We start from the raw sequence: 144,179 nt of genomic DNA, 5'->3' as shown, positions 1-144,179 counted from the left end.
GCTTAATTCACAAAAGCTTTGCACGTGCAAACTAGGGTGCTAAGTAGTTTGCACCCTAGTTTGCACCCTAGTTTGCACGTGCAAACCTTTTAGGCGTGATAACTCAGTTATCACCCTTTTGTGAATCAAGCCCATAGGGCTCAATTCACAAAGCGGTGATAACCCAGTTATCACGCCTAAAATACTTTAGTGATAACCATTGCACCACGCTGGTGAAAAGCCCCCTTATCATGCCTAAACTCAGTTTAGGCATGATAAGTTTAGATAAGTTTAGATCGCGCGCAAAGCAGCACCATTAAACTCTATACGACGTTTCGCGTGCACCAGACTTTGCTAGCGCAAAACTTTTGATCAGCTGTACACTGCGGTGCTAACCCAGTTGGTGCTATAGTTATCACCCCTAAACTTATCACGCCTAAACTTATCACGCCTAAACTGAGTTTAGGCGTGATAAGGGGCTTTTCACCAGCGTGCTAACTGTTAGCACGCTTTTGTGAATCAAGCCCATTGTGTTTGAGATCACTATCCTTGTAGTGCAGTGTTATGCTCACACACTGAGCAAACCACAGATTTAGAAATTACAGTGTACTTTAAAAAAATTTGTGTCATCCAACCAGACATTGCCACACAAAGTGTTTTACATCACTGTTGAGTTTGTAGTGCAGTGTGAGGCCCACATTCCTCAAGCAGTGATTTTTCACGTTTAGAGCCCGTGTGCAAAATACGTGTTTTGGTGGGGAAATTTTGCAATTGATTCCCATCTGCCATGCCACTGCCTAGATTTTGGTCTTGAAACCCTTTTAAAGGGAATTGTAACTGCAAATATTCCCTAAAGTTCGCCTGCCATTAAAATCAATGGGGTTTGCTGCAAGCTTTTGTTTGTGATGTTCGTCCATCACTAGTCTCCAATAGCTGCAGTGGCATCAGCTGACACATTAGCCACCAGTGGCAGAGGGTCATGTGATGACTGATGTCCTGCAGCCATGAAATCTAAGATGCCAAAGAGGAAGACAGATAACGTGTGTCCATTCTAGCCCCGAATGGTGAGTCATCTGCTTTGCACTCCGCTGTGCTCTCTGCTAGGTCATGAGCTCTACCCCTAGTCTAGCAAATGTCTGCCTATTTCTGTACATCTGTGTTGTAGGTTTGTGGAGTATGGAAGATGCAGAGAGAGTAAGTGAAACGTTAGAAACCTGTGCGGTATCCACCTTTGCATGATCACTCACTAAGGCTGGTTTCACACCAGGACGTTGCATTTTAGGGGACGTTATGGTCGCATAACGTGCCCCTAACGCAACGCCTGGTGCTCTCTAAGGTGGACGTCAGAGTGAGCCGCGTTGTGCAGCTCACTCTGGCGTCCGTGATGCTGTGTTGCGCACTCTTGGACGCATGCGGCATCACGTGGTCCCGCCCGGCCAATCGCCGCACAGAGCGGCCGCTCCAGAAAGTAAACACTGCACGTCACTGAGTGCAGTGAATATTAATTAGCCATGTGCTTGGCCGCTCTCTGCTCCTCCCCAACATTACTGCGCATGTCCAAGCAGTCTAACGCGGCTCTGCCGCTTACAAAGTACTGCATGCAATACGTTGTGTAATGGCGCAGCCTTACTGTGTAACGCAACGTGGGCACTGTGAACGGCCCATTGATTTTTCATTGCTGTGCGGTGGGGTGCATTACAGGCTGCTCTAACGTGCGCCTGTAATGTCCCACTGTGAAACCAGCCTAAAGGACTAAGCTAAAGCATTGCAACCATTCTATAGGGCATAGTGGGGTCTGCTCGCTCTATAACAGTAAATTATAGATCATTTATCTTAAAATAATTCCAGAGCACTCAGTGTTTAATCTGATAAAAATGTATTGGTTATTATACTGCGTTATACAAAAAGAATATGAACTTTCAAGATGTTTCGCAGGCCCATACACATTACATAAATTTGATTAGTTCTCTTTAGACAATCAACATGATTCTTCTATAGTAGATTCAAAAAATCATAATATGTGTGCAAAGTAGAATAATCTCAAAAATCATTCAACAGTACTGATGATTAATCTTCTTGATTAAATGTTCTAGAAAAATATATACAATGCTGGATTGTTGTATTCATAAAAATAATGCTGAAAAATTGTGTCAATGATAAAAAGGATAACTATAAAAATGGCAGTGGAAAAAACAAAGTCTTGTAAAAGTAATACCTTTCAATGGCTAACTGAAAAATTATGGAAGCTTTCAAGGATCTAGTCCCCTTCTTCCCACATATTTCCATAGAAAAATGACAGAAATATAGGCCCATGTGCAATTCACTTTTTTGCCTAAACTTTCTCCTAGGTGATCATCTTTCAGATTTTCCTTAAAGTAACTTTTCAGCACCCGGCAATTAAAAAGTACAGTCAAAATAACTTTGGGTATTTTCTTGCGTGTTATTGGCTTAAACGGCATTTTATTGGTAAGATGTGGAGAAAACTTAGAAGAGAAAGTCAACTGAATAAAAGCCCAGAAATATAGATTGAAATCACCAAAAATATAAATGGATATTATACTTTATCTCTCTTCATCAGTTTTTAAAACCACATGTGGTAGGTGTTGATCAGAAGATCTTAAAGGTGGCCCCACACCATTCAGTTTTTTAAATATCTTTTCAATTCAAGAATTGCAATCAATTTTTTTGACGGATCGGAACTTTTCAAAAATCTGACCAATATACCACACATCTGTCAATAGCCCCTGATAGCAATAGCCAGCATGTCTGGTGAGCAGATTGTTTGTACGCTGATGATGGATACTCACGAAAGGGTGCTGTTATTGATGTTCACACACGTGGAAACCTTGGTGGTTGGGTGTACTAATAACTCAATAAGAACGTACTACACCAAAAGAGTTTGTTTTTTACATCTCTTGAGGAATATTGTTGAAGATTGTGTGGTTCCAGAGGAGAGAATACTGTTGGTCATTGAGAGTTTTCTGCTGGTCTGTTATTGGTCAGCCATTACATCCAGTGAGCAGTTAGCTTATAAGTTTTGGGGATATTTGATGTGATCGACTTTTGAAAAATTGAGACATTTTTATTGTTTATTGTGGACATTATTTAATGGAGTGCCCATACACCATATTACATATATTTTCCTCAATTATTTATGATAAAAATGATTGAAAGCTCAGAAACAATTGCTTGGGTTTGTACATCAAGAAATTGACAATCTAACGCACCTTCAATTTTCATATAAATTGATCAGAAAAATCCAACACCCCAGATCTTCTTTTATCTAATAAAAATAGGAAATTCAATCAGATTTCTCAAATGAATTAAAAAAACAAAAAAAAAAAAAACAAAACAAAAAAAAAAACCTTTCGATATTTATTCATTGAATTAGTGTAAAATTGGATCTTTTAATTGTATGTTGTGTGGCCACCTTTATGCTTGTGTGTCTGCTATAGACCTTGTTCTCTATTTTTATGCTACATTTTTTCAACATGGCTTCCTTTCTGAGATTTTCTGCTAATGCATTTTAATGTTTTGTTATGATATCCAAGAATGTCAGTAGACATATTGTCTATTAATTGACGTATAAACAATGTTCTCTTGACGTATTGAGTCAAACAATGTCAGCAGACGTATTGACTCCTGATATGAAATTCTTGCCATATCTACGCTTATGTCGTATATCGTGCTATCTCTTGCTCATGATTAATCTGAAATATGTGTGTCTCTAAAGGTCAAGGTCATCAGACATCTTTGCTTGTTTGATATCCAGACCTCCAGTTAGCAAATTTAAATTTACAGTATTCTTATAAGGATAATTTATATAATTACCCATATAAAAAATATCTGAATAAAATATATTCAGCTCAAATCAATTATTAAAACAATAATTTCATTCTATGATTGTCTTTATAATGAAATAGAAGAAAAATAAAAATTCATCAATAATGTGATTATAGAATTTTCTCCATGACATAAATAGCAGTTTCTGGTTTTTTTTTTACATTTGCTTGTTGATATTTGACTGTGCTATGCGTGGCTTTAGGTAATTTGGCTGTGTGCTGCATAAGCCTGCAGCATGCCATTCAGATTTGCACTAGGGTCTCGATTCACAAAAAGGTGCTAACTCAGTTAGCACGCCTAAAAGCTTTGGGCATGCTAACTAGGCTGCTAAGCAGTTAGCACACCTAAAGCTTTTATTGATCACGCACAAAGTTTAACGCTGCCCGTAGCGCATGAAAAGTCGCACTGGGTGCGCCTAAAACGTTGCACCGGGTGCGCTCAAAGCGCTGCGCTCTGTGCCGTTTTGGGCGCACCCGGTGCAACGTTTTAGGCGCACCCGGTGTGACTTTTTGCATGATACGGGCAGCGCTAAACTTAGCGAGTGAAACTTTGCGCGCCCTAAAGGGCTTTAGGCGTGCTAAGGGGCTTTTAGGCGTGCTAACTAAGTTGGCACCCTTTTGTGAATCAAGCCCTAGATAGGCAACATTTCCCCTTCCCTCTCATATACAGGGAAACACTACTGATTCGTCCCAGATTCAGGGGTAGTGGAAGCAGACCCTAAAACTCTTGCTTTTACAGACTCTGCAGAGTCCTGCCACTAATGGATACAAAGTATAATTTTATACTTTATATTATAAATGGATATTAAGCATAATTTAATAAAAGTCCCTATTTCATAAAAAAAAAAAAACAGTCAAAAAGGTGACATTATTTCAATTGCAGTAAACTTGACCAGTAATGAGCGAAAATGTAGATATTCTTTTTGCATTAATTTTTCCGAAAATAATGTAAAGTTAGACTTTAGAGTGAAAAAAACATTGAACATCATCTTATAATATGTTTGTGATTTTTCACATTTTTTGCAAAGTTTCAGGCTAAAATTAATGATTTTCAAGCTTTTCACAAATTTTCCACTTAAAAACTACATATTTTTTTTTACAGTTTTCGCATCAGACAGAAAAATTTGTTTCCCTTGGCTATACTGCAAAAATACAATGTATTTTTGCAAATATTTTCTCGAAGTGAAAAATTACGAAAATAGTGAAAATTACATTTCAATGCAAAAAAATGCAAAGCAACACTGATCTTGACAATTGTGACAGAAGCAGGAGAAAGCAAAATGGAGAGAGAAATTAAAAAAAGAATATCAGACCCACTTAGCAACCCTTAAAAAATGGTCTATAGACCTTTTTTCCAGCTCTAGCGCTTCACTTGGTTGGAGGAGATAGCTTTGAATTATAGACCAGTGGCTTTCCATGCTGATGGGCATCTTGTTTTTTGCAACTGGAAGAGCCCAGAGACCTCTAGTAATACTCAGTTTTCCTGGTAGAACATAACTTAAAGTGAAACTAAAGCCGAAACAAACAAAAAAATATATACATACCTAAGGAGAGGAAAGACTCTGGGTCCTATAGAGCCTTCCCGTTCCTCCTCTCATCCTATTGTTCCCCCTCAGGCTCATCCATTCAAATCTCCCACCGTGGGAGGTTTTGGAAGTCTTCGGGAGCCCGAGTGCTCACGAAGATGGGTGGCTCTGTACTGTGCACATGCAAGTGCATGAGAGAGGGCACTCATGCATGCACAGTATGGAGTAGCCCGTCTTTAGGAGCCCGAGTGCTCCCAAAGTCTTCCGAAGCCCACCCACAGTGGAACAGAGCAGTCTTAGACCAATGGGTCAGAGACTTCTAATGGGGGAGCCAGTGCAGGAACAATGGGATAAGGAGTGGAGCAGGAAGGCTCTATAGAACCCAGAGCCTTCCCTCTACTTGTTGGTTTTGGCTTTAGACTCCCTTTATGAGGGACGGAGTCTGTCTGCAGCTGGCAGACATGAGTTAGCATGTCATAATCAGATACATTGTTAGGTACAATACAGTGCACAGGCTATTTTCACTTCTCAGCAAACATCAGAGTCGGGATGCTGTATTATCTTCCTCACTTCATCAGTTGTAGAAGATAGTTTAGATGGTGTAGCATCTTCTTCCAATTCATTTGTTTTAAGGGTGCTCGAACTTTATACTTCTGCATTGCTTGATCTTCCAATTTCTTCTATGGACTAACAAATAAATACATTTATGAAGGTGAATTATCCCATATATGAAGAAGAGCAGAATATCTCATGCAGCCTAATATAGTCTCCTCAATTTACAGTTTTACAACAAACCATCACAGGGAAAATATGAAGGCAGACACTGGTGGTACCCTTGCTAGGTAACTAATAATTGCCTTTTGTAATGAAGATATGTTGACCTTAGCACTACTTAAATCGCAGCCCCGGTAAAAAAACACAAACGTTGATTGTAGAGTCAGGTGACCCGATCTCAGTACTCACTCTGGGTGAGTGACTGTATGAATTACACACAGGGGATCAGTGTGACAGCCATAAAAGTAGCAGTTTTGTGATGGGGGTCAGTATCAGTTCATATTTCTCTCATCACTAGTTTCACCTATAATGCCCACCTGTGCTGTTACCCTGGAGCACCCATAGTACCCTGATGAGCTATGGGAGCCCCAGTGTGACAGCATAGGTGGGCACTAAATGTGCGGTGGTTGAGCGGGGAGGAGAGTGGAGCCAGAAGCCGTGGAGGACAAAGACGCAGCTCTAGCTATACTTAGCATAGCAGAGCTAAATCATCTTTGAATTTGGCTCCAAGGCTCCTCATTGGTCTGTTAATAGACCAATGGGGAGCCTTGGAGGGAAATTCAAAGATGCTTTGGCTCTAGCTATACTAACTATAGTCCCTTCTTAAAGGGAGAAATGAGTATAATATTTCCACAAAGGATTAAATGAAATAAAAACACAACGAGAAAAGTCCTTTATTAATCTTTATTAACCAGAAATACTTACCTGTACCTTTAAAAAATGTTTCCACGCCAATATCCTTGGAAAGGTCCAACACCAATATCCTCCATTTTGCGATCTTCTTCTGTTACGTTGATTAACCACTTGAGGACCACAATCTTTTCGCCCCTTAAGGACCAGAGCCTTTTTCTCCATTCAGACCACTGCAGCTTTCATGGTTTATTGCTCGGTCATACAACCTACCACCTAAATGAATTTTGGCTCCTTTTCTTGTCACTAATAAAGCTATCTTTTGGTGCTATTTGATTGCTGCTGCGATTTTTACTTTTTATTATATTCATCAATAAAGACATGAATTTTGTCAAAAAAATGATTTTTTTAACTTTCTGTGCTGACATTTTTCAAATAAAGTAAAATTTCTGTATACATGCAGCACGAAAAATGTGGACAAACAAGTTTTTGATTAAAAAAAAATCCATTCAGTGTATATTTATTGGTTTGGGTAAAAGTTATAGCGTTTACAAACTATGGCGCCAAAAGTGAATTTTCCCATTTTGAAGCATCTCTGACTTTTCTGACCACCTGTCATGTTTCATGAGGTGCTAAAATTCCAGGATAGTGTAAATACCCCCAAATGACCCCATTTTGGAAAGAAGACATCACAAAGTATTCACTGAGAGGCATGGTGAGTTCATAGAAGATTTTATTTTTTGTCACAAGTAAGCGGAAAATGACACTTTGTGACAAAAAAAAAAGTTTCCATTTCTTCTAACTTGCGACAAAAAAAAATGAAATCTGCCATGGACTTACTATGCTCCTCTCTGAATACCTTGAAGTGTCTACTTTCCAAAATGGGGTCATTTGTGGGGTGTGTGCACTGTCCTGGCATTTTGGGGGGTGCCTAATTGTAAGCACCCCTGTAAAGCCTAAAGATGCTCATTGGACTTTGGGTCCCTTAGCGCAGTTAGGCTGCAAAAAAGTGCCACACATGAAGTAGTATAATGTGTTTTGGGGTGTATTTTTACACATACCCATGCTGTGTGGAAGAAATATCTCTGTAAATGAAAATTATTTGATTTTTTTTTACACACAATTGTCCATTTACAGAGATAGTACCTTTAAGATTTCACAGGTCATTTTGCGACATTTGGTTTCAAGACTACTCCTCACGGTTTAGGGCCCCTAAAATGCCAGGGCAGTATAGGAACCCCACAAATGACCACATTTTAGAAAGAAGACACCCCAAGGTATTCTGTTAGGAGTATGGTGAGTTCATAAAAGATTTTTTTTTTGTCACAAGTTAGCAGAAATTGACACTGTGTGAAAAACAAAAAACAATCAATTTCCGCTAACTTGTGGCAAAAAATAAAATCTTCTATGAACTCGTCATACACCTAACAGAATACCTTGGGGTGTCTTCTTTCTAAAATGGGGTCACTTGTGGGGTTCCTATACTGCCCTGGCATTTTAGGGGCCCTAAACCGTGAGGAGTAGTCTTGAACCCAAATGTCTCAAAATGACCTGTGAAATCATAAAGGTACTCATTGGACTTTGGGCCCCTTAGCGCAGTTAGGCTGCAAAAAAGTGCCACACATGTGGTACTGCCGTGCTCAGAAGAAGTAGTATAATGTGTTTTGTGGTGTATTTTTACATATATCCATGCTGGGTGGGAGAAATATCTCTGTAAATGACACATTTTTAATTTTTTTTTTTACACACAATTGTCCATTTACAGAGAGATTTTTCCCACCCAGCATGGGTATGTGTAAAAAATACAACCCAAAACACATTATCCTACTTCTCCTGAGTACGGAGATACCATGTGTGACACTTTTTTGCAGCCTAGGTGCGCTAAGGGGCCCAATGTCCTATTCACAGGTAATTTTGAGGCATTTGTTTTGTAGACTACTCCTCACGGTTTGGGGCCCCTAAAATGCCAGGGCAGTATAGGAACCCCACAAGTGACCCCATTTTAGAAAGAAGACATCCCAAGGTATTCTGTTAGGTGTATGGTGAGTTCATAGAAGATTTTATTTTTTGTCAGAAGTTAGTGAAAAATGACACTGTGAAAAAAACAATAAAAATCAATTTCCGTTAACTTTTGACAAAAAATAAAATCTTCTATGAACTCGTCATACACCTAACAGAATACCTTGGGGTGTCTTTTTTCTAAAATGGGGTAATTTGTGGGGTTCCTATACTGCCCTGGCATTTTTACAGGCCCAAAACCGTGAGTAGTCTGGAAACCAAATGTCTCAAAATGACTGTTCAGGGGTATAAGCATCTGCAAATTTTGATGACAGGTGGTCTATGAGGGGGCGAATTTTGTGGAACCGGTCATAAGCAGGGTGGCCTCTTAGATGACAGGCTGTATTGGGCCTGATCTGATGGATAGGAGTGCTAGGGGGGTGACAGGAGGTGATTGATGGGTGTCTCAGGGGGTGGTTAGAGGGGAAAATAGATGCAATCAATGCACTGGGGAGGTGATCGGAAGGGGGTCTGAGGGGGATCTGAGGGTTTGGCTGAGTGATCAGGAGCCCACACGGGGCAAATTAGGGCCTGATCTGATGGGTAGGTGTGCTAGGGGGTGACGGGAGGTGATTGATGGGTGTCTCAAGCCTCAAGGTGTGATTAGAGGGGGGAATAGATGCAAGCAATGCACTGGCGAGATGATCAAGGCTGGGGTCTGAGGGCATTCTGAGGGTGTGGGCGGGTGATTGAGTGCCCTAGGGGCAGATAGGGGTCTAATCTGATAGGTAGCAGTGACAGGGGGTGATTGATGGGTAATTAGTGGGTGTTTAGGGTAGAGAACAGATGTAAACAATGGGAGGTGATCTGGCGTCGGATCTGCGGGCGATCTATTGGTGTGGGTGGGTGATCAGATTGCCCGCAAGGGGCAGGTTAGGGGCTGATTGATGGGTGGCAGTGACAGGGGTTGATTGATGGGTGGCAGTGACACGGGGTGATTGATGGGTGATTGACAGGTGATTGACAGGTGATCAGTGGGTTATTACAGGGAAGAACAGATGTAAATATTGCACTGATGAATTGATAAGGGGGGGTCTGAGGGCAATCTGAGCATGTAGGCGGGTGATTGGGTGCCTGCAAGGGGCAGATTAGGGTCTGTTCTGATGGGTAACAGTGGCAGGTGGTGATAGGGGGTGATTGATGGGTAATTAGTGGGTGTTTAGGGTAGAGAACAGATGTAAACACTGCACTTGGGAGGTGATCTGACGTCGGATCTGCGGGCGATCTATTGGTGTGGGTGGGTGATCAGATTGCCCGCAAGGGGCAGGTTAGGGGCTGATTGATGGGTGGCAGTGACAGGGGTGATTGATGGGTGATTGACAGGTGATCAGGGGGATAGATGCATACAGTACACGGGGGGGGGGGGGGTCTGGGGAAAATCTGAGGGGTGGGGGGGTGATCAGGAGGGAGCAGGGGGCAGTTTAGGGCATAAAAAAAATAGCGTTGACAGATAGTGACAGGGAGTGATTGATGGGTGATTAGGGGGGTGATTGGGTGCAAACAGTGGTCTGGGGGGTGGGCAGGGGGAGGGGTCTGAGGGGTGCTGTGGGCGATCAGGGGGCAGGGGTAGGGAAATCAGTGTGCTTGGGTGCAGACTAGGGTGGCTGCAGCCTGTCCTGGTGGTCCCTCGGACACTGGGACCACCAGGGCAGGAGGCAGCCTGTATAATGCACTTTGTATACATTACAAAGTGTATTATATACTTTGTATGCGGCGATCCGGGTGCTAGTAACCTGCCGGCGCTTCCGAACGGCCAGCAGGTTACAGCGCGAGGGGGGCGGAGCCAGTCCCCGGCGGAGGATCGCGTCACGAATGACGCGATCGCTCCGCCCATGCCCGTACAAGGACCGCCGCCTCTCGTACATGCGGCGGTCCTTGCGGGATCCACTTTCCGGCCGCCCATGTGCAGTGGGTGGTTGTTAAGTGGTTAAGGGCCCTGTCACAACAAATAGCGTTTTTGGGGTCGTTTTCGGGTTTTAAAAAAAAGCTTCCATTGATTTGCATTAACCCTCCTGGCGGTTTAAAAAAAATCCGCCAGGGGGCAGCAAAGTAGTGTTTTTGAAATATTTTTTTTTTTCATGTAGCGAGACAAAGTCGCCGTCGGCGATCGGAGATCCCGTTCAAAGAACGGGATCTCCTGGAGGGCTTCCCCCATCGCCATGGCGACGGGCGGGATGATGTCACCAACGTCATCGACGTCGTGACGTCAAAGGGGACTCCCATCCACCCCTCAGCGCTGCCTGGCACTGATTGGCCAAGCAGCGCACGGGGTCGGGGGGGGGGGGGGGGGGGTCGGCCGCGGCGCGACGAATAGCGGCGGATCGGCCGGTAGCGGCGGCGATCGGATGCTACACGCAGCTAGCAAAGTGCTAGCTGCGTGTAGCAAAAAAAAAAATTATGCAAATCGGCCCAGCGGGGCCTGAGCGGTGCCTCCCGGCGGCATAGCCTGTGCTCAGCACGGGCTTACCGCCAGGGAGGTTAAAATAGTATTAAAAAAAGAATAATAGTTTTTAGCCTGAAAAATATGTTTAAAAACAATTTTTCTTTGTATTTTTAAAATCGATTTTTCTCAAAAACTGCAAGGTCTTTTTGAACAATTCTTCTTTTTTCTTTTTTACTTGTACCCACTATTCCCCCTAGCATATGTAGCAATCTTGGTAGCAATAGCACGTATGGGGGGGCTTTGCTATTCACCACCAAAGTTGGCACGTAATTACGCGTAAAATCATGCGTAATTACGAACGCTTACAATTACCGTATTTTTCGGAAAATAAGACGCACTTTTTCTTCCCCAAAACTGGGGGTAAAAAGTGGGTGCGTCTTATATTCCAAAGGTACGGTATTTTTGCCCCATAACATACTTACCGGATCCTGCCGCCGCGATCCTCGCCTCCTTCGTCTGTCCGCCGTCATCCAATGTCGCAGCAGCAGTCATCAGAGGGTCCAGCAATCCCATCCAGTATCCACGCTCTTTAAGTGTCCAAGTCGCCGGCTCCTGTTCACTGCAGCCATGCTTGTATGCAGGCTCGCGGTGATCACCCGGTGATTACGCGCTGCTGGGGCCGCCTTCCTCCATAGTTACGGCGTCCTCTTCTTAGATACAGTGACCCCTTCTGTGTGACGAGCGGCGCATGTGCGCCGGGGTCACGCATGACGTCAGGCGCACGTGCGCCGCTCGTCACGCAGAAGGGGGCACTGTAACTAAGAAGAGGACGCCGTAACTATGGAGGAAGGCGGCCCCGGCAGCGCGTAATCACCGCGTGATCACCGCGAGCCTGCATACAAGCATGGCTGCAGTGAAGAGAAGCCGGCGACTTGGACACTTAAAGAGCGGGGATACTGGATGGGATTGCTGGACCCGCTGATGAAACCTATTGGGACCCTCAGATGACGGCTGCTGCGACTCTCGGGTGATGACAGGCAGATGGAGGAGGGGAGGATCGCGGCGACAGGATCAGGTGAGATGCAGCAGGGGTGTAGTGTAGTGTAGTTTGGGTTGGCTGGAGGGGTTACTTAGTGAAGTGTAGTGTAGTTTGGGTTGGCTGGAGGGGTTACTTAGTGAAGTGTAGTGTAGTTGATGGGGGCAGCAGGGGTAAGGGAAGTGTAGTGTAGCAGGTGTTAGTATAGATGGGCAGTGTAGCTTAGATAAAGACAGTTTTTGGGGAGTTAAGAGGTCCATAAGAAGCCCCTGCACCATAGACGCACCTAGGTTTAGTTTATTTTTTTTTCCTGATTTTTGCCCTCTAAATCTAGGTGCGTCTTATATGCCGGAGCGTCTTATATTCCGAAAAATACGGTACATACAAAATTAATTACGCTTTTCTCTGAAATTTTGCATTATGATTATGATGGGTAATTGTGAATTATGATGCATAATTACGTTCTGCTCATCACTACAGTCCATACACATGTTTATCTCATCATGTCACATGTCGCCTCAGGTACACTTTAACTTACATACCCATGTTGCGATTTATCCGCGATCTCGCAACGTGGTTACGTGTGCACGATTAGGCAAACAAAGCTTTGCAACGTGTTGCGGTTATGACCGTCATAGCGGATCTTTAAGATCCCAGACGGCTCTCGCATAAAGTGCAGTGTTCGTTTGAACTCTCATTCACGACTGTCGTGTATCATTGCGTGACCCCGCGGGTAAGAGGATGGATCGGGAATGCTCGTTCATCAAATCGTGTTGCTGAGCGGTTTCCTCATCCATCTAGCAGTGAGTACGGGCCTTTACTCTGGAAGAAATCCGCTCCTTATTTGTATGAGTTAAGGCGGCCACTAACAATCCAATTTCTAGCGAAAAATCATTAGAGCGATCAGAATTTCTGATCGGAAGAAAAATCGTTCATTACACCATCAACGAACCAATCTTTGCTTCCTATCACAACCAATCGGATGTGGATCGGATTTTATAATCGTTCATAATCGGTTGTGCCCATCAACTGAGATTATTTTCAACCAATCCGATCAGAATTTCTGATTGCTCAAACGATTTTTTGCTAGAAATTGGACCATTAAATGCCACCTTAAGGTTTCTTTTCCACGGACGTCTGCAGTTCAGTGTCCCGTCTACCGCCCATGACTGCCATGCGGGTGCAATTAAAATGCAGCCAAATGGCAGTGGTTGTAACCCCATGCGTGCCAAGCGCTGACAGCTTTGCCATGCAGTGAAAAACTGCCTCACGCCACGTCAGATGCAACTCCATGGGTGCCAAGCGCCCGGTCAGTGGACACGGGCAGGTGACGGGGTGAATTCACCACCTGTCAGATGCTTGTGGAAAAGAGGCCTACAATGTTACAATTTTTCTTGATGATAATACTTTAAGGATTTAGTTCACACCAGGAGCGTTGCTAGCCCCAAAGATCAGTGCCACGTGCCCCGGATCTATTCTGGCGTGTCCCGGATGTCCCCCAGACAGAGTAGAGGCACCACAGCACCCAGCATGGCACCACAGCACCCAGCATGGCATTACAGCACCCAGGGTGCCCGATAGAGGCACCATAGCACCCAGCATGGTACCACAGCTCATGGCAATGGGGGGTAAGCAGGGTGCCTCTATGTGGGTATAATGGGTGCTGTAATACCATGCTAGGTGCTGTGTTGCCTTTATGGGGGCATGCAGGGAGCTGTGGTTCTTCTATAGGGGTATGCTGGGTGTTGTGGTGCCTCAATGGGAGGCTCATGGGAGCATGGGATGGGGTCCACTAGAAGGCCAGGGAATGCTGTGGGGGAGCCAGACCAGCCAGCACAGAAGCCAGGTAACTCTGCCTAATTATGTTTAAATGACTCTGCCTATTTATGTGATATGCTACATTTTTGTATGGATAGGGAGCTTCATCCAACATTTTTCTGGGTAGACCTACTTGGACCACTGTTAAGCTCATGTAAATTTATCTCCACCCATGGCCACACCCACATTCCAGTACATGGCCACACCTATTTTTCAGCTGGAGTGCCCAAAAGTGCCCCGGATCTCTTAGGATCCTGGCAACGCCCCTGGGCCACACTGCAAATGATTCCTGAACTTTAGTAGCATTTTACAGTAAAAAATTAACTTCCACTGATTTCAATAAAGCCAGTAAACAATTCAAGCTTTGCTATAAAACTCAACCCGTTGCATGCATGTTACTGAAGACACCTGCTTGTGCCAACGCCTGCAGAATCAACAGCCAGCGCCTGCCAGGAGCGTCAGTCAGCAACCTATGAAGATGCCAGCCAGTGCCAGTCGGTGCCTGTGAGTGTCAGCCCTTGCCAAGCAAATCCTGTAAGCACCACTCAACACTAATGTCTGTTTTTTCCTCAGTCCTTTCAGTGTAAATGTGGCCTTATTAGTGTCCATCAGCCTGCAGGTCTATCTACCCTCCCATCCTGTTGGGGTCTTCCTTTATTTTGGTCACTACATCAAACAGCTGCAGCCTTGTTTATGTTTACACAGATGAACCTGCTTGTCTGGCTAATTACTGCTGGGAAACCGCCTCTTTTGTGTCCAGCAGGAGCGTGACAATAGATGAAAGGGTGAAGTCAGGCTGATCCAGTTCAGCATGCCCAGACATAATGGTGAGCAGACAATAGTGACCAGGTCAGCACGGTGGCGTAGTGGGTTAGCTCTCTCGCCTTGCAGCGCTGAGTCCCTGGTTCGAATCCCAGCCAGTATCACAGCCAGTGCACTATCTGCAAAGAGTTTGTATGTTCTCTCCGTGTCTGCGTGGGTTTCCTCCGGGCACTCCGGTTTCCTCCCACATTCCAAAAACATACAGATAAGTTAATTGGCTCCCTCTAAAAAATGGCCCTAGACTACAGTACTTACACTACATAATATAGACATATGGCAATGGTAGGGATTAGATTGCGAGCTCCTTTGAGGGACAGTTAGTGACAAGATATATATATATACACTGTACAGCGCTGCGTAATATGTCGGCGCTATATAAATACTAAATAATAATAATAAAAGGTCCAGCTCCTTGCTAGAAGGTTCTCAGCCTAGGCTGCGAGCACTGCTATGTAAAGGCGCGTACACACAACTGATTTCTGCAAACTACGGGTCGTCACACCTGCCCGCAGGGGGCTGCCGTTCTGCCGACAGACTGTTGCTAATGTGTACAGTCTGTCGGCAGGCTGATAAGGTTGGTTTTGACCGATCCGCCGATGAAGCGGGTCATACTTGCGAAATGAGTCGCATTGTGGAGTGTACAATAAGGTTTTTTTTACCTGAATGTGACAGTTCCAGGCAGAGATGGATTAAAGCAAATCCGAGATGAAAAACTAACTATGACAGGTAACTTGTCTATATATCTTATCTAAAGTTTAGATAGTTTACACAGCAAATTTAGTTGCAAACAGCTTCAACAGTTTGGCTGGGAACACACTTGTCTTTCATTTTTCTGCGCGCGTTTTTCTGCATACTTTTTCTGCACACCAAGTGTGTTTCTATGCAGGAAAACGCACGCGTTTTTTCACAGCAGCTAATGTAATTGATACAGAAAACTGACAAAATGTGCAGAATCAGGATGCAGAATGTCCGTTTTTTTTCTGCGTGCGAGAAACACATTAAGTGTGCACTAGCCCATTGATTAACATGAGTTCTCAGTTTTTCTGTGCAGAAAACACGTACGAAAACAGTCAAGTGTGTTCCCTGCCTTTATGATTATTTATTCCTGTGATACAATGAGAGTGGCCATGTTCTGTTTGTCACATTACACACAGGCAAAGTTGATCTGCATCTGTGAAAACGTCACTCCCCTCTCCTCCTCCCCTCTGCCTCTGAAATCTCTGGCTAGTAACCTCCTCCTCCTTCTGCCCAGACTGAGCTCCCATAAGCCCTTGCTACTAAAGGCGCAGAGTGCCAAGGCACTCTCGAGAAGCTGTGGGCGAGGCTTGTTTAGTTTATAGGGAATTAGAGTATTAAAACAAACAAAAAGTATTTGGCTTGAGGAATGCCCTATAAACTATATGAAAGGAACACAATTATGCAATGAGTAAAAGTTTATCTCGGATCCAATTTTTAGATGTAATGGGGGCCTTGTCAAGGTAGTAGATTTGGGCCCATCTTGTGGTCCTTTTGGTGGAGAGAGGTCAGAGAAGGTGGCTGGTGGGCTTCTTGACACCTACTAGGACCTAAGTTGCCTGGTGGATGATCCTGCTGTGGTTCCAGGCATCAATGGGGAGGCAAGTCAACCACCACCCATTATTAAACTGTTTTTAGTGTGTATTATCCCTTTTGGCACCCCTGTTTTACCATTACCTTTAAAGGACAACTGAAGTGAGAGGGACATGGTGGCTGCCATATTAATTTCTTTTTAAGCCATACCAGTTGCCTGGCTAACCTGCTGATGCTTTTTTCCTCTAATACTCTTAGCCATAGACCCTGAACAAGCATGAAGCAAATCAGGTGTTTTTGACATTATTGTCCGATCTGACAAGATTAGCTGCATGCTTGTTCCTAGTGTGATTCAGACACTACTACAAACCAACAGGGCTGCCAGGCAACTGGTATTGCTTAAAAGGAAATTAATATGGCAGCCTCCATATACAGTACCTCTCACTTCAGCAGTTCTTTAAGTTTGTCCACCTGGTGGAGGGTTTACCTTTTTCTTCCTACCTAAAGTGGGATCGGGTCTAGGCTCCCCCATCTTCCTCTACAGTGGTTGCCTTTATAACATACTACACTATTGTCGTTTTCAACTTTTTTGTCTTTACGCATGCACTAATCTCGAGACTAACAGGAAATATTGACCTCTCTGTCTGTTTCTGTGAGAAAAACTGTGGAATGGCTGTGTTTTATATACACATAAAAACAAAGAAAACGGTGAGATGAGGTGTTTTTTTACATTTTATGTCCCTCAGCAAAAATTAAATTTCCCCTTAAAGTGGACCTGAACTCTTACACAGGACAGAAGGACAACAGAGATAAATGCACCATGAATGTATTTAGAGAGTTTAATTCCTCCTCGTCTGTGACTGATCACAACTGTTATTTAATCTCTCAGCTGGTTCAGCTAGCTACCTGGGCAGAGCAGCTCATTTGTAAATACAATGTACACACAAGTAGACTAGACCAGTGGCATAGCTAGTGATCATTGGGCCCCATAGCAAAACATTCAGGGGCCTCAGATATAGGCACTCTTTTAAGTTACATACACACGCTCAACTGTAGTCTTTTGTAATGGACGATTATAAGCTAACAACGTCTTGTTGGCTGCTAATTGTCCAACACAAACATGCAAACAACTTAGAGGAACGATTGATAAACACGGCACAAACGTCTGATAAGAAACTGTAGGAGCGAATCAACCGTCGGATTGAGTCAACTAATGTACCAAGGACGTAGTTCAGATATCTGCTATGTGTACAGAAATCTGTCAAAACATAGAACTACTTGTGTTGGGTTGCAGGTTGGTGATGAAAGCAGAAGTCCGTTTTGTCATGTTAAACGTGTAGACACAAATAAATACGTCTTCACGTACATTAACATGTCCACCAGGCAATGTAGAGGCACCACAGCACCCAGCATGGTATCATAGCACCCCAGAACATAGTGTGCCCCCATTGCAGCCAGCATGGCACTAAATAATATAGCATGAGGGAATGCTGGGTGCTATGGTGTCTCAAGTTTCTCTAGAATGCCAGATTTGTCCGCAATAAATTTACAGCGGCCCACAACCTCTTCCTCTCCAAAAACCTAACCATCCTCGCACTCACTGAGACATGGCTCACCCCCTCTGACTCTGCCGCAGAGGCTGCCCTCTCCTATGTATGGCTTCACCTCAGTCAAACCCCCAGACCAGACAACAGTCCCGGGGGAGGGGTGGGTCTGCTCCTCCCATCCTGCACCTTCTGTGTCCTCACCCGCCTCCCTCCCTACAATTTACATCATTTGAGGCCCGCACCATCCGCCTCTACCATCCCCTCCCAGCCACTGTTGCGGTCTTATATCGCCCTCCATCGAGCTCCATTCCACACTTTTTTGACAACCTTGCCTCCTGGCTCCCACAAATCCTCTCATCTGACCTCCCCACCATCATCATTGGGGATTTTAACATTCCCATCGATGAACCCAACAACTCTGTTGTGACCCGGCTACTCACCAATTCCCTTGGCCTAGTACAACATACCAACACCCCCACCCACACTGCAGGTCACACACCTGACCTTAAAGCACGTACACATGACGTACTTTAGCAAACGACGGGTCCATCAGACCCTCCCACTGGGCAGACGTTCTGCCGACAGTAACACGTGTGTACAAGCTGTCGGCATACTGATAAGACTGTTTCTGACAGATCCGCTGAGTTGATCTGTCAAAAACAGTCTTATCAGTCTGCCGACAGCTTGTACACACTTGCTACTGTCAGCAGAACGTCTGCCTAGCGGGAGGGTCTGATGGACCCGTCGTTTGCTAAAGTACGGCGTGTGTACGCACCTTTATACTCACCAAATTCACCACCATTATAGACCAGGACATCACACCCTTTCCGCCCTCAGACCATCACCTTCTCACCTTCAACCTCCTCACAGAAGGCACCTCCCAACAGCCTGCCCACCCACCTGGTTGATGGCAGCGAGAGCTAAATCAGCCGACCCCCTCCATGGCCTCTCCTCCTCTCTCCCCACCCAAACATGTCCTAATCTTGGTGCAGCTCAGTATCGTCAAACCCTCTCATCAGCCCTAGAGGAAGCTGCTCCCCTAATATTCCACCGCAACCGCCCCCTAAACCCCAGCCCTGGCGCACCACCCATACTAGCAGCCTCAAGAGGGTAACACGTGTCACTGAACGGAAATGGAGGAAAACTCGACTTAAAGGGGAACTGAAGAGAGAGGTATATGGAGGCTGTCTTGTTTATTTCCTTTTAATCAATACCAGTTGCCTGGAAGCCCTGCTGGTCTATTTCTCTGCAGTAGTATCTGATTAAAACCAGAAACAAGCATGCAGCTAGTCTTGTCAGATCAGACTTATAAGTCTGAACCACTGAAACACCTGATCTGCTGCATGCTTGTTCAGGGGCTATGGCTAATAGTATTAGAGGCAGAGGATCAGCAGGGCTGCCAGGCAACTGGTAATGTCTAAAAGGAAATAAACATGACAGCCTCCATATACCTCTCTCTTCAGTTCCCCTTTAATTAGAATTTTCTACATTATAAGGCTAACCTGCTACATTTCCACACTGCCCTTGCTGATGCTAAGCAAGAATACTTCACCAAGCTCATCGGAGCACAAGCTTTTAGCCCCCGGCGTCTCTTTTCCACTTTCAACTCCCTGCTTAACCCCCCCCTCCCTGTTTTTACCCCTACTGCCACAGATTTAGCCACCCACTTCACCAACAAAGTTGTCTGTCTCCATTTCTCAGGAAATACCCAGCCTTCAATCCTCACCTCCTACCCCCTCCCAGACAGTTCTTCCATCATCTTATCCTCCTCTCACCTCTTTCAGTCCTACTACCATTGAGGAAGTCAACCACCTACTGCAGACTTCCCATACCACTACCTTCCCCCTTGACCCTCACTTCTCGGATTTGGCCCCAGTCCTCACTGCCTTGTGGACCCGAGATAAACTTTTACTCATTGCATAATTGTGTTCCTTACATATAGTTTATAGGGCATTTCTCAAGCCAAATTTTGTTTGTTTGTTTTAATACCCTAATTCCCTATAAACTAAACAAGCCTCGCCCACAGCTCCTAAAGCGCCTAGGCACTTTAAGTCCCATGTAGCAAGGGCTTATGGGAGCTCAGTTTGGGCAGGAAGAGGAGGAGGTGTTACTAGCCAGAGATTTCAGAGGCAGAGGGGAGGAAGGAGGAGGAGAGGGGAGTGGATTTGTTACAGGCTGAAGGCTGGAGATGCAGTTGCAGATTGCCTGTGTGCAGAACATGGCTGCTCTCATTGTATCACAGGAAGAAATAATCATATACTGTTGAAGCGGTTTGTAGCTAGATTTACTTTGTAAACCATCTAAACTTTAGAGAAGATATATAGACAAGTTACTTGTTATAGTTAGTTTTTCATCTCGGATCCGCTTTAACCTCAGCCTATCCACAGATACATTCTCCTCAGACTTCAAGCAGGCCACTGTACTACCCCTGCTTTAAGAAACCCTCCCTCGAACCCTCACTACCCTACAACTACAGCCCTATCTCCCTCCTCCCCTTTGCCTCAAAACTCCTTGAGCGTCTGGTTCACAAACGCCTGACCCAGTACCTCAATGCCAATTCCCTGCTAGACTCACTGCAATCTGGATTTCAGCCTGCCCACTCATCCGAAACAGCTCTCACCAAAGTGGTCAATGACCTCTAATTAGCTAAAGCTGAAGGCAAATACTCCATTCTCCTCCTCCTTGACCTTTCAGAAGCTTTTGACACAATGGACTACTTCTCCAGTCCATGGGCATTCATGACCTCACCCTGGCCTGGCTCTCATCCTACCTATCCAACTGCACCTTCACGACCTCCTTCAATGAGTCCTCATCTACCCCCAACCACATCTCAGTTGAAGTCCCCTAAGGCTCGGTCCTTGGCCCCCTACTGTTCTCCCTATACACATCCTCCATTGGTAAGGTTATCTCCTCCACGGGTTTTAATTATCACCTGTATGCAGATGACACCCAGATCTGCCTCCACACCCCTGACCTATTCACCACTACCATGGACAAGGTCTCCTCCTGCCTATCAGCCATCTCCTCCTGGATGTCCGCTAGGTTCCTCAAAACTAAACCTGGACAAATCGGAATTCATGATCTTCCCACCTTGGCCATCCCTGACCCTCCCAGATGTGAATGGCACTGTTAGCCACACTACCATTCGCCCTTCCTCTCAAGCCCGCTGTCTGGTTGTCACCCTTGACTCCGCACTCTCCTTCACCCCTCACATCCAAAACCTCACAAAGTCCTGCAACTTCCACCTCCGTAACATCTGCAAGATCCACCCTTACCTGACCTCTGCCACCACCAAACTCCTCGCACATGCCCTCATTTCCTGCCTTGACTACTGCAACGACCTTCTGTCTGGTCTCCCTATGACCCGAATTGCCCCTCTGCAGTCCGTCATGAATGTAGCCAGAATTATCTACTCCTCCCATCGCTCCACCACGGCGGCTCCCCTTTGTGAATCCCTCCACTGGCTTCCTATCCAATCCAGAATCAGATTCAAGATACTGTGCCTGGCCTACAAATCTGTCCACAAAACCTGTCCAACCTACATTTCCAATCTTACCCAGAAGTACACACCTAGCCGCTCACTCCGCTCCTCCAATAAACTTCGCCTGACTGCACCCCGCATCACCCAATCCCATGCATGCCTCCAAGACTTTTCAAGAGCTGCTTCAACACTATGGAACTCCCTACCTCCCCCTATTAGGGTTTCACCCTCCAACATCTTCAAGAAGTCCCACAAAACACACCTTTTCACTCTGGCCTAACCCCCCCCCCCCCACTAGTGCTCTAAACCTGCAGCTGAACTCTGGTCCCATAACTTTTGTGTCCCCACCTCTCCCTCTAGATTGTAAGCCCACGGGCAGGGTCCTCCTCCTTATGTCTCCTACCTGTTCACGCACCTCCATTACCGTACACCCAGCCTATGGATCTGAGTGAACTCGACTTGCCTAATCTCCATGCTCCCATCCAATGACTGACTAAGCATTACCTTGTACTCATACTGTGCTGCGTGATATGTTTTTTTTGTATTCCTGTATTGTCTTATCGCTGTATGTCACCCCTAAATATTGTCTGTAACCTTAACTAATGTCCAGCGCTGCATAATATGTTGGCGCTTTATAAATACAATAAATTAATAAATAAATGTGGGCATATTGGATGCATTGATGCCATGGTAGGTGCTGTCCTGCCTTTATGGGGGCATGCAGAGAGCTGTGGTTCTTCTATGGGGGCATGCTGGGAGTTGTGGCGCCTCAATGGGAGGCCCTTGGGAGTATATGAAGGGGTCAGGGATGGGCTTTTAGAGTCCTCAAATTCGGAATTCAAATGAAGTATAATTACTTCACTATCATGCTTCCTCTTTCACGCTAGAAAGAGGCAGCGCGATAGTGAGGCATGGAACGCTGCTTTCATTATGCCTATGATGTGTAATGGATCGCAGAAGTCCCTGAAGACTTCTGGTTAAGTTAACTCACCACTGCCTTTGGTCACGGCTGAGGGCTGGAACCCACTAGAGCGATTTTTTGAGCGTTTAGGGACCGTGATAAATCGCTAGCGATTTCCCTAAATTCTCTGCCAATGTAAATGGATGGTGCAAATTCCACAGAAGTGATTGCGATTAGCAAAATCGCAAACGCAGGACATGCAGCATTTTGTTAGCATTTGCGCTTCAATGTAAAGTATATAATCGCTGGCGTAATCGCTCATTAAAACCTGCATGGAGCGATTTTGCTAGCGTTTTAAAGTTACTGTACACTAACAAAATTAAAATTAATTGAAAGGACCAATCGCTACACAACCGCTGGCAAATTGATTACACTTTTTTTAAATTGCTCCCTAAAACGCTCATGACATCGCTTACAAACTGCTCATACAAAACGATAGCGATTGCGATTAGCGATAGCGTTTTGTAATGGGTTCCAGGCCTCAAGTAATTATACCTCATTTGAATTCCGAATTTGAGCCCTTCGTGGAAGGGGTCCACTAGAAGGCCAAGGAATGCTATGGGGGTGGGGCTGGCAGCAGGCCAGCTCGCCAAGCAGATAGGCAGACCAGCCAACACAGAAGCCAGGTAATTTATGTGATATGCTGTATTTTTGTTTTTTTTGCAATCAGGAGAAGGAAGTGTCATCCAACATTTTGCTGGGCAAGCCTACTTATAGACCACTGCTAAGTTCATGTAAATTTGTCTCCACCCATGGCCCTACTCAAATTTCGGTGCATGGCCACAACCATTTTTCTGCTGGAGTGCCCAAAATTTCCCCGGATCATAGCAACGCCCCTGGAAATTGGTCTGTTAACTGCTATGCAACTTTCTATGTGGCTGCACAGCACAATGGAGTATATACTGTAGTTTCATATGCCATGATTTGATTAATGATAAATGATTTTGTCATTCCCATTAAAAAAAACAAAAAAAAATGTATTTCCTCTATTGATGCGTTTCATGTATCTGAGTATGTTTGTTGCGTCCACTTTTCCGTGTGTGTGTGTGTGTGTGTGTATAGCGTGTAGTGTGTGTGTATAAGTACCTGCAATACTACCTACCTATACTAGGCAAGTATACGACTGGGAAAAGTATACTTAGACCAACAATACTAGCAACTACACTGGGTGAAACTGTACCTGGCCTGACTACGTACCTAAAGAGAGGGACAAAATGTTCTGGCACGTTGCAATCATTCCAAATCAATGAGGTGTGTTTATGGGTGGGACGGGCCATCTGCACAAGTTTGTCTCAGGCAGCAAAAAAAGTGTAGAGCCGGCTTGGGCGTTAATTACATAGGTCTTCGGGACATGAAGGATACAGAATATTGTAGGGTGGGGGGCGCGCAGCAGTGGCTGGATAGAATACAGGTGACACTGGAGACAGAGGGCAAGGAATCAGACACATGCCTGCGTTGGAGTCATCATGTATTGGCCCCCATTTACGCTCTCTAATTGGTTTATAGGGCAAAAAACAATGTGAAAATTACATGCATTCTAAACCTTGGACATGTATGTTCCAGGTTGTCTTGTAGATGTTCTTTCTCCGCCTTGGTAACAACCATGTGTCCCCATGTGTCTGCTGTGTGTCCTCCTGTGTCCACTGTGAGTTGTCCTATGTTCACCAATGTGTCCTGCTGTATCCAGCCCCATGTCCTCCTGGATCGCCCGTGTCCAACAGTGTACCACGTCTCCCCATGTGTCCTCCTGTTCTTCCATATTTTCTCCTTTGTCCCCCTCGGGTTCCCATTGTATCCACCATTAGTTTTATACCCTACCACAAATACCCCCTTGTGATCACCTGTATTCCCCCTGTGTGGCACGCGTACCACCAGCTTACGTAAATCCATCTGACCACAAAGAAAGCATACATCACATATTTCAACAGAGGGGTTTTGGAAGGGAGTATAGGCAGGGGTGTAGGGGCCACAGTCGCAGCAGTCATCTGTGCGACTGGGCTTGTCCTCCCCACGTGCTGCTTGGGGGAGTGCAGCGGCACGCGCACCAGCCGCTGAGGAGTCAGCCCTAGGGGGCGCTGTTACTTTGAGATGGAACGCAACAAACAGAAAGTAGTAAGTTGATTCAGCGCTTGGATCGCGGCAAAGTGAGTAATTGATGACCTCTCAGCGGCTGTGTCCCCCCCCCTCCGCCTGGCTACCTATACTGAGGCACCTATTCCTGGCTACCTATACTGGGAGCACCTATTCCTGGGTTGCCTATACTGGAGCACCTATATCTGGCTACCAAAACTGGGGGCCTGTATTCCTGGCTACCTATACTGGGGCACCTTTTCTTGGCTACCTATACTGGGGCAGCTATTCCTGAGTTACCTATACTGGATCACCTATACCTGGCTACAAAAACTGGGGGCCCCTATTCCTGGCTCCCTATACTGGGGCAGCTATTCCTGGGTTACCTATACTGGAGCACCTATACCTGGCTACCAAAACGGGGGGGGCCCCAATTCCTGGCTACCTATACTGCGGGCACCTCTTCCTGGCTACCTATACTGGAGGTGCCTATACCTGGCTATTTAATGTAGGGTGGGTGCCCCGGGTCCAAATTCCGCATTGGGGCCCTGAGATCCGTAGCTATGTCATTGAGTATAGGCAGGCGTGGGAGCTGACAGACACAAGCAGGGAATGCCTGACTTGTTGCACTGGCAAATAGGGAATTCCCTGGGTTTGCCATATAATACACATTTAACCCCCTTTTTTTGAGGGGGGGAGGGGGTAGATGTTTTATACAGGTTATATAGGTCCAGTATAAAGCATTTACATTGTGTCTGGTCTCCAAAAAAATGCTATATTCAGTGTTTTTTTTTACCAACAAACTGTCTAATGCAGGGGTCTTAAACTCAATTTACCTGGGGGGCTGCAGGAGGCAAAGTCAGGATGAGGCTGGGCCGCATAAGGAATTTCTCAATCGCGGCGCATCGCCGCCTCTGCCCGCCCCTCTCACTCTTCCTTCACAGAGAGGGGCAGGGAGAGGCGGCAATCCATGCGGCGATTTGACGTCAGGAGGGGCAGAGCTAAAAGCTCTGCCCTTTCCAGGAAATGCCGGCGGATTGCCCCCCGGGCGATTTGGGCGCTCTGCAGCCCTCGTTTAGCGGGGATGTGGCGGATTACTTGGGAGCACTGAAGCGAACTATAAGGAAGCTTTTGCCAGTGAGGGCCACAAAATATTGTATCGAGGGCCGCAAATGGCCCGCGGGCCGCGAGTTTGAGACCCCTGGTCTAATGAGTGAAGGGTAAATGCTTACCGTGTAGTTGTCCATTTCCGCTACTCTGGTTTGTCCATGTGTCCCTTCTTACAAAAGTTATTCATTACAAAGATGACAGCACACGCCAACATTTTTTTTAACAGTTTTAATAGGCTCAAAGTCACCCCAAAAAAACCAATATTAAAATAAAGCAATATATAAACATAATGTAACAGTTATAGGCACACAAAAAAAATTGCTGCATGCCAGCACAGAGGGCGTTGTGTTGCCATGTCAATTTTTAAAGATTTTTTTTTTGCCTTTGCTGCCACTGCTGTCAGCTTTTTGTCTGCGGCTTGCACTGAAGCTCTCACCTGGGCCAGCATGTCATGCACTGGCGGACAGCCTCCACTTGGGTGATTAGCTCACTGGCCCTTCTGGATAGGTCTGTTGAAAATACAAACAAACACAAAAAAACTTCATAAACAACTCTTTGCAAACCCAACTGGTAAACTAAATCTGCGTACTAACATCTAACTTTCTACACGGGAATATATCATTCCTCCTGATGAAAAGGTGAACTGATATGTGCCTCTTCAGTAAGTGTTAAAGTGGATCCAAGGTGAACTTTTACACATTGCATAATTGTGTTCCTTTCCTATTGTTTATAGGGCATTCCTCAAGCCAAATACTTATTAGTTTTTGTTTTAATACTCTAATTCCCTATAAACTAAAAAAGCCACGTCCACAGGTTTTCAGAGAGCCTTGGCAGAAGCAAGGGCTCATGGGAGCTCAGTCTGGGCAGGAGGAGGGGGAGGTGTTACTAGCCATTGAGTTCAGAGGCGGAGGGGAGGAGGAAGGAGGAGAGGGGATTAAGGCCCATACACACGTCGGATTTTTGCGAACGACCCGTCGTTTGAACGTTCCGTCGTTCGCACGTCAAATCCGGCGTGTGTACAGACTATCGTTCGGGTGATAAGACTAACCAGTCTTATCACCCGAACGATAGTCTGTACACACGCCGGATTTGACGTGCTAACAACGGAACGTTCAAACGACGGGTCGTTCGCAAAAATCCGACGTGTGTATGGGCCTTTAGGCTGATGGCTCAAGATACAGATAAGCCTGCCTCTGTGTTATGTTTACAAACAACATGGCTGCTGTCATTGTATCACAGGAATAAATAATCATATTCTATTAAAGCTGTTTTCAGCTAGATTTGCTGTGTAAACCATTTAAAATTTAGATAAAAGATATATAGACAAGTTACTTGTTATATTTGGTTTTTCATCTCGGATCCGCTTTAAATAACATCCCCCTCCTCCACCCCCACTCCTTCTACTTTCACACTAGTTCCTCTCTGTTATTCTGTTATTCTGCATCAGGCTAAAGCCCAAAATTTCCAAAACACAGCTGCGCACAAATGTCCTATAGTATAAGCACTTCCTCTTAACTGGATTGCAAGTTTAGCAGATAAAGGTAGCCATACACTGGTCGATTTGCCATCAGATTCGACCAACAGATAGATCCCTCTCTGATCGAATCTGATCAGAGAGGGATCGTATGGCTGCCTTTACTGCAAACAGATTGTGAATCGATTTCTGCATGAAACCGTTCACAATCTGTGGTGGTGGCGGTGGTGCTGCCGCCCTTCACCCCCCCCCCCCCCGCATACATTACCTGCTCCGGCCGGTGCAACTCCCCAGGTCTCCGCTGTCTTCTTCTCCGCTCTGGTCTAGTCTCCGGGTGTGGCATGCTTCACTTCTTCCTGTCTGGGGGAAGTTTAAACAGTAGAGCGCCCTCTACTGTTTAAACTTCCTGCCGGGACAGGAAGAAGTGAAGCATGCTGCACCCGGAGACCAGACCAGAGCGGAGAAGACAGCGGAGACCTGGGGAGTCGCGCCGGCGGAGCAGGTAATGTATTGCAGCTGTATTGCGTTGGTAGTTTCCCGCACGGAGCGACCGACGGAGTCGATCTATTTCGGGACGAAATAGATCGAAATTTAGCGTGTAGCATGAACGATGTGACAGCAGATTTGATCCCAGTGATCGAATCTGCTGTCGATCGGCGGGGAATCGGCCTAGTGTATGGCCAGCTTTAGACAGTCCAAACATGAATTCTCTCAGATGGAGGTTTGCTAAAATCCACTTCAGTGAGACACCACCACCACACCCCAAGCAATGGGCAGTCACAGTTACTTATTGACCCTCTGCTAGATGGGCCCACAGCACCTGGGGGTCATCTGGCCACCCCCTGCCTTCCAGAAAGAAGTCTGCTCCACTGTTTCCACCTCTACTTTAGGACATCACACCTCAAAAAAACATATTCGGGCCACCATAGCGTAAAATTATAAAAACACTTTAATATTAAAAGACTTGCACACTTACAAACATGGCCGTGATTGATAGCATAGAGTTTATTTGGGCTCTACCCAACATGTTGGCCGTTGGGTTGGCTTAGCTGCACTGAGAAAACCGCCTCCCCGTCCGCGTCCCTTGTAATAGCCGCGTGTGCTGGACTAGTTTAGTCGCATATAGCGACTCCTCAGGACATTTGTGCATAGCTGTTTTGGAAATATTGTGGACTTTTTATAGTTTGAGTGGCGCACCCTTTGAATATCAGCGCAGTATTTGTATTATATATAACGCCCAAAATTGCCAGGAAGTGGAATATTTGGCCTCTCTAGTTGCCATTAAATAACACTCCCCCCCCCCCCCCCCCCCCACACACACACCTCTCCTATGCTTTCCACTCTCACACTAGTTCCGCTCTGTTCTTTTGGCACTGGCTAAAGCTTAAAAATGCCAGGCAGTGGGGAATTTGTGCCTTTTGCCTTGGCCTGCATAACAATCCATCCATCCGAACACGGGACCCAGCTTCTGTGTGATGCTTCGTTGTAAACACTTACCGGCAAATTCCTGCTGTTGAGGTTGCCCAAATGGCAGTTCAGGCTGTGGTGGTGGCTAATCTACATGTCGTGAATCTACATGAAAACAGAAATTTGTCTTACGTAGACCTATGGGACAGTCTTGAGGCCCTTTACATCCCTGTCCATGCTGGATGGAAAAGTCTCTGTTTCGCAGTGGCGAACCTACCTTCAGGCGTCAATAGCGACCCGTACCAGGTACCAGCCCTCCAGGTGGCACCAGGCCTCCTGCTGTCTCCCCACCGTGCTCCATCTCTGTGGCTCACTTCTGCCGTAAGACACGTGGCCCCGCCCATCCAGCACAGAACCTCTCCGATATCACTCAGGTGGCTTACCTACGGTCTAAGCATCTATGTGTCCCCTCGGCATGGTAACTTCCGGGCTGTTTGAGATCGGTGAGGTTTTTGCACTGTATTATTATCACAGAGGAGAGAGTAAGTTCTGAGTTCAGGTCTGCTTTAACTGCTGGGAGAGGTCAGTCAGGACACTGACATGGAACTGAACTGAGAGGTGTTGCTTCCTCAGTGGGGAAATCATTTAGTAGTTCCCCATATAAGGACAGAACATATTGAGCTCTGTACTGGCTGCAACTGTCCTGCTTTTACATTTTATTTGAACCATTGCAGAGGGCTGCCTGTAAGTGGATTATCACAGCTCAGGATATTGCAGAAACTCCAGTCAGCCTACAACTGATATAAAACCAATAAAACAAAAACAGAAGTTGTGTGAATTTGTCTTCAGTGGCAGACTTGTATTACTACACAAGGGAATGGAAGAAAAAATATTGTTGATAAAATATAATAACGTATTATCATTATAAAGGTGGCCATACATCTAGCAATATTGGCAGCCAATCGACCAAAAGACAGACCTCTCTCTGATCGGAGAGAGAGATCTGTTGGCCGCCATAAACTGCAGGCCGGTTCCCAATCGTTTTCAGCAGGAAATCTTGTGAGAATTGGCCTTGTGACGACGTCTCGCCACCCTCGGCCGCTTAATGTTTTATATCCCCTCCTTGCCCTCCCTGCAGTTATATTTTACCTGCCGATGTCTGCGTGTATGCTTGTACTTCCGCATGTGCGCCCCCTAGTGCATGCCCCCCAACCGTCCCGTTTTCGTCGGGCTGTCCCGGGTTGGGGGGTCCCTCCCGCTATCCCGCTGCCACCCCTCCCCCGAAGTCCCGGGCTAGTCAGCCTCAGAGGTGACTGAAAAAAAACCGATGCCCCAGCCGCGCAATGCGGGGAGTGGGGCTGCATCATTCCTCCCTCCCTCCTGCTCTTTGAAGCTGCCTGCTGTGTGGGCCCCCCTGGGATGCACAGTTTCCGCAGCGGTAGTCACATACCTGTCCATGCGCTTGTACGGGAGCCGGCTTCATTCTACTTCCTGTTTCCTATGACGTCATAGGAAACAGGAACTAGAAGAGAAGAGCCGGTGTTCCGGCTCCCGTACAAGCGCATGGACAGGTATGTGACCACCGCTGCGGAAACTGTGCATCCCAGGGGGGCCCACACAGCAGGCAGCTTCAGAGAGCAGGAGGGAGGGAGGAATGATGCAGCCCCACTCCCCGCATTGCGCGGCTGGAGCATCGATTTTTTTTTTTGTTTGCCTCTTCTCTGCCCAGGCACCCTCCTAGCCACCATACCCACGTGCTCCCCCACACCCACAGGCACCCACATGCTCCCCCACACCCACATGTTCCCCCACACCCATGGGCACCCACATGCTCCCCCACAGGCACCCACATGCTCCCCCACACCCACGGGCACCCACATGCTCCCCCACACCCCTTTCAGGAGTCATATTAATAATATGAATTTAAATAAAAATATTGAAATTTTTTTAAAAAAAACATTGGTGGGCGTGTCTAGGGGGTATTGGGGACGTGGTTAGGGGTGTGGCCTAAATGTCCCGTTTTCTGTGCTTACAATGTTGGGAGGTATGCTAGTGGTCTCTGGCATTATAACACGTGGGACATGCGTGAGACGTCACACACGCGTTCCACGTGCTGTATGCTGTTAGTCACATGGGACCCGAATGCGAAAATCACTCGACGGACAGGTAAAGTATACAGTAACTGCTTTTGTCAGAACTGAAACATATCAGTTGCTGTCAGTTTTATATATCAGTTGCAGTCAGTTATAAATGAAAGGACAACTGATGTGCAAGGTAATTTTCATGTTTCCCTATGGCTCAAGTAGGCGATATTACAGTTTAACAGTGTGCTGACCAGGAAGCTGCTATGATATAATGGCCATTTTCAAAATGGAGCACAAAGAATTCAATTTATCTGAGAGGCGCTTGGCTGAATTACAGACATTTTTATATGCTCCGTCCTTATTGCCTGAAGAAGCGGGGTCAATCCTGTGAAACGCGTTGTATGACCTTGTAGCGTGTATAAATAAACTCCTTTATGGATATTACATCAATATTATCTTGTGTCTACTTGGAGGAGGTAAGTCCACCACTGCCCCCCCTATTTTCAAACTTTTTAGATACTTTCATTCTTTTGGCGCCTCTGTATTCCTATAACATTGTACAAGCCCACCCTTGGTGAAGGGGTGTTTTTTCCCCATTTTCTCCTATCTACAGAGAGCGACTTCTTAACCCTGAGTGGGGTCAGGTCCAGGGCCGGCTCTAGCGTGGGGAAATAATTACTCTGCCCCCTCAAACAGGGGTGGCAGGGGAGAGAGAAGAGGCGGAGAAGGGGGAAGTTTCCCCACCCTTCCCTCACCTTGGGGCTCCCCCTCTCTCTTGCTTTCCCCTCTAGATATCACGGCTGGCTGCAGCGGTAGAACACTTCCTCACTTCCCAGCGCGGGAGAGCGAGAGATCTGTGCGCCGCTACTCTGGTCTATACTAGACCATAGTGGCAGCGGCGCACAGATCTCTCGCTCTCCAGCACTGGGAAGTGAGGAAGTGTTCTACCGCTGCTGCCAGCGAGAGAAAGTGAGAGAGAGGGGGAACCCCAAGGTGAGGGAAGGGGGGGGAGGGGAGACGGCCCTCCTTCCACATCGCTGTGCTCATCGCTTCCTCTTCTCATACTCCGCTGCCACCTCACCTGGGGTTGGGGACATCTATACACCTGGCTATACAGGGGACATCACATGGTAAGTCCTGACCACATCTACTGGGGACACCTATAGACCTGGCGACTTATATACACCTGGCTACATATGCTGGGGACATATACACCTGGCTACATATGCTGGGCACATATACACCTGGCTACATATGCTGGGCACATATACACCTGGCTACATATGCTGGGCACATATACACCTGGCTACATATGCTGGGCACATATACACCTGGCTACATATGCTGGGCACATATGCACCTGGCTACATATACTGGGGACATATGCACCTGGCTACATATACTGGGGACATATGCACCTGGCTACATATACTGGGGACATATGCACCTGGCTACATATACTGGGGACATATGCACCTGGCTACATATACTGGGGACACCTAAACACCTGGCTACATATGCTGGGGACATATACACCTGGCTACATATACACCTGGCTACATATGCTGGGGGCTGGGGACATATACACCTGGCTACATATGCTGGGGACATATACACCTGGCTATATATGCTGGGGACATATACGCCTGGCTACATATACTGGGGACCTATACACCTGGCTACACAATAGGGGTATGATAGCTGAATGAGTTGTGCGCCCCCTCCTACACTGTGCCCTGAGGCTGGAGCCTCTCTCGCCTCTACCTTTTCCTGGCCCTGCTGCTACCTATATACACCTGGCTACATATGCTGGGGACATATACACCTGGCTATATATGCTGGGGACATATACGCCTGGCTACATATACTGGGGACCTATACACCTGGCTACATATGCTGGGCACGTATACATCTGTCTACATATACTGGGCACATATACACCTGGCTACATATACTGGGGACATATACACCTGTCTGTCCTTATGTGCATTTAGTGGTGAAAGGCTGTCTGTCATTACATGCATTTACTGGTGAAAGGCTGTCTCTTATGTGCATTTAGTGGTGAAACGCTGTCTCTCATTACATGCATTTACTGGTGAAAGGATGTCTCATTACATGCATTTAGTGGTGAAACGCTGTCTCTTTGTTAAGCTTGGAGGTGTAATCTCCACAGTCAGCATACAACACATAAGCGGACGTGAAGGAGGTACACACACCAGCACAAGGGATCAGGATATCCCCAGTTTAGTGGAGGAGAGGACTGACTCCAATAGGAGATTGTGGCGCACAGAGCCGGTGCAGATCCGAACAGCCACAAACAACACTTTCGTAATAACGTCTCAGCGCAAAGTAGCGCTGAGCGCATAAACCAGGACTGAGGAGATCAGAATAAGTAGACAGAATGAACGCTTGCTAGCTAGCGGCTACTTAGCGACAGCAAGCGTCCAAAACCAGACAGACTGGAATGAGGCAGCCAATGCGTTGCGGCGATGGCGTGCCTCACAAAGACAGGACAGAATAGTCAGAAAATAGCAGGATCGAGACAGATGAACGTAACACAGATAAATACAATAAGTATGTTTTCCTAGCGTATTACAATTACAGCTATCAATGAAACTCTTTGTAAGGTCTGACTAACATATGTATATATCGGCAATGAACCGATATATGACATAAGCAGGAACGCTGACTAAGACTGGAGTAATACAGGGAACAGGACTCAGAAGGATTCGCTATCTCTTCGCAGAGATGAACGCAATCCACAAACAGAACCAGGAACAGGATAACTAGCTCAGCACGGGTGTTCACGGTACGCGCAAACTACCAAAACGTGCTGGAAAACTGACTAACTGAACACAGGAAATAAACAGTTCGTGTACGTATATATCAGCGACACTGATATATTAACGTAACACGAATACAAGGAAAATAACAAAATGCGCAAGTATGCGTATATATTGGCGATGAACCAATATATGACACAAGACAAGCAAGTAGCAACTTCTAGAACAAGAGCAGAACTAGGAGGACTCGCTGACCCCTTCGCAGGAGTCAGCGCAGTCCACACGGACCAGGAACGAGGTGGGGCACGAGCAGAGTAACAGATACAATCTGAGACTATGATAGCCCATGAGGCATTGCAGGAAGCAGTTCTTTATACTGAGGTCATCCAATGGGAGCAGACCTGCAGATTCCCACACAAGTGAATGGTAATTAATCACAGGCTGATAGCAGGAAAAGGCAGACAATGATATGCAGCCTGCAGGAAAGGGACCGCCCCTCCACTGCAGCAGACAATGTTTGTTTACACAAAAGCATATTAAACTGTCATAAACTTCAGAGCGACTGCAGATGGAATCAGCAACTAGTTTAAGTGCAAACCAAACTATGCAAGCAAATGCATGTAATGACATTAGAACTGCTTGGTTTGCAATACCACTGCAGTCAGCAGTAAACGCTACAGAAGCGATCATAACAGTACCCCCTCCCTTAAACGCGGCCTCTGGACGCCTATGAAAACTGACATATTTCTCCTGAACCACCCAAACCAAAAAATCAGAAGTGGGAAATCCAGCAAACTGATCTGACTGAAAATTCATGAAGGTCGGATCCGTCCGACAAAACCAAATTCCCGAATCAGTCTCACCAAAACTAGACCAATTGGAACCAGAACCTACCGAACCATGCCCGTCAGCACTACAAGCCTCAGTGTGACACCCATCAGAACCACGACTTCCAGAAAACAACCCCAAGAAACTCTCTGCGCGATACCCACCGCCTTCCAAGGACTGTCCAAAAACGCCAAAGCCTTTGCAATGCCCACCGGAACTGTCCTTACCAACACAAAACCCACTGTTGAACCAATCCAAGGTACCAGGACAAGTTTCCTCAGAGATCTCCCAGAACACTTGGAAGCTCCAAAGAGATCCCCACAGGTCAGAACGCCCCTTAGGCTCACATGGAGAACCATCAAGAACCCCTATGGAACCCAGGGCAACTCTAGAGTCAGGGTCACAAGGACAAACATCAAGATCAGGGTTTTTAGGGACCAGAACCATCTCCGGGCATGCAGGCCAACCGGCAACATCAGAACATGTCTCCACTAGGGAAGCGTGTGAGCACGCCAACACAGACACACTTGGGCACTCTGGCATACGAAGCACATCTGGGCACACCGGCACAAGAGAGACTTCTGGGCATGTCAAGGAACTGCAAACCTCAAAGTCAGTCAAGGTAGGACCGAAACCAGGACTGGGCAAAAAAAAATCATCATGACTAGACTTCACAGTTACTGGATTCTCACTAAAAAATGCAGGATCAGACTTAGATGTCTCTGATTCCAGCAAAGTTATTAACAAATCATGTTCAGGGGCATTTACAAGACAGGACAAATATTCTGATGTATGCACCGAACTAGACAGGGTTCCCATAACTTCTTCTGGACTAGACAGAGACTCATCAAATACACTGGATTGGAGCTCATGAAGGGCTGCAAAACAAGTCAGTAGTGCAGCAATCCCCACTGAACTAGGCAAAACTGAGTAACTCACTGGACAGGAAGGGGACTCAGGAACTTCTGCCACACCGGCCAGAGAACCAGAATTTTCCAGGATACAGGGCTGGGTTTCAGAAACACTCATTAACCCGGACTGAAATTCTGAGATTTCTATTATTATTTTTTCCAGCGAGTCAGAATTATCCATGTTACAGGGCAAGACTTTTGAAACATTCAGAGGACAGGGCTGGAGTTCCTCGGCTGTTACAACACTGGAGAGGGACTCAACAACATTGGTTAAATCAGACTGTGTACAGGGCAAGGTATCTAACACACTTGCTGACGAGGACAATATTTCAATGGCTTCTGCTTCGCTGGGCAGAAATTCATCAAGTTTTATTAGAGCAGACTGTAATTCCAAAACGGCTGCTAGACAAGTGAATATTACAGCAACACCAACTGAGGTAAGCAGTGCCTCAGACTGTTCTGCTAGAGGGTTTGAAATATCCAAAGTACTGGATGAAGCATAAGACTCTGTGACCACAGCTTCACTGGACAGGATCACCGAACAGTCCACACTGCAGGGCAAAACCATGGAAGCACCTGCTGGACAGCATAATGATTCTGTGACCTGAGTTTCATTGGAGAGATCTACTGCACAATTCATGGTACAGGGCAAGTTCACTGGAACATTTTCTGAACACGGTAATAATTCTGCGATTTCGGACTCACATAGCAGACGCTCTGAGTTATTCATGAAACTAGAGTGAGGTGTAGAAACAGGAAGATCAAAACACAATGTTTGCGCATCTAAATCACCATTCAATTGTGAAATTGGAAAATTCAGATGCTGGGGTTCTGAGATTTCTGGACAGGATTGCTGGGACTCAGAAACTGATGTAGTGCATCTATTGGCATCTGCTGGATCAGACAGGAGTTGAACTTTATTAACACAGGTAATTTCTGCAGAAGTGTTTGCAGAGACAGGTAAGATTTTTCTGGTGTCTGTTTCACTGAACAAAGATTCATGAGTACTGGCTAGGCTGGACTCAGAAGTCAGCAGGACCTCTGGGTCCTCTGCTGAGAAATTTGTGCAGGGCAAGATTAAGGAAGTATTAGTAATTTCTGTCTTACTGGGAAGTAACACTGAGTTATCCATGGTACAGGGTGGAATTACAGGAACTTCGATTTCACACAAAAGGAGCTCTGAATCACTCGCTGAATCAGCCAAAGGTGCTGAAGCAGGCGAGTCCTCAGGAACTGAGGAAGTGGAACAATCTCCACTTGACAGTGTGTCTTCCCTGGTATCAACTGATTGAATCGCATAAAAATCGTCCAGAATCATTCTCCACACATCGATCAATGGAGCCACAAAGTCATACCCACACACACCAGTTTTTATTAGGTTATAGGCAGACTTAATGCATGCATTCAATACTAATTCACTTTTTGCACTGTAAAACTGACAAAATGAACTTGCATCTTTCTTCCATTCATAGACCAGGGCTTCCATCTCTCCTTTCTCAAATGGAGGATCCCATGCATATTTAACAGCTGAGCATTCCGGCTGATCATAGTTTGCAAATGTGTTAGTGGCAGAAACAATTGGGTTATTTAGCAGGTGATTGGCCGATTTCTTATTCCTAAGGATCTCCAGTACCTGTAGCAAGTGTTGAACTGTAGTGTATGCAAATTTCCCTTGCTGCACGAATAAATTGATCTGTTCAATACTCTGTAATATATCTTCATAATCATATTCAGATAATTCATTTAAACAAGAACCTTTATTTTCCCTGGCTAGCAATGAAAGTTCATTAGTAGTTTCATAGGTCCATTTGACTCCCCTGAATGGTGACTGAATTTCATTATCTGCTAATGGTGGAGTCTCGTTACAGATCTGATGCGCAGTCGCTAAGGGCAACGACTCCGCTGATTGTAACGCTTTTCTTTTGGAGCGTTTACGTTTGGCTTTAGACCCTGCTGCCTTAGCAGAAGAAAAGTTATCAGAACAATTATCTGCTTGCTGATTATTTTTGTAGGCAGTAGAAGGAGCAGCTGATTGACAAGCTGCCAGGAGCTTATCAAAAGGGCTAGGCAAATCGGTTTTGCGCAGCCAGTTATGGATCACAAACGCTAGAAATTCCAGTGGTCTTTCTTTTAAATTGGTATGATCCAAGACATCGTAGGCCCACTGAAACAATCTTCCCTTAAATAAAACAAACTAGCTGGGGGGCCCACGTTGAAACAGGAGTAGCCTGGAGCTCAGGATTGGCCAGGAACCTGGCACATTCAGAAAAAAACTCATTTTCTGTTTCAGAATTGAGCTTCTCAAATTTCTTAAAGGAACAGGAACCATAACAAACAGTGTCATTTTTGCTGGGAACCCCCCCCCACAATGGGGATTGGTAAAGGGGCTATCATAATGTTAAGCTTGGAGGTGTAATCTCCACAGTCAGCATACAACACATAAGCTGACGTGAAGGAGGTACACACACCAGCACAAGGGATCAGGATATCCCCAGTTTAGTGGAGGAGAGGACTGACTCCAATAGGAGATTGTGGCGCACAGAGCCGGTGCAGATCCGAACAGCCACAAACAACACTTTCGTAATAACGTCTCAGCGCAAAGTAGCGCTGAGCGCATAAACCAGGACTGAGGAGATCAGAATAAGTAGACAGAATGAACGCTTGCTAGCTAGCGGCTACTTAGCGACAGCAAGCGTCCAAAACCAGACAGACTGGAATGAGGCAGCCAATGCGTTGCGGCGATGGCGTGCCTCACAAAGACAGGACAGAATAGTCAGAAAATAGCAGGATCGAGACAGATGAACGTAACACAGATAAATATACAATAAGTATGTTTTCCTAGCGTATTACAATTACAGCTATCAATGAAACTCTTTGTAAGGTCTGACTAACATATGTATATATCGGCAATGAACCGATATAGGACATAAGCAGGAACGCTGACTAAGACTGGAGTAATACAGGGAACAGGACTCAGAAGGATTCGCTATCTCTTCGCAGAGATGAACGCAATCCACAAACAGAACCAGGAACAGGATAACTAGCTCAGCACGGGTGTTCACGGTACGCGCAAACTACCAAAACGTGCTGGAAAACTGACTAACTGAACACAGGAAATAAACAGTTCGTGTACGTATATATCAGCGACACTGATATATTAACGTAACACGAATACAAGGAAAATAACAAAATGCGCAAGTATGCGTATATATTGGCGATGAACCAATATATGACACAAGACAAGCAAGTAGCAACTTCTAGAACAAGAGCAGAACTAGGAGGACTCGCTGACCCCTTCGCAGGAGTCAGCGCAGTCCACACGGACCAGGAACGAGGTGGGGCACGAGCAGAGTAACAGATACAATCTGAGACTATGATAGCCCATGAGGCATTGCAGGAAGCAGTTCTTTATACTGAGGTCATCCAATGGGAGCAGACCTGCAGATTCCCACACAAGTGAATGGTAATTAATCACAGGCTGATAGCAGGAAAAGGCAGACAATGATATGCAGCCTGCAGGAAAGGGACCGCCCCTCCACTGCAGCAGACAATGTTTGTTTACACAAAAGCATATTAAACTGTCATAAACTTCAGAGCGACTGCAGATGGAATCAGCAACTAGTTTAAGTGCAAACCAAACTATGCAAGCAAATGCATGTAATGACATTAGAACTGCTTGGTTTGCAATACCACTGCAGTCAGCAGTAAACGCTACAGAAGCGATCATAACACTCTTATGTGCATTTAGTGGTAAAATGCTGTCTCTCATTACGTGCATTTACTGGGGAAACGCTGTCTGTCATTATGTGCATTTACTGGTGAAACACTGTCTCATTACATGCGTTTACTGGTGAAACGCTGTCTCTCATTACATGCATTTACTGGAGGAACGCTGTCTGTCATTACGTGCATTTACTGGGGAAACAGCTGTCGTCATGTGCATTTACTTCATTTTTTTTTATGTAACTTCATTAGCTGGTATAACTACATTACAGTTATCCCCACCCACATGCCATCATGAACACGCCCATTTTTTTTATTTCCCCGTTCATGATGCCCTCTACCCATTTTAGACTGCCCCCTCATATGTGCCTGTCTAGAACCGGCCCTGGTCAGGTCTAATCTCCCCACCTGCATTGTCAGTGGTTGCCTGTGAGGTAACCCCAGGGGCGGACTGACAACTTGTCAGTCCGCCCGGGCAACAACGGGCAATAAGAGATGTTGCCAGTGTTGCCAACCTTTTCACGTTATTTTTTTTACAAACAAAGCTATAAAAAATTTACTGACAAAAGGATATTTTTTTTGTTGACAAAAACCCCTGCCGAAAAAATGGGCGTCGTCATGCAACAGAATATGGGCGATGGTCATGGGTGGGGCCAAATATACACGACCTTAGCAGTGCTGTAAAAGGTCCTCCAGGGAAGTTTGAGCTCTGCCATAGTGTTTCCCCCCAAAATACATGTAATCTGACAGCATTTCACCAAAAATCCACGCAATTTGGCAGTGGTTTCCCCAAAATAGACAATCTGGCAGCAGCGGTTCCCCCAACATACACATAATTTGTCAGCGCGGTTCCCCAAAATACATGTAATCTGGCAGCAGTGGTTCCCCCAAAATACACTTACTCAGAAAGCAGCGGTTCCCCCAACATACACATAATCTGGCAGCTATTCCCCAAAATACACTTAATCTGGCAGCGGATCACCCAAAATAGGTGCCCCAGTAAAAGTAACCAGGTCTATAGGTATCACCAGTGGAAGTAACCAGTTGTATAGGTGTTCGCACTATAGGTAGCCAGGTCTATAGGTGTCCCCAGTATAGGTAGCCAGGTCTATAGGTGTCCCCAGTATAAGTATCCAGGTCTATAGGTGTCCCCAGTATAAGTATCCAGGTCTATAGGTGTCCTCAGTATAAGTAGCCAGGTCTATAGGTGTCCCCAGTTTAGATAGCCAGGTCTATAGGTGTCCCCAGAATTGGTAGCCAGGGCTATAGGTGTCCCCAGTACAGATAGCCAGGTCTATAGGTGTCCCCAGTATATGTAGCCAGGTGTATAGTTGTCCCCAGTATATGTAGCCAGGTGTATAGGTGTCCCCAGTATATGTAGCCAGGTGTATAGGTGTCCCTAGAATAGGTAGCCAGGTGTGTATGTGTCCCCAGGAGGGGTGGCAACACAGTGAAGGGGGAACAGCAGGCACAGCGGCGGGAAAGGGGGGGGGGGATATTCCCCCCCCACTAAACTCACCTTGGGGCTCCCCCTTCCTCGCTCTCCCCTCCAGAATTTAGTATTGCTGGCAGCGGGCGGGGACTTACCGCTTCTCTTCCAGCCGCGGGAGGGAGCTCTGTGTGCCACTAGTCTGGTTTTGAGTAGAGAACGGTCTTCAAATGAGAGTTAACTAAAGTATGATATTCACAAAAGTGGCACCTCTGAAGCAGGGGCGTTGCTAGGAACCTAAGAGATCTGGGGCACTCCAGCTGAAAAATGGGTGTGGTCATGCACAGAATGTGGGAGTGGTCATGGTTGGAGCCAAATTTACATGAACTTAACAGATGTCTAAGTAGGTCTTCTCAGCAAAATGTTGGATGAAGCCCCCCTCTCCATTAACAGTGATGCTCAAATCCGGATCTGGGAGACACCCGGATGGTTGCTATCCGGATATCTCCCAGTAAACCTCCCCGGGCGGGGTGGGATTGGGATGAGTTTTTGTAGTCACGTGACCGCCGCGTGGACCGCATCGTGGAAGGCGCCAGGGACGGACGAAGAAGATGGCAGACAGGTAAGATTGACCCCCCCGCACAGGTTTCCTGGGAGATATCCGGATAGCAACTATCCGGGTGTCTCCCGGATCCGGATTTGAGCATCACTGTCCATTAATATAAAATAACAAAATGCAGCATTTCACATAAATAGGCAGTCTCACACATAAGCAGAGTTACCTGGCTTCTGTGCTGGCTGATCTGGCTTACTGCTGGGTAGGAGGTCCACCCATAGCATTCCCTAACCATCTTGTGCATCCCCTCCCATGGGCCTTCCAATGAGGCACTATAACTCCCAGCATACCCTCAGAAGAATCAAAGCTCTCCGCATGTCCCCATAATTTTTTTGCTATAGAGGAACAGACTCATGACTTAGCATTTTAAGAAGGGGCATATCTGCTACCCAGAGCTGGGACAAGGTCCTCCAGCACCCAAGGCTGAGACACCAAAGTGGGCACCTCCATCCCTCCCACACAGATTGCTATTAGACTAAGATGCACCCCAGGGCCCCCAGCACCTTAATCTCTAGTTATCTGGCTTGCAGTCACTGCCATGTATCCCCCTTTTATTATTTATCTCTGCTTTAAACACAATAGGGGTATGATAGCTGAATGAGTTGTGCGCCCCCTCCTACACTGTGCCCTGAGGCTGGAGCCTCTCTCGCCTCTGCCTTTTCCTGGCCCTGCTGCTACCTATACTGGGAAAGGGGGCTACCTAATCTTAGGGGCACACCTGGATACCTATACTGGGGGAGGGACCTACCTAATACTGAGGCACATCTGGCTACCTGCACTGGAGGGGGGGCTACTTAATACCCAGGGTACACCTGGCGACACGCTGGTACACGCCAGCTATTACCATACAAGCTGGTGGAGTCAGAGGCTTTCCGTAAATTTGTGGCCATTAGGACACCGCAGTGGAAGATACCAGGCCGCACTTATTTTTCACGAAAGGCCATACCCAAACTGTACCGTGCGGTTCAGAGGCAAGTGGTGTCATCTATTGCGAAGAGTGTTGGGTCAAGGGTCCACCTGACCACGGATGCCTGGTCTGCCAAGCACGGGCAGGGCCGCTACATTACGTACACAGCCCATTGGGTCAACCTGGTGACCGATGGCAGCAAGCAGGGAGTACGTGGCTGCGCAGCGGACCGACTTGTCACACCTCCACGGCTTGCAGGCAGGCCTCCTGCCACCTCCTCTCCTTCTCCTCCAGCTACATCCTCTTCGCTGTCAACCTCCTCCTCCTCCTTGGCTGAGTGTCAGTTGAACTCTAGCGGTGCTGCCATCTCCTCTTCCTCTCCAGCTACACAGCCCCGTCTCCCCAGAGCCTACGCTGTATGCCAGGTACGACGGTGTCACGCAATTTTAGACATGTCTTGCCTCAAAGCGGAGAGTCACACTGGAGCAGCTCTCCTGGCTGCTCTTAACAAACAGGTGGAGCAATGGCTGACCCCGCACCAGCTGGAGATCGGCAACGTGGTGTGTGACAATGGCAGCAATCTCCTTTCCGCTTTGAATTTAGGAAAGCTGACACATGTACCCTGCATGGCACATGTGCTGAATCTGGTCGTGCAAAGTTTTGTCTCAAAGTACCCAGGCTTAGAGGACGTCCTGAAGCAGACCAGGAAGTTGTGTGGGCATTTCAGGAGGTCTTATACGGCCATGGCACGCTTTGTGGACATTCAGGGGAAAAACAACTTGCCGGTGAGATGCTTGACATGCAATAGCCCAACTCGCTGGAATTCCACCCTGCTCATGTTCTCTCGCTTGCTAGACCAGGAAAAAGCCGTCACCCAGTACCTGTAAAACTACAGTAGAAGGACACAATCTGGGACGATGGGGATGTTGTGGCCCAACAGCTGGACACTGATGCGAAATGCATGCAGGACCATGCGGCCGTTTGAGGAGGTGACCAACCTGGTGAGTCGCGCTGAAGGCACCATCAGCGACTTGATCCCCTACGCTTACTTCCTGGAGCGTGCCGTGCGTAGAGTGGTGGATGAAGCTGTGGAGGAGCGGGAACAGGAACAGCTACGGCAGGAGGATTCGTGGGAGCGATTTACATCCGAACCACGTTTCCTCGACACCTGCGGTACCACAGAGGGGGGAGGAGGAGGAAGAAGAGGAGTCGTGTGGGGAAGGAGAGGAGTCAGACTCGGATGACGATTATGAGGAAGGCGTTTCTGTGGAGGAGGAAGAGGCGGCTGCGGCAGAAGAACAACAACCCGCAGCAGCCATCACAGGGGGTTTCTGCTGCTCCACGTTCCCGTGGTATTGTTCGTGGCTGGGGGGAGGAAGAGGAGTTGCGTGACGTCACTGTGGAAGAGCAAGAGGAGATGGAGAGTACATCTGGATCCGACTTTGTGCAGATGGCCTCTTTCATGTTGTCCAGCCTGTTGAGGGACCCCCGTATCAAAAAACTCAAGAGGAATGACCTGTACTGGGTGGCCACACTACTAGACCCTTGGTACAGGCACAAAGTGGCAGACCTGTTACCAACTCAACACAAGGCGGAAAGGATGCAGCACTTGCAGAACAAGCTGTCAATGATGCATTACAATGCATTTAAGGGTGATGTGACAGTACAACGCAATAAAGGTACCACTGGCAGTAATCCTCCTCCCCAGTCCACGCAGGCAAGGACAGGGCGCTCCAGCGATCTCGGGGGGATGTCGGACATGCAGACATTCTTTAGTCCAACGCCTCGCAGTAGCCCTTCGGGATCCACCCTCCACCAACGCCTGGACCGGCAGGTAGCGACTACCTGGCCTTAAGTGTGGATGTACACACTGCGACTGCGAGCATGAACCCTTGCTCTACTGGTTGCGCATGCTTGACCTGTGGCCAGAGCTGTCCCAATTTGCCATACAACTTTTCTCTTGCCCTGCCGCAAGCGTCCTGTCAGAAAGGACCTTCAGTGCAGCTGGAGGCATTGTCACTGAGAAGAGAAGTCGCCTAAGTCATGACAGTGTTCAGTACCTGACCTTTATCAAAATGAATGAGGCATGGATCCCTGAGGGCTATTGCACGACCGAAGACTAAGTCAGTCCACACACACAGCATCTCTGCCAGCAGGCCGCTTGACTGCCTTCTCCGCCACCACCACCAGGGTCCAGGACTCTAGGCGGATTCCAGAATTTTTAAGGCCGCTGCTAGCAACGGCCGCTATACTAATTTTTCTGGGGCGTGCACATGCCTGCCTAATTTTTCTGGCTGAACTGCAGGCGGCTGCAACAAAAAAACAAAAAGGCATATACATGTGCCCATCCCCCTTCATGATCATTACCTTGCCGCGGTGAAGGGGCTTGCATATCACAATGAAGCAATGACCGCCGGTTATATGAGTGTCTCGGGTGGGGGTGGCACATCAAAGATAATAAGGTCGTTGTTTCATTGTGGTCAGACCAAATTTGATCAGCTGGACAGTCACTGTTCTGTCATTCAGCTACATCAGCCGGGCGACCATATGGGCTGAAAAGCCACCATCACCTGCACTCTCGTCATGGTGCGCACCAGTCCAGCATGGCCGTCACTACACAAACGGCTGTTTGCAGTCACTGCATATCTTTCACTACATCTGTGACTCCACATTATACCTGGCAGTCAGTGCATAACTTGCACTTGAATAGATGGCAGACTTGCCCTCCATAACGGATTCCCGTTAAAGGATTTAAAGTTGATTCATTACAATTAGGGCCTCAAAAGGTCCTCCTGAGTCCTGTATTGTTATTTTTGGTCACTACCTCGGGGCGGGCGTGCATGCCTGCCTGCTGCCCTTCTTGCCTGGATGTGTGGTGGTAGCCGTTGCTCAGGCTCCAACTCCGGAACGCAAAACAACCATCTAGTTTCAAACAATTTAAAAATACAACCATATACAGTTTCAAACAATTTAAAACTACAACCATCTACATTTTAAAACAATTGAAAAATACAACCATCTACAGTTTCAAACAATTTAAAAAATGGCAAAAAACTTGCCCTCCGTAAAACATTCTTGGCAAATGCTTTCGACTTGGTTTGTCTTCCGCTGGGTCAAGGGTCCATCTGACCACAGATGCCTGGTCTGCAAAGCACGGTCAGGGCAGCTACAGCATGGGTCTCAGCAGGCTCCCACTACGGGCCGGAATCCAACCTTCATTCCCCGCCCATTACCCGTGGTGACAATGGCAGACTTGCCCTCCATAACGGATTCCCGTTAAAGGATTTAAAGTTGATTCATTACAATTAGGGCCTCAAAAGTCCTCCTGAGTCCTGTATTGTTATTTTTGGTCACTACCTCGGGGCGGGCGTGCATGCCTGCCTGCTGCCCTCCTTGCCTGTGTAGTGGTAGCCGTTGCTCAGGCTCCACACCGGATTCCATCCCTCATTCCCCGGCCATTACCCGGGGTCACAAATGGCAGACTTGCCCGCCTCCATATGATTCTCGTGAAAGGAATGTGGTGTCATCTTTGCCCGCCATAACTGGTTCTCGTTAAAGGATTTAAAGTACATTCATTTCAAATACAGCAAGCCCTTGATAGTCCTCCTGTATTGTTATCTTTGGTCACTACCTCGGGGCGGGCGTGCATGCCTGCCTGCTGCCCTCCTTGGATGTGTAGTGGTAGCCGTTGCTCAGGCTCCACACCGGATTCAAACCCTTATTCCCCGGCCATTACCCGGGGTCACAATGGCAGACTTGCCCGCCTCCACAGGATTCTCATTGTAGCGGTACAGAACAAGTACAAATCTTCATAAGGATCAGTGAGCGCTTCTTATAGATAACACTGCGATGGACTTCTATATGAGCATGTAGATAGAACCATCAAGGGATTCCCCCATCAGGTGTGAACTCACCAGATATGGCGACCACCCCTTGGTCTCGCGTCTGGGGTATAGGCCACCCCACAGCCTCTCTGGCAAGCCTCCTTCCACACGAACGGGTATCCCAGATGGGCAGTGCTGTCAATATGACAAACAAGAACTCCTCATCGCGTAAAAGTCCACAAAACACACTTTATTGCACGTCTTCAATCAAAAAAATCCAATCACTGTCTGGCACTCCAGCCGCGTCCGACCAGTAACACACGCGTGACGTAACGCCGTAGCTCCGCCCAACGTTTCGTTGCTGCGGCAACTCATCAGGGGCACGGAGCTACGGCCGGCGACGTCCTAAATAATGAACCAGTGATGCTTCTGCGCCTGCGCTAGGCGCTTGGGCAGCTAATCCAATGGGCACAGACCCTACAGCGCCTGCGCACATGTCTACATTAGCTCATCCAGTGAGCACCAGTCGCAAAGCGCTAGTGGCCGCTTATGTACGGCTAATAAAAGGTGGTACCTGCGCCTATATCTTGTGACAACTCATCTAGTGAGTGCGTTCTGTGCATTTATTTACAGCACTATGCTGGTGCCCACTGCATGCCCCGTACATAACAATTTCCGCATCACGTCCTCCTTCAATAGTAGATAGACATAATCATAATAATAAACACATACATAAGGGAAATAGCAATATAGAAAATACTGAGAATACAATATAAAAAGGGCAAATCCCCATATTACTGCATAATTACATGCAAGTTTCAAAAGAGGCCAATACAAATTTTGTCATAAATATTTACGGTCAGAGCCTCATTTATCAACATACCATGTCAACTATCATTAATAAAACAATTTAAATCAATATCCACATTGTGGCCCCCAGGGATCAAGGTATTAAGCTTATGTATCCACTGGGTTTCTTTCTGAGAGATAGAAAACTATACATAAGCTAAATACCTTGATCCCTGGGGGCCACAATAAATCTTGCCCACACTCTTAACATAAAAAGGCCACTCCCCAGTGTGTATTCTCATGTGTCTATTAAGGTTTCCATTCTGAGTAAAATGTTACCCACCCTCTGAACATAGATAGAGCTTCTCACGTGTGTGAGTTTTAGGTGTCTCTGAGGGCTTGTTCCCACTACAAGAGCTTTTCTAAGGGCTTTGTGATTTTATAAGCTCTTACTAATGTTATCCTATGTGTGTGTTCATGCCGGAGCAATGTGATTTTGTAAAAATCCCCCTTAGCATTACATTAGCAAGAGCTTTTAAAATCTATAGCGTTTAAAAAGCTCTTATAGCGTGAATCAGCCCTGAAGGCACATCGTGAACATGATAGAGGCCTCTTACCTGTGGGTCATATCATGTGCTTTACAAAAGTCTGAATATGGATACAGTCTGTCACCTGTGTGAGTTTTTTGGTGTCTATGAAAGTTTCCTCTGTCATAGAAATCTTTCCCACACTCTGAACATAAAAAGGCTGCTTCCCAGTGTGTATCCTCAGGTGTCTGATAAGGTTTCCATTTTGAGTAAAATATTTCCCACTCTCTGAATATGAATAAGGCTTCTCACCTGTGTGCGTTTTTAGGTGTCTCTGGAGGCTTTTTCTATCATGAAAGGTTTTCACACATTCTGAACATGACAGAGGCCTCTTAACAGTTTGTCTTATCATGTACTTCACAAAAGTTTGAACATGAATATAATCTGTTACCTGTGTGAGTCTTTTGGTGTATATAAAAGTTTCCTCTGTCATAGAAATATTTTCCGCACTCTGAACATGAAAAAGGCCACTCCCCAGTGTGTTTTCTCAAGTGTCAATGAAGATTTCCATTCTGAGTAAAAACATTTCCCGCACTCTGAACATGAACAAGTCTTCTCACCTTTGTGAGTTTTTACGTGTCTCTGAAGGCTCTTTCTATCATGAAGAGTTTTCCCACATTCTGAATGACGGAGGCCTCTTACCTGTGTGTCTTATCCTGTGCTTTACAAAATGTCTGAACATGAATATGTTCTGTCACCCGTGTGTGTTTTTGGTGTCTATGAAAGTTTCCTCTGTCATAGAAGTCTTTCCCGCACTCTGAACATGAAAAAGTCCGCTCCTCAGTGTGAATTTTGATGTGTCAATTAAGGTATCAATTCTGAGTAAAACATTTCCCACCCTCTGAACATTAATAAGACTTCTCACCTGTGTGAGTTTTTAGGTGTCTCTGAAAGCTCTTTCTATCATAAAAAGTTTTCCCACATTCTGAACATGACAGAGGCCTCTTGCCTGTGTGTCTTATCAAGTGCTTTACAAAAGTCTGAACATGAATACGGTCTGTCAGGTGTGTGAGTTTTTAGTTGTCTATGAAAGTTTCCTCTGTCATAGAAACCTTTTCCGAACTTTGAACATTAAAACCCCACCTGACCAGTATTGGGGAAGTATAAGGTGGCTATAGTGATATCTCTTGAGTAAGCAGTACTCTTTATAAAGATATATCATCCCTCTGGCTCTACTTGCATATTTTCTTCCTGGAAATCACAGTTTCTATGCAAGAGAATTGATACTTCTTTAGATTTAGATCGTGGGGTAGCAGCATGAAAGTGGGACATGTAGTGTTTGTCAACTAGTCAAGGGACCGCATCAGAGCGAAAGTGCGTCTCTTGTAAGAGGGCTTTAGGGATCCTTTCTTTGTAAAGTCTGTCAAGGAGCATAGATCTCTTCTGAGGGGTGTTAAGCCTGTGGACATTGTAGGAGCATATTTTCCAGGAGATTGGAATATCCCCAGTTTCAGAAGGGGAGGTCATTGTAGAAAATATTGAGTAGAGGGGTAGCCCAAAAGAGAAAGAGGGATACTGGGAAGGGGAAGCAGTGGGCCCCAACCAATATTCAGATCAGTCAGCCCAATACTTGAACTGACTGAGTACTCAGTCCGATAGGGTTCAGTGCCACACAAAATAATAAGTCTGATCAAGTAGTAATAACACTCTCATACTGCTACTCCCATCGGCTTAAAGTTTACTGTAGTCAGTGCAGGTTAACATTTCAGCATTGTAATTGCAAACATGTAGAAGAACCAGAAAACAAAAGGATAAGAAAAAGGAAATCCTTAGCAGACCAATAAACATACTGAGCATTATGTATGTAATCATGCGCTTGAAAGCAAACATAAGACCATGAAACGCCCCAAACGTGCCTAAACTAAAGCTGAGTCCTGTTCATATATATGTAATGTCATCGTGAAATGCTCAGGTGTTGGTGCCTGTGACTGGTCAGTGGGAGAATGTCACAATCGTATAGCTTGCAAGGTGTGCAAGAGACCAGTATAAAAAGGAGGCTGAAGGGTTTCCAGCTAAAATAATCTTTCTTGAGAGGAGTACTGGAACCAGTAACGAGCCAGCTGCACAAAGTGGAAATGTCATCAGTTTATGCTGGAAAAACTAGTATGGCGCAAAGGCCATACTAGCCATGGTGCACAGGCAAAATATCATAGAGCATAACATATATAGTCTTACTAAGGAAAAAAGATACTTAGCACACTTTCAGGTAGACTAGGCCTCTCCATGGCTAGAAGCCTGGGCCATAGAGGTCTGGAATGTTGTAGCTCAGTGCTGTCCAACTTCATGGGCATGGAGGGCCATTTTTTTTTTCAGCCCCCATGGTGGGGGGCCGAAGGTTCTTGCTAGAGCCGCAGACCCCCCCCCCCCAGGAAAAAAATGCAATTAAAGGACAATTAGATTGGCAGCATTTTCCACAAAATGCAATTTAAGATTTTGGTGAAGTTGTGTGGCGCGCGTAGTGTGCCAAAAACCACGAGGGTTCCGTTGTGCATAGAGCGGCGCGCGGGTGGAGACAAATTTACATGAATTTAGCAATGTGGGACATTAGATTAGGACAGTGGTGGTGAACCTTTTGGAGGCCGAGTGTCGAAACTGCAACCCAAAAGTCACTTATCTATCGCAAAGTGGCAACAGCAATTTAAACTACATACAAACGTTTTAACTCATACACGAACATTATGGAAAATCCAAGTTAAAAATAAACTGTGAAGATAAACAATTTCATCCATCCTACTCCTGAAAAATGTGTTTTTTTTTAAGAACCTCCTAGTTTTATTTTCCGTTTTAAAAAGCTAAAAAAGTAGGTTTAATGCTATTGTCTCATGACGACGATTCAGCTTTTCCATAGTCTCGCAGTTCGCAATCATGTGACCCTCAACAAGACAAATTCAGCAATCATGAGGCCCCCAACAAATCATGAGGCCCCCAACAAGACAAATTCAGCAATCATGAGGCCCCCAACACGACAAATTCAGCAGTCATGAGGCACATAAATAGACAGCATTTCACAAGCAAAATGCCCCTTTAATATGGTAGACACCTCTCACCTGGCTTCTAAATTCTCCTCTACTGGCTGCTGTGCCTGGCAATAGTGTTTTGGGCCCCCCCAGCTAGATAGTGACAGGTCCCCCCCCAGCTAGATAGTGACAGGTGCCCCCCCAGCTAGATAGTGACAGGTGCCCCCCCAGCTAGATAGTGACAGGTGCCCCCCCAGCTAGTGACAGGTGCCCCCCCAGCTAGATAGTGACAGGTGCCCCCCCAGCTAGATAGTGACAGGTGCCCCTCCCCCAGCTAGATAGTGACCGGTGCCCCTCCCCCAGCTAGATAGTGACAGGTGCCCCCCCCCCAGCTAGATAGTGACAGGTGTCCCCCCAGCTAGATAGTGACAGGTGCCCCCCCAGCTAGTGACAGGTGCCCCCACCAGTTAGATAGCAAGCCCGTTACCTCTCTCTCCTGTGTCCCCGCTGCCCCACAGCTCAGACCTCACAGATCGCGGCGACTGAAGCAAGCAGAGCGCACGCATGACACCCGCGCGGCAGAACGTCACATGCGGAAGTGACTAATGATGTCACTTCCGCATGTGACGTACTCCGTGCGGGTACCATGCGCACTCTGTTTACCTCAGTCCCCGCGATCTGTGAGGTCTGAGCTGTGGGGCAGCGGGGACACAGGAGAGGCCACAATAAGAGGGAGCAGGCATGGCGCCCATAGCGCAAGCCATGCCTGCATCCCAGGGAGATGAGCGGGCCGCAGCAGGTGGGGGCCGCCAGTTGGACAGCGCTGTTGTAGCTGATTGTGATGCAGATTGGACTCAGTTAATCTCTGAGCTTTCTCTATGGTATCGCAGCAGAGACTCCGCACGGATTGCACTGATTTTCCCTGCGATTCAGACAGTGTTGATCGAACACTAAAATGTTCGGGTTCGGTCCGGCCGAACGTCGCCCCGATATTCGGCATGTTCGGGCCGAATTCCGAACCCAATGCAAGTCAATGGGGACCCGAATAAAAACCATAAAAAAAATGAGGGAAACTTCTGCAAAATGGCTTGGGAATAGTGTGTGTGTGTGTGTGGGGGTGCAAATGAGATCCTGGAAAGCTGTCGTAGTACTACCAATGGGACCGCCAACGCTGACCCCGCAGCACACAAGATGGAAGAGGAGGTGCAGGAGGAGAAGACCACACTTTGAGACACAACCCAGGCCTGGCATGGCGACAAAATGCATGCGTAAAGCAAAGCATTTTGTCGCCATGCAGTGATAAATATAATAGAATGAGATATTCCTTAAGAAGAGAGCGGCAACGCTAACCCAGCACAGATGTTCATGGTGCTGGGTCGTGGGGTGTTGCGAAGTGGTTTCCAATCCACGATTTATTAATTTTAATTTGTGTCAGACGGTCAGCATTTTCTGTGGAGAAGCGGATACGCCGATCTGTAACGATGCCTCCGGCAGCACTGAAACAGCGTTCGGAGATAACGCTGGCTGCAGGACAAGCCAGCACCTCTATTGCGTACATTGCCAGTTCGTGCCAGGTGTCTAGCTTACAGACCCAATAGTTAAAGGGGACTGATGGATTGTTGAACACGGCTACGCCATCTGACATGTAGTCCTTGACCATCTTCTGCAGGCAATCGGTGTTGTAGGTGGAACTGGGCTAATGCTGTTCTGTGGGCTGCTGCATGGATGTCAGAAAAGTTTGCCACACCTTGGACACTGCCGATACCATTCCCTTGTGGGCACTAGCTGCAGCTTGTGTTCTTTGCTCCCCTCCTAGTCCTGGGTTAGCGGAAGTCAGTCTGTTGATGTGGCTGGAGGAGGATGCAAATCTCCTCACTAATTTCTCCACAAGGGCCTGCTGATATTCCTCCATTTTGACCTGTCTGACACTGGGCGTTTGGCGCGTGCCTCTTTTGCGTCTCAATGTGCGCTTGTTGTGGCCGATGTTCCCTGACTCCTTTGTGGCACAACACGAACTCTTGATGCAGTAGGTTCTTCAGCTGACTCATCTGTACTGCTATCCCGACGGCCACGTGCTGCTGGTGGCCAATCCGGGTCTGTGCGATCATCCAAAACCTCCTCTTCCAGCTCCGAGTCGTCCTCATATGTGTGCGGTGGAGTAGAGCTAATCAGAACAACCTCTGCGCACCTCAATCCCATCTGTTCTTCATGTTATTTGCAGCCCTCCTGCCATTCCAATTGCTGTGCACATTGCTCTGGGATTTGGGTGTCTTCGTCCTCGCTTTGCCTTTCAGTGATTGGTGCATTTTCATCATCCACTGCCTGTGAATCCGGGCACAAGATTTGTCGCTGTTCCATTGACCTTTCACAGATGGCAGTTTGTGCGGGTGCGAATAGCTCCTCCGAATAGCCCACTGTGCCGTACAAGTTTTGTTCAGACTCTGTATTTGCTTGTTGTGTGCATGTTGTAGCTGCTGGTCGTGTCACCTTTGTGCCCACTGGCTCCATATAACTGGCAGAGGACCTCGTGCCTGGCAAGGATGGGCTGGTGCTTAACCCACTGCTGGACGCTTGAGAGGTCAACCAACTCATTAAATCTTCCCGTTCTTGTGGATTAGTGAGGTTTGTTTTTTGACTGGGGCAGATGGGCGGCATTGAGGGGGTTTTCATAGGTGCGCCACCACGGCCTGTACGTGAACCGTCAGGGGAAACACCTCTTCCCCTGCCCCTCCCTCTTTCACGGGATTTCTTCATAGTAGTCGTTACTTGTCACAAAGATGAAATATTTTTTTAACAAACAATACTCAGCAAAAGTCACTGAATATACGTGTGGATCGGTGGTACGCAAGGGATCCCACTTGGCGGTACTGAAAGTGTTTTTTTTAAACAAACAATACTCAGCAAAAGTCACTGAATATATTTGTGGATTGGTGGTACGCAAGTGATCCCACTTGGCGGCACTGAAAGTGTTTTTTTTAATAAACAATATGCTACAAAAGTAACTGAAAATGAAAATACGTGTGGATTTTTAATAGCCCTGTGGGTGCTGTGGGTGCTGTCAGCGGTGAGGCTGGGGCCCCTGTGGCTGGCCTGGCTGGCAGTGAGGCCCTGTGGGTGCTGCTGTCAGCGGTGAGGCTGGGGCCCTGTGGCTACTGGCTGGCTGTGAGGCCCTGTGGCTGCTGCTGTGAGAGGTGAGGCTGGGGCCCTGTGGCTGGCAGTGAGGCCCTGTGGGTGCTGCTGTCAGCGGTGAGGCTAGGGCCCTGTGGCTGGCCTGGCTGGCAGTGAGGCCCTGTGGGTGCTGCTGTCAGCAGTGAGGCTGGCCTGGCTGGCGGTGAGGCCCTGTGGCTGGCCTGGCTAGCAGTGAGGCTCTGTGGATGCTGCTGTCAGCGGTGAGGCTGGGGCCCTGTGGCTGGCACTGACAGACAGTACGCTACGCTAAACTCCCTACCTACCCAAAGCTAAACCCCAAAGCAAATGGCGCCGATCACGCGCGTTCGGGTATTTATGCAACCGAACACATGACCCGCTCGGCCAATCACAGCGCGAGACGCACGTTAGACCGAACGTACGCCCAAGTTTGGCCGAACGTTCGGCCACGGACAAGTTCGAGCCACGTGGCCTAGCATCCATCACGGACACTGTGGTGTTCGGATGGTGTTCGCCGCGAACTCGAACACCACAAAATTTTCCGAATCCCGAACACTGTTCGATCACCACTATATTCAGATGTAGAGGGCCGTCTCACTCTACAACGTCCACTCGCTGGAGCTGGTCCCATCTCAGCATACCTATCCAGAATCTGTAGCTTAGGCAATTGCAGTGCTTGGCAGAAGTCTGGAAGGTCAGCAGGTACCTATAACTTCACAACTCCCCCATTCTTTGTAGCTATCAAGCAGAAAGGAAATCACCACCTTTAGGGCATATTACGATTTTGTAGTTCATCGAGCAAGGGTCAAAGTCTGCAGGGTAATGGGTGAGAGATCTTGGAACAGTTTTAACTCTGCCTCATTAAAATAAATTGCATCCTGACTCCTCGCCCTTTGCATAATATCCTCTGGACCTGAACTATTGCACAGTACAGAAGGAAAATATACAGAAATGCACCTTGCATGCATTTAGGGAATTTAGCCTAATTCCCCTCATCTGTGTCTAATCACAAGTTGTTGTTTTACCTCCCCCGTGTCACATGACTGCCACAACAGAGATGGTAGATAAGCTCCTTTGAAAGCACAGGATGTTAACAATATGTCTGCTTCCATGAATCAGGAAGTAGAAACAGTGCAGATTTATTTTAGGATCTAAAATGTTTTTATGTAAAGGTTATTATGCTGTTTGTTATGTATCTTTTAGAGCAGAGAGGAAGTTGTACTCTGGAGGCAACATTATGTCCGTGGAAGGATCATCTTTACCTCAGGGCCGCAGTGCACAATGAGCCCTCTCAATAACTATGGGAGTGGCAGGTTCTCTGTCCAACAGCTTATTAAAAATGGAAGATATGGCCGACCTGATCTGGTCGGCAGCCACCGACTTGGGTATCCCTCACACCCTGAAATTATGCCTCCGTCCTCGATTGTCAAAGTCCTCAATTTTCATGGTAAAGTCCATAAGCTGTGTCTCATGGGAGACGGAAAAGGTGTGAAGGGCCTTGACATGCTGCTCCATCTCGGCTCCGTGCTGTTCAAGTAAGCTCACCCTAGTCGCCTTGTCACTTCCTCCTTGAGATCTGTTATTGCGGCGGTAAGTGTCCGCTTGATGTCTGCAGCTATTTCTTGCATGATGGAGGTAGTTGGGATCTCATTCAGCAGGTCTAAGATGTTTCAATCAGTGGGAGTCTCCTGTGGGGCAGTACGAGAGTCCGACAAACTTCCAGACATTGGCACTGTATTGGTAAAAGCGTTCTGGGTCTGGAACATCTCTGGGATTTGATTGCTGAGTTGCGTGCCCTGGTTTTCAGGAGGGTTAGGAGTACCAGTAGCCTTGTTCTGGTTCTTCATCATCGCGCTAGGTTAAAGCTGCAGGCAGTTTAGCGGGAAGCACACGTATCTCACACAGCCATCTTGGTCCAGCATCAAGCCACTCCCCCTTTTCTTTTATTCACTTTTCCTGTGTAATATATATATGCAAATAACAACCATCTTTTTTTACAGGTCACATTGTACAACGTTTGCTTGAAAGAAAAAAAAGGCAGAGCAAGCGTGCACCTTCCGTCCCACAAATTTAACAGTGATGTGACAGTCAATATTCAATGCAGCATCAAAACACTCAAACAGATCCAGTGTAATTACAGTGTGGTTCCATACATTGCTTACATGTTCGATGGTAGCAGGGTCATCGGTGAAGGAGGTGGGTGGTAGGCATTAGGTGGTGGAGCGGCGGCCCATTTCGCGTCGGTATAACGCTTGGTCACGCTGCGTACAGCTGTAGAACGGAAGAGAGTGTCCCGGAGTATATCGGAGTGAAGCTCCGCCTCTTCTGGTGACGTTCTGGGAACGTCACTTCCTGTGGCACTAAGATCGGTTGCCCTGGAGACGAGGACGCCGCCCTGCATGAGTTGAGGGCAGAAAATCATAAACCGCCCTCAGTGGCCATGGCAACAAAAATATCTTGCCGGTGGGATAGCGAAATTTAGTATCCCATCATTCCCCTCAATGCACACACAGCCCCAACAAAGCCAATCATATTTAATATATGGCAATGCTAAGTGCTGCGCAACTGCACAGTGGTTTCCCCAAACCGCTGCAGGAAAAAGGCCAACATTTAAATGCAATGTAGGCGTCCCCACCTAACAGGGCAATCAGAAAGCAGTGAAATGAAAGTGACAGTGTCAGCAAACATAAAATCACTTGGAAGACATCTTATTCACCAAAATGCCACATAAATCTTAAATTTACGACATCTACAAGGCTAGAAGCCATCAATATTGTTACCCCACATCTAACAAAGAACAGGTGGGTCGCGCAAGTCCAGATAATGTCTAGGATGCAAAAGTATAAGGAACAAATTTCCAAAAATATTCAGTCATATCTCAAAAATATTTTAACATTATTTATTATATAATTAAGCAACCCATCAATTGAGGGTAACAATTTGGAATAGAAAACATTTTTTTGATGGGCGCGAGCAAGTGTTGCGATTTTAGAATCAATTAAGCCTTCTATATAAAATACAGCATCAGTACAGACTCGGATACAACACAATACGGTCAACATTAAAAAGCCAATCAAAAGGTTAAGGGTCGAGCATACAAGATAATTCAGTTTTATCGTTAAGGCCTAAAGGGCCCATCCACTGCTTCGGTTTATTATATCAGTCTTGTTTCCTTTCTTAACAAGAATCTCTCTGTCCAATAGACCTAAGATGAACTTTGTGGGCGCGTAGATATAGGCTTCAATTCATCAAGCATTACCGCATTCGGTAATGCTTAAAACAGCTGAGTTAACGGAGCACTTAAGAAAATGTTAATTCATCAAAGCTGTTACCGAATGAGAAGCTGAAATGACACAGCAATGAGATAAATTACCGACTTGTGCTCAACACATGTCAGCAAATGTCAGTAAATGTTAATTCATCAAGGTTACCACATTCGCTAGCACATTCGGTGTTTATCTCAAGCTCTCCCCTGTCCTTACAGGCTTCGAAAGCCTTCTGTGTGAATGTTTTCATGATTAACAGGAGCAGGCAGCCAATAGAAACAGCCCCTGTTCTCCTGCAAGTGCCGCTGATAGGTGCTGATAGGTCACAGGCTTCTTCTTCACACAAACTTTCAGACCCCCCAGGCAGTGAGCAGAGAGAACGGGACAAAAGATATCCCCAGATGTCCTTCGGTCGTTTAACCCTTTGAGTCCCTGTTTGAATATGCAAAGATGCAAGTGGTGAAATCACCAAGCATGGCATTTGTAATGTCTCCAGGAAGTTTATCTACGTTGTGGCAAATAAGTAAAATGTTAAGAAACACTGATGGACAGATTCAGAGCAGCAGAGGCAGTATAAGTAACAGTAAATATAACACGTTTACATAAAGGGATGTCTGGATGCCTTCTGTTGTTATCAGCTTGTAACAACACAGAGACATTCCAAGCTGCTCTGCACCACTCTGCTGTTATCTAACAGCCTTTGATGAACTGAAGCCGTAGTACTTCGGTAACTTAACGAACCTCTACCACACATGGGAAAATATTGATGAATTAGCACAGTGAAGTGTAAAATACCGAATGCGGTATTTTAAGGACTGGGATTTTGTTATCGAACACCCTTTGATGAATTGAAGCCATACTGTACCTAATTCAATAAGTGACTAGTACACTATAGCACAAAATTTCACTCGGCACTCAGATTTAAAGAGACTCTGTAACAAATTGTTTATCTTTATTTCTTCTATGCTATAAGTTCCTATGCCTTTTCTAATGTGGTCTGGCTTACTGCAGCTTTTCCTAATTGCACAGTAGCTGTGTTATCTCTGTTATATGATCTAATCTTCTCTCTATAGTCGGCACAGTCAGGCTGAGGCAGTCAGACTGGAATGTGCAGGGCTGCTTGTGATTAGCTAGAAGCTGTACACACCCCCTGCAGGCTCTGTGTGACTAACACACTCTGCTTAGCTGAGCCTATTAGAAGCTGGTTAGTTTGTTTGTAAACACTGCCTAAAACTGGCAATTACAAGCCAGGTTTGCAGCAGAGAATGGCAGAAACAGCACAGAGGGGACCAGGAGCACATAATGAATAGAATGGTATGCTTTTTATTGTAAGAATTTCAGAGTACAGATTCTCTTTAAGTTCATTGGAGGGTGGGCCTTAATTGACCTCTGCAGTCTGCATTATGGAGTCCTCTCCTCATGCATAAACACCTCTAAAAATAGCATACAGTTCAAGCTGGGAGACATGCAGCAAGTTTAAACAGTGCAGGGCACAACTTGAGAAAACATGGTACATTGAAAAAAAATACTGTGCACCTGTCTCCTTTAAGCGCTTTTATTCAGTCCTTCAGCCAAAGATCAAACAGTGTTTACATGTAGGAAAAAGGTACATCAAACCTGGATCCAAGAAGGTGTCGAGGTGTACAGGGGTAAGGTGACCAGGGGATGAATAGACCGCACAATTCAATAGGTGGTTAATCACTTCTCACGCCTACAGCAATGCTTCCCTCCCCATCACCCTTCCAATTCCCTCCTCTTCCCTGTACCATGCCATCTCCTTAGGGGTGAAGAAAAGGAAATCAGGGGGGGGGGGGGGTGATAGGGAAAAACACTGTGGCAAGCCTGCATCTTCCTGTCTGAAAGTGATGATGGAGACTAGGGGGAATGAGAAGAGAAACAGACCATGCACAGAGGTATGTGGATCACACAAAAGTGAGTAAGGCCCGGTTCACATTAGCGTTCCCTGTCCGGATCCGCCTGATCGGATCCGGACCGTATACTGTACAAACGGAACGTACGTTCCGCATAGCAATGCAAAGGCTATGCGGACGTTCACATACGTACGTTCCGTACAGTACGGAGCCGGACCGGATCCGACAGTTTTCCAACATGCGCTATTTTTTGGGTCCGGGTCTCCGGCCCACGCACCCGGACCGGAGCCGGACCTGAGCCTGACAGCACCATCCGGAACACAGAAACCAATGGGGAACGGAAGGCACAGAACACACTGCCTACAAAAACCTGACGTTCTACCCCACTTCCTATGCGTATCCAAGCGGCCATTTCGGATGGGGACACATGGGCCAAGCATGTCTGGAGTGGAGCAGCAGTGACAGACGTGCTGGAGCTGTTTGGCAGAATGTCGGAGGTGGAGGTGAGGCCTACAGCGGAGGAACCTGATTCTACAGGTGCACCAGGTGCACCTTCTGCTGACCCCAACATTTTTTTCTTAAAATTTCGCTATTTTTTGCCCACGGATCCGGATGGCAGCCTGATGCATGCCTGATGCAAACGGATCGGATCCGGATCGGAACCGGTCCGTTTGCATGGCAAAACGCAAGTGTGAACGGGGCCTAAACCTCACATTTTTGTGAATATTTTGTATCTTTTCATTCAACAACTGAAAATATGACACTTTTATACAGTGTAAAGCTGTCCCATCAAAATAACTCAACACACTGTCATTAAAGTCTCAACTGCTGGCAACAAAAAAGGTTTTTAGAATGCTGTTTCAAACCACTAACTTACCTGCGGTACTTAATAGTATCCTTATTCCCATTTATTTTCTTAACAGCTATAGGTAAACATGGTAACACACTTGTTGGCTGATATCTAAAAGATAAAATCTGGTAGGTCTCAAAGGCGGACCATACACTGCAGTGGCGTAGCTAAGGAGCTGTGGGCCCCGATGCAAGTTTTACATTGGGGCCTCCCAAGCACTCTATACATAACAATTGATACGGCGCACCAAAACCTGCCAATGGCAACTACAGTGTCAGAGGTGCAAGAAGGGGATGGGGAACAGTTTGTTAATGATTACCACTATTTAAAGTATCTATAGAAGTGATTATTATGAGCACAGGCCCAATAGAGAGCTAATACTGTAGTTGAGGGAGGGCCCTTCGGGGCCCCTCTGGCTCAAGGGCCCCGATGTGGTCGCTACCTCTGCACCCCCTATTGCTACGCCCCTGATACACTGGTCGATTTCAGCCATCGATCGATTCTATGGAATCGATCAAAAATCAATTCTACCAAATCTATTGATCGATTTAGATCAATTTGATCTGACAGGATGGAAAATCTAGGTCGATCTGCTGCTGCCAGCAGATCGATGGCCCATAAAGTTGCTTTGGATCTAATGGTCCAATAATGCATTTAGATCGATTTCATTCTGAAATCTATTGGAAATCTGTTCCTAGTGTGTGGCACACAGATAGCTTCCTGTCAGATTCGACATGACAGGCATCTGACAGAAATCTATCTGATGGTCGAATGTGAATCAGTATGGCCACCTTAATGACCATTGCTTTGTTTTGTAAAGTTTAAAGTATACCAGAGGCGATATGTGACATTATAAGATAAATACTGTAAGTGTATGTACAGTGCAAAACATTAACAGGCTGTTTCACTTCTATTTTGCAGCCTGAAAGAGTTCATTTTTAGGCATGGAAGTTCTGCCTTGTCTGTACCTTGTAGGGAATATAGTAGACCTCACTGATAAGCAGATTACAGCCATAAAAAAGTTTTCCTGGCAGACTACTACTGAGTGCAAGAGATAAAAGAAGATCAATAGATCATGTATTTTAACTCTGGGAAACAGACTGCCACGGAGCAGAGGCAACAAAACATTCAATCTACTTTGTAAATATTTAAATATAAAATAAAAACATGGGATATGTAAAAAAAAGGTCATTTTTAGGAGTAGGAGAATAAATACAATTGTTTATCTCATTAGTTCATTTTCACCTCGGGTTCACTTTAACGTCCTTCTAGTTTTGACAGGTGGAAAACTTTAATGTTGACACAGCATTAACCTACCTGCATACATGTGATAGGTCAGACTTTCGATAAGTTTGACCACAGTCCCTCCCTTTATAATGGGGATTCCACCTCTGCTCTGCTCATTTTCTTTGAAAACTATGTTCTCCTCCAAGTCCTCCTCCACAAAGCAGTAGACATCTGGACTAGGCAGACGCATTGGCTGCTCATTCTCTTCCTGAATCAGAACAGAGTCCAACATACAGTCCAATGTGCTGCGGTACTGCAGCGAGATCAGAGCTGCTATCCAATTGTTTTTTTTCCTCGGCTGTCTTGGCAGCAAAAATAATAGAGTTCTCATCTTTGGAGACCAGCTTGAAAGCATGCTTGTACTCCGGCGTGTCTTCCCGGTCGGCGACTTGCACCTCCCACATGATGAACTTCTCCTTCAGGCGGTATTCAGCTGAGCTGTAAGCCAGGGTTGCGGGACTGACCATGGTTCATCTTGCAGCTCAGCATCAGGTCATCAAGCAGGAAGAAGTGCCGTTCGTGTTTGGCCCTGACTGGTCAAAGAACCTTCCATGATGAACTCGTTACAGCACTGCCCGATATCTTTACCTTCCCAGCCATCAATGTTCTTCTGGATTTCATTTATCTTCTTGATGGCCAAATGTTTGCTGCGTGTCTGCCGGTTGAACAGACGCCAAGTGGGCTCCCTAAAAACACAAGCCAGTTTAGTGCTTAAAGCTTACTTGTCATGTAATTAAAGATGGTCAATGAGATGCTAGAAATGCTGCATTTGATTGGCCCACGGGATTGTACGTACTCCTGGGCATCTTTTCCCTTGTTAGCAATGACACTCCTGGTAGCATGTGGAGCACAGTACACTTGCACTTGTAGTGCAGAAAGGATTCATGATTGGCTCAAGTGTGAGACACATGCAAGTCCCGCCCATGGAGGCACTGGAGCCAATCACAGGAAGTGAGTGGCTGCCTCTATTCAGTGACAGCAGCCCTGGATACTGTACAAATGATTTGTCTATGCAGCCCTAAGGTGTACTTAACCTTGTAGTCCACTACAGTGCTTGCACTGTACCTCCACTGGGAGGACAGAGTTTCTCCTTTGCAGCAGAGAATGCACCAGGGCATGCTGAGCTATTTCTAGGACAATTTCTGATATAGTAAACTTCTGATATAGTAAACCACTTTTCCTGTTCCCTTGAAGATTACTATAAGGAGATTAGACTGTATTGTACACAGTGAATTTTTCTGAGCTGTGTCTGATGTGCAAACGTTAGAAGTTTCACTTCTGCCAGGGAAAGTTTACATTCCTCTCTTGCTGCAATTAAGTAAACAAAAGATAATGTTATCACCTATTCAGATTCGAATCTCACTGCATTCTTTTAGCTGTTTGAATGCTGTCCTGCTAAAAAATAAATAAAAAATATGGTAGTATATTGTATGCTGTAAATCTTTTAGAGCTTATTCCTCTAGCAGGAGACACATTTTTACCCATTATTAAAGACAGATTCCACCACTCCCCTCCCCTTCCCGGTATTAGATGTGTGGATAAGCCCCCTATCCTGGAAATTGGACAAGGGTGAGTGTTCGCCTCCATCATACAGGATAGCCCGCTATACCAAGAATCATGTGAGCTAGTATTGTTCAGACTTCCTAGGCAATACCAGACTACTTGGGCGAGTTTTTTTGTTATTGTTTTTCTAATTTCTTAAATATGTTAATATAATTATATATTTTTTATTGATTACTAGGGTTAGTCAATGGTATGCACATTATTCTTGAAGTGGTTGAAGTTGAAGTGGTTTTGGAAATTTTGTATGTAACCTTACACAGCCTGAGAACTAGAACATTTTTTTTTAGGGTTTAGGGAACGCTTTAAATTGCTAGCAATTTCCCTAAACGCTGTGCCAATGTAAATGGATGGGACAGATTCCACTACAGCGATTGTGATTAACCTCCTTGGCGGTAACTCCGAGCTAGGGTCGGGGCAGAAACCGCAGCTCAGAGCGGTAATCCCGACCTCTGCTCGGGGGTAGCCGCCGGAGGCTCTGTGCAGAGCAATGCAAGCGGGAGTATTTCTACATACCTCCCAGGGATCCCGACGTCGGATGCCATTCTTCTTCCTCTCCTCCGGGGCTCTGCTTCCTCCTGGTGAGATCGCCGGCTGTCGTCATGACGACAGCCAGCAATCTAGTTTTAGAGTTGTAACGCCACCCGGAGGATGGAGGCATAACTGCAGCGCTGGAGCCAGGGAGGTGAGTGATTGCTGGGGCTGTGCAGATCTCCTAGGCAGCATGATTTTTTCCAGGTTTTAGGGTCTGAAAGGGTGCAAAAAAATGGTACCACTTTTAAACCCTAAAATCTGGAAAGAATCATACCGCCAAGGGGGTTAAGCAAATCGCAATTGCAGGACATGCAGCATTTTTGGAGCATTTCCATTCTAATGAATTGTATAGGAGCAGGGAAATCGTTTTCAAAATCGCAAATCGATAGCGATTGCGTTTTGCGCTTTCTAGTGGGTTCCAGGCCTCAGACAAACCAATTGAATCCCACCTGAGCAGGAATTGATTGGTCTGTTTTCAAGCTGCATACAAAATCGTGCATAATCCAGCATCAATTCAGATCTATGTGTATTTCATTGACCATCAATATTCATTTCAAAAGAAGTAATTTGTGATCAAAGTTGAAGTCAATGGTCTAATGGGGGAGCCAGCAGGGACCGTAGGAGGACTGGGTATATGTTTTCTTTAAAACTCACTTTAATCATATTTTAGGATGCTTATGGTCACCAATGTAAAAAAAAAAAAAAAAATCACATTACATACATACACACACACACACACACACACATATACATATACACACATATATATATATATATACATATACACATACATATATATATATATATATATATATATATATATATATATATATATATATATATATATATCTATATATATATCTATATATATATATATATATATAGAGCCAAGCAACTCATTCTACCCATAGTACTACTTACCCAGGGCTTCCTCCAGGCCCTGGCAGCCAGTATGTCTCTAGCCAGAGCTCCGCTGGCCCCTTTTCCCCAACGGTGCACAGGGCGACCACCAAGTCATCCTCTACTGCACCTGCATGAGCACCACTGTCAATCAGCTCCATGTGGTCCGGAACGGGAGGAGATTGACAGCGGGACTCGCACCCAGGGTTGCTCATCACGAACTTGTGATCACGGGTATGCCTTTTTTTCACTATCCGACATCCTGATCGGAATTTGTGATTGCATCTCAAAGACGAATTCAGATCCGAATGCACCAGTGATTCGGTCCAAATCCGGCCGTGATCACGGCCATTACTACCCGTAATTAACTGCCAAAACCTGCTGACTTTAATGGTTCATTGCAAAGCCCCCTTAAATGCCAGAATCACCAAATTTGCAGGTTATGTTAAGAAGAAAAGTGGGAGCAAGGGGAATTTTTTTTTTCAAAAAGACCTTATACTTTTTGAGAAAATCGATTTTAAAAGTTCAAAAGAAAAAAATGTATACATTTAAATGCCGTTCAATGACAGATCGTGGGAAACAATTCCAGCCTCAGCGATATTTAACCAGTTCATGAATGATCCGGTACTTTTTCATAAACTGAATCGGTTCAGAGCTGATTCATTCGATTCAATTCATTAAAAAGAACCTTGCTCCCACTTTTCTTCTTAACATAACCTGCAAATTTGGTGATTCTGGCATTTAAGGGGGCTTTGCTATTAACTGTTAAATTCGGCGGGTTTTGAATAACGACTCGTGATTACATGCAGTTATTCGACTCAAAACCACACTCGTATTGGATATCTGTTTCGTGATCACGACCGAATCTGGACTTGAGCATATCCAGATTCGAAATTACTCGAATAGAATTTTGGGGTATTCGAGCAACCCTGCAGTCGCACCGTCGGGGAATAGGGGCCAGCGGAGTTGCGGCGAGGGACGTAATTAGTACTATGGGTAGCATGAGTTGCTTGACGACTCCTTTCAAGTAAACCTGAGATGGACTCATTAAAACTGAGTGCTTCCGTTCACCCAAAATCAGCCCCGGTAATCTGGCTCAGTCACAACAGTCGGCTCTTCTGCAGCAGCTCCTCCTCGCATAAGCAGAAGAACCTGACTGGCGCAGCTGAGTCAGTTACCAGGGCTGATTGTGGCCGAACGGAGGCACTTGGGAGGATGGCAAGAGACGTATCGGTGCTCATGGGGCTAGAGGAAGCCTCAGGTAAATATCAAATCTCTTAGTAAGCCCATCTCAGGCCTGGGCCCGAGGACCCACTAGGAGAGCTTTTCTGAGCGCTTTGTGATGTAGTGCTATGGGTTTAAGACCACTTGAGCGATGTGATTTTATAAAAATTGCCCATAGCATTGCATTAGCAAGAGTTTTTTTCAAATCACTAGCTCTTAGAAAAGGCTTCTAGTGGGTTTGCCATTAGGAACACTTAAAGAGTGCAATATGGATTTCAAAATAGGCATTTTAAGACTAGGTTCACAGTGGGAGTTGTGTTGCATTCCCGGTAAAAGCAGGAACACAATGGGAAAGCTCTGCCACAAGTTACCCATGCATTACATTGGTTACAGTGAAGCATATAGTCAGTAGAGATGTAGCGAACGGTTCTTGAACCGTTCGCCGGCGAACATCTCTGTCTTTCTGTGCTATGTACTACTTGCGGGTCGCTATGACCCGGAGTAGTACGCCTGCGCTGGCCCGGCGGTGCGCGTCCTAGATCACGCTCCTGTTGCCAGGCACTTTCTACGCATGTGTGTGACGTCACGCTCATGCGCAGTGAGTGCCCGGCAAAAAGACACGCGATCAAAGACGCGCACCGCCGGGCCAGCGCAGGCGTACTACTCCGGGTCATAGCGACCCGCAAGTAGTACATAGCACAGAGAGATTCGCCCGGTGAACGGTTCGGGCCATCTTCGATAATCAGGGCTGGATTTACCATAAGGCACTGTAGGCACGTGCCTACAGGCGCCTGATGATGGAAAGTCGGCTTACGCCAATCCTTGAGCGCCTCCCTCCATGCCTATGCAGAGTACTCTCAGCATCCAGTGATGAGATCTCCCTACAATCAGGGGCACCTCTAGCTACTTAATATTGAGGGTTCTTCTGGCTACCTAATACTAAGTGGCACCTATAGATCCCTATGATGGTCAAGGGAAGTAAGAGAGAAGTGACAGCGTTGGTGGGGCGTTCTAGGTTAATGGAGGGAGAAGTTTAAGGTGCCAGGACATCTGTGCCTATAGGCACCTGTGATCTAAATCCGGACCGGCATATAGTCAATGAAAATTATGCTTCACTTTCACTGTTAGCATGCGTTTAGTGGTAACGTACTGCATGCAATTTGTCACAAAGTCACATTGCCGTTATATGCCACACAATGCTGTTATTATATCAATGCACTTACCAAACCAACATCACATAAGTGGTGCATCGCAGTGCGGCAAGCTGTGTTACAAAGCGGCCTTAATGCAGCAGCACCACACCACTGTGAATGTAGCCTAAGAGGTTTTAGTCATAAAAAAATATATATATAATCCTATTTGTCACATTACAGTGGTTCAGCACGACAGCCACTTTGTAACACGGCTTACTGCTTCCAATGCACCACCTATGCAACTTTCACATTGTGGCAGTAGCATTGCGGTATAACGTGTTGTAGTATGGTAACACTGCAAATGCACATTAACAGGTAGAGTAAGGGATACTTTTCATTGACTGTACGAGACGTAACATGGCTGAAACATGCGGTATAACTTTTTTTTTCAGTTGCGTTCCTGTAATACTACACTCCCCCCACACTACCTGCCTAATCCTACACTCCCCTCCCCCTGCACACACTACCTGCCTAAACCTCCCATCATACCCTACCTGCCGCCTAACACCTAAACTTCCCCCCCCCCCCCCCCACACACCTGCATACCTCCCAAATTTTTGAAATGAGAAAGAGGGACACTTAAGCCACGCTCCTGCCACACCCCTAGTCACGCATACCATGAAGATTTCATAAGAAAAATATGTTTTGTAATTCAAACCACACTGGTCCTTTCTATCCTGGTTAATTTCCCTTCATATTAACAGTTTAAAATCAGTAATATATCAATTTAAAGGATGGGAATAAAGTTTAGTGTCAAATATATTTTTTGTAAATATATATATATATATATATATATATATATATATATATATATATATATATCCTGAAAGGGACAAATGAGGAGGAAAGAGGGACACTGAGGAGGAAAGAGGGACAGTTGGGAGCTCTGTGCCTGTGATAATGAAGGCTGTGCCAGCCAGACTACAATGCATAGCTGTGCACAAAACCATACTAGACAGGTGGCGTGTGCTACCTGGTACTTGCCTATTAAGAACTGCTTACATTACAACACAAAGTAAATAGTGTTTTAAACACCATTACTTTTCCATCGGCACGTTAGTGGCCACCTCAGGACTAGCAGCGCCTACAGCTGCGGCCACTTGCACCGCGCACATACCCCACGAGGAGATGCGGCCACTTGCACCGCGCACATACCCCACGAGGAGATGCGGCCCACGAGGAAGGAGGAGTGCGGAATCAGCGGACACCCGGAAGCCGCGCGTCACTACGGAAGCCCCGCTGCGAGGCAAATGACGTCAGATGCGGCTGTCAAACATGATGATCTGCGGGTCGCTGGAGTGGTCGGATGTTCCGTGGATGGCGGGAGTGACGCGAAGAGGCGCAGATGGCTGAAGTGTGGACTCTGTGGAGCTGTGGATGGGAGGAGTGATGGGAAGAGGCGCAGATGGCTGATGTGAGGTGTGGAGCCGCGGATGGAAGGAGTGAGGGGAGGAGCTACACATGACGGGAGTGCAGCCGCAGATGGCTGAATTGGAGTCTAGAGCCGCGGTGGCTGTACAGGTGCCCTCCGCATAAGCGTCGCTGGAAGGAAGGAGGGCAGGACAGAGCTGCAGTAAAGCTGACCAGGCCACAGCTGCGGCCACTAGTACAGCCCAAATGCCCGAAAACAAAGAAGGAGCGGTGCTCGAGCGCTAGGAGCCGCGAGTCGGAGGACTATGGAAGCCTCGTTGTACTCGTGAAGACGACGGCGTAAGATGACAGAAGAGGGAGGAGCCGCGGGAGTGGAGGGAGGAGCCTCGGCTGTCGGAGATGTACGGGTACTGAGGAGGAGACCCTAGAGGGAAGTAGCTGCAGTGCCGCTGACCAGGAGGGCGTTCCAGATGGTTGATCGATTGCCACCGGGATTATGTAAGTTTCTGCTTGTTCAGTCACCCACTAATTGCCAGCTGTCAATCTCATCCTCATTCATCACCCCTTAGTCGTCATTCCTATCCTCATTCATCAGCCCTTAGCCAGCATTCCTATCCTCTGCTTTTATCACCCCCTAGCTGTCATTTCCATCCTCTGCTTTCATCACCCCTTAGCTGTCATTCTCAGCCTCTGCTTTCATTCATCACCCCCTAGCTGTCATTATTCTCCTCTGCTTTCCTTTATCACCTAGCCATCATTCCCATCATCTACTTTCATTTAACACCGCCTAGCTGTCATTCCCATCCTCTGCTTTCATCACCTCTTAGCTGTCATTCCTGTCCACTGCTTTCATCACCCCTTAGTTGTCATTCTCATCCTCTGCTTTGATTCATCATCCCCGAGCTGTCATTTCCATCCTCTGCTTTCATTCATCACCCCTTAGCTGTCATTTCCATCCTCTGCTTTCATTCATCACCCCTTAGCTGTCATTTCCATCCTCTGCTTTCATTCATCACCCCTTAGCTGTCATTTCCATCCTCTGCTTTCATTCATCACCCCTTAGCTGTCATTTCCATCCTCTGCTTTCATTCATCAGCCCTTAGTCGTCATTCCTATCCTCATTCATCAGCCCTTAGCCAGCATTCCTATCCTCTGCTTTCATCACCCCCTAGCTGTCATTTCCATCCTCTGCTTTCATCACCCCTTAGCTGTCATTCTCAGCCTCTGCTTTCATTCATCACCCCCTAGCTGTCATTATTATCCTCTGCTTTCCTTTATCACCTAGCCATCATTCCCATCATCTACTTTCATTTAACACCGCCTAGCTGTCATTCCCATCCTCTGCTTTCATCACCTCTTAGCTGTCATTCCTGTCCACTGCTTTCATCACCCCTTAGTTGTCATTCTCATCCTCTGCTTTGATTCATCATCCCCGAGCTGTCATTTCCATCCTCTGCTTTCATTCATCACCCCTTAGCTGTCATTTCCATCCTCTGCTTTCATTCATCACCCCTTAGCTGTCATTTCCATCCTCTGCTTTCATTCATCACCCCTTAGCTGTCATTTCCATCCTCTGCTTTCATTCATCACCCCTTAGCTGTCATTTCCATCCTCTGCTTTCATTCATCACCCCTTAGCTGTCATTTCCATCCTCTGCTTTCATTCATCACCCCTTAGCTGTCATTTCCATCCTCTGCTTTCATTCATCACCCCTTAGCTGTCATTTCCATCCTCTGCTTTCATTCATCACCCCTTAGCTGTCATTCCCATCCTCTGCTTTCATTCATCACCCCTTAGCTGTCATTCCCATCCCCTGCTTTCATTCATCACCCCTTAGCTGTCATTCCCATCCCCTGCTTTCATTCATCACCCCTTAGCTGTCATTCCCATCCCCTGCTTTCATTCATCACCCCTTAGCTGTCATTCCCATCCCCTGCTTTCATTCATCACCCCTTAGCTGTCATTCCCATCCCCTGCTTTCATTCATCACCCCTTAGCTGTCATTCCCATCCCCTGCTTTCATTCATCACCCCTTAGCTGTCATTCCCATCCCCTGCTTTCATTCATCACCCCTTAGCTGTCATTCCCATCCCCTGCTTTCATTCATCACCCCTTAACTGTCATTCCCATCCTCTGCTTTCATGTATAAACCCCCCAGCTGTCATTCCCATCTTCTGCTTTAATTCACTATCATTGTCTGCTGTCATTTCTCCTCACTGGCTAGCTGTCACTTTCATTATCTGCCATCATTTCATCTTATTGACTAGCTGTTAAGGTGGCCATACACTCGTTAGATTAGCAGCAGATAGATCATCAGTAGATTTTCTGATCTATCTGATGTGATTAAAAACATTTTTTACATGGCTGGCATTATTCTGTAAGAGCGCCCCTTCCCTTGCTAAAACTAAAAACAAGCTACTGGTACATCTATGTAATGCAGCCAAAGCTAGCATAGCCAAAGAATGGAAGTCTCCTCTTATACCTCATGAATATTTTATCCATAAGATGTCCGAAACCTATTGGATGGAGAAAATTACCTCCTCATTGTCGGGACAAGAGGACCAGTTCGAGGAAATCTGGTCTCCCTGGTCAGCTCGCTTTATTCCCCCATAGCGGTGCTTCTGACCTGTATGCTGCTTATACTCCTAAAATCTGTAGCCTAACAATTCGAACAATAAGTGTGTTGTCTGAAAGAAAGAAATGAGAAGGATGTTGTATAACCAACATTGTAAACTGTCTGTTTTCTCCTTCATTTTATCCTTCTCTTCCCTACCTGCCGTTGTACGATTGTATCCTGTGATAACAAGTATTGTGTTGTATTTGTGCTTATAAGGTTTCACCTTTGCTCAATAAACCTTTTGTTGAAAAAAAAAAAAAAAAAAAAAAAACATTTTTTACTAGGAACAGATTTCCAATTGATGTCAGTATGAAATCTATTGAAAATCGATCTGATGGCATTTGGTTGCCATCAGATTTCCATTAGGTCCAATGCAAATTGATAAGCCATCTCCAGAGATAAGCCAAAGTTTTCCAATATGTCAGATCGATTGAAATTGGCCGCAAATCGATCGATTGGGCAAAAATTGCCTGAGTGTATGGGCTCCTTTACTCTCATCATTGGCTAAATGTCATAAGAGAGCGATCTGTCAGCTGCCAATAAACCACAGGCCAATTTCCAATCAATTTCATGCAGAAATTGATCTGGAATTGGCCTTGTGCACCACATCCACCACCCAGACGCTGTGCCCCCTAATGAAGAATGTGCCCCATGTAAAGTATACATTACCTGTCCAGGGCCTGCGCTTTTCCCCCGCTGCCTGCGGGATATCTCCTCTGCATACATGTGCGCCCCACATGGTTTCCTAGTAAGGGCGCACATGTGTGACGTCGTGCGCACGCTCTCACTAGGAAACCACGTGGGGTGTGCAGGTATGGAGAGGGGAATGCCCCCGGAGCAGCGGAGGGACAGGGCACCAGGGAGACATTCTTCATTGGGAGGGAAGGAACAGTGCCAGTGGCTTTGGCCGACCATCGCAAAATTGCACGCCGTTTCCCCGCTGCGCACCCGATCAAGCAAGTTAGCCCAACCTCTTGCAGCATGCGCGATCGACAATGCGGCCAATTTTCGTCCCGAAATGTACTTGGCAGAACCAATTTTCATCCAATTTGATTATAATAATCGCATCGATTGGTCGATTGCCCGACAAGTCGCTTGATGTATGGCCACCTTAAGGCCTGGAACCTACTAGTGATTGCTGCAACGCTGTGTGCAGTCATTGTAGTGCAACCTAAATGGCTGCAATTCTGAAGGGCTTTGAGTCTGCCAGGAGAAAAGTGCTATATACATGTCTTTGTGTGTTTGATATTTCCAATTGTACTGGATGGAATACTGATATCAAATTATTTTTTTTTACTTACCTGGGGCTTCTTGCAGCCCCCTGGAGTTATCCTGTGCCCACAATGTCCTCCTGAGTCCCTCCAGCCAGCAGGGGCGACCCCCACTGGCCAGTCGCCTGCTACTGCGTACCGCAGTATGCGGAAATTGCTATAGCAGTAGCCAGGGATGGTCCAGCTTTGCGGGGGTCATCGATGCTGGACAGAGGGAATCAGGAGGACGTTGTGGGCACAGGACAACTCCAGGGGGCTGCAAGAAGCCCCAGGTAAGTTAAAAACGTTTTTTTTTTTTTTTACTTAAGTATTCCTTTAGTGGTGAGTTCACACGATGGCTCTCAATTAATTTTTCTCTGGAGTTTTCTTTTTTTAGGCATGCAAGTTTTTCTCAAGTTGGGACTAAAGGTGGCCACACACCATACAATTTTGATTGTACCAATTTACTGAATCTATGTAATATGAGGACCAACAGGCTTAAAATACGTTGAAAGGATTGTTTTGACAAGTTTCTATACTACATGAAAGTGGTAAGATTCAACAACCAAGATTGTATTGTGTGTGAAGAGCCTAAGTCCGACTATAGTGTAACCCTAATAAGAGTATTATAGCCATACAACTCTTTCCTGACAGAAAATAGCTTCTGAGTGCAGGGGATAGATAAAAAAAAAAGGCCAATAACTCATATTTAGCTTCTGGGAAACTGAAAGACTGTTAGCATATGAAACAATACAACATTATACTTTCTTTTCATAGCTGACTAGGCCTAAGGCCCATTTAAAAACGAACGCTAGGCTGTGGCCGTGCCCCCCCCCCCCCCCCCCCCCCCCCACTGGTCTCTGTCTTTTAAATTAGCCGCGTGCACCCGCCCTGAACGCTCACCCACCCGCGCACGCTGCGCGCTCATAGGCCTGCCCCGCTTCGGGACCTGTCCTCCTCTGCTGCAAATTATATAAAGGGATACGCGGGGGGGGGGGGGGGGGGGGGACCTGCAGGATTCTAATAGTATTTTTTAGGTGCAGGAGGATAGATGCAATTATTTATTACTGCAGTTTTTTTCATCTTGGGTTTCCTTTAAAGCAAGTCTAAAGGAAATCTGAAAAAACAAACAAACAGAAACAGATACCTAAGGAGAGGGAAGGCTCTGGGTCCTGTTGATCCTTCCTGTTCCTCTCATGGTCCCTGCGTTCCAGCGCTGTATCCCCTGCTCAGATATCCTGCTGTGGTTGGTTTCAGGAATGTGAGTGCTCCCTAAGATGGGTGACTCCGTACTGCACATGGTCGAGTGCGTGAGAGAGTGTGCATGCACAGTACGGAGCACTCCGATTCCCGAAGACTTCAGAAGCCTCCCGCAGTGGCAGAGAGCAGTCTTCCACCCATCAGTTGAAGACTAACGGGAGGAGTGACGGCGCTGGAACGAGAGGACCAGGAGATGAACAGGAAGGCTTTATAGGACCTAGAGCCTTTCTTCTCCATAGGTAAGTATCTGTTTTGTTTTTTTTCCACATTCATTTCAGACTCACAAGGTGTTTTATGGGTAAGGTTCTAAAAATACTTCCTTGGAGGAAACTCAGAAGAAAAGTTTATATCATATGGACCTATGTGCGTTGCATTGCATAATAATTCTACATGTGAACTCACTGTCCCATCTCTGCGTTGTGACTGATTGCTATCCTAACTCACTAAAAAGTGTGCTTCACCACAACTGTAAACCCCATTGCTCGCATTATTACGATGGACTATGCCAAACTGCTTTGCTAACTTGCCGATGTACCATTGCAATATATAATTGCATCCCATTTGCTGTGTGATTAAATTGCCTGTTACCGGGGCTCACCACGGCTGAACGGCAGACCGCGGGAGGACGGTGTGGGACTTAGACGTGTTTATGGGGTGGGAGGAAGCCCCGGGTAAATATCAGAGCTGTACTTTAGTTAGTCTCTGAGTCTGTTTAAAGGGAAGGTTCAGGGAGGGTGGGTAAAAAATAAAAATCAATTTCCACTTACCTGGGGCTTCCTCCAGGCCGTGGCAGGCAGGAGGTGGTCTCCGGTGGCCGACCCGACCTGGCCAGGCCGGCTGCCAGGTCGGGCTCTTCTGCGCTCCAAGGCCCAGAACTTCTGCGTCCCACGCCGGCGCGCTGACGTCATCGGACGTCCGCCGGGCTGTGCTGCGCAGGCGCAGAACTACTGCAAAAGCCTGCCTCTGCTGATGACAGGAGGAGAAGAAGGTGGCACTAACTACATAGAAGTATAGAGATACGGAGCTGCCGCGCGGAGTGAGAGCTGCTGCTTTTTGTACACAGACATTTGTACATGCTGCGCTGCTGCTACTGTACAGCAAGAGGGCGCAGTACAGCAAATATCGGCAAAAATCGACACTTTGGCGATTACGGAATCGATACAAAACGATAAATCGTTCAGGCCTAGTGCACGCTGCTCAACATCACCGCATGCACTTGATTCTTTTGTGACTCAAGTCCATCAACTGATCATATAGCCAATGAGATGCTTATGATTTCTAAATTGCATGCACAATTAATTCAAATTATACACAGCCTGTAATTGGTCCTGTCAAAATCAACAAAAAAGGCACACAAGTTTAATGCTTGTCCTAGGTGCTATATTTCCTAGATATGCCACGGATAATAGCACTTTAGAACCTTTGAAGAATGCTGACTGCAATGCTGCCAGGGTTACATATGAACATTGCAGAGTTGTTCTGCTAATCTAAACAGTACTCCAGTCCATTCCAATTTAGGAACATGGAAGGCTTCCATCACAGCTTTTGTCTGCCATTGCTGTACAAGGCTAGTTCATTCAGAATTTGTGGTAGTGTCATATTAAGTATGTCACATAAAAGATGAGGACCTTGCTTTCTCACTTTCCACATCACAGGAGTTCTCATACAGGAAGACTAAATTACACATGTTACATTTCTGTGCATTAAACATGTTACATTTTTGTTTCTTAATCATATTCCTTGTTTAATGTGTCCTGTGCCTAAGGGCCCTTTTCCACTGGGAGGCGTTATCACAAGTTCAGTCGTGCTGTATTGTGATCACACAACCCGCAATTTCATGAAGCTGTTGGGAATGGAGAACAATGGTGCCAAAAATTACACTTGTTGGCGATTGCAATTTGGGAGAGAACGAACTAAGCTAGTGGAAGAGGAGCACACGGATTACATGCATGTAAATCTTGGTGCTGTTCCCATAAGCAAAACGGCGCAATCCACTTTTTGGAAAATGGCCCTTACAGACTGTGGCAGATGATAGTGTTGTCATTAGAAGACATTAAGTGGTGACATCAGAGACGGGTGGTACTGGCAGATAGTCACTGCCACTGGATGAAAACAAAAGGTCAGTCTGGAGGAGATCTTCTTAGCCCCTCCTAATACGGAAGGTCAATCTTCTCACAGCACTAGGTTATATCATGGTTAACTTGCATCATTTTGGCAAGGTTATTATTATTTAGGGTTTATATATTTCCATCATGTGCTGTTGTACAGAGAAAAACAAACATGAGTACATTAAAAACATACATTGGTATACATAAATATACAGGCATTGGTACATAATACAGAACTGGCAGATAATGTGATTGTTATAGTGACAAAACAAATGTAAAGAAACTTACAAGACCTAAAAAGGAGAGACAAGATAATAGAAAAGGTTGAGGTTTCTGAAAAATATAAAGTTTGTGGGTGGAAGATATGGAGATTGCAAACAACAACTGACGTGCATAAGTCTAAGTACATATTCTTTACCCTGCCCAAATGATAAGGGGTGGGGCGCAACCCTAAATATAAATCATTTCAATGAAAGGCTGAATGTGTCACAGTGCTGTCTAAGTGTATGAATGTAACAGAACGATTGCTGTCCGTGGTTGTGGTCCGCAACTGTCACAACAGCTTAACGCGGGAGGGTTTTTTTACTTTTTTTTTATAGCATGTAGCTAGCCTAGCGCTAGCTACATGCTTCCCCCCCCCCCTCCCTGCGGCGTCCCCCCGTACAGTCCGGGCGCCGATTGCCCATAAGGAAATCCCGTTCTGAACGGGATTTCCTTGAGAGCTTCCCCCGTCGCCATGGCGACGAACGGAGTGATGTCACAGGGAGTCCCTATCCACCCCATAGCGCAGCCTGGCGGCGATTGGCCAGGCTGCGCAAGGGGTATGCGGGGGGGGGGCTGTATCGCAGCGGGTAGCGGCACATCGGCGGCGATCAGACCAAATACGCAGCTAGCAAAGTGCTAGCTGCGTGTTTGAAAAATAAAATTATGCAAATCAGCCCAGCAGGGCCTGAGGAATCCTCCGCTGCGGCTTACGCCGTGTCTAGCACGGGGTTACCGCTAAGGAGGTTAAACTGCGAGGTAATAGATTGAGAAGCATGAATGAATTTTCTGGCCAGTGATGGTACGTCCAGGGGTCCAGGCCAGCCGCTCTGCCAGCTACCATCCATCACCAGCATCTTGTGTGGGCAGTCCTGGTGTCTGGAATACTGTGTCCACTTTCGGGGTGCGATCAGCTGTTCAGACCAATACCTATATGGTAATGCCACGGTTATGTGAAAATCTTGGAGCTTAAGACACCAGAGGACATGTGAGCAAAGAGAATCAACTGATGGGGTGAGAGCACCCAATTTATTGCTGCAGACTTGCTAAACACTCAGCTGATTTGTAGATGGTAATGCACAGTGTCCTAGATGACTGACTATTAAGCATACATCCTATGGTGGAACAAGCTTACGACTTGCCTTTCTGACAATTGCTGTTTAGAGGGGGCCCCCCTACAAATTGAATTCAGCACGGATGTAAGTGATGTGAATGTAGATGAGGATTACTATCTCCAGAAAGAGAATTCATTCATGCTACTCAATCTAATATATTGCCCTGCAATTTAAGCTGTTGTGATGGCCGCAGCCATGGTCAGCAATCGTTAAGACATGCTTTTAATTGTGCTTTACTTATGCATTGTTGGTTCCCAGTATATCTTACATGTTTTACCTATTTTGTTTAGTACTGTTTCGTTTTTTAATACAAATTTCTCATATTGTTAGTTTGCCCTGTGACCCATTGAGTCTTTCATTGAGATTGAGTCTGGCCAGCTAAATGTGTATTTCAGTTTGTTTGGTTTTTTTTTTTTTGTGATATCTGTTAGGGGATATTGCAATAGTTTGTCCACTGGGAAGCAGGATTGCAAACGCAATTGGATAATAAGCCTGTGCAAGAAAGGCGACTTGGGGGGGGGGGGGGGAAAGAGTCAGTGCATCTTGTATGCCAAAGGTCTGTCCCTCCACAAGCTCTTACCTATCCAGCAATGCTCTACATCTCCTCCGCTGTATACAGACAATTTTGTCGCTGTATACATTTTCCTGTGTAACTTCCGGCTTTGCGGTTTCACTGGTGCCCTCTAGCTGTGCATAGTGTACTTGCACCTTCAGGTCACGCATGACATGCACAGCCAGAGGGCACCAGTGAACCTGTCTGTATACAGCTACGGAGGACTGTTAGCACTTAGCGGGATCAATTAGACCATGCAGTTAGATTGGAGTGTAGTCAGTGTAGCTGTGAGTGTAGTGAAGTAGCTGGGACTGGGAGAGTAATCAGTGTAGCGAGGATAAAGTCTCTTTGGGGGTAAATAAGATGTCCCTGCCCTATAGATGCACCAGGTTTAGTATTCTTTTTTTTTCATGATTTTTGTTCTCTAAACCTAGGTGCATCTTATATGCCGAAACATCTTCTACGCCAAAACATATGATATATGAAGAAGGCTGCGAGTGCTAAATGTATCCTGAATGGTGCTGAAAGCAGGCTTGCTCAAATCCGGTCCGGGAGACATCCGGTTAGTTGCTATCCGAATATCTCCCAGTAAAGCTGTGCGGGGAGGAGGGGGGGGGGGGGGGTGTCAATCTTACCTGTATGACGTCTTCTTTGGTCCCACAATGCGCTCCAAGCACCGCATACGCTGGTCACGTGACTACAAACACTTCCTCCTTCAACCCGGAAGGAAGAAGTGTTTGTAGGTGCCAGGGACGGACCAAAGAGGAAGTCATACAGGTGAGATTGACCCCCGAATCCCCCCCCCCCCCCCGCACAGCTTTACTGGGAGTTATCCAGATAGCAACTATCTGGATGTCTCCCGGACCGGATTTGAGCAAGCCTGGCTGAAAGTCCCTGACCCACAAGAAGCATGTAGTTCAGGACTTTAGGAGTGAGTGGAAAATTCTTTTACAATGCAAACTGACCCAGGTAGTGGAAAGGCCTGCACACATGCTCAATACATGTCACCCGGCAGGCATCAGGAGTCAATTTCTCGGGTGACATTGCAGGGCCAACAACACTGTACAGACTCGTCACTAGCCTCTAGTTGACCGGAGGTTAGTTTATGTGGCTTCCAGTAAGATCTTTAGCTAATAGCTTTTATCTGCTGGCATTGCCCTCACTTTCTTGCTCATATGTGCCCACATAGCCTTCACTTTCTTGCTCAGTAGAGATTTGCCAACTATTCCACTCATCCTTTTCCTGTTTTTGTTGGTGCTGTGTGCAGTTGCTCATTTGTAGGAGAACTATGAGAACAGTTTGCTCAGGTGATAGATGTGTGAGGCTTGTGTGCTGTGATAACAGCCTTTCTGTATGTTTGGTATAATTTTGTAATAGAATTTTCCAGCTCGCCTGTGAGAGTTTAGTCAGTGTGTCCCACTTTCTGCATCGCAGCCATTTGTCTCATTATTCTGGTATAGACATTTGTAAGTAAAAGTGCCCACCAGTGATACGTGATTGTACAATCTTACCACTTATGTAATATGATGGACTATTTAAAGCACATGTGTCGAACTCCAAGCCTGGAGGGCCAGATCCATGCCAGTGTTTAGGATGGACTGAGAAAGAGATGAATGTATTCTACCTGATGGACCACACCTTTCCTAATTCAGAACCACCAATTCATTTGAGCTGTGTCAAAAATGTGTGAGGATCTCGGCCCTCGTAGGACCAGTTTGACATACCTGATCTAAAGTATCCATTCAATGTATATTCACTCAGTTTACCATTCTACTACATAGATTTGGTATAAGTGTACCTCAATATTGTATCATTAGTGGGCACCTTTAGTAAGGAAGTTCCAGTCAGGCCTTGGCTAAGTAAATATATGTTGGATTCTACCTGGAATCTTTTTTCATCAAATACAACTGCCTGCGTATATTTTTGAGTCAGTGGAGACATATTGCTGTTTGACTTTTTAGAACACTTATTCTATTTTTTTTTTCAGAGTTTTCGGCATTTGCACTTTAAGTTGAATCTTATGTAGTAATATAAACACCAGTTTATCTATGCTTGTGCCTTGCACCATGCTAATTGCATGTCTCATCTCTATATCCTATTACAGAGCTTTTTTGGAGCAGAATGGAGGCGAGTGAGAATGGATGACTGCACTGAGGAGGAAGGTGATACGGATGTGACACTGGAGCAGGTAATGCACCCCAACACTGCCAACCACTGCTGTGCTACTCTACATGCAAGGGAGAAAAGGCTGCACAGTTGTGGGGGGGAGGGTTAAATGTGGCTTGTACTAATTGTAGGAAACTGTTACCGAGGGGAGGGGTGATACTGTATGTTCAGAAGCGGCACACAAGGGGTTACTGAAGGCACAGGAGGACACAGTGTAGACAAAGGGAAACCGAGGTAGCTCAGGGGTACACAGTGAAGGCAGAGGGAAACAGAGGCAGCTCAGGGGGATAAAGTGGAGGCACAGGGGAACAGAGGCAGCTCAGGGGGACACTGGAGGCAGAGGGAAACAGGTAGCAGGGGGACACAGTGGAGGCAGAGGGGAACAGAGGCAGCTCAGGGGGACACAGTGGAGGCAGAGGGAAACCGGTAGCACGGGAACAGAGGCAGCTCAGGGGGACACAGTGGAGGCAGAGGGAAACAGCACAGGGGAACACAGTGGAGGCAGAGGGAAACAGCACAGGGGAACACAGTGGAGGCAGAGGGAAACAGGTAGCACAGGTGGACACAGTGGAGGCACAGGGGAACAGAGGTAGCACAGGGGGACACAGTGGATTCAGAGGGAAACAGATATCACACAGGGGGACACAGTGGAGGCAGAAGGAAACAGAAGAAGCTCAGAGAGACAGAGTGCAGAGGAAGTATGGGGGAAAGGTACTGCTGGTGCAGAGGTGGCACAGGGGGACACGGTGGAGGCATAGAGGAACCGAGGGAGCATCATGGAGGCACAAGGGGTGACAGAATTAACATAGAGGGAAATAGTGGAACAAAGGGGGGGAGCAGTAGCACGGCTGCTGTGAACGCTTCACAGAAAGACTCTCTTGTGTCTATAACAACATCAGACATGTTATAGATAAAATTCTATTTGACACATTCACTGGAATACAACACATATGCAAATGTGCGGTCCACTTATCGTAACAAATTCAATAGATCTTCTGATGGCAGCTGGGAGACTGAACTGCTTGACAAGCGTGCAGTTCGACATCCCATTTTAAAAAAAAGGCCTTATTGTTAAGGTTATTCACCTTCAACTGGTATATACCGTATTTTTCGGACCATAAGACGCACTTTTTCTCCCCCAAAAGTGTGTGTGGGGGGGGGGGGGGGGGGAAAGTCAGTGCGTCTTATAGTCCGAATGTATGCCCCAATGACCCACTTTACCTCCCCCCGATAAAGTGCAGAAGGTACCATTACATGTAGAGACGCGCTATTTCCCGACCTGGGAATCATAGAGACCAGCGGATAACCCCCTCTCCTGGAGCAGTGCAAGATGCTGATGTCCGCAGGCTCCCGGAAATATCGATGCAGCGGCAAGAGATTGAGTGCTGCTTGTTCCCCCGCACACTCCACATGTCGCTCCCGGTCCTCTCCTGCCCGGTGATTTCCTCCATTGGCCCCCGGCAAACATCGCTCCCGCTGCAAGAGATCGAGTGCTGCCTCTCCACTGCACACTCCGGGCGCTGCTACAAGCAATCTCCTGCTCTCTCATAGACGCAAATTCCCCCGGGCTGCAACACGAATCCTCCGCCGACTTCCTTCTTCCTGGTCACTGTGCCCCCTCACTGTGTGACCTGACGACGCACGCACACACACCGTCAGATCACACAGTAAGGGGTGCAGTGACCAGGAAGAAGGAAGCCGGCGGAGGATTCGTGTTGCAGCCCGGGGAATTTGCGGCTATGAGAGAGCAGGAGATGGCTTGTAGCAGCGCCCGGAGTGTGCAGTGGAGAGGCAGCACTCGATCTCTTGCCGGGGGCCAATGGAGGAAATCACCGGGCAGGAGAGGACCGGGAGCGACACGTGGAGTGTGCGGGGGAACAAGCAGCACTCAATCTCTTGCGGCTGCAGCGATATTTCCAGGAGCCTGCGGACATCAGCATCTTGCAATGCTCCAGGAGAGGGGGTTATCCGCTGGTCTCTGGGATTCCCAGGTCGGGAAATAGCTGTTCTTGAAATCCAGAGGCAGCAGAGTACTTCGGATCATGCCCTATGGACAAGACCCCTGCCTGGACAGATAATGGCTGCAGTAGAGGATTGTGCAATGCTTTCCTTGGCCTGCTTTTCAGCTATGCTATGTATCTTGTTTTGTTTGGAAACGCAGTGTTGGACTTATGCACTGATTTTACTTACTACCTTAGAGATAGCATAGGTTAGTGTAGCTGGTGGGTGAGCAGCAGGTGTAGGGTAACTAGTGTCAGCATAGGTTATAATAGTGTAGTTAATGTAGCTGCAGAGGTTAGCGTGGCTTAGATAAAGAAAGCTTAGGTGGTGGGAAAGGTCCACAAGATGCCCCTGGACCATGGACACACCCAGGTACAGTATATATTTTTTTTCCCTTGATTTTTGTCCTCTAAACCTAGGTGTGTCTTATGGTCCGGAGCGTCTTATGGTCCGAAAAATACGGTATGTAGTGCAGTCTATATTGTAGTTCTATTTCCTTGCTGCTCTCACTTTTTCCAGGGTCCCTTTTTTCCTTTTCCTTTTTTTACACTATTTTTATTGAAAACCTACAGGTTTTATTTAAACAGAAGCAGGCAATAGTATGTTTGTATGCAGCCTGGTATATCGATATGTTATAAAGAGAAGGGTAACCAATGCATATTATATAATATAAAGCAACTTCATATTTTATGTGTAAGTGCAGAAATAACTTTGCATTTGTTGACTAATATTCCGTGCAATATTTGAAGGATACCACAGCTGACAAAAAATATTGCTGCATTGTGTGGGGGATTACAAACACATACCTTTAGCACCCCCCGCCCCCCTCCATCTGCCGCCGTTCCTCTAATATTCCTGCCGGTGTCCGGCAACTTGATTGACCCCCCCACCGGACATATTATGCCCTGTGCGTGCAGTATGTCATCCCCTCTTCACTTCTGGCCTGCGCATAGCGATCGGCTCAGAAGCACGCTGATTCCTCTTCCTCCCCTGGGCTGCGTGTGCGCTGTATTACACCAAGCATCACATAATTTAGCATTTAGAAGTGAAGAGGGGATGACACTGCGCGCACAGGGCGCAGTATGTCCAGGTGGGGGTCAATCAAGTTGCCAGACACCGGCAGGAATATTAAAGGAACGGCGGCAGATGGAGGGGGGCAGGGGGGCGTAAAGGTATGTTTTTGTTATCCCCCACACAATGCAGCAATATTTTTTGTCAGTTGTGGTATCCTTTAAGTGTACCTGAAGGGGAAAAAACACAATAGTTATACTTACCTCAGTAGAGGGAAGCAGCAGGATTAACCACTTGCCCACCGCCCACAGCCGGGTGGCGGCAGCAAAGTGGTGTGCAGAACGACCGCAATACACCCATCGGCGGCGGCTCGTTCTGCTGTGGCCAGGGATCGAGTGCTGGATGTGCGCGCATCTTCCTACAATAGGCTCCGCCCACCCGCGACGTCAACCCGCCAGCCAATTAGCAGCGCCGGCGGGTTGTTAACCCCCGATCTTCCGCATAGAAAGCGTATAATACGCTTTGTAATGTATACAAAGCGTATTATACAGGCTGCCTCCTGCCCTGGTGGTCCCAGTGATCGAGGGACCACCAGGGCAGGAGGCAGCCCCCCTGGTAAGCACAACACCACACTGATCCTGACCTCTGATCGCCCACAGCACCCCTCAGACCCCCACCCCCCTGTTTGCACCCATTCACCCCCCTAATCATCCATCAATCACTCCCTCTCTATCTGTCAACTCAATTTTCTAGGTTAGGTCCTAAACTGCCCCCGGGGGCCTCCTGATCACCTCCCCTTGTGTACTGTATACATCTATTCTCCCCTGTAATCACCCACTGATCACCTGTCAATCACCCCCTGTCACTGCCACCCATCAGATCCTAACCTGCCCCTTGCGGGCACCTGATCACCCGCCCACACACTCAGAAAGCCTGCAGACCCGCCCTCAGATTACCTCCCAAGTGCATTGTTTACATCTGTTCTCCCCTCTAATCACCCACTGATCACCCATTAATCAGCCATCAATCACCACCTGTCACTGCTACCCATCAGATCAGACTGTAATCTGCCCCTTAGGCACCCAATCACCCGCCCACACCCTGTGGAAAGAATTTTATAATTAATCTGTTAATCTTTATGTATACTCTGTATATTCTGTATATCCTGTGTAACCTATGTGACTATATAGTCCACATGCACAAGATTAGATTATTGTGTTAGAGTGACACTTTAAGTAATAGGATTATTGTTAACCAAGGAGGTATCACGATACCATTGAATATATGTTATATACGTTTTTGAACCATATACTGTGCAGTCTCCTTTGTCCTTCACAGTGAAATTCCAGAACAACCTCCAAACCTCCCCCCAGTGTCATTCTGTACCAAGCACGGGGCAGTGAGTTGGAAAGAACAGCCTAAAACCAGTTCTCTGAAAGTGTGGGTGATTTTAAAGGACATGAGACAAGGAACTGATGTCAGAGGATTTCTTCTTCCTGTTGACTTTCATTTATTCATGAGGGACACAGAGGAAGAACAGACCCACCCAAAAGAAGAAACTGGACATTGCTCATTGGACTTATGGGATTACAGACTGTTTGGAGGGAGGAATATATTAGCATGTTAACTGGGGTATAAAGATTCACAGAGGAAGGAAGTCTCTACCCTTTTGTGACTAGCCGGGCTGCAGCTAGCCTGTTTCTCCTTTCATAAATGCTGGTATATAAAAGGGTCCTCAGCTGAGTGAATAAAGATTTCATTTTCATTGGCACGAAATGGAGGAGTCTCATTGAGTACGTTTATTTCCTTTAACATCTGGTCTGCATCGAACCGGAAAACCTATAGTCACAGAGAGGTGAGGCCTAGGAACGCGTTTGCGACTGGCGAATCTGATAGTAAGCTGGTGAAAGCCCACCGGGATTTTATTTCCTTTAAAAAGGTGGCCAAATGCAAGATCTAGATCTCACGTCTTTGTGACATACGGTTTATTTCGAACCGTGAGACTTCTTCAGCCAAGGTCGGTGAAATCGCCTGCTTAGGATTCTAAAACAAACTTCTCGGGTGTCCTGAAAGCTTCTTAAATTGTAAGTACTACCTTTTATTTCTGTAACTTCTCATACATAGGGCTGCGCAAAATTAGAGTATAAGTTTTGATGTGTTGTTATATTGTTTTGCATGACACAATCTGTGGTCAGTTTCCTGAGCTACTGTGTGCCTCAGCGGAATTGTAAGTTTTTGCAATAGAACACAGCCGCGTAACAGGCAGTAATATCGGAGTGGATCTAGATCACAGGTTGTTTCTGTATTTTAGTCAGGGGTACCCTCATGCAGAAGTTCATCACACTGAGTGAATCCGGTCTCCGCTGCAGCTCCCGACGGGCAGATACGTAGTTCTGCCAGGTAGAAACGTAACTCTACAAATCCATCTCAGGGACGAGACCGCTGACATTGTAATTCTCAAAACAAGTGTATGAACGAGGGAGGTTGAGAATGGGGCAAGGTACAGGCAAAATTAAAGCAACTGATGATGAATATGTCATGCGCAGGAGGAACAAAAGCTGGGTAAAATATTGTAGCCTGTGGAGGAGTAAATTTGGTTTTTCGGGACACCTTCACCCTGACGGGTGCAAGAAACTCGTTTCTCAAATTAAATGTGAAGCACAAAGTGACAGGAAGCTAGAAGGTCGGTTTGGCTTAGCAGAAGCTAAAATATGGCTAGAAGAGGCGCATAAGAGGCAGAAACAGGTGAATACATATTGGTTAGGAAAAAAGAACAAAGACCTGGAAGTGGTAACATGCACTCCACGCCAAGACCCCCAGATCCCTCCCCCAGCCCAGGGCCAAGCCGTACCAGTCCTAGACCAGGCTGAGGCCCTCCCACATGACGCAGATGGGGCCCCACAGGGAGGTGGAACTAAGCAAAAGGAGGAAGGGGGGGCCACGGGAGGTTTGGAGGTAGGAACAGATAGAGAGGGAGTGCTGACGAGAGCCAGCAAAAAGAAGATAGAGGGGGAGGCAGGGGTGCACGTTTCACAAGTATATCCACCACTACCCCCACCATATGTGCACCTGCGGGCTACAGCCCCTGCCTATGAGGCAACTACTATGCCCATGATTCAGATGCCAAACCCTGCGGGAGGTGAGGCTGTGAGAGTTTATAGGCCATGGACAGATAACGATGTGAAGGAAGCTCTACAGGGCATACCCTCACATCGTGAAGACATAGATACATGCATAAGGGATATGAAAAACCTCCGTATCAGCTACGGCCTAGACGGGTTGGAATGTGAGAGGGTCCTTAGAGGGAAGTTCCAAACAGACTGGCACATGGTAGCTGGTACCTGGAACCCCTTTGATGCAGGAGATCCAACAGGAGATCCACCTGTTCCCCCTAAACCTCTGGTCTGGGACAGCGCTGATCTGATTCAAAGATATGATGCTGTACTCGACAGGGCTAGGGAGAAGTATAAGACGTCACCTGATTGGGGCCAGATTTCCATCATCACCCAAAAAGATGGGGAGGGAGTGGATGAGTTAGTAGCCAGGGTAGTGGAGATTTTCAACAGACATAGTGGCATAGCTCCCCCTGCTGACCGAACAGTAGATTCCCCATACGAACAACAACTTAAAATTGCTGTACACAGAGCTTTGAAAGAGGATGTGGCCAAGTTTGTGACAAAGCATATGGTTAACCATAGAACTTGCAGACTGAACGATTTTCTAGAATATGCCCGGCATGCTGAACGTGTTATCAAAGAAAAGGTAAAGAAGGGGAAGAAAGTTGCCACAAATGTTTATGATTGCAGTGATGAGAATGGTTGTTATGTGAATGATAATGGGCATTTCACACGCCCACGAAAGCGCAGACCTAAGGATTTTGAAGGTCGCAGAGAACGCGGAGAATGTTTTGAATGTGGGTCGAAAGATCACCTGGCCCGGCATTGCCCCCAGAGGGCCCGAGGTCAACAGCGACAAAGTATGGTTAAGGGTATTAATTCTGCCCTAGTTGAAGGCAACTGAGTAAGTGAATTTATTGATGAAAATAGAATGTTACGTTGTGGTGTGTAAGATGTGAAGCTGGGAATTCTGAGCTCTGAAATCTAAATCACCAGAGCTCCCAGGGGAAGTATCCAGCTGAGGAGGAGGAGGGGGGCTATAGGAGAAATCCACAAGTTATGAGCTGCTGTTTGTCTGTCTGTTTGTTGTTTGTGTAGTTTCCACAGTATATAAATGTCTGTATAAGTTTTATACTCTACCTGTCTGATGTTTGTCTGAAGATTGGAAATTTAAAAGTGATTTTTACTGTCTGCAGTTGTCTGTTTGTAATGTTAAATTTTGTGAAATTCGAGTGGAGTTTCTGTCTGGGATTTGTGTGAAGGTATGGGTTACGCCCATATTTCTGAGGAGGGGGCAAGAGGCCTCATGGACAACTAATCCCAGCCTAGATGTGTGTATGTGTGTTGGAGCGGAACGGAGTGATTTGAGAGAATGCATGTAGCAAGATGAAAGGTTTGTTTGCAAGAAGTTAATGTATATATTTTATGAAACCCAGAATGCGGGATATTAAAAAAAAAAAAGAGAAACCCCGCAGATATTACTTTCAATTATAAGAGTAAATATGATGATTTTTGTTTTTTGCTTCTGGGAACAATTGATTGCTGCATTGCTGTAGTATGTGGGTCATTGTCATCGATTGATTAGCCGTTTTGATTGACACCTGATTAAATTTTTTATAATTCATGGATATGTTAGGAGTTCAGTAAAATGACTTTCATAGAAATATTTTGACCACAAAGCCTTGTCTGATGGCGACTGCAGAAAGGGATGCATGATTGTAGTTCTCTGCCAAGAGCCCCACCCCACCCCCCACCAGCTCCATCCCATCCAACCCCCCCCCCCCCCCCGTTTATGCTGCACAGCCAGTTTGCTTGGGCATTTACGTCTTCATTGTCCAAAAAAGCTGCACCACCCTAGCCCCTGTACTTTTGTTTTCTGTGTTGTTTATTGACCAGAGGATGTTTCTCCCATCCGCATCTGCGCGCAGTGACTTGTCCGCAGGGCAATTAACAAATCTTTGTGGATCAGTTCTATGTGCATAGGAGGGAATACACCAATGATTGTCCTGGTCTTACAGTAGTGAGCTGAAGAACATCGTGGAATAGATAAGCTTCTTTCTGCGTCTCTGCTCAAGCTGTGTGTTTATTGTTTACCCTGTAATATGGGATTCCGTTCCCCACTGTTTTCACGAACAGTCTGTATGCTTTCCCATCATGCATACGTTTGTGGCTTAGTGACGTCCGCAGGGTTAGGTGTCTGCAACTGAGGAGCCCACCCGTCCTACAGACCATGGATGTTCTCCGGGCTCCCACAACACTGGCCATTCACATGTGTGCAACATCCCAGTCCCCTCATCTCCCGTGGCAACGACTTGGCAGTCCTGACATATGCAACTACAACTCCCTCTGCTGACTTACAGTCTAAGACTTTACCTACAGGTCGCTCTGTACACTGCTGACCTACTAACCTTCCTTTGACTGATTTTGTCCAATTTATTTGTGGTGATGACACATGAGTCTTACATGTGTCAACAGGAGGGATAGTGGCTAAATTAGAATAAAACCACATGGGAACATTTAAGCCATTGCAAGAGGGCGCACATGGGCCCTCCGAATCCAGATTAATTAAAAGATCCAGAGCCACAGCTTGCTACGAACACTCACATGAAGCTTCGGTGGCTTTTGAAACAAAAGAAATGTTGTTTGAATCTTGCTCAAGAAGAACGCTTAGCGGTCATTTCCTTTTAAAACAGTAGCCAGATCCAATCTGTTCTTGATAGTTAGCACCACGGGGTAAAGAGGGGCGGAAATTTGAGATCCTGAGGCGACGGGAACATTTGCCTGAGCCTCAGTGCGACCACGATCTCAAAGGCTGTGGGAAGATATTAGAGGATTCTTCCTAAGGCACAGGTGTAGTTCTTTATCTTGAACCATGGTGAAAAGGAGATAAAAAAGGGGGAACAGATACCTAAAAAGGCTACATAGGGGAAGTTGGGTTAGAGCCATAGCATTTTTAAAGAAGAAGAAGAGCCCTGGAATGACAATGACAATACGACCTCCATTGAACAGCAATGACAGGATAGACAAAGAGATTACTGACCCATCCCCACCGGACAGTATTAACAAGATGAACGTGACTAGTGATAAAGTTTTAGTGACCGGTGGAATTTTTAATTTTTGGATTACTTTGGCAATTTTTACTGCAAACCGAGTGAATGTACCGAGTGAATGTGTCTGACTGTATTGTGTGTGCAGCGGCTAGACCGCAGATTGCTCTGGTATCAGTAGTGGCGAGTGGGTCTGAATTAGAATGTATGATACAAAGTATGATAAGTGTGAATCAACCACGGAACTGTACCACAGAGAGAGTCCGTATGAAGGTACCAGGCATGCCGCAGCGTGCATTTGCTACAGCCAGCAATCTTACGTGCTATAATAGATCTGCCCCCAGTAACCATCCAATGATCAAGTATTGTGGAGAAATAGTGGAAATAACCAACGATAAAGGGTTGAGCCTAGGAACAAAATGGCAGTTAGAAGATACATGGTGGACTTGTGAACCCAACAAAGCAGAATCATCATTGCCACCAGAATGGAAAGGGTTGTGTGCCCCTGTCTGGATGATAGAACATGTCACTATATTGCCCTATGAGTCCTTTAAAATTTTGGTGGATAAAAAGGTACACCGGAGTAAAAGGGAGGCACCAAAAGGGAGTTTGGACCCATATGTATATATTGATGCGATAGGGGTCCCCAGAGGGGTGCCAGACGAGTTCAAGGCTAGGAACCAAATTGCTGCAGGGTTTGAGTCCATTTTCCTATGGCCAACAGTTAACATAAATGTAGATTGGATTAATTACATCTATTACAATCAGCAGAGATTTGTTAATTATACTAGAGACGCTACCGAAGGTTTGGCAGAGCAACTGAAAGCAACATCATTAACAGCACTGCAGAATAGAATTGCATTAGATATGCTGTTGGCAGAGAAAGGGGGTGTATGTGAATTTTTTGGGGAACAATGTTGTACCTACATTCCAGATAATACATCCCCTGATGGAAAAGTGACAGTGGCTCTTCAGCAGTTAAAAGACCTATCCGAAGAGCTGAAATGAAACTCAGGTGTTTCAAACCCAATAACAGACTGGTTACAGAACTGGTTTGGAAGCTGGACTTCATTTTTTCAGAGTTTTGGTATCGCATTCCTAACTGTTCTTATGGTTCTGTTCCTGCTAGCCTGCTGTATTTTTTCCAATGCGGAGAACATTTTTTGCAAGGTTGATAGATAAGCATATGAGTATTACTATGTATGCAGCCTTAGCACAGCATGATGAAGAAGCATACGGTAATTTAGGAGGAGATTATGATGGTATGCTGGAGGGAGATGGCCAGGCCAACGTGTGAGGCAATAATTCCAGCTCACGGCCAGAGCCTGATTTTTGTTTTTGAGCATTTCACTTCTATGCCTTGACTTGCTGTAGTGCATACCCATTTGCAGCAAAGGGGAGTAGAAGGCTGTGTTTGCTTGAACCTCTGACCCCTGTAGTGGAGACACATTTGCAGATACCTGAGGCTTACGTAAGCATAAGCATAGAAATGTGAATGTAAATATTCTTTTTATAACACATATATAATCAAGCCACAACCCACAGTATTAATTATAAATAGGAGGGAAATGTGGAAAGAATTTTATAATTAATACAATAATACAATACAATACAATAACATTTGTAAAGCGCTTTTCTCCCATAGGACTCAAAGCGCATAATTAATCTGTTAATCTTTATGTATACTCTGTATATTCTGTATATCCTGTGTAACCTATGTGACTATATAGTCCACATGCACAAGATTAGATTATTGTGTTAGAGTGACACTTTAAGTAATAGGATTATTGTTAACCAAGGAGGTATCACGATACCATTGAATATATGTTATATATGTTTTTGAACCATATACTGTGCAGTCTCCTTTGTCCTTCACAGTGAAATTCCAGAACAACCTCCAAACCTCCCCCCAGTGTCATTCTGTACCAAGCACGGGGCAGTGAGTTGGAAAGAACAGCCTAAAACCAGTTCTCTGAAAGTGTGGGTGATTTTGAAGGACATGAGACAAGGAACTGATGTCAGAGGATTTCTTCTTCCTGTTGACTTTCATTTATTCATGAGGGACACAGAGGAAGAACAGACCCACCCAAAAGAAGAAACTGGACATTGCTCATTGGACTTATGGGATTACAGACTGTTTGGAGGGAGGAATATATTAGCATGTTAACTGGGGTATAAAGATTCACAGAGGAAGGAAGTCTCTACCCTTTTGTGACTAGCCGGGCTGCAGCTAGCCTGTTTCTCCTTTCATAAATGCTGGTATATAAAAGGGTCCTCAGCTGAGTGAATAAAGATTTCATTTTCATTGGCACGAAATGGAGGAGTCTCATTGAGTAAGTTTATTTCCTTTAACAACCCTCAAATAGCCCCCCCAGACCCCTCTGATCACCTCCACAGTGCATTGCTTGCCGTGAACTTGTATTCCTAGAATCCTCTGTTGTGTCAGGTACATGGAACATGTTATAGATAGCATGCTATTTATGACATATTCACTGTCTGGGATCCTCATGGTGGCTGCTAAATGGTGGAACCTACTGCTGGCACAGTAACAGCTGCTAAATGGTGGCTACTGCTGCTGCTCTTAACCTTCCTGGCGGTAAGCCCGAACTGAGTTCGGGCTATGCCGCCGGAAGGCACCGCTCAGGCCCCGCTGGGCCGATTTGCATAATTTTTTTTTTGCTGCACGCAGCTAGCACTTTGCTAGCTGCGTGCAGTGCCCGATCGCCGCCGCTACCCGCCGATCCGCCGCAATTCCTCTCGCCGCGGCCGCCCCCCCCCCCAGACCCCGTGCGCTGCCTGGCCAATCAGTGCCAGGCAGCGCTATGGGGCAGATCGGAGTCCCCTCTGACGTCACGACGTCGGTGACGTCATCCCGCCCGTCGCCATGGCGACGGGGGAAGCCCTCCAGGAGATCCCGTTCTTTGAACGGGATCTCCGGATCTCCGATCGCCGGCGGCGATCGGAGGGGCTGGGGGGATGCCGCTGAGCAGCGGCTATCATGTAGCGAGACTTTGTCTCGCTACATGAAAAAAAAAAAAAAAAATTTAAAAAAAAAGATTTGCTGCCCCCTGGCGATTTTTTTGCAAACCGCCAGGAGGGTTAAAGGACCACTGTCACGAAACATTACATTTTGAAACACCCCCACAGTAGTTATAGCAATAATACAGAATATTCACAGTGTCATTTATTTCATTCTCTAGCATGGCCCTTTAAAGATCCATATGACACTGTATACGTCAGTCCTCGAGCAAGCTCTGGGGCTGACAAGGTCCCCGCGCAGCCTGCGTGTCATTACAAGCAGACAGCTCAGCAGTGGTGGAATAGGCTGAGCAGGGGAGAGCAGCTCAGGTATCACATTGCACAGCCCTGTCAGCGCTGTGCTGAGAGCTGTCTCACTAAATTCTTGGAGGGCAGAGGGTGGGGGCTGCGGGGGCCTTATCACTTATCAGCACAAGGATTTGTGGCAGTTGGGAAGACTGGGGCTGAGGTAAAAAAAAAAAAAAAAGGATTATGCCATCAGTTGTTTAGTTTATTTACAACCACTGATAAGGCTTCCCCTATGATGAGTTTATAGATACAGAAGTCCTTTGGGAGTGCAGGGACTGACATATACAGTATATAGTGTCATGAATCTTTAAAGGGCCATGCTAGAGAATGAAATAAATTACACTGAATATGCTGTATGATTGCTATAACTACTGTAGGGATGTTTCAAAATTTAAGGTTTCGTGGTAATGGTCCTTTAAACGTTTTCAGGTGCTGCTTGTGGCTGTTATATGCGGTCTATATTTTTTATGTACCAGTCTTTTTGACTATGCACCGTGCCACCTAAGTTGTTGGTGCTATATAAATTAATAATTCTGTTAATGGTGCATACAAGGGTTAAGATAACTATGTAATTTTAAGGTCATTATCTATATATTTCTTGGTATGTTATTTTTGTATATAGTATTCAGGTAAGAGTAAACCATGACAAGAGAAAAATGTATGATGAAAGTTTTCTCCCTATAAAGCTAATTAGTGTATGCTTTTTTGGGCGATTCACCTTCTTCTGGCATATAGGAAGTGCAGTCCTTGGTGGTTATACTTCCTTGCTGCTCTTTTTCCTCCAGCGCCATTCGTGTAGCCGGTCACTGGTGGTTTTTATTGTTTGCTTGTTTTTTTTACGTCCCCCCCAACTAATTATTGCGGTATTATAGATTTATGTTATTAAAAACAGACGCAGAAAAAAGTATGTTTGAATCCAGTATGGTATATCAGTAGGAGAGAAGTAAAGTAACAGAGATAACAATTGCATATTAAAAAAATATACAGCAACCCCATGTTTCATGCCATTTATGACATACTCACTGTCCGGAATCCTCATGGTAGCTGCTACTGCTGGCACAGTGGTGGCTGCTAAATGATGGTCAGGCCTCAGCATCACCGCCAGCAAAGGGACTGGCATCACTGCCAGTCAGATCACTGCCTGATCTGGCAAGACAAGACATCGCAAGACATGACATCACAAGCCATCGCAAGACAAGACATCGAGAGAAAAGACAAAGCAATAAAAGACATGAGAAGACATCGCAAGACAAGACACTGTGAGACAAGACATTACAAGACAAGACATTGCAAGAAAAGACATCACAAGACAAGACATCGAGAGACAAGACATCGCAAGAAAAGACATTACAAGGCAGGGCATCACAAGAGAAGGCATCGGAAGACATCACAAGACAAGACATTTCGAGAGACAAGAAATCGAGAGAAAAGACATCGTAAGAAAAGATGTCGCAAGACATGAGAAGACATCGCATGACAAAACGCTGTGAGACAAGACATCGCAAGACAAGATATCGCAAGAGAAGACATCGCAAGAGAAGACATTGTAAGACAATACAAAGAGACAAGACATCACAAGACATGAGAAGACATCACAAGACATCGCAAGAAAAGACATGACAAGACATAACATCGCAAGGCAAGACATCGAGAGACAAAACATCGCAAGACATGACAAGACATAACATCGCAAGGCAAGACATCGAGAGACAAAACATCGCAAGACATGAGAAGACATCACAAGACATCGTAAGACAAGATATCGCAAGAAAAGACAAGGCATTGCAAAACAAGACATAGCAAGACAAGACATCGAGAGACAAGACTTCACAAGAGAAGACATCGCAAAAAAACACATCGCAACACATAAGACATCGTGAGAAAAGACATCGCAAGACGAGACATCACGAGACAAGACATCGAGAGACATGACTAGACATCGCAAGACTAGACATCGCAAGACTAGACATCAAGAAAAGACATCGCAAGGCAAGACATCGCAAGAGAAGACATAAGAAGACATCGCAAGACATGAGAAGACATCGCAAGACATAACATCGCAAGAGAAGACATTAAGAGACAAGATATCGCAAGAAAAGACATCAGAAGAGAAGCTGTCGCAAGACATCGCAAGACAAAATATCACAAGATAAGACATCGAGAGACCAGACATCATAAGACAAGACATCGACAGACAAGACATCGAAAGACGACATCGCAAGAAAAGATATCGCAAGGCAAGACATCGCAAGACATCACAAGAGAAGGCAAGACATAAGAAGAAATCGCAAGACAAAACATTGCAAGAAAAAAAAAAATCGCATGACAAGACATCGAGAGACAAGACATCAAAAGACAAGACATCGCAAGACATGAGAAGACATCGCGAGACATAACATCGCGGGACAAGACATCAAGAGATGACATCGCAAGAAAAGACATCGCAAGAAAAGCCATTGCAAGGCAGGCCATCACAAGAGAAGATATCACAAGACATCACAAGAGAAGACATTGCAAGACAAGACATCGCAAGACATGAGAAGACATCGCAAGACAAGACATTGAGAGAAAAGACAAAGCAATAAAAGACATGAGAAGACATCACAAGACAAGACACCGTGAGACAAGAGAAGATATCGCAAAACATAACATCTCAAGAGAAGACATCGCAAGACATCGAGAGACAAGACATCGCAAGACATGTGAAGATATCGTAAGACAAGACATGGAGAGACAAGACATGGAGAGACAAGACATCGCAAGACAAGAGAACGCAAGACATGAGAAGACATTGCAAGACATAACATCGCAAGAGAAAACGTCGCAAGACAAGACATCATAAGAGAAGACATCGAGAGACAAGACATCACCAGACAAGACATCGAGAGACAAAACATGGCAAGACAAGACATCGCAAGACATGAGAAGACATTGCAAGACATAACATCACAATAGAAGACGTCGCAAGACAAGACATCACAAGAGAAGACATTGAGAGAGACAAGACATCACAAAACAAGACATCGAGAGACAAAACATCGCAAGACATGAGAAGACATTACAATAGAAGACATCTTAAGACAAGACATCGAGAGTCAAAACATCGAGAGACAAGACATGAGAAGACATAAGACAAGACATTGTAAGACTTCGAGAGTCAAGACATCGAGAGACAAGACATTGCAAGACAAGAGAAGACCTTGCAAGACACAACATCACAAGAGAAGACATCGAGAGACAAGACTTCGAGAGACAAAACATCGCAAGACATGAGAAGACGTCACAAGACATCGTAAGACAAGACATCGCAAGACATGAGAAGACAGTGCAAGAAAAGACATCGAGAGACAAGACATCGAGAGACTAGATATCGCAAGACAAGACATCGTAAGACATGAGAAGACATCACAAGACAAGACATTGAGAGACAAGACATCGCAAGACAAGACATCGCAAGACAAGACATCGCAAGACAAGACATCGCAAGACAAGACCTCGCAAGACAAGACCTCGCAAGACATGACATCAAAAGACAAGACATCGCAAGACAAGACATCGCAAGACATGAGAAGACATTGCAAGAGAAGACATTGAGAGAGACAAGACATCACAAAACAAGACATCGAGAGACAAAACATCGCAAGACATGAGAAGACATTACAATAGAAGACATCTTAAGACAAGACATCGAGAGTCAAAACATCGAGAGACAAGACATGAGAAGACATAAGACAAGACATTGTAAGACTTCGAGAGTCAAGACATCGAGAGACAAGACATTGCAAGACAAGAGAAGACCTTGCAAGACACAACATCACAAGAGAAGACATCGAGAGTCAAGACATCAAAAGACAAGACATCGCAAGACAAGACATCGCAAGACATTAAACAACATCGTAAGACAAGACATCGAGAGACAAAACATCGCAAGACATAAGAAGACATTGCAAGACATAACATCGCAAGTGAAGACATCGCAAGACAAAACATCGTAAGACAAGACATCACAAGAAAAGACATCGAGAGACAAGGCATCACATGACGACATTGAGAGATAAGACATCGAGAGACAAAACATCGCAAGACATGAGAACACATCACAAGACAAGACATCGTAAGAGAAGACAGACATCGAGAGTCAAGACATCGAGAGTCAAGACATCGAGAGACATGACATCGCAAGAAGAGAGAAGACATTGCAAGACATAACATCGCGAGAGAAGACGTCACAAGACATCGAGTGAGAAGATCTCACAAGACATCTAGAGACAAGACATCACAAGAAAAGACAAGGCTTTGCAAAACAAGACATAGCAAGACAAGACATCGCAAGACATGACAAGACATCGAGAGACAAGACATCGCAAGACATGAGAAGACATCGCAAGACAAGACATAGAGAGACAAGACATCGCAAGACGTAACATCGCAAGAGAAGATGTCGCAAGACAAGACATCACAAGAGAAGACATTGAGAGAAGACATAGAGAGTGAACACATCGAGAGTCAAGACATCGCAAGACAAGACATCGCAAGACAAGAGAAGACATCGAGAATCAAGACATCGAGAGACATGACATCGCAAGAAGAGAGAAGACATTGCAAGACATAACATCGCAAGAGAAGACATCGAGAGACGAGATATCGAGAGTCAAGACATCGAGAGACAAGACATCGAGAGACATGAGAAGACATTGCAAGACATAACATCGCAAGACAAGACTTCGCAAGACAAGACAGCGCACGACAAGACATCGCAAGAGAAGACATCGAGAGACAAAACATCGCAAGAGAAAACATCGAGAGACAAGACATCACAAGACAAGACATCGAGAGGCAAAACATCGAGAGACAAGACATCGAGAGACAAGATATCGAGTGACAAGACATTGCAAGACATACATCGCAAGACATGAGAAGACATCACAAGATAAGACATCATAAGACAAGACATCGAGAGAGAAGACATCGAGAGACAAGACATCGCAAGGCATAGGAAGACCTTGTGAGACAAGACATCAAGAGTCAAGTCATCGAGAGACAAGACATCACAAGATAAGACATCGCAAGACATGAGAAGACATCGCAAGACAAGACATTGCAAGACAAGACATCGCAAGACATGAGAAGACATCGTGAGACAAGACATCGCAAGACAAGAGAAGAGAAGACATTGCAAGACATAACATCGCAAGAGAAGACGTCACAAGACAAGACATCACAAGAGAAGACCTCGAGAGAGTCAATCCATCGAGAGTCCAGACATCACAAGACAAGACTTCGCAAGACAAGACAGCGCACGACAAGACATCGCAAGAGAAGACATCGAGAGACAAAACATCGCAAGAGAAAACATCGAGAGACAAGACATCACAAGACAAGAGAAGACATTGCAAGACATAACATCGCAAGAGAAGACGTCGCAAGACAAGACATCACAAGAGAAGACCTCGAGAGTCAAGCCATCGAGAGACCAGACATCGCAAGACAAGACATCGCAAGAGATGAGAAGACATCGCAAGAAAAGACATCGTAAGACATCGAGAGTCAAGCCATCGAGAGACAAGACATCACAAGACAAGACATCGCAAGACAAGAGAAGACATTGCAAGACATAACATCTCAAGAGAAAACATCACAGGAGAAGACGTCGCAAGACAAGACCTCACAAGAGAAGACATCGAGAGACAAGACATCGCAAGACAAGACATCACAAGAGAAGACATCACAAGACAAAAGATCGCAAGACCATACATTGCAAGAAAAGATGTCACAAGACATAAGAAGACATTTGCAAGAGAAGACGTCACAAGACGTCAAGAGACAAGACATCGCAAGACAAGACATCACAAGACAAGCCATCGAGAGACAAGACATCGCAAGACAAGACATAGCAAGACATGACATTGAGTTTCAAGATATCACAAGACAAGACATCGCTAGAGAAGACATCGAGAGACAACACATCGCAAGACATGAGAGGACATCGAGAGTCAAGACATCGAGAGACAAGACATCGAGAGACAAGACATCGAGAGGCAAGACATAAGACAAGTCATCACAAGACAAGTCATCGCAAGACAATTCATCGCAAGACAAGACATCGTAAGACAAGACATCGAGAGTCAATACATCGCAAAACCAGATATCGCAAGACAAGACATCGCAAGACAAGACATCGTAAGACAAGACATCACAAGACAAGACATCACAAGACAAGACATCGCAAGACATGAGAAGACATCGAGTATAAATACATCAAAAGACATCGCAAGACAAGAGAAGACATTGCAAGACATAACATCGCAAGAGAAGACATCACAAGAGAAGACGTCGCAAGACAAGACATCACAAGAGAAGACATCGAGAGAAAAGACATCACAAGACAAGAGATCGAGAGACAAGACATCGCAGGACATGAGAAGACATCACAAGACAAGACATCGCAAGACAAGACATCGAGAGTCAAGACATCGCGAGACCAGACATTGGAAGACATAACATCGCAAGAGAAGACATCGCAAGACAAGACATCACAAGAGAAGACATCGAGAGTCAAGACATCGAGAGACAAGACATCGCAAGACATGAGAAGACATCACAAGACAAGACATCGAGACACAAGACATCGAGAGTCAAGACATCGAGAGACAGGACATCGCGAGACATAAGAGGACATCGCAAGACAAGACATCGAGAGTCAAGACATCGAGAGACAAGACATCGAGAGACAAGACATCGCAAGACAAGAGAAGACATTGAGAGACATAATATCGCAAGAGAGGACATCGCAAGAGAAGACATCGCAAGAGAGGACATCGCAAGAGAAGACATCGCAAGACATGACATCGTAAGACAAGACATCGAGAGACAAGACATTGCAAGACATGAGAAGACCTCGCAAGACAAGACATCGCAAGACAAGACATGAGGAGACATCCCAAGACCAGACATCGCAAGACAAAACATCACAAGACATGAGAAGACATCGCAAGACAAGACATCGCAAGACAAGACATCGAGAGTCAAGACATCGCGAGACCAGACATTGGAAGACATATCATCGCAAGAGAAGACATCGCAAGACAAGACATCACAAGAGAAGACATCGAGAGTCAAGACATCGAGAGACAAGACATCGCAAGACATGAGAAAACATCACAAGAGAAGACATCGCAAGACAAGACATCGAGACACAAGACATCGAGAGTCAAGACATCGAGAGTCAAGACATCGAGAGACAGGACATCGCGAGACATAAGAGGACATCGCAGGACAAGACATCGTAAGACAAGACATCGAGAGACAAGACATCGAGAGACAAGACATCGAGAGACAAGACATAGCAAGACAAGAGAAGACATTGCAAGACATAATATTGCAAGAGAGGACATCGCAAGAGAAGACATCGCAAGAGAGGACATCGCAAGAGAAGACATCGCATGACATTGTAAGACAAGACATCGAGAGACAAGACATTGCAAGACATGAGAAGACATCGCAAGACAAGACATCGCAAGACATGAGAAGACATCGAGAGTCAAGACATCGAGAGACAAGACATCGCAAGACAAGACATCGCAAGACATGAGAAGACATCGCAAGACAAGACATTGAGAGACAAGACATCGCTAGAGAAGAGAACACATTGCAAGACATAACATCGCAAGAGAAGACGTCGCAAGACAAGACATCAAAAGAGAAGACATTGAGAGACAAGACATCACAAGACAAGACATCGAGAGTCAAGACATCGAAAGACAAGACATGGCAAGACATGACATCGAGAGTCAAGACATCGAAAGACAAGACATGGCAAGACATGACATCGCAGGACATGAGAAGACATCACAAGACAAGACTTCGAGAGACAAACCATAGAGAGACAAAATATCGCAAGACATGAGAAGACATCACAAGAGAAGACATCGTAAGACAAGACATCGAGAGACAAGACATCGAGAGACAAGACATCGGAAGACATGAGAAGACATCGCAAGAGAAGACATCGCAAGACAAGACATCGAAAGACTAGAAATCGCAAGACAAAACATCGTAAGACTTGAGAAGACATCACAAGACATCGAGACACAAGACATTGAGAGTCGAGACATCGCAAGACAAGAGAAGACATTGCAAGACATAATATCGCAAGAGAAGACATCGCAAGAGAAGACGTCGCAAGAGAAAACATCACAAGAGAAGACATCGAGAGTCAAGACATCGAGGGACAAGACATCGCAAGACATAAGAAGACATTGCAAGACGTGACATCGCAAGGCAAGATGTCGCAAGACATGACATCGAGAGTCAAGACATCGAGAGACAAGACATGGCAAGACATGACATCGCAAGACATGAGAAGACATCACAAGACAAGACATCGAGAGTCAAGACATCACAAGAGAAGACATCGCAACACAAAATTTCGCAAGACAAGACATCGCAAGACATGAGAAAACATCGCAAAACAAGACATCGCAAGACAAGACATTGAGAGACTAGACATTGAGAGACTAGACATCGAGAGACTAGAAATCGCAAGACAAAAAATTGTAAGACTTGAGAAGACATCACAAGACAAGACATCGAGACACAAGACATCGAGAGTCAAGACATCGAGAGACAAGACATCGGAAGACATGAGAAGACATTGCAAGACATAATATCGCAAGAGAAGACATCGCAAGAGAAGACGTCGCAAGAGAAGACGTCGCAAGAGAAGCCATCACAAGGGAAGAGATAGAGAGTCAAGACATCGAGGGACAAGACATCGCAAGACATAAGAAGCATTGCAAAACGTAACATCGCAAGACAAGACATCGCAAGACAAGACATCACAAGACATCGAGAGACAAGACATCACAAGACATCGAGAGAAAAAACATCGCAAGACATGCGAAGACATCACAAGACAAGACATCGAGAGACAAGACATCGAGAGACAAAACATCGCAAGACATGCGAAGACATCACAAGACATCGCAAGACAAGACATCGCAAGACAAGATATCACAAGACAAGACATGAGAAGACATCGTGAGACAAGCCATCACAAGACATACCATCGCAAGAGAAGACATTGCTAGACTAGACATCCAGAGACAAAACATCACAAGACATGAGAAGACATCACAAGACAAGACATCGTAAGACAAGACATCGATAGTCAAGACATCGTAAGACAAGACATCGATAGTCAAGACATCGCAAGACAAGAAATCGCAAGACAAGACATCGCAAGACAAGACATCGCAAGACAACGCAAGACATGAGAAGACATCGTAAGACATAACGTCTCAAGAGAAGACATCACAAGACAAGTTATCGAGAAACAAGACATCGCAAGACAAGACGTCGCAAGACAAGACGTCGCAAGACAAGACGTCGCAAGAGAAGACATCGAGAGAGAAGACATCGAGAGACAAAACATCGCAAGACATGAGAAGAAATCACAAGATATGACATCGTAAGACAAGACATCAAGAGTCAAGACATCGTAAGACAAGACATCGCAAGACAAGACATCAAGATTCAAGACGTCGCGATATAAGACATCAAGAGTCAAGACATCGAGAGACAAGACATCGCAAGACAAGACATGAGAAGACATCACAAGACATCGTGAGAGTCAAGACATCGAGAGACAAGACAATGCAAGACCAGACATCGCAAGAACAGAAATTGGAAGACATAACATTGCAAGAGAAGACATCGCAAGAGAAGACATTGCGAGACATGAAAAGACATAAGACAAGACATCGTAAGACTAGACATCGTAAGACTAGACATCGTAAGACTAGACATCGTAAGACTAGACATCGAGGGTCGAGACAGAGAGTCGAGACATCGCAAGACATAAGAAGACATTGCAAGACATAACATCACAAGAGAAGACGTCGCAAGACAAGACATCACAAGAGAAGGCATCGAGAGAAGACATCGCAAGACAAGACATCGAGACACAAAACATCGCAAGACAAGACATCGAGTGACAAGACATCGAGAGACAAGACATCGCAAGACACGAGAAGACATTGCAAGACAGAATATCGCAAGAAAAGACGTCACAAGAGATCACAAGAGAAGACATTGAGAGACAAGACATCGAGAGACAAAACATCGCAAGACATGAGAAGACATCACAAGATAAGACATCGAGAGGCAAGACATCGAGAGGCAAGACATCGTAAGACAAGACATCGAAAGTCAAGATATCGAGAGACAAGACATCGCAACACCAGACATCGCAAGACAAGAGAAGACATTGCAAGACATAACAACGCAAGAGAAGACATCGCAAAAGAAGATGTCGCAAGACAAGATATTCCAAGAGAAGACATCGTGAGACAAGACATAGCAAGACCAGACATCGCAAGGCAAGAGAAGAAATTGCAAGACAAGACTTCACAAGAGAAGACATCGAGAGTCAAAACATCGAGATACAAGACATCGCAAGACATAACATCGCAAGAGAAGATGTCGCAAGACAAGACATCACAAGAGAAGACATCGAGAGACAAACCATAGAGACACAAAATATCGCAAGACATGAGAAGACATCACAAGACAAGACATCGTATCGCAAGACAAGACATCGTGAGACAAGACATCGCAAGGCATGAGAAGACATCGTGAGACAAGACATCGAGAGACAAGACATCGCAAGACATGAGAAGACATTGCAAGACATAACATCGCAAGAGAAGACGTCGCAAGACAAGACATCACAAGAGAAGTCATTGAGAGACAAGACATTAAGAGACAAGACATCGCAAGACATGAGAAGACATCACAAGATAAGAAGATATCGAGAGAGAAGACATCGCAAGACAAGACATCGCAAGACAAGACATCACAAGACGTCGTAAGACTAGACATCGAGAGTCAAGACAGAGACACAAGACATGAGAAGACATAACATCGCAAGAGAAGACGTCACAAGACAAGACATCACAAGAGAAGACATCGAGAGACAAAACATCGCAAGACATGAGAAGACATCACAAGATAAGACATCAAGAGTCAAGACATCGAGAGTCAAGACATCGAGAGACAAGACATCGTGAGACAAGACATCGAGAGACAAGACATCGCAACACCAGACATCGCAAGACAAGAGAAGACATTGCAAGACATAACGCAAGAGAAGATGTCGCAAGACAAGATATTCCAAGAGAAGACATTGCATGAAAGACATCGCAAGATATGAGAAGACATCGTGAGACAAGACATCGCAAGACAAGACTTCACAAGAGAAGACATCGAGAGTCAAGACATCGAGATACAAGACATCGCAAGACATAACATCGCAAGAGAAGATGTCGCAATTCAAGACATCACAAGAGAAGACATCGAGAGACAAGACATCGCAAGACAAGACATCGAGAGACAAACCATAGAGAGACAAAATATCGCAAGACATGAGAAGACATCGCAAGACAAGACATCGTAAGACTAAACATCGAGAGACAAGACATCGCAAGACATGAGAAGACATTGCAAAACATAACATCGCAAGAGAAGACGTCGCAAGACAAGATCTCACAAGACAAGACATCGAGAGACAAAACATCGAAAGACAAGAAATCGAGTGACAAGACATTGCAAGACATAACATCGCAAGAGAAGACGTCGCAAGACAAGACATCACAAGAGAAGTCATTGAGAGACAAGACTTCAAAAGACAAGACATTGAGAGACAAGACATCGCAAGACATGAGAAGACATCACAAGATAAGACAAGACATCGAGAGAGAAGACATCAAGAGTCAAGACATCGAGAGACAAGACATCGCAAGACAAGAGAAGACATCGCAAGACAAGACATCGTAAGTCAAGACATTGAGAGTCAAGACATCGCAAGACAAGACATCACAAGAGAAGACATCGAGAGTCAAGACATCGAGAGACAAGACATCGCAAGACAAGACATGAGAAGACATCGCAAGACAAGACATCGCAAGACAAGAAATCATAAGACAAGACATCGCAAGGCATGAGAAGACATCGAGTGACAAGACATCGAGAGACAAGACATTGCAAGACATGAGAAGAAATTGCAAGACATAACATCGCAAGAGAAGACGTCGCAAGACAAGACATCACAAGAGAAGACATTGAGAGACAAGAAATCAAAAGACAAGACATCGAGAGTCAAGACATCGAGAGTCAAGACATCGAGAGTCAAGCCATCGAGAGACAAGACATCGAGAGTCAAGCCATCGAGAGTCAAGCCATCGAGAGACAAGACATCGGAAGACATGAGAAGACATCGCAAGACAAGACATCGTAAGACAAGACATCGCAAGACATGAGAAGACATCACAAGATAAGACATCACAAGATAAGACATCGGAAGAGAACACATCGAGAGTCAAGACATCGAGACACAAGACATCGCAAGACATAAGACATTGCAAGACATACCATCGCAAGAGAAGACGTCACAAGACAAGACATCACAAGAGAAGACATTGAGAGATAAGACATCACAAGACAAGACATCGAGAGTCAAGACATCGCAAGACATTAGAAAACATCGCAAGACAAGACATTGCAAGACAAGACACCGCTAGACATGAAAAGACATCGAGAGTCAAGACATCGAGAGACAAGACATCGCAAGACCAGACGACGCAAGACAAGAGAAGACATTGCAAGATAAGACATCGAGAGACAAAACATCACAAGACAAGACATCGCAAGACATTGAGAGACAAGACATCGAGAGACAAAACATCGCAAGACAAGTCATCGCAAGACATCGAGAGACAAGACATCGAGAGACAAGACATCACAACACCAGACATCGCAAGACGAGAAGACATTGCAAGACATAACATCGCAAGAGAAGACGTCGCAAGACAAGACATCACAGGAGAAGACATTGAGAGACAAGATATCAAAAGACAAGACATCGAGAGCAAAGACATTGAAAGACAAGACATAGAGAGACAAGACATCGTGAAACATGAGAAGACATCACAAGATAATACATCGTAAGAGAACACATCGAGAGTCAAGACATCGAGAGACAAGACATCGCAAGACAAGACATCATAAGTCTAGACATTGAGAGATAAGACATCACAAAACAAGACATCGAGAGACAAGACATCGAGAGACAAAGCATCGAGAGACAAAACATCGCAAGACATGAGAAGACATCACAAGACAAGACATCGAGAGACAAGACATCGCAAAACAAGACATCGCAAGACATGACAAGACATTGCAAGACAAGACATCGCAAGACATGAGAAGACATTGCAAGACATAACATCACAAGAGAAGACATTGCGAGTCAAGACATTGAGAGACAAGACATCGCAAGACATGAAGAGACATCGCGATACAAGACATCGAGAGACAAGACATCGCAAGACAAGACATTGCAAGACATGACATTGAGAGTCAAGACATCGCAAGACAAGACATCGCAAGACATGAGAAGACATCGTAAGACAAGACATCGAGAGACAATACATCGCAAGACAAGACGTCGCAAGACAAGACATCACAAGAGAAGACCTCGAGAGACAAGACTTCACAAGACAAGACATAGAGAGATAAGACATCGAAAGACAAACCATCGCAAGACAAGACATCGAGAGTCAACACATTGAGAGACAAGAAATCGCAAGACAAGACATCGCAAGACAAGACATTGAGAGACAAAACATCAAAACACAAGACAACGCAAGACATGAGAAGACATAACATCGCAAGAGAAGACGTCGCAAGACAAGACATCACAAGAGAAGACATTGAGAGACAAGAAATCAAAAGACAAGACATCGAGAGACAAAACATCGCAAGACATGAGAAGACATCACAAGATAAGACATCGTAAGACAAGACATCGAGAGACAAGACATTGAGAGACAAGAAATCGAGAGACAAGACATCGAGAGACAAAACATCGCAAGACATGAGAAGACATCACAAGATAAGACATCGTAAGACAAGACACCGCAAGACAAGACATTGAGAGACAAGACATCAAAAGACAAGACATCGAGAGACAAGACATTGCAAGACATGAGAAGACATCACAAGATAAGACATCGGAAGAGAACACATCGAGAGTCAAGACATCAAGAGACAAGACATCAAGAGACAAGACATCGCAAGACAAGACATTGCAAGGCGTGAGAAGACATCGAGAGACAAGACATCGCAAGACATGAGAAAAAATTGCAAGACATAACATCGCAAGAGAAGACGTCACAAGACAAGACATCACAAGAGAAGACATTGAGAGATAAGACATCACAAGACATCACAAGACAAGACATCGAGAGACAAAACTTCGCAAGACATGAGAAGACATCACAAGACAAGACATCGAGAGTCAAGATATCGCAAGACAAGACATCGCAAGACATAAGAAAACATCGCAAGACAAGACATTGCAAGACAAGACACCGCTAGACATGAAAAGACATCGAGAGTCAAGACATCGAGAGACAAGACATCGCAAGATCAGACATCGCAAGACAAGAGAAGACATTGCAAGATAAGACATCGAGAGACAAAACATCACAAGACAAGACATCGCAAGACATTGAGAGACAAGACATCGAGAGACAAAACATCGCAAGACAAGACATCGCAAAACATGATAAGACATCACAAGATAAGACATCGTAAGACAAGACATCGTAAGACAAGACATCGAGAGTCAAGACATCAAGAGACAAGACATTGCAAGACAAGACATCGCAAGACAAGACATCGAGAGTCAAGACATCGTAAGACAAGACATCGCGAGACAAGACATCGCAAGAGAAGACATTGAGAGACAAGATATCAAAAGACAAGACATCGAGAGCAAAGACATTGAAAGACAAGACATCGCAAAACATGAGAAGACATCACAAGACAAGACATAGAGAGTCAAGATATCGCAAGACAAGGCATCGCAAGACATTAGAAAACATCGCAAGACAAGACATTGCAAGACAAGACACCGCTAGACATGAGAAGACATCGGGTGTCAAGACATCGCAAGACAAGACATCACAAGACAAGAGAAGACATTGCAAGACAAGACATCGCAAGACATTGAGAGACAAGACATCACAAGACAAGACATCGAGAGACATCGCAAAACAAGACATCGCAAGACATGATAATACAATGCAATACAAGACATCGCAAGACATGAGAAGACATTGCAAGACATAACATCGCAAGAGAAGACATTGCGAGTCAAGACATTGAGAGACAAGACATCGCAAGACATGAAGAGACATCGCGATACAAGACATTGCAAGACATGACATTGAGAGTCAAAACATCGCAAGACAAGACGTCGCAAGACATAAGAAGACATTTCAAGACATAACATCGCAAGAAAAGACGTCGCAAGACAAGACATCACAAGAGAAGACATCGTAAGACAAGACCGAGAGTCAAGACATCGCAAGACAAGACGTCGCAAGACAAGACATCACAAGACAAGACGTCAAGAATCAAGACATCGAGAGACAAGACATCGCAACACCAGACATCGCAAGACAAGTCATCTCAAGACATGAGAATACATCGCAAGACAAGACATCACAAGACAAAACATCGAGAGACAAGACATCACAAGACATCACAAGACAAGACATCGAAAGACATGAGAAGACATCACCAGACAAGACATCACAAGACAAGACATCGAGAAACAAAACATCGAGAGACAAGACATCGAGATACAAGACATCACAAGGCATGAGAAGATATTGCAAGACATAACATTGCAAGAGAAGACGTCGCAAGACAAGACATCACAAGAGAAGACATTGAGAGACAAGACATCACAAGACAAGACATCGAGAGACAAGACATCGTGAGACATGACAAGACATTGCAAGACAAGACATCGTAAGACAAGACATTGAGAGTCAAGACATCGAGAGACAAGACATCGCAAAACAAGAGAAGACATTGCAAGAGAAGACGTTGCAAGAGAAGACATCAAAAGAGAAGACAAGACATCGAGAGACAAGACATCGCAAGACAAGACTTCTTAAGAGAAGACATCGCAAGAGAAGACGTCACAAGAGACGACATCGAGAGTCAAGAGATCGAGAGTCAAGAGATCGAGAGTCAAGACATCGCAAGACAGGACATCGCAAGACAAGACGTCACAAGACCTAAGAAGACATTGCAAGACATAGCATCACAAGAGAAGACATCGCAAGACAAGACATCACAAGAGAAGACATAGCAAGACAAGACATCGAGAGTCAAGACATCACAAGACAAGACATCGCAAGACATGAGAAGACATCGCAAGACATGAGAAGACATCGCAAGACAAGACATCGCAAGACAAGAGGTCGCAAGACATAAAAATACATTGCAAGACATAGTATCGCAAGAGAAGACATCGCAAGACAAGACGTCGCAAGACAAGACATCACAAGGGAAGACATCGAGAGACAAGACATTTGCTATATGCAACTGAAACCCTCTCCAACGACTGGCTGAATTTGCTCAGCCTCTGCTTAATTGATTACTGCAGACTAGGTGTAACGTGTGTGTGCACTTCTTATTGGCTTGCAAGCAGCCTGCAGGCTTTATAGAAGCAGCAGAGAACTGTTTGGGAAGTGAGTATTTCCCTTTGTGTGTTTGGTAAATCGAGAGACAAGACAAGACATCGAGAGACAAGACATTGAGAGACAAAACATCGCAAGACATGAGAAGACATCACAAGACAAGACATCGTAAGACAAGACATCGAGAGACAAAACTTCGCAAGACAAGATATTGAGTGACAAGACATATCGAGAGACAAGACATCGTAAGACAAGACATTGTAAGACAAGACATCGCAAGACAAGACATCGCAAGACAAGACATCGCAAGACAAGACATCGAGAGTCAAGACATCGAGAGACAAGATAGCGCAAGACAAGACATGAGAAGTCATCGCAAGACAAGACATCGAGAGACAAGACATCGCAAGACAAGACATCGAGAGTCAAGGCATCGAGAGTCAAGACATCGAGAGTCAAGACATCGAGAGATAAGACATCGAGAGATAAGACATCGAGAGATAAGACATCGAGAGATAAGACATCCCATCACCAGACATCGCAAGACAAGAGAAGACATTGCAAGACAAGAAATCACAAGAGAAGACATTGAGAGACAAGGTATCAAAAGACAAGACATCGAGAGCAAAGACATTGAAAGACAAGACAGAGTCAAGACATCGCGAAACATGCGAAGACATCACAAGATAATACATCGTAAGAGAACACATCGAGACTCAAGACATAGAGAGACAAGACATCGCAAGACAAGACATCGTAAGTCTAGACATTGAGAAATAAGAAATCACAAAACAAGACATCGAGAGACAAGACATCGAGAGACAAAGCATCGAGAGACAAAACATCGAGAGACAAAACATTGCAAGACATGAGAAGACGTCACAAGACAAGACATCGAGAGACAAGACATCGCAAGACAAGACATCGAGAGATAAGACATCGAGAGACAAAACGTAGCAAGACATGAGAAACCATTGCAAGACAAGACATCGAGAGTCAACACATCGAGAGACAAGAAATCGCAAGACAAGACATTGAGAGACAAGACATCGCAAGACAAGACATCTTAAGAGAAGACATCGCAAGAGAAGACGTCACAAGAGACGACATCGAGAGTCAAGAGATCGAGAGTCAAGAGATCGAGAGTCAAGAGATCGAGAGTCAAGAGATCGAGAGTCAAGACAAGACGTCACAAGACCTAAGAAGACATTGCAAGACATAGCATCACAAGAGAAGACATCGCAAGAGAAGAAGTCGCAAGACAAGACATAGCAAGAGATGAGAAGACATCGCAAGACAGGACATCGCAAGACAAGAGGTCGCAAGACATAAAAATACATTGCAAGACATAGCATCTCAAGAGAAGACATCGGAAGACAAGACGTCGCAAGACAAGACATCACAAGGGAAGACATCGAGAGACAAGACATTTGCTATATGCAACTGAAACCCTCTCCAACGACTGGCTGAATTTGCTCAGCCTCTGCTTAATTGATTACTGCAGACTAGGTGTAACGTGTGTGTGCACTTCTTATTGGCTTGCAAGCAGCCTGCAGGCTTTATAGAAGCAGCAGAGAACTGTTTGGGAAGTGAGTATTTCCCTTTGTGTGTTTGGTAAATCGAGAGACAAGACAAGACATCGAGAGACAAGACATTGAGAGACAAAACATCGCAAGACATGAGAAGACATCGCAAGACAAGACATCGTAAGACAAGACATCGTAAGACAAGACATCGAGAGTCAAGACATCGCAAGACAAGACATCGCGAGACAAGACATCGAGAGACAAGACATCGAGAGACAAGACATCGAGAGACAAGACATCGAGAGACAAGACATCGCAAGACATAACATCGCAAGAGAAGATGTCGCAAGACAAGACAACCAAAGAGAAGACATCGAGAGTCAAGACATCGAGAGACAAGACATCGCAAGACAAGACATGAGAAGACATCGCAAGACAAGACATGAGAAGACATCGCAAGACAAGACATCAAGAGACAAAACATCGCAAGACAAGACATCGCAAGAGAAGACATTGCAAGACATAACATCGCAAGAGAAGACGTCGCAAGACAAGACATCGAGAGACAAGACATCGCAAGACAAGACATCGAGAGACAAAACATTGCAAGAAAATACATCGCAAGACATGAGAAGACATTGCAAGACATAACATCGCAAGAGAAGACGTCGCAAGACAAGACATCACAAGAGAAGTCATTGAGAGACAAGACATTAAAGACAAGACATTGAGAGACAAGACATCGCAAGACATGAGAAGACATCACAAGATAAGACAAGACATCGAGAGTCAAGACATCGAGAGAGAAGACATCGCAAGACAAGACATCGCAAGACATAAGACATCATAAGACAAGAAGTCGTAAGACTAGACATCGAGAGTCAAGACATAGAGACACAAGACATAAGAAGACATAACATCGCAAGAGAAGACATCGCAAGACAAGACATCACAAGAGAAGACATCGAGAGTCAAGATATCGAGAGACAAGACATCGCAAGACAAGACATGAGAAGACATCACAAGACAAGACATCGAGAGTCAAGACATCGCAAGACAAGAAATCATAAGACATCGCAAGGCATGAGAAGACATCGAGTGACAAGACATCGAGAGACGACATCGCAAGACATGAGAAGAAATTGCAAGACATACCATCGCAAGAGAAGACGTCGCAAGACAAGACATCACAAGAGAAGACATTGAGAGACAAGAAATCAAAAGACAAGACATCGAGAGACAAAACATTGCAAGACTAGAGTTGGGCTGAACGGTTCGCCGGCGAACGTGGTTCGCGCGAACTTAGGTGGTTCGCGTGCGGGTACCGCACGCGAACGTTTTGCGGAAGAAGTTCGGTTCGCCCCATAATGCACCTGAGGGTCAACTTTGACCCTCTACATCACAGTCAGCAGGCCCAGTGTAGCCAATTAGGCTACACTAGCCCCTGGAGCCCCACCCCCCTTATATAAGGCAGGCAGCGGCGGCCATTACGGCCACTCGTGTGCCTGCATTAGTGAGAGTAGGGCGAGCTGCTGCAGTCTCTCATATAGGGAAAGATTAGTTAGGCTTAACTTCTTCCTGGCTGCATACCTGTTCTGTTCAGTGAGCCCTCAGCCCACTGCATACCTGTACTGTGATCCTGCCACTGCATACCTGTTCAGTGATCCTGCCACTGCATACCTGTTCTGTGAACCCACCCACCACCACTGCATACCTGTTCAGTGATCCTGCCACTGCATACCTGTTCTGTGAACCCACCCACCACTGCATACCTGTTCAGTGATCCTGCCACTGCATACCTGTTCTGTGAACCCACCACTGCATACCTGTTCTGTGAACCCACCCACCACTGCATACCTGTTCAGTGATCCTGCTGCCACTGCATACCTGTTCTGTGAACCCACCACTGCATACCTGTTCTGTGAACCCACCCACCACTGCATACCTGTTCAGTGATCCTGCTGCCACTGCATACCTGTTCTGTGAACCCACCACTGCATACCTGTTCTGTGAACCCACCACTGCATACCTGTTCTGTTCAGTGGACCCGCCACTGTATACCTGTTTAGTGAACCCGCCACTGCATACCTGTTCTGTTCAGTGGAGTTTGGTGTGTCAGTGTGAAGCAGTACCTTAATTACACTACCTGATTGATGTATACACATGCAAGATGTTTTAAAGCACTTTAGGCCTGTCATTTAGCATTCAATGTGATTTCTGCCCTTAAAACGCTGCTTTTCGTCAAATCCAGATTTTTCCCGGGGACTTTTGGCGTGTATCCCACTCCGCCATGCCCCCCTCCAGGTGTTAGACCCCTTGAAACATCTTTTCCATCACTTTTGTGGCCAGCATAATTTTTTTTTTTCAAAGTTCGCATCCCCATTGAAGTCTATTGCGGTTCGCGAACTTTAACGCGAACCGAACCTTCTGCGGAAGTTCGCGAACCCGGTTCGCGAACCTAAAATCGGAGGTTCGGCCCAACTCTACACAAGACATGAGAAGACATCGTAAGACAAGACATCGAGAGTCAAGGCATCAAGAGAGAAGACATTGCAAGACAAGACATCGCAAGACATAAGACATCGTAAGACAAGACATCGTAAGACAAGACATCGAGAGGCAAGACAGAGGCAAGACAGAGAGGCAAGACATTGCAAGACAAGACATCGCAAGAGAAGACATTGAGAGACGACATCAAAAGACAAGACATCGAGAGGCAAGACATCACAAGACATCGCAAGAGAAGACATTGAGAGACAAGACATAGAGAGACAAGACATCGCAAGACATGAGAAGACATCACAAGATAAGACATCGGAAGAGAACACATCGAGAGTCAAGACATCAAGAGACAAGACATCGCAAGGCATGAGAAGACATTGCAAGACATAACATCGCAAGAGAAGACGTCACAAGACAAGACATCACAAGAGAAGACATTGAGAGATAAGACATCACAAGACATCACAAGACAAGACATCGAGAGACAAAACTTTGCAAGACATGAGAAGACGTCACAAAACAAGACATCGAGAGTCAAGATATCGCAAGACAAGACATCGCAAGATAAGAGAAGACATTGCAAGATAAGACATCGAGAGACAAAACATCACAAGACAAGACATCGCAAGACATGATAAGACATCACAAGATAAGACATCGTAAGACAAGACATCGAGAGTCAAGACATCGATAAGACATCACAAGATAAGACATCGAGAGTCAAGACATCGAGAGTCAAGACATCGAGAGTCAAGACATCGAGAGTCAAGACATCGAGAGTCAAGACATCGAGAGTCAAGACATCGCAAGACAAGACATCGAGAGTCAAGACATCGAGAGTCAAGACATCGAGAGTCAAGACATCGAGAGATAAGACATCGCAAAACCAGACATCGCAAGACAAGAGAAGACATTGCAAGACATTACATCGCAAGAGAAGACGTCACAAGACAAGACATCACAAGAGAAGACATTGAGAGACAAGATATCAAAAGACAAGACATAGAGAGACAAGACATCGCGAAACATGAGAAGACATCACAAGATAATACATCGTAAGAGAACACATCGAGAGTCAAGACATCGAGAGACAAGACATCGCAAGACAAGACATCATAAGTCTAGACATTGAGAGATAAGACATCACAAAACAAGACATCGAGAGACAAGACATCGAGAGACAAGACATCGAGAGACAAAACATCGCAAGACATGAGAAACCATCGCAAGACAAGACATCGAGAGTCAAGAAATCGCAAGACAAGACATCGAGAGTCAAGAAATCGCAAGACAAGAGAAGACATTGCAAGAGAAGACGTCGCAAGACAAGACATCACAAGTGAAGACATCACAAGTGAAGACATCGAGAGACAAGACATCGCAAGACAAGACATCGCAAGACATGAGAAGACTTCGCAAGACATAACATCGCAAAAGAAGACGTCGCAAGAGAAGACATAACAAGAGAAGACGTCGCAAGACAAGACATCGAGAGTCAAGACATCGCAAGACAAGACGTCGCAAGACAAGACAAGACATCGCAAGACAAGACGTCAAGAATCAAGACATCGAGAGACAAGACATCGCAACACCAGACATCGCAAGACATGAGAAGACATCACAAGATAAGACAAGACATCGAGAGTCAAGACATCGAGAGACAAGACATCGCAAGACAAGACATCGCAAGAGAAGATGTCGCAAGAGAAGACGTCGCAAGAGAAGACGTCACAAGAGACGACATCGAGAGTCAAGACATCGAGAGTCAAGACATCGAGAGACAAGACATCGCAAGACAAGACATCGCAAGACAAGACATCGCAAGACAAGACATCGCAAGACAAGACGTCACAAGACCTAAGAAGACATTGCAAGACATAGCATCACAAGAGAAGACATCGCAAGACAAGACATCGCAAGACATGAGAAGACATCGCAAGACAAGACATCGCAAGACATGAGAAGACCTCGCAAGACAAGACATCGAGAGACAAGACATCGAGAGACAAGACATCGAGAGACAAGACATCGAGAGACAAGACATCGAGAGACAAGACATCACAAGACAAGACATCGAGAGTCAAGACATCGCAAGACATCGCAAGACAAGACGTCACAAGACCTAAGTAGACGTTGCAAGACATAGCATTACAAGACAAGACATCGCAAGACAAGACATCGAGAGTCAAGACATCGAGAGACAAGACATCGAGAGACAAGACATCACAAGACAAGACATCACAAGACAAGACATCACAAGACATGACATCACAAGACATGACATCACATCGCAAGACAAGACATCGCAAGACAAGACATCGCAAGACAAGATGTCGCAAGACATTAAAATACATTGCAAGACATAGCATCGCAAGAGAAGACATCGCAAGACAAGACGTCGCAAGACAAGACATCACAAGAGAAGACATCGAGAGACAAGACATTTGCTATATGCAACTGAAACCCTCTCCAACGACTGGCTGAATTTGCTCAGCCTCTGCTTAATTCATTACTGCAGACTAGGTGTAACGTGTGTGTGCACTTCTTATTGGCTTGCAAGCAGCCTGCAGGCTTTATAGAAGCAGCAGAGAACTGTTTGGGAAGTGAGTATCGAGAGACAAGACATTGAGAGACAAAACATCGCAAGACATGAGAAGACATCGTAAGACAAGACATCGAGAGTCAAGACATCGCAAGACAAGACATCGAGAGTCAAGACATCGCAAGACAAGACATCGAGAGTCAAGACATCGCAAGACATAACATCGCAAGAGAAGATGTCGCAAGACGACATCACAAGAGAAGACATCGACAGTCAAGACATCGAGAGACAAGACATCGCAAGACAAGACATGAGAAGACATCGCAAGACAAGACATCGAGAGACAAAACATTGCAAGACAAGACATCGCAAGACAAGAGAAGACATTGCAAGACATAACATCGCAAGAGAAGCCCGCAAGACAAGACGTCGCAAGACAAGACATCGAGAGACAAGACATCGCAAGACATGAGAAGACATCGCAAGACAAGACATCGAGAGACAAGACATCGAGAGACAAGACATCGAGAGACAAGACATCGAGAGACAAGACATCGAGAGACAAGACATCGAGAGACAAGACATCGAGAGACAAGACATCGCAAGACATGAGAAGACATCGCGAGACAAGACATCGCGAGACAAGACATCGAGAGACAAGACATCGAGAGACAAGACATCGAGAGACAAGACATCGAGAGACATGAGAAGACATTGCAAGACATGACGTCGCAAGACAAGACATCACAAGAGAAGACATTGGGAGATAAGACATCACAAGACAAGACATCGTAAGACAAGACATCGAGAGTCAAGACATCGAGAGTCAAGACATCGAGAGAGAAGACATCGCAAGACATGAGAAGACATTGCAAGACAAGACATCACAAGACAAGACATCGAGAGACAAAACATCGCAAGACATGAGAAGACATCACAAGACAAGACGTCGAGAGACCAGACATCGCAAGACAAGAGAAGACATATCATCATAAGACAAGACATCGCAAGTCAAGACATGAGAAGACATCACAAGACAAAACATCGAGAGACAAGACATCGAGAGACAAGACATCGAGAGACAAAACATCGAGAGACAAAACATCGAGAGACAAGACATAGCAAGGCATGAGAAGATATTGCAAGACATAACATCGCAAGAGAAGACGTCGCAAGACAAGACATCGAGAGACAAGACCTCGAGAGACAAGACGTCGCAAGACATAAGAAGACATTGCAAGACATAGCATCACAAGACAAGACGTCGAGAGACCAGACATCGCAAGACAAGAGAAGACATTGCAAGACATAACATCATAAGACAAGACATCGAGAGTCAAGACATCAAGAGACAAGACATCACAAGACAAGACATCACAAGACAAGACATCACAAGACAAAACATCGAGAGACAAGACATCACAAGACATCGAGAGACAAAACATTGAGAGACAAAACATTGAGAGACAAGACATCGAAAGGCAAGACATCGAAAGGCATGAGAAGATATTGCAAGACATAACATCGCAAGAGAAGACGTCGCAAGACAAGACATCGAGAGACAAGACATCGAGAGACAAAACATCGCAAGACAAGACGTCACAAGACATAAGAAGACATTGCAAGACATAGCATCACAAGACAAGACATCGAGAGACAAAACATCGCAAGACATGAGAAGACATCACAAGACAAGACATCACAAGACAAAACATCGAGAGACAAGTCATCACAAGACATTGAGAGACAAAACATCAAGAGACAAAACATTGAGAGACAAGACATCGAAAGGCAAGACATCGAAAGGCATGAGAAGATATTGCAAGACATAACATCGCAAGAGAAGACGTCGCAAGACAAGACATCGAGAGACAAGACATCGAGAGACAAAACATCGCAAGACAAGACGTCACAAGACATAAGAAGACATTGCAAGACATAGCATCACAAGACAAGACATCGAGAGACAAAACATCGCAAGACATGAGAAGACATCACAAGACAAGACATCACAAGACAAAACATCGAGAGACAAGTCATCACAAGACATCGAGAGACAAAACATCAAGAGACAAAACATTGAGAGACAAGACATCGAAAGGCATGAGAAGATGTTGCAAGACATAACATCGCAAGAGAAGACATCGCAAGACAAGACATCGCGAGACACGACATCGAGAGACACGACATCGAGAGACACGACATCGAGAGACACGACATCGAGAGACACGACATCGAGAGACACGACATCGAGAGACACGACATCGAGAGACACGACATTGCAAGACAAGACGTCGCAAGCCAAGACATCGCAAGACATGAGAAGACATCACAAGACAAGACATCACAAGACAAAACATCGAGAGACAAGAAATCACAAGACATCGAGAGACAAAACATCGAGAGACAAAACATTGAGAGACAAGACATCGAAAGGCATGAGAAGATGTTGCAAGACATAACATCGCAAGAGAAGACATCGCAAGACAAGACATTGAGAGACAAGACATCGAGAGACACGACATCGAAAGACACGACATCGAGAGACACGACATCGAGAGACACGACATCGAGAGACACGACATTGCAAGACAAGACGTCGCAAGACAAGACAGAGAGTCAAGCCATCGAGAGACCAGACATCGCAAGACAAGACATCGAGGGAAAAGACATCACAAGACCAATTAGTAATAAATGTCCACAGCGCTAAAAGAAATTCTATCTTTATTAAAATGATATAGTAGGTATTATTCCCAATTTTAGGCTCACTATGAAGCACCTTCCCCCATATACCACACCCATACAAGACACACAGCACTCACTCAGCCTCACTGCAGTGAGATATCCTGAAAAAATGTGATCACAAAAGGGGGATCCCAGTAAAAAAATCAGAAAAATGCCTCCTCCAAAACTATGGGTAGCCAAAATGGTCATAAGGTGGGCAAAGATGTTGATATCAACATAAATCACAGATATATAGTGTGTCCACAAGATCTATTCCTAAGACTCAATTATGTTTAAAAATCTGCATATAATAAATCACAAGTTGTCCTTATGAAAAAAATCTCCACATGATATGTGCATTGAAGCATGGATTGTCCACTGCCTGTTAGCAGTATATGTTACCCCTCCGATTGGATAGGCTCCGGACACACAGTGGAGCCTCTCTCTGGCTTCCAACTGTCAGGATGTATATGATGCGTATCGTTCCTGTAATGCTGCAGGTCTCCGTGGTACACCTCCATCCGTTCACTCTGGCCAGTGAATTAGCAAACGGAGAGGTCACGCGGGTGTTGGTAAAATGAATCCGGAACTTCTACGTTGAAGCCTCCTTCATCCGGATGATAGATGGATGCGTTCCACAGCGGTGGAGTTGTCGCAGTGACGTCACTGTAGCGTGCAAGCAGGGATTGCTGACGTTTAAAGGGGTACGCCCCTCTTCTTCAGAGCTACCCCGCAGCCTCCTTACACCGCTTATGAACGCCTCCAACTCCTCCCAAATCCGCCCCTTCACCATCGGAACGTAGCAGCGCTGTTCATTTCTTCCTTCTCCTCCACAATGTTCTCCTGACACCTTCAAATTCCATATTCTCGTGCTCCGTGACAATTCAAAGTTCATTCATATGATGTCTCTTATATAAGGATAAAACTCTTGATAAGTTAAAATTGTAAAAGGTGAAAAATGGATACTGTATATGCAGCACAGAAGCATCGACCATATATGACCGCAGTATGCATAGACGTACTGAGGGTAAACAGTTTACACGAGCCTGCACGTCTGTTTCATTGGTTTCAATTAGTCAATCTTTAGCTCAAAAAAGCATGTAGCTCAAAGTCACAATTTAACCCTTTTGGGGTCCATTTTAAAGATCCATCCAGATTCAGTGCGGGATAATTTTTTAATATAATCCCCTCCCCTCCATTCCTTCTCCACCTTCTCTACTCCACAAAAAGAGGAACCCCGTATTTGACATCCATGGGCTTCCTTATAATGCAAGGATAAGGGATGCTTCTCATATCCTCTAGATATATTATACAGATGTTCCCCCAATCTTTTCTTCAGGGTTCGTTTTGTGCGTCCTATGTATTGTTTATTACAAGGACAACTGATCATGTATACTATTCCCTTAGTAGAGCACGAAAAGTTTCCCTTTATTGGAAATGACTCACCATTATAAAATGAGGTTACCTCCTGTCTGACTCTCACACCTCCAATTGCTTCACATATATTACAATCTCCACATCTTCTGAATTTTCCACCCCTACACTTCCGAAGAAGGGGGGGATTTTGGATAGTGGGTGCTATAATCTGTCCCATATTGGTACTTTTTCTGTATATAATTTTAGGATAATTTTCCAAATGTGTATTTAGTAGTTCATCCTCCCTTAATATACCCCAATATTTATTAATGATTTTCTTCACCCTCCCAGCTTGTTCGCAATAATCCATCAGGAGAATTGGGCATGGCTCTATCCAGCCTGTTGTCCCTGTTTTTCCTAAAACAAGTGCATCCCTGTCTTTTACATTAGTTTCTTCGAGTGCTGTTTTTAAAAGTTCATCCTCATATCCTTTCTCTCTAAAACGGTCACTTAGGACCACAGCTTCTTGTGCAAAATCTTCAGGTCTGGAACAGTTTCGCTTGAGACGAAAAAACTGTCCTTTGGGCACATTTGTAAGCCATCTAGTTAAATTGCAACTGTCAATATTTATAAAACTGTTACAGTCAACAGGCTTAAAAAAAGTTAGAGTATGCAATGTATCTGACTCAATAAATACAGTCAGATCCAAAAAATTGACTGAATTCTCACTATATTCAGCAGTAAATTTAAGATTGTATTCATTAATACTTATTGCTTGTAAAAAAGTTTCCAATGATGAGGTGCCGCCGCGCCAAATAAAAAACGCGTTGTCGATAAAACGTCGCCAAAATACGAGGCCCGCGCCGGAGCACACGGCCCACTGGTCAAGGGTATGAGCCTCCCAGTGGGCCATGTACAAGTTCGCAAAGGCCGGCGCGAACCTCGTACCCATAGCCGTACCAGTACGCTGAAGATAATACACATAATTGAAGTAAAAGTAATTGTGTTTTAAAATAAATAACATACTGTTCAAAATAAATTTGATTTGTTCCTCCTTCAACTTCTCATCCAATGACAAAAAATATTCCGATGCTTGTACACTTCTTTCATGCGATATTACTGTATACAAGGAACTCACATCGAGAGTACATAGGATATCCCCCTTCTTCCATTCTGCCAGTCCAAGTTGTCTCAAGAAATGACTTGTGTCTTTGAGATAAGTTGGAGTTGTTGTTACCTGCTTTTGTAGAAAGTTATCTACATATTTAGATAAATTGGCCGTCAAGGAACCAATACCCGATATCGGGCGGCCCGGTGGTTTTATCATGCGTTTGTGTACTTTGGGGAGATGGTAGTAAACCGGTGTCCTTGGATAGTCTACCATTAAAAATTCGTACTCCTTCTTGGTAAGTATCCCCAAATCTTTACCTTCATCTAGCAATAGTTTTAATTCTTTTTTATATTGGTTAGTTGGATCTCCCCTCAATTTCTTATAGGTGTCCTCATCAGTCAACTGATTGTTGGCCTCCTCCATATAGTCCCCAAATTCCTGTAATACCACCCCACCCCCTTTATCTGCAGGTCGTATAATTATAGATGTGTCATCTTTCAATGACTTCATAGCCTTTCTTTCTAGTGTGGTCAAATTGTCCTGTATTTTCTCTTTATACTTCATTTTTTTCAAATCTCTCACTACCATTGTTTCAAATGTAGTCATGGCTTTACTATATTCATTATTAGGAAAAAAGCAAGATTGAGGTTTAAGGTTAGTATGGCAAAAATATGAGTCATTCTCAATACTAGTGCCACCACTTTGATGTTTCAAAAAATGTTTTTTCAAGCATAACTTTCTCATGAATCGTTTAATATCTATAAAAGCACTGAATTTGTTCACATTTGATGTGGGAGCAAATTTTAAACCCTTACTAAGTATTGAAACCTCTGATTCAGTAAGTACCTTATTGCTGAGATTGAAGATACCCAGTGATTTTAAATCTGGATTCAAATTAGGAGTAGAATCATTACTTTCTACTCCTTTACTTTTTTTGGAGTGCTTACCTCCTCTCTGCCCTCTAACATGTCTCGATCCCTTTTGCCCCTGCCTAAAAAAGGTAACAAAGTCGTTTGATTGTCGCCCTCTTTTCCTTTTATGTTTTCTTTATGTTTATAATTTTCCACTAGATTCCCCTTTGAGGTATTGTATTTCAACGCTCCTCCTCCCTTGTTCCCCGAATGCGTATTCCCCAACATTAGGGAGGTTCTATAATCTAGAAATTGTGGTTGGTTTTCCCGTGTTCTGGGTGTCCTAGGACTCACCCTTGTTCTAGGGGGGGTAGCAACTGACAAAGCTGAGTATTTATTTTGTATTTTAATCTTAGTTTTGGGGATTGCACCTTCTAGATGTTTGTTTCTTGGATGGTTAGATTTCCCTCTATCTTTGTTGGCACCCCCCAAAAGATCCCCTGGGGGCACAACATCAATTTCTAACCTCTGTTTCAACCAATTGCTGGAAATTGCATCATTCTCTTTAATTTCATGCTGATGTTTCAACGTCTGAGTCTCCAAAGGTTTCACTGCCACGTCATGCGAATGAGTCACACCACCAGGCGGACCTCCTACATCCATCACGTCCGCCACGGCCTGTGCCTCCATCACACCACATGCCAGACTCAGCTGAACCTCTGGATCCACCTGTGAGGACCCAAAGCTGACAGCCCCACACCCTGCTGAAAAACCAGGTGAATTGTTTCCATCAACCACATCCACCACGGATTCCAACTCATGGGCAGTTTCCACCGGTAGCTCTGGGGCCCCATCAACCATCTCTTTTCCCTCCACCCCTACAGCTTCTTCAACATTGTTATTATCAATAGTATTAACCTCATCCGTTTCCATCATTAACCCATCTCGTTGGAATTTTAGTTTTCCTTTTCATTATATCTTCCTCCAACATTGAAAGTCTAACTTGAATGTTGGTTTCCATGTTCTTATACAGCTCAGATTCCTGGTATGGTTCTAAGTCTGTATAGGCTTTTCGTACCGCCTCCCCAGACACGAGCAACTGAATCTTACGAACCTCTGCAAGAAAACCTAACACTTGCATAGAAAAACCATGAAACATTTTGTCCCATTCCCTTTGATTATTCCCATATTGTAAATCTAATGAAAGGGTCTTGTACAAAGCTAGGCCTACTGGACATTTGTCATTCTGTATGTACTGATCTAAAGTAAAGATTTCCCATAGATTTTTGGTCTCTGCTGTTAGTAAATTTCTCCAATGATCTGCACTGATATTTAATAACATCAGTTTCAAAGCCTTTGTTCTGGACATTGAGGGACTCCTGTGCAAAGAAACTCTCCAATCTGGAGTATCTGTCACGTCTGTATTGCCATAAGTTCGAACTAATGGCTATTGTTCCTTCCATTTGGCTGCAAGAATTGCTCAAAGAGGATAATGTAAAATGGAAAGAATATATTGCAATCTGCGCCTATGGGTGGGCAGCAGCTGTTATGGACTAGGTAACCCTCAAACACCTCAAGATAAATTAGTAATAAATGTCCACAGCGCTAAAAGAAATTCTATCTTTATTAAAATGATATAGTAGGTATTATTCCCAATTTTAGGCTCACTATAAAGCACCTTCCCCCATATACCACACCCATACAAGACACACAGCACTCACTCAGCCTCACTGCAGTGAGATATCCTGAAAAAATGTTATCACAAAAGGGGGATGTTTAAAAATCCGCATATAATAAATCACAAGTTGTCCTTATGAAAAAAATCTTCACATGATATGTGCATTAAAGCATTGAAGCATTGAAGCATGGATTGTCCACTGCCTGTTAGCAGTATACGTTACCCCTCCGATTGGATAGGCTCCGGACACACAGTGGAGCCTCTCTCTGGCTTCCAACCGTCAGGATGTATATGATGCGTATCGTTCCTGTAATGCTGCAGGTCTTCGTGGTACACCTCTATCCGTTCACTCTGGCCAGTGAATTAGCAAATGGAGAGGTCACGCGGGTGTTGGTAAAATGAATCCGGAACTTCTACGTTGAAGCCTCCTTCACAAGACCAGACATTGCAAGAGAAGACATCGCAAGAGAAGATGTCACAAGACAAGACATCGAGAGACAAGACATAGTGAGACAAGACATCGCAAGACAAGACATCGCAAGAGAAGACATCGAGAGACAAGACATCGAGAGACAAGACATCGCAAGACAAAAGAAGACATTGCAAGACATAACATCGCAAGAGAAGACATCGCGAGTCAAGACATTGCAAGACAAGACATCGCTAGACATGAGAAGACATTGCAAGACATAAGATCGCAATAGAAGACATCGCAAGACAAGACATCACAAGAGAAGACATCGAGAGTCAAGCTATCGAGAGACAAGACATCGCAAGACAAGACATCGAGAGTCAAGACCTCGAGAGAAAAGACATCACAAGACCAGACATTGCAAAACATAACATCGCAAGAGAATACATCGCAAGAGAAGATGTCACAAGACAAGACATCGAGAGACAAGATATCGCAAGACAAGACATTGCAAGACATGAGAAAATATCGGGAGTCAAGACATCGAGAGACAAGACATCACAAGACCAGACATTGCAAGACATAACATTGCAAGACATAACATTGCAAGACATAACATCGCAAGACATAACATCGCAAGAGAAGATGTCACAAGACAAGGCATTGAGAGACAAGACATAGTGAGACAAGACATTGCAAGACAAGACATCGCAAGACATCGAGAGACAAGACATCGCTAGACATGAGAAGACATTGCAAGGCATAACATCGCAAGAGAAGACATCGCGAGACAAGGCATCGCGAGACAAGACATTGCAAGACATCGAGAGACAAGACATCGAGGGACAAGACATCGCTAGACATAAGACATCGCAAGACAAGACATCGTAAGACACGACATCGAGAGAAACGACATCGAGAAAAACGACATCGAGAGAAACGACATCGCAAGACAAGACATCGCTAGACATGAGAAGACATTGCAAGACATAACATTGCGAGACAAGACATCGCTAGACAAGACATCGCGAGACAAGACATCGCAAGACACGACATCGTAAGTCACGACATCGTGAGACACGACATCGAGAGACACGACATCGAGAGACACGACATCGAGAGACACGACATCGAGAGACACGACATCGAGAGACACGACATTGCAAGACAAGACGTCGCAAGACAAGACATCACAAGAGAAGACATCAAGATTCAAGCCATCGAGAGACAAGACCTCGAGAGAAAAGACATCACAAGACCAGATATTGCAAAACATAACATCGCAAGAGAATACATCGCAAGAGAAGATGTCACAAGACAAGACATCAAGAGACAAGACATCACAAGACCAGACATCGCAAGACAAGGCATCGCAAGACAAGACATCGCAAGACAAGACATCGCAAGACAAGACATCGAGAGACAAGACATCGAGAGACAAGACATCGCGAGACCAGACATCGCAAGACCAGACATCGCAAGACCAGAGAAGACATTGCAAGACATAACATCACAAGAGAAGACGTCGCAAGTCAAGACTTCACAAGAGAAGACATCGAGAGTCAAGACATCGAGATACAAGACATCGCAAGACAAGACATCGCTAGACATGAGAAGACATTGCAAGACATAACATCGCAAGACAAGACATCACAAGAGAAGACATCGAGAGTCAAGACATCGAGAGTCAAGACATCGAGAGTCCAGACATCGAGAGTCCAGACATCGAGAGTCAAGACATCACAAGACAAGACATCACAAGACAAGACATCACAAGACAAGACATCGCAAGACAAGACATCGCAAGACAAGACATCGCAAGACATAAGAATACATTGCAAGACATAGCATCGCAAGATAAGACGTCGCAAAACAAGATATCACAAGAGAAGACATCGAGAGACAAGACATTTGCTATATGCAACTGAAACCCTCTCCAACGACTGGCTGAATTTGTTCAGCCTCTGCTTAATTGATTACTGCAGACTAGGTGTAACGTGTGTGTGCACTTCTTATTGGCTTACAAGCAGCCTGCAGGCTTTATAGAAGCAGCAGAAAACTGTTTGGTAAGTGAGTATTTCCCTTTGTATGTTTGGTAAATCGAGAGACAAGACATCGAGAGACAAGACATTGCAAGAGAAGACATCGAGAGACAAAACTTCGCAAGACAAGATATCGAGTGACAAGACATCGAGAGACAAGACATGGCAAGACAAGACATCGAGAGTCAAGAAAAGACATTGAGAGTCAAGACAACGAGAGACAAGACATCGCAAGAGAAGACATGAGAAGACATCGCAAGACAAGACATTGCAAGACAAGAGAAGACATTGCAAGACATAACATCGCAAGAGAAGACGTCGCAAGACAAGACATCACAAGACAAGACATTGAGAGACAAAACATCGCAAGACATGAGAAGACATCACAAGACATCGTAAGACAAGACATCGAGAGTCAAGACATCGAGAGAGAAGACATCGAGAGAGAAGACATTGCAAGACAAGAGAAGACATTGCAAGACATAACATCGCAATAGAAGACATCGAGAGTCAAGAAATCGAGAGACAAGACATCGCAAGCCAAGACATCGCAAAACATGAGAAGACATCACAAGACAAGACATCACAAGAAAAAACATCGAGAGACAAGACATCACAAGACATCGAGAGACAAAACATCTAAAGACAAGACATTGAGAGACGACATCGCAAGGCATGAGAAGATATTGCAAGACATAACATCGCAAGAGAAGACGTCGCAAGACAAGACATCACAAGAGAAGACATCGAGAGACAAGACATCACAAGACATCAAGAAACAAGACATCGAGAGACAAGACATCGCAAGACATAAGAAGACATTGCAAGACATAACATCGCAAGAGAAGACATTGCGAGTCAAGACATCGAGAGACAAGACATCGCAAGACATGAGAAGACATCACAAGACAAGACATCGTAAGACAAGACATCGAGAGTCAAGGCATCGCAAGACATGAGAAGACATTGCAAGACATAACATCGCAAGAGAAGACGTCGCAAGTCAAGACATCACAAGAGAAGACATCGAGAGACAAGACATCGAGAGTCAAGCCATTGAGAGACAAGACATCGCAAGACCAGACATCGCAAGACATGAGAAGACATTGCAAGACATAACATCGCAAGAGAAGATGTCACAAGACAAGACATCACAAGAGAAGACATTGAGAGACAAGACATCAAAAGAAAAGACATCGAGAGACAAGACATCAAAAGAAAAGTCATCGAGAGACAAAACATCGCAAGACATGAGAAGACCTCACAAGATAAGACATCGTAAGACAAGACATCCTCCCCTGTGTACTGTATACATCTTTTCTACCCTGTAATCACCCACTGATCACCCGTCAATCACCCCGTCACCACCTGTCACTGCTACCCCTCAGATCAGACCCTAATCTGCCCCTTGTGGGCACCCAATTACCCACCCACACCCTCAGATAGCCCCCCAGACCCCCTCTGATTAGTGATGGGCCGAACCTCTGATTTTAGGTTCGCGAACTGGGTTTGCGAACTTCTGCGGAAGGTTCGGTTCGCGAAAAAGTTCGCAAACCGCAATAGACTTTAATGGGAAGGCAAACTTTGAAAAATAGAAAAAATTATGCTGGCCACAAAAGTGATGGAAAGGATGTTTCAAGGGGTCTAACACCTGGAGGGGGGCATGGCGGAGTGGGATACATGCCAAAAGTCCCGGGGAAAAATCTGGATGTGACGCAAAACAGCGTTTTAAGGGCAGAAATCACATTGAATGCTAAATTGCAGGCCTAACGTGCTTTAAAACATCTTGCATGTGTATACATCAATCAGGTAGTGGAATTAGGGTACTGCTTCACACTGACGCACCAAACTAACCAAACTAACTGTGTAACGCACCGCAAGTTACCAGCTGTTTGTGTGGTGACGGCCATGCTGGACTACTGCGCAACATGGCTAGATTGCTCTTCCTCACTCAGTGATGTCAGGTAATGTGTGACTGCCTTCTCAACTTTCCATGGCATTGTTAAAAAGCTTACGTTTTGTTTTTAAATTACATTTTCTACTTGCTGTGTACTTGTTCAGTACCGTTACAATGAGAATCCTATGGAGGCGGGCAAGTCTGGCATTGTGACCCCGGGTAATGAGGGTTTGAATCCGGTGTGGAGCCTGAGCAACGGCTACCACTACACATCCAAGGAGGGCAGCAGGCAGGCATGCACGCCCGCCCCGAGGTAGTGACCAAAAATAACAATACAGGAGGACTATTGAGGGCTTGCTGTATTTGAAATGAATGTACTTAAAATCCTTTAACGAGAACCAGTTATGGCGGGCAAAGATAACACCACATTCCTTTCACGAGAATCATATGGAGGCGGGCAAGTCTGCCATTTGTGACCCTGGGTAATGATCGGGGAATGAGGGATGGAATCCGGTGTGGAGCCTGAGCAACGGCTACCACTAAACACCCAAGAATGGCAGCAGGCAGGCATGCACGCCCACCCCAAGGTAGTGACCAAAAATAACAATACAGGACTCAGGAGGACTTTTGAGGCCCTAATTATAATAAATTCAACTTTAAATCCTTTAACTGGAATCCGTTATGGAGGGCAAGTCTGCTATTGTCACCACGGGTAATGGGCGGGAATGAAGGTTGGATTCCGGCCCGAAGTGGGAGCCTGCTGAGACCCATGCTGTAGCTGCCCTGACCTTGCTTTGCAGACCAGGCATCTGTGGTCAGATGGACCCTTGACCCAGCGGAAGACAAACCAAGTCGAAAGCATTTGCCAAGAATGTTTTTACGGAGGGCAAGTTTTTTGCCATTTTTTTCAATTGTTTGAAACTGTAGATGGTTGTATTTTTCAATTGTTTTAAACTGTAGATGGTTGTATTGCGTTCCGGAGTTGGAGCCTGAGCAACGGCTACCACCACACATCCAGGCAAGGAGGGCAGCAGGCAGGCATGCCCGCCCCGACTTAGTGACCAAAAACAATACAGGACTCAGGAGGACCTTTTGAGGCCCTAATTGTAATGAATCAACTTTAAGGGTGCGTTTCCACTAACGCGAATTCGCATGCGTTCCCCGCATGCAAATTCGCATAACCAATAAAAGTGAATGAGCCTGTGTCCACTTGTCAGGAAAACGGAGCGTTTTCTTGTGCAGGAAAAATCTGCTCAGCAGAGCCATCCGAATTCGGACACCGCACACACGCATGCGATTCGCATACAATGTATTTAATAGGGAATTCGCATGGTGTTTTTTCATGCGAATTTTCATGCGAATTCGCATAAGATTTCGCATGGAATCAATGAAAAAACACACAGGCACTGACATGGTTAAATTCGCACACAGCGTCATCCATGCGAAATCGTATGCGAATTCGTGGTAAAATTTGCATTCAACCGCATGCGATTTCGCTCCTGCATGCGAATTCGTCCGCGGAGAATTCGCGGCAATTTCCCACCGCACTAGTGGAAACGCACCCTCAATCCTTTAATGGGAATCCGTTATGGAGGGCAAGTCTGCCATCCATTCAAGTGCAAGTTATGCACTGACTGCCAGGTATAATGTGCAGTCACAGATGCAGTGAAAGGTATGCAGTGACTGCAAACAGCTATTTGTGTAGTGACAGCCGTGCTGGACTGGTACTCACCATGACGAGAGTGCAGGTGATGGTGGCTTTTCAGCCCATATGGTCGCCCGGCTGATGTAGCTGAATGACAGAACAGTGACTTCCAGCTGATCAAATTTGGTCTGACCACAATGAAACAACAACCTTATTATCTTTGGTGTGCCACCCCCACCCGAGACACTCATATAGCCGGCGGTCATTGCTTCATTGTGATACACAAGCCCCTTCACCGCAGCAAGGTAATGATCATGAAGGGGGATGGGCACATGTACATGCCTTTTGTTTTTTGTTGCAGCCACCTGCAGTTCAGCCAGAAAAATTAGACAGGCATGTGCACGCCCCAGAAAAATTAGTATAGCGGCCGCTGCTAGCAGTGGCCTTGAAAATTCTGTAATCTGCCTAGAGTCCTGGACCCTGGTGGTGGTGGCGGAGAAGGCAGTCAAGCGGCCTGCAGGCAGAGATGCTGTGTGTGGGGACTGACTTAGTCTTCGGTCGTGCAATAGCCCTCAGGGATCCATGCCTCATTCATTTTGATAAAGGTCAGGTACTGAACACTGTCATGACTTAGGCGACTTCTCTTCTCAGTAACAATGCCTCCAGCTGCACTGAAGATCCTTTGACAGGACGCTTGCGGCAGGGCAAGAGAGAAGTTGTATGGCAAATTGGGACAGCTCTGGCCACAGGTCAAGCATGCGCAACCAGTAGAGCAAGGGTTCATCCTCGCTGCTCGCAGTCGCAGTGTGTACATCCACACTTAAGGCCAGGTAGTCGGCTACCTGCCGGTTCAGGCGTTGGTGGAGGGTGGATCCCGAAGGGCTACTGCGAGGCGTTGGACTAAAGAATGTCCGCATGTCCGACATCACCCCGAGATCGCTGGAGCATCCTGTCCTTGCCTGCGTGGACTTTGGAGGAGGAGGATTACTGCCAGTGGTACCTTTATTGCGTTGTACTGTCACATCACCCTTAAATGCATTGTAAAGCATCATTGACAGCTTGTTCTGCAATTGTTGCATCCTTTCCGCCTTGTGTTGAGTTGGTAACAGGTCTGCCACTTTGCGCCTGTACCGAGGGTCTAATAGCGTGGCCACCCAGTACAGGTCATTCCCCTTGAGTTTTTTGATACAGGGGTCCCTCAACAGGCTGGACAACATGAAAGAGGCCATCTGCACAAAGTCGGATCCAGATGTACTCTCCATCTCCTCTTGCTCTTCCACAGTGACGTCACGCAACTCCTCTTCCTCCCCCCAGCCACGAACAATACCACGGGAATGTGGAGCAGCAGAAGCCCCCTGTGATGGCTGCTGCGGTTGTTCTTCTGCCGCCGCCGCCGCCTCTTCCTCCTCCACAGAAACACCTTCCATATAATCGTCATCCGAGTCTGACTCCTCTCCTTTCCCACACGACTCCTCTTCTTCCTCCTCCTCCTCCCCCCTCTGTGGTGCCGCAGGTGTCGAGGAAACATGTGGTTCGGATGTAAATCGCTCCCACGAATCCTCCTGCCGTAGCTGTTCCTGCTCCCGCTCCTCCACAGCTTCATCCACCACTCTACGCATGGCATGCTCCAGGAAGTAAGCGTAGGGGATCAAGTCGCTGATGGTGCCTTCAGTGCGACTCACCAGGTTGGTCACCTCAAACGGCCGCATGGTCCTGCATGCATTTTGCATCAGTGTCCAGCTGTTGGGTAGAATTGGGCCGAACGGTTCCATGCGAACTTCAGTGGTTCGCGTTCGCGTCCCGCAGGCGAACTTTTGCGGAAGTTCGGTTCGCCCCATAATGCACCATGAGGGTCAACTTTGACCCTCTACATCACAGTCAGCAGGCCCAGTGTAGCCAATTAGGCTACACTAGCCCCTGGAGCCACTCCTCCCCCTAATAAAAAAGGCAGGCAGCGGCGGCCATTACGCTCACTCGTGTGCCTGCGTTAGTGAGAGTAGGGCGAGCTGCTGCAGACTGTCTCTCATAGGGAAAGATTAGTTAGGCTTAGCTTGTTCCTGGCTGCATACCTGTTCTGTTCAGTGAGCCCACTGGATACCTGCATACCTGTTCAGTGAACCTGCCACTGCATACCTGTTCTGTGAACCCACCACTGCATACCTGTACTGTGAACCCACCACTGCATACCTGTTCAGTGCATACCTGTTCAGTAAACCCACCACTGCATACCTGTTCAGTGAACCCGCGCACTGCATACCCGTTCTGTGAACCCACCACTGCATACCCGTTCAGTGAACCCGCCACTGCATACCCGTTCAGTGAACCCGCCACTGCATACCTGTTCTGTGAACCCACCACTGCATACCTGTACTATGAACCCACCACTGCATACCTGTACTGTGAACCCGCCACTGCATACCTGTACAGTGAACCCGCCACTGCATTCCTGTTCAGTGAACCCGCCACTGCATTCCTGTTCAGTGAACCCGCCACTGCATTCCTGTTCAGTGAACCCGCCACTGCATACCTGTTCAGTGAACCCACCACTGCATACCTGTTCAGTGAACCCGCCACTGCATACCTGTTCAGTGAACCCGCCACTGCATACCTGTTCAGTGAACCCGCCACTGCATACCTGTTCTGTTCAGTGAACCCGCCACTGTATTCCTGTTCAGTGAACCCGCCACTGCATACCTGTTGTGTTCAGTGAACCCGCCGTGGTGAAGGGGCTTGCGTATCACAATGAAGCAATGACCGGCGCCTAGCTGAGTGTCTCGGGGGGCACACCCACGATAATAAGGCCGTTGCCTCATTGTGGTCAGACCAAATTTGATCAGCTGGACAGTCACTGTTCTGTCATTCAGCTACATCAGCCAGGCGACCATATGGGCTGTAAAGCCACCAAAACCTGCACTCTCGCCATGGTGCGCACCAGTCCAGCACGGCCGTCACTACACAAACAGCTGTTTGCGGTGCGTTACACGGTGAGTTTGGTGTGTCAGTGTGAAGCAGTACCTTAATTACACTACCTGATTGATGTATACACATGCAAGAGGTTTGAAAGCACTTTAGGCCTGTCATTTAGCATTCAATGTGATTTCTGCTCTTAAAACGCTGCTTTGCGTCAAATCCAGATTTTTCCCGGGGACTTTTGGCATGTATCCCACTCCTCCACCTGGGGGTCCAGGTGTTAGACCCCTTGAAACATCTTTTCCATCACTTTTGTGGCCAGCATAATTTTTTTTTTTCAAAGTTCGCATCCCCATTGAAGTCTATTGCGGTTCGCGAACTTTTACGCGAACCGAACCTTACGCGGAAGTTCGCGAACCTAAAATCGGAGGTTCGGCCCCACTCTACTGTTGGGCCACAACATCCCCATCATCCCAGATTGTGTCCTTCTACTGTAGTTGTACAGGTACTGGGTGACGGCTTTCTCCTGGTCTAGCAGGCGAGAGAACATGAGCAGGGTGGAATTCCAGCGAGTTGGGCTAGCGCATATCAAGCGTCTCACCGGCAAGTTGTTTTTCCACTGAATGTCCGCAAAGCGTGCCATGGCCGTATAAGACCGCCTGAAATGCCTGAAATGCCCACTGTGAGGATCCGCGTGGCTGCCTGCGCAGGCAGGCAGGAAGCCTTTTGATCACTGTTCAGGTCTGGGGAGCTGGGAAGGTCCAGGGATTCCCGCGGGGTTCCCTTAGGTCCACAGCCACCCAGCAGGGGAACCCTGCGTGGGCTGGCTGTTGACCTAACCAACCCACTGCCCGTTGTCAGCAGTCCCGGCAGGCACCACGTCCGACTGCAGTGGCGCAAACGCCCTGTCCAGAACGGTCCATATTGGGTCAACCCTGAGGGTAGCAGACCGCGACCGGTCCAGGGGAACCGAGCCCCAGGCTCCAATAGGTTTTCCCGCCGTACCGGCAACTTGAGGCCCGTCAGCCAGGTTAGCGGCGCCGCCACACATCTTGCGGATGAGTGGCTAAGCCACGGACAAGGGGGAGGGCTGTCATGGACGATTGCGGGGACGCAGGCGCGTCCTGGAACCGCCCGTGAAGAAAAGAACGATCGCACTCGATTCCTGCATCGATTGCGCCTCAGATCAATAGAACCAAGATTTGACGTGTAGTATCCCTATGCCTAGGAACAGCTGGGAAATCTGTCTTAGCTGAAATAACAGCCTGGGGGGAAGGTGTTAGTTAGCTTGGACATATTCCCTGTGGAAGGCACAATTCCCCTTTTGGCTCTGGGAACCAGGTGACACTTAGCTGATCTCATGGAGATGTTAATTAACCAAAGGATGCCTAGGTGCAGCCAAGCAGGCTATGAATCCACGGGAGGTCTTGACACTCTGTTCTCTGCTAAAGATCAAAGGAAAGTCAGCTGTTAGCAGCTAGAACACCTCCTGAATTAACCTGAGGCTCATGGCATAATCCATAACTTCCCAGATCTGTAATATTTCTGGGGTTCTTGAGATGGCAGCTTCACCAAACGTGGGGGAAGTGTAGCATGAGCCCCGGTGCTGGTTCTGAGGAAGTTTCAGAACCTTCGGAGGTAAGGACTGCCAGCTAGGCAGTTTCAAAGTGCCCTGATGATACCACAGGGGTCCCACCCCTCATGTCTGGTATCAGGGCGCTGGGTAAATCGAGACAGACCTGAAAATGTTAATAAATCTGCCCTGACCTGTACGGTTCTGTGAGATAGAGCCCATATATGGGTAGATATGATTTCTAGCCCCAGTACAAGGGGAGGGCTCATCTCATCTTTGAAGGGGGTGTATGGCTCCCCGCCCTCACTCCCTCCTACTGAAGCAGGGGCATAAGAATGGCTGAGGACCCAAACTCAGTGTCCTCCACACTGAACCATCTTGCACTCATCAGATGCCAGCTTGAGGATATGCTGGCATCCACCTGGTCTGAACTCTGGACTTTGAAACCAAGAACTTTATGATTCTTCCCACAATAAGGACATCTTTCCAGGAACTAAGTATTTTTCTCCCTTCTTTTATTTTTTATACTGGTTATTACGGTTTTAATAGTTGTTGATTTTCATAATTGTCTGTATATATTAATTATTTATATTGCGTGAATAAACGACTTTCCCCAAGTCATTCACTGTTTCGCTACCCTGCTTATCAGCACACACAGAAATGATCCCGGGTCTCTGAAGATACGCTACTGTTTGTTTGTTGTTGGCTAGACAGAATACCGTGTGTTTAACCGTTTTATTCGCAGGATTAGTCAGTCAGTTAGTGGGCCCCACGGTCCCATAGTAACCGCGGTGGTGGCAGTTTACTCTGAACCAGTAGGTGACGTTGTAATTACCCGTGTCTCACAGGCTCCCTTCTGAGTTGTCTGCGGCTAATTCTTAACGGTTCCTGCGCATTGACTGCGACCAGAGTTCGCACGATCTGTGCGCTGGCACCGTTTAGAAGGCTAAGTGCGGTCAGCCACAAGGGCTCCAGTGACAGTCAGCCTTGCTCATTGTTTGAATAGTAGCTTAGAGTAATTGCTGGGACTGTACTCGCAGGTTCCCTAGTGCAGTTAGGATTGCATTTCTGTTTTGTCTGTCTGTGGCGATTGTCCTGTCCCTGCGGTGGTCGACAGGAGGTCGTTCTGATCTTTGTTCTTGGAGTATAGCTGGAGCAGCGGTTGCTACCAGCTATCTCCTCTCTCTTGCCTGGATCGCACTCGCCTAGCACTAGTGCTGTGGATCCATCTGATCTCCATCTCTCTGTCTCCCTGGATCGCACTGGCCTCTTTTCACTAGTGCTGTGGATCCTATCTCTCGCTTGTCCCTGTTTTCGTGTGTCTGTCTTGTCAGCTACGATCGCCTGCTGGAGGCTCGGTGAGGTAACCGTTAAGCAAGCGCTCGCGTCCTGTTTCATGTTTGTCTGTCAGCGGTTAGTTAGGCGTGCTTGTCTCTATTGTGCTTATGCATGAACGCGTGCACTGTTGCGAATGAGTGCGGTGTTCGTATTCAGTTAGCTTTTGTTATTTTCCTTATCTCCTCATTGTATGATTTGCTGTGCCTTTGCTACTCTCGTGCTCCGCCTTGCTGTAGCCTTGTGTCACGTCTGGCGATCGTACCTCTCACGATCGCGTTCCTACTTCATATCTGCTGTGGTGTGTGCACCGTCGCTGGTTGGCGACTAGTTTGGTGCACACACATACAATCTGTCTCTGTGCTCGTTCTCAATCATCTCTCTTGCGATTGCGTTTCTGCCCTTCGTGCAATTCCCGTCTGGCGTGTGTGGCAGGGCAGAGAAGCTGTTCCTCTGCACTCCACAGCTCCACCTGCCGACAGGAATTTCCCTCTACAGGTGCATTGCACCTTCTGCTGGGTTCCTGCAAATTATACGCTTGTGGAGGATTTCCGCAGTGTCAGCGCACATCCTGTGCGCTGATCACGGAGAGAATTCCACAATCGTTACACCCACACAACTTCCTGGTCTGCTTCAGGACGTCCTCTAAGCCTGGGTACTTTGAGACAAATCTTTGCACGACCAGATTCAGCACATGTGCCATGCAGGGTACATGTGTCAGCTTTCCTAAATTCAAAGCGGAAAGGAGATTGCTGCCGTTGTCACACACCACGTTGCCCATCTCCAGCTGGTGCGGGGTCAGCCATTGCTCCACCTGTTAAGAGCAGCCAGGAGAGCTGCTCCAGTGTGACTCTCCGCTTTGAGGCAAGACATGTCTAAAATTGCGTGACACCGTCGTACCTGGCATGCAGCGCAGGCTCTGGGGAGATGGGGCTGTGTAGCTGGAGAGGAAGAGGAGATGGCAGCACCGCTAGAGTTTAACTGACACTGAGCCAAGGAGGAGGAGGTTGACCGCGAAGAGGATGTAGCTGGAGGAGAAGGAGAGGAGGTGGCAGGAGGCCTGCCTGCAAACCGTGGAGGTGTGACAAGTCGGTCCGCTGCTTGCTGCCATCGGTCACCAGGCTGACCCAATGGGCTGTGTACGTAATGTAGCGGCCCTGCCCGAGCTTGGCAGACCAGGCATCCGTGGTCAGGTGGACCCTTGACCCAACGCTCTTCGCAATAGATGACACCACTTGCCTCTGAACTGCATGGTACAGTTTGGGTATGGCCTTTCGTGAAAAATAAGTGCGGCCTGGTGTCTTCCACTGCGGTGTCCCAATGGCCACAAATTTACGGAAAGCCTCTGACTCCACCAGCTTGTATGGTAATAGCTGGCGAGCTAATAGTTCCACCAAACCAGCTGTCAGACGCCGGGCAAGAGGGTGACTGGCGGAAATTGGCTTCTTCCCAGTGGCGGCGCCACGCTGGGGCTTGCCCAGGCTATAGCCCCAGCTGGCGACTTAGCAGCCCCACCTAAAGCCACCCCGGCGGGCGCCGCAAGTTCCTATTTTGCACACAGACAGGCAAAATGAGGAGGAGGATCGTCTGGAGGAGGGCCTGGTTGACTGACAGCGATCCCGGGTCATAGATGCTGGCCGCAAGGGTACGTTCGTGGTGGGCTGGTGGCGTATAAATTTGTGTCACGTGACGTCCGGCGTGACGTCACGTGACATGTGCAGCGCGCTCGCCTTGCCTGCCCAGGCAGCTTCAGCTAGTTGCTGCCGATGGCTGAATAGGGAGCAGTCCAGCACCACTGAGACCAGACTGTATCACTGTGAGTGACTGGCTGCCAGCCAGAGCCAGCACTCACACCCACCCATGGACAGCACAGCAGACAGGCAGCACACACGAACGTACGAGCCTTCGAGGACTCGGTAGTCGGACTGGAGCCAGGCAGCTCAGCAGCAACATCAGGAGGATTGGAGGAAGGAAGACTCAAGGTGGGTGAGTGGGTGGACAGCCAGCCAACAGGCAAATTTTCTTTTTCACACCGGCCAGGCCTGAGCTGCTCTGAGCTGAGCCCAGCCCGGCACCACCACCAACCAGGCCTGAGCTGCCCTGGGGGGGCCCCAGCCCACCACCACCAGCCAGGCTTGAGCTTCCCTGGCGCCCCCAGCCCACCACCACCAGCCAGGCTTGAGCTTGCCTGGAGCCCCCAGCCCACCACCACCAACCAGGCCTGAGCTGCCCTGGGGGGCCCACAACCCACCACCACCAGCCAGGCCTGAGCTGCCCTGGGGGCCCCCAGCCCACCACCACCAGCCAGGCCTTAGCTGCCCTTGGTCCCCCAGCCCACCACCCCCAGCAGGGCCTGAGCTGCCCTGGGGCCCCCAGCCCACCACCACCAGCCAGGCCTGAGCTGCCCTGGGGCCCCTAGACCACCACTAGCCACGCAGGCCTGAGGCCTCCAGCCCACCACCAATCAGGATTGAGGTGCCCTGGGGCCCCCAGCCCACCACCACCAGCCTGACTACATATACTGGGAAAAGCTATACGCCTGGCTACATATACTGGGGACAGCTATACACCTGGTTACCTATGCTGGGGACACTGGCTGTCTGTCATTATGTGCATTTACTGGTGAAAGTTGTCTCTTATGTGCATTTACTGGGGAAACGCTGTCTGTCATTATGTGCATTTACTGGTGAAAAGCTGACTCTTATGTACATTTACTGGTGAAAGGCTGTCATTATGTACGTTTACTTCATTTTTTTTTTTAAAATGACCACGCCCAATTTTTTACCCCCCCCGCCAGCCCTTGTGCCCCCTTTGAGCCCCCCCAAAAATCTGAAGCTGGAGCCGCCACTGCTTCTTCCGCTCAAAGACTTCCTTCACGGACACCTGGCTACTGCTGTGGGCGGAGGAGCAGGAACCGCTCAAGGGCAGAGGCGGTGTGAAGGAGGGTGGCTGTGAAGGTTCATGGGAGAAAGCAGATGAAGACGATGCACCTGAAGGAGGAAGAGGAGAAGGAGGGTGGCTTGTCTTTTGAGGGGTGCTGCTTTTCCTCAGGTGTTCTTCCCATAGCTGTTTGTGCCTTTTCTCCAGGTGCCTTCGTAAGTCACTTGTCCCTACGTGAGTGTTGGCCTTTGCACGGCTCAATTTTTGGAGGCAGAGAGAACAGATGGCTTTGCTCCTATCTGAGGCACACACCGTAAAATAGTTCCAAACCGCTGAGCCCCCGTGGGGTGATGGCACTACGGTGTCATCAACAGCTGACCTTGAAGGGCATGTTGGCTGGCTGGCCATAGCTGGCGATACATGGCGCCGGACACTGCCCCCAGCTGTTTCTGAGGATGAGCTCCCTCTGCTTCTATCATGGAGTCGTCTCCTCCTACTCCTCTCTGGCTCCCCCTCTGAACTGTCCCCCTGGTCATCTCCTCTATTGGGAACATACGTGACATCCGTATAATCGTCATCATAATCCTCCTGCCCAGCTTCGCTTTCCTCAGACAACTGCACCAACTTCAGGTGGTTCATCATGCCCCTCCTCACACGTCCATACTATCGCCACCTAACTCAGACGTATGAGGTGGTGTACCTGCGCCTTCTTGTTGTTGCAGTAGTGGCTGTGAATCAGTGATTTCACCACCACCACCAAATAACTCCTGCAAAGTGTCAAATGCAGCAGATGTGGTGCTTGTTGTAGCGCTGGTGGCTGCGGGAGATGAAGTGTTCTGTGTTAAATACTCAAGCACGTCCTCACAATTTTGGGAAGCGATTGTCCATCTCGGGGGGAAGCTAGGTATATGCAGTGAGGTGAGTTTACTCAACAGAAGAGGTACATATGCAGTGAGGTGAGTTCTCTCAACCTAAAGGTAGTTATATATGCAGTGAGGTGAGTTCACTGAACACAACAGGTAGTTAGATGCAGTCAGCTGAGTTCACTCAACACAAAGGTAGTTAATTAGTTATATGCATTGAGGTGAGTTCACTCAACAGAAAAGGTAGATATGCAGTGAGGTGAGTTCACTCAACACAAACGTAGGTGTATGCAGTGATGAGGTGGGTTAACTAAAACACAACAGGTACTAGTAGTAGGTAAATGCAGTACTGGGTGGGTAGTACAATGTGCAGCTCCCTGTCACACACACAGGTAGTCACTGAATGTGCTGCTCAATGCTGGTGGGCTGCTGGTAGTGGGACACACACATTATGAATTAGCAATGCTGTCTAAGCAACACAAGTGTCTCACACACACACAGGTAGTCACTGAATGTGCTGCTGGCAGTGGGACACACAGTATGAATTAGCAATGCTGTATAAAAAACACAAGTGTCAGTTTCAAACACAGAAAAAAAAAATTGATCACACGAGCAGGATGAGCTCTGAAAAGAGCTGTTCTGGGGCGTTATTATAGCAATAAGATTCAGCTAGGAGCAAGCTAAGAAGGCGAAAGCCTGACTAATCTGTGCCTAGGAGAACAAGTCTGCAGCAGCTGTCCCTAGTCTGTCTCTAGCAGGCACACGAGTGAGGCTAATGGCCGCCAGAGCCTGCCTTATATAAGGGGGGGTGGGGCTCCAGGGCTTAGTATAGCCGGATTAGCTACAATGTGCCTGCTAACTGTGATGCAGAGGGTCAAAGTTGACCCTCAGAGCATTATGGGGCAAATCGAACTTCCGGGAAAGTTCTCCTTCGCCGGCGAAGGCGAACCACCCGAAGTTCACCTGGAACCGTTCGCCGGCGAACCGTTCGGCCCATCTCTACCTCTGATCAACTCGCCAGTGCATTGCTTGCATTTATTCTCCCCATAATCACCTACTGATTACCTATCAATCACCCCGTCACCAACTGTCACTGCTACCCATCAGATCAGACCCTAATCTGCCCCTTGCGGGCACCCAATCACCCGCCCACAACCTCAGATCGCCCTCAAACCCCTGGTCACCTCCCTAGTGCATTGATTGCATCTATTCCCCCCTCTATTCACACCCTGAGACACCCATCAATCACCCCCTAGCACACCTACCCATCAGATCAGGCCCTAATTTGCCCCCTGCAGGCTTCTGATCACCCGGCCAAACCCTCACCCGCCCCACTGCAGTGACAGCATTTTTTTGTTCTGATCACTGCTGGTACGACTTAATTGTGGCTGAGACCAACCGTTATGCCACACAATACGCAATCGCCAATCCAAGAAGCTACTATGCCCAGCCTTTTCAGTGGAAGCCACTCCAAGTTTCCAAACGTAACATTTTTGGGGCCTTCTTCTTAATATGGGTCTAGTGAAAAGGAATGTACTGCGGTCTTATTGGTCTACACACCCAATACATCACATGCCCATGTTCTCTGCTGCCATGACCAGGTCACAATTTGAGAACATCCTGTGCTTCCTGCACTTCAGTGCCAATACAACCTGTCATCTAAGAGGCCACCCTGCTTATGACCGGTTCCACTAAATTTGGCCCCTCAGACCACCTGTCATCAAAATTTGCAGATGCTTTTACCCCTGAACAGTCATTTTGAGGCATTTGGTTTCCAGACTACTCATGGTTTTTGGCCCCTAAAATGCCAGGGCAGTATAGGAATCCCACACGTGACCCCATTTTAGAAAGAAGACACCCCAAGGTATTGCGTTAGGTGTATGGTCAGTTCATAGAAGATTTTATTTTTTGTCACAAGTTAGTGGAAAATGACACTTTGTGAAAAACAACAATAAAAATCAATTTCCACTAACTTGTGACAAAAAATAAAATCTTCTATGAACTCACCATACTACTAACGGAATACCTTGGGGTGTCTTCTTTCTAAAATGGGGTCACTTGTGGGGTTCCTATACTGCCCTGGCATTTTAGGGGCCCTAAACCGTGAGGAGTAGTTTAGAAACCAAATGCCTCAAAATGACCTGTGAAATCCTAAAGGTACTCATAGGACGTTGGGCCCCTTAGTGCACCTAGGCTGCAAAAAAATGTGTCACACATGTGGTATCGCCGTACTCTGGAGAAATAGTATAATGTGTTTTGTGGTGTATTTTTACACATACCCATGCTGGGTGGGAGAAATATCTCTGTAAATGGACAATTGTGTGAAAAAAAAAAAAAAACTCATTTACAAAGATATATCTCCCACCCAGCATGGGTATGTGTAAAAATACACCCCAAAACACATGATATTATTTCTCCTGAGTACGGCGATACCACATGACACTTTTTTGCAGTCTAGGTACGCTAAGAGGCCCAAAGTCCTATGAGCACCTTTAGGCTTTACAGGGGTGCTTACAATTTAGCACCCCCCAAAATGCCAGGACAGTAAACACCCCACAAATGTCCCCTTTTTGGAAAGTAGACACCCCAAAGTATTCAGAGAGGGACATGGTGAGTCTGTGGCAGATTTCATTTTTTTTGTCACAAGTTAGCAGAAATGGAAACACTTTTTATTTATTTATTTTTTGTCACAAAGTGTCATTTTCCGCTAACTTGTGACAAAAAATAAAATCTTTCCTATTTTTGGAAACCCTGCATATTCCCCAGGCCCTATTACCTCAAACTTTTCTATTTGGCATTTCAAAGGAATCAGATTTATTAGAGACCTGGTAGACCCTCTAACTGGAAAACTTTATTCTTTCGATACACTAAAGGATCGTGTTGGGCTTCAGGACACCCACTACCTGCAATTTTTACAAATTAGACATTTTATCGATTCCATATCATCCTCAGAGTTTCTGAAGAAAAATGACTTTGAAGCAATATAGGATGGTGGCCCCACCCAAAAGGGCCTTATCTCATCACTTTACACGTGGATGAACGACCCAGTCAGGTATAATCCGGATTATAGACACATGTATATGTGATATTGGGACCAAGAATTGCAAACCACAACCTCCTTGGAATCCTGGTCCAAACTTTGGCAAAACGCAGCAACAACATCTATTTGTGTTCACACTAAAGACAATATTTACAAAATGCTGATGATGTGGTACAAGACCCCTGAGCGTCTACATAAAAGGAATCCATCTATCCCCACAGACTGTTGGAGAAACTGCGGAAATATCGGAACACTTCATCATATGATGTGGAGCTGTCCTAAAATACAATCTTACTGGACGGAGGTCCTAGCCTTCATCAAACGATATACGGACATAGAAATTCCATCTGATCCATGGATATATGTCTCCTCGCTAAGCCTACGCCAAAAATGAAAAGCCCTTCGTTAAAACTAATCAACCACTTTTTTATCAGCAGCACTATGTCTGATCTCTAAACATTGGAAAGACCCCAATCCCCCTGCCACATCGGAACTACATAGCAGATTAAAATATATTTATAATATAGAACACTTGACAGCTAGACTCCAGGATAAATTGCATATCTTTGAAAAAATGTGGGGCTAAATTGTTCTATGACCTATCAGTTTTTGAAGTATATTATATTATATAAGCAAAGACCTTTTCCATGGCTGGCAACCGCATGCCCTTTCCTTCTCTTTCCTTCTCTCTCTTCCCTATCCCCGTTTTCTCTCTTTACCTAAGTCGCTTTCTCTTTTTCTCACCCCTTTCGTAACTAAGGTTCTCAAGGTGATCTTAATTATGCTTCAGTCAGGGCTTGCCTGTGAGATGACACTGTGTCCAAGCAGGCCCGAAAGAATGGTTCCCCATTAACCATTTTGATAATGTTTTGTTTACCATTTATATCTTAAAATACATATATAGTAATACATACTAGGCAGATCCTAGTTAAAGTGAACCTAAAGCTGGGGGTGAAAATGAGATTAACTCACCTGGGGCTTCCATCAGCCCCCTGAAGCCGATCGGTGCCCTCGCAGCCCCGCTCTGACGCTCCAGGACCCGCCGGCGAACACTTCCGGTTTGGCCGTCACCGGCCGACAGGCATGGGAACGCGAGTGATTGTTCGTGTTCCCAGCCTGTATATCGCCCCCTATGCTGCTATTGCGGCCTCCTGAAGTGCTTGCCGGCGGGTCCTGGAGCGTCAGAGCGGGGCTGCGAGGGCACCGATCGGCTGCAGGGGGCTGAGGGAAGCCCCAGGTGAGTTAATCTCATTTTTTCCCCCCGGCTTTAGGTTCACTTTAACTTACTGTTTGTATTTTTGGTCGCTATTGTGAGTTGTATTGTGACCTGTCCATACGCACAGAATTTGTCTTTTATTGAAGGAAATTGTACAGATTTACATCCATATGCTATCACCTCATGAAACCTGACAGGTGCTCAGAAAAGTCAGAGATTCTTCAAAATGGGAAAATTCACTTTTTGCACCATAGTTTGTTAACGCTATAACTTTTACCCAAACCAATAAATATGCACTTATTGTTTTTGTTTTTTTTATCAAAGACATGTAGCACAATAAATTTGGACAAAAATGTACATAGAACTATTACTTTATTTGAAAAATGTCAGCACAGAAAGTTAAAAAAAAAAAAAAAAAAAAAAAAATCCTTTGACAAAATTCATGTTTTTTTGATGAATATAATAAAAACTGAATATCACAGCAACAATCAAATAGCATAAAAAGAAAGCTGAATTAGTGACAAGAAAAGGAGGTAAAATTCATTTAGATAGTAGGTTGTATGACCGAGCAATAAACCGTTAAAGCGCAGTGGTCTGAATAGAAAAATTTTATGACTGTGGTCCTTAAGTGATTAATTTGCCAGCGGTTGTGTAGCAATTAGCATTTTAAATTCTGATTGGTCCTTTCAATTTTAAATTTTGTTACAGTGTGCAGTAACTTCAAAACGCTTGCAAAATCGCTCCGTGCAGGTTTTGATGAGCGATTATATACTTTACATTAAAGCGCAAACGCTAACAAAAGGCTGCTTGTCCTACGTTTGCGATTTTGCTAATCGCAATGGCTTCTGTGGAATTTGCACCATCCATTTACATTGGCAGAGGGTTTAGGGAAATAGCGATTTATCATGCTCCCTAAACACAAAAAAAATAAAAATCCGTCTAGTGGGTTCCAGCCCTTACTGCAAGTTTCACATGCAGCTGTATCGTAATTATAGAGATTTGACCGCAAAGGAAAAACACCCAATGATCACCAAATGTGTTGAGCCGTTGACTGCCTTTTTACACAAGTGAAGTTAAATGCCACCCGGTGCTTAATTCAAAGGTTTATTATATTTTGATTATATAACAACAATCATTTAATGCACAGGCATTGATGTTGGATAAGAAGGCAAGGCTCACAGTCCCTACTTCATCCCAAAGGTGCTCTCTGCGGGATTAAGATCAGGGCTCCATGCAGGCCAGTCACCCATGTCTTTATGGACCATGCTATAGGCACTAGTGCATAGACCTATCAGAATAGAAAGGGGCCCTCCCCAAAAACTGTTCCTACAATGTTGGGAGCAGGAGATTGTTCAACATGCGGTGCAAAATAGCCTGGGAGAAAAGGCCATATCTGGCAAACCGCAAGTCGCAGCTACATCAAATTTGCTGTGCACTCTCCGGGTGCCCAGAGGGCCCCACTCAACAGAACAGAAGTTACGGAATGTGCACAGCTTTTTAGGGCTGCATAGCCAGGCTGGACAAAAATCGCTGGTACAGTATCCATGGCTCCTTAAAAATTGCATCCATTACTGAATAGAGGCAGCCGCCCACTTTCTGCGAGTGGCTCCGATACCTCTGCGGGTGGAGCTTGCAACACGTGCCTTGAAGCACCAGCCTGAAGAGAGCAGCAGACCATGGGTGTCACACTGACATATGATGCATGCACCGCCCAGTGTTTACTATATCCAGGGAAAGCGTCATGTAGGGGCCAAAAAACAGGTTTACTGTAACAGAAGTTTTATTATATCAGAGTTTACTATACCAGGCGTTGCTCCTATAAACTTATAATGGAGATTGGCCGGGACCTGGAGAAGTAGTTTACTATACCCGAGTTTATTATAACAAAATTATGCTGTAATAAAAGTATCCACTGAAAACCACATGTGGAGTATTGCTCACTAAATACACCAATGTTTGGTCTTACGATCTAAAAGGTTAACATATCACCAAATCAGATTTTGACAGCAAGTAAATTGATTAAAAAATATTCATACAGTGCTTCTCACTGAGAAACATTTCAAAAACTACTCACAAGATGGTACCTAACCCCTAGAAAAATAGCATTATTCACTCCTAACCAATCTCCAACATGCTGGAAATGTAAATTATTTGGGACACTAAAACATATGTTTTGGAACTGCCATTTAGTAAGATCAATATGGGACTGTAACGATAAGTGTCAGCAAGTAACAGAGTTCTGATTATTAGGTGATCTGCAGAATCACCAATAATGCAAGTATACCAGCAGCTAGTGATAGCAAGGTAGTGCTTGGTGCAACAGTAGTACTGATAGGTTTGGCTGTACCTCACCAGAGGAGCTGGAGGGCACTAACAGTACAGAGCCCCTCACCAGAGACAAGGGCCCTCTGGTGAGAGTAGAGTGGTCAGACTAATCGAGTTGGCAACAGACAGATACGGTACAAAATCAGAAGGCAAAGACGAGAAGGTATTAACAGGCAGAGTCGGCAGCAAAATCAGATGGGCAGAAGTACAGAATCACTGGGAGTAAGAATAGTCAGAACGAGCAAGAGTCATACAC

General features: G+C 46.0%; 1 long non-coding RNA gene across 2 annotated transcripts; it reads right to left on the bottom strand.

The window, feature by feature from the left end:
- Positions 1-25,826: 25,826 nt before the first annotated feature.
- On the bottom strand, positions 25,827-67,275 carry LOC137543664 (uncharacterized). 2 transcript variants are annotated; one of them, XR_011025560.1, is made up of 3 exons: positions 66,892-67,275; positions 60,356-61,011; positions 25,827-26,094 (listed from the first exon to the last, which is right to left on the bottom strand). It is a non-coding gene; the product is annotated as an uncharacterized lncRNA (long non-coding RNA). The 2 variants fall into 2 exon arrangements; XR_011025561.1 differs by having other exon boundaries at positions 66,854-66,918.
- Between the last annotated feature and the right edge of the window lie 76,904 nt (positions 67,276-144,179).

The sequence above is a fragment of the Hyperolius riggenbachi genome, unplaced genomic scaffold (genome assembly GCF_040937935.1).
Source record: "Hyperolius riggenbachi isolate aHypRig1 unplaced genomic scaffold, aHypRig1.pri scaffold_150, whole genome shotgun sequence".
Classification (NCBI taxonomy): domain Eukaryota; kingdom Metazoa; phylum Chordata; class Amphibia; order Anura; family Hyperoliidae; genus Hyperolius; species Hyperolius riggenbachi.
This window is presented reverse-complemented; position numbering and strand designations above follow the sequence as displayed.